Source organism: Cucurbita maxima, unplaced genomic scaffold (genome assembly GCF_002738345.1).
Source record: "Cucurbita maxima cultivar Rimu unplaced genomic scaffold, Cmax_1.0 Cma_Scf00033, whole genome shotgun sequence".
Lineage (NCBI taxonomy): Eukaryota > Viridiplantae > Streptophyta > Magnoliopsida > Cucurbitales > Cucurbitaceae > Cucurbita > Cucurbita maxima.
Window position 1 is genome coordinate 1,821,547 of NW_019272049.1, and position 116,162 is coordinate 1,937,708.

Here is a 116,162-nt window from a genome sequence, read left to right on the forward strand (position 1 = left end):
TTTTTTTTTTTTTTTTTTTTTTCTTGCTCATTTTAATATGTTTTGTTCTCACTCACATGCATCTTAGAAAAATTGCACGTTTAATTATAGGGTTCCTATAATTGAGTCATGAGTAAAGAAGGTGCACCTTGTTAGCATGGTAATGACTTTCAATTCAGATGTGGTATTGGTTCCTTCATGTATCCTTCCTTTACTCAGGTATCACATGTCTACCAGCTTCCGTATTAGTTTGCTTTGAAATTTGGGCATAGGTCGAAAAAGTGTAAAACCAATCTTGGGTGATGAATTTTTAAGTGTTAGAAAGTAGTTATATAATTTAAAAAATAGAATGGTTTGCTTCTTTTATCTAAAACTTGATCATGGATTTTACCTTATTTGTATTGTAAAATCTTGTATTTCTATGGATATCATTTATATTCTCAGAATTGAAACAAATTAGAATTATGAACTCTCTACGACCTCTTGGGGATAAGATATTTTCCGGAAGAAGTAAATCATAATGATTTCATGCGTTTTTTGATGTATTGCAATGGATTCAGCAAAACTCTTCTTATAATGATAGCCTTTTTCTTGATATCTTTGATTAATTTAAAACTTATTCTTATGAACTAATGAAATACCTCTGGTTTGAGACATAATAAATTGTCTATCATTTTCTATGGACAGACGGATTAAATTGGTCAAAAGTAATTATTAATATAATCTACAAAAATGAAACCGACACAGAGGAGGAAGATTAGGAACATAAGTAAAAGGAAAAGGGAAAAAAGAACCCACCAAAAAGACCAGATTTGAAAAGTGTTAAAATAGTTTTAAAGGGTTGTTATGGAAATAATAATATAACAAATATATATAAACATTCCAAAGACTTTACTCATAAAATCTAAAACTAGAGCCTTATAAAATATAGAGAATTGAACTTGAATTGATGACATGGATTCACATGGATTGATTTGGATGCAAATGATAAAATTGAATTTTTTTATTAAAGACAAATTGGTGATACTAGCATAAGCTAATCAAGTAGGTGGCCCTACCATCGTAGGTTATGAATGTATGATGCATGTTGGCACATGCCCGTGGTTTAGCACGTGTCATAAATTGTATGTTTAGACCATTATAATTTAATACGTAAATGTTATGCAATGTGAATGTTATGTTGTCTTTGGATGAATTGTATGCGTTATAATGTTATGTGTTATGTTATGCTCAGATTGCATTATGTGACTATCGTGATACCTACGGTATGATTTCCACGTTATGAACTGTTATGTTCGAAGCATAAAAATGTTACGTTATGTCGTGTGAATTGCCTGTATAGCATGATATGAATGACATCGAAAACGACAAATAGCATGAAATATAACCCCGGTATAAGCATGAATGATATGATAACTAATATGAGAAATGGTATGATATGAATAAAATGATAGTAGGAGTTATATTTAATAATGTTGAAAATAGAAAAATAACGGGACCTCATGCATTAAGCATCGAGGGATATCTTTATTTCTTCACCATGGTGGACACGTACACTACTAGGCAGGAGAACGATCATTATGTTTTATATAATGTTGTTGTTATGGCTACTATTTCTAACAGGTGTCCACCATAGAGAGCTACCAGAGTATGTTCGCCCGACAAGGAAAGGGACCCAGTGGTGTGCGAACCGAATGATGGGTCCATACTCACGCGTGTCAGCCATGTGCAGAGTATATAATACACATTCAAGCTTCCCATTAGGATAGTACCGTAGAAAATAGAATGTTATGATAGGTCCCATCATTGCATTCGCATGTTCAGCATCATAACCTCGATAGGGGGTCGCTTACTGAGTATTTTTAAACTTAGACTTTGTGCTACTACATTTTTCAAATAAAGGCAAGGCACCCCTGTAAGGCTGACAAATGCATCACAAACCCAAGACCGCTACACATGTATAAGATAGATTCACATTTCAAATTTAATAGTATAGGTTAGTATAGGTTGAGTTGTATTTGCATTTAATAATAGTATAGGATGAGTTGTATTTGTATTTAAGAAGATATAAGTTAGTATAGACGTGGGTTCTAAAATGCATATCCATTCCCACTTTAAAAACCCGCAACAAACATTCATTTACAGATTGTGGCACTTTAGTAAAGGAGGGGTACATTAATGAACAAATACTACAGCTCAATGAGATTAATGTCGAGGATAAGATAACTGAAAAAGACTTAAAGAAAATGAAAGTTACTACCTATACTAATAAGGTGTACCTTTCTTTTCGGTGACTCAATTATAGAAATTTCATAGTTAAGCATGCTTTGCATGGAGCAATTTTATGTTGGGGATCTCCTGAAAATTTTCTGAGATACATGTGATTGAAGACAAAACATGCTAAAATAACTCGTGTTGGTCTATGAGGATAGTCTTCACACCTAGAAGCAAGGAATAAGCAACATGATCATGCCACCGGGGATGCAAGAGAATGTTGGGATTATTAGGTGTCAAATTCAGATTACGAATCTTGTGGGTCATTACACAATTGTTTGTGAGAATTTTTCTAAAATGCATGTGAGTTAGGATAAATCATGCTGAAATGAGTGTTATGGTTGGGTACGAGCTAGAGCCTTTACTCGTTCCACGTTTGCCGAACTAAAAAAATAAATTATTAATGTTTTTTGGTATGGTTTTTTATTTGTTTATTAAATCATTATTCAAAAAAATATTTTGAGGGAAACTCAACCAGCCGCCAACTGGATTAAAGCAAAATGACAAAAATACCCCTCGTAGATGTGTGGACTTTGTCTTATCAAACAGACCGAAAAACAAAGACCAATCTTATTTTAATTTTATTATTTTAATTAGGCCTTCTAGAAGGTCAAACTTAATAATTCAACCAATAAAATCACGCCACGTAATAGACTAAAACAGCCGGCTTTTTGCCTCCTAAGATACGACTTAGAGACAAAATCGTTGACCAAGAAACGGTCTTCTTGTAACGTATAACTTCTATTTATTTACATTTTCATCCCCCATAACTTCTTTATTTACTTTTCTAAGAACATTTTATGTAAAATTACTAATTTGGTACTTTCTAAGAACGATCCGCTTTGCATTTCAAACAACACGCTTCGTCAACTCCCTCCCCATGTCCAATAGTCTTATGTTTACGCTCTACTAAGCCGGCACACAAGATCCTGAGCATACCAATCTTCTCTTACCCGACTAACTCTACTGTTTATCAGTGGAAGGCTTTTTACGTTCAATCAATCTATAATTTAAAAAAATTCTAACTCAATTTTATAATTTAGTTAAACCTCACAAATTTTTCATATAAAATATTTAATACAATAGCGACATGTAACGACGAAATTAAAACAAATTTTTAGTTGGGACCAAATTGAAATTAAATTCAAAATAGGGATCAAAAAATAAAATTGTACAATTTAGTTTCATTGACTTTGGCAACCTTTCTATGAAACAATCATGAGGTGTTTTTATAGTATAGTTTATTTGAAGTTAAGTTATTTATTATAATTTTTTATGATTTTCTAGCTATAGTTCTAGAAGTTCATAACATAATAATAAAATAAAACGTTTTTAAATATAAATTACTTGTGCTTGTAGAATCTTCTATTGAATTAAATTCTTTCGAATACATCTAAAAATATATATTTTAAATGAATTATCGACCAAATGAGCTTGTTCATAATAAACATATAATTGAAGAGCAAATTGCAAAAGATTTATAAAACTTATTCTATAAGCTTAATATAAAGTACCAAAGAAAAAATATGAGATTATTTCCTTTGGGTAAACTTTTACTTAGTAGATATGTTTTAAAATAGTGAAGTTGACGACGATACGTAACAAGCTAAAGCGGACAATATCTGTTAGTGGTGGACTTGAACTGTTACAAATGGTATCAGGTGCAAGATACTAGTCGAAATAAGACTAAATCCTCTCTATATTAGGCGCGTTTTAAAATCATGAGGCTAACGATGGCATATAACAGGTCAAGACAAACAATATCTGCTAGCGGTGTATTTGGGCTCTAACCATTTATTTTTAAAAATATAAAACTTATTCTATAAGCTTGATATAAAGTACCAAAGAAAAAATATAAGATTATTTCCTTTGGTTTTATGATGATGTGTGAGATCTTAGAACAAAGCATCTCTTATAAGAATGTGAAAACCTTTACTTAGTAGATATGTTTTAAAATTATAAAGCTGACGGCGATACGTAGTAAGCTAAAGCGGACAATATCTATGTACTTATGCTATTACAAATGATATCATGTGCAAGATACTTGTTGCAATAGGACTAAACTCTCTCTTTAATAGACGCGTTTTAAAATCGTGAGACTAACAATGATATGTAACAGGTCAAGATGGACAATATCTGCTAGCGGTGAATTTGGGTTCTTGCCATTTATTTTTAAAAATATAAAACTTATTCTATAAGCTTAATATAAAGTACCAAAGAAAAAATATGAGATTATTTCCTTTGGTTTTATGATGATGTGTAAGATTTCAGAATGAAACATTTCTTATAAGAATTTGGAAACTTTTACTTAGTAGACGTGTTTTAAAATAGTGTGATTGACGGCGATACGTAACGAGCCAAAGTGGACAATCTCTATTAGCGATGCACTTGGGCTGTTACAAATGGTATCAGGTGCAAGACACTAGTTGAAATAAAACTAAACCATCTTTATAGTAGACGCGTTTTAAAACCGTGAGGCTAACGATGATATGTAACGGGTCAAGATAGACAATATCTGCTAGCGGTAGATTTGGATTCTTATCATTTATTTTTAAAAATATAAATTATTCTATAAGCTTAATATAAAGTAGCAAAGAAAAAATATGATATTATTTTCTTTGGTTTTATGATAATGTGTAAGATCTCAAAACAAAACATTTTTTATAAGAATGTATAAACTTTTACTTAGTAGAAATGTTTTAAAATTGTGAAATTGACGACGATACGTAACGAGCTAAAACGGACAATATCTATTAGCGATGGACTTTGGCTGTTACAAATAAGACACTAGTTGAAATAAGACTAAACCCTCTTTATAGTAGACGCATTTTAAAACAGTGAGGCTAACGATGATATGTAATGAGTCAAGACAGACAATATCTACTAGCGATGAATTTGGGTTCTTACAAAACTTATTCTATAAGCTTAATAGAAAGTACGAAAGAAAAAATATAAATTATTTTGGTTGGTTTTATGATGATGCTTCATAAAAACTTGACTAAAATGATGGGATTTTGTTTATGATTTATAATTAAAGAAAATTTTGGTAATAATTCAATATGAACACACATGTAAAAGCTTTCAATTTTCCTTTCAAGTGAAGCATGTCCTCTAAACAAAACTTCAATCAATGTGATGGATAGCTCATGATTGCTTGCACAAAAAAAAAAAAAAAAAACAAAATTAAATTCATGAGGTTTTTAAATTATCTAAGCTTCACTTTAATTTAAATATACAATTTTTTTTATACGGGTTATCGTGTTTGTTCCGCCTCTGATGAAGTGTAGAATAGTTAATATATTTAGTTCGATGGACGAAGAAATTTAACTTCTGACCTCTCTGTCGAGTCAAATTGAGATTTATAGAGATAGAGAATGTGGTGTTCCGACGAATACTCTCCAATGATAAAATCAGTTTTGGTTAACTATACGAGAGCAGATGCAAAAGGGTTTTTAGTATTTCTAACCCGATCAAGTTTTTTAAAAAAAAATAAGTAAAATAATTAAGAAGGAACTAACTATAACTAAATACTAAAATAGTTTAGGTTAGATTAGGCTTCTCTTAAACTATAAAAACTTCGTTAACCCCTCAGCAGAGGACTCAAAATCTTCCTGTTACCGGTTCAAATCCGCTATTGAAAATACGTCTAATGTGTCGGAAAGGAAATGGCCGGTATAGCTCAGTTAGTAGAGCAGAGGACTCAAAATCTTCCTGTTACCGGTTCAAATCCGCTATTGAAAATACGTCTAATGTGTCGGAAAGGAAATGGCCGGTATAGCTCAGTTAGTAGAGCAGGGGACTGAAAATCCTCGTATTACCGGTTCAAATCTGCTATTGACAATAAGGATAATGTGTCGGAAAGGAAATGGCCGGTATCACTCAGTTAGTAGAGCAGGGGACTGAAAATCCTCGTATTACCGGTTCAAATCTGCTATTGACAATAAGGATAATGTGTAGGAAAGGAAATGGCCGGTATAGCTCAGTTAGTAGAGCAGGGGACTGAAAATCCTCGTATTACCGGTTCAAATCTGGTATGAAAATAAGTCTAATGTGTCGGAAATGGCCGGGATAGCTCAGTTGGTAGAGCAGAGGACTGAAAATCCTCGTGTCACCAGTTCAAATCTGGTTCTTGGCACATCATGAATTTGTATGCGTATCTATTCTACAGATTCATTAATAAAATAGATTATGAAAAATACCGATACATCATGATGTCTGGAAATATNAGCAAGGGACTGAAAATCCTCGTATTACCGGTTCAAATCTGCTATTGACAATAAGGATAATGTGTCGGAAAGGAAATGGCCGGTATCACTCAGTTAGTAGAGCAGGGGACTGAAAATCCTCGTATTACCGGTTCAAATCTGCTATTGACAATAAGGATAATGTGTAGGAAAGGAAATGGCGGGTATCGCTCAGTTAGTAGAGCAGGGGACTGAAAATCCTCGTATTACCGGTTCAAATCTGGTATGAAAATAAGTCTAATGTGTCGGAAATGGTCGGGATAGCTCAGTTGGTAGAGCAGAGGACTGAAAATCCTTTTTTAAAAGTTTTTACAAAAATATCCTTACCATTAATATCATGTTCAAAGAATATTGATGAAATTTTAAAAATAACTTTTATTTTTAAAAAAAGTTTTTACGAAATTCATCCGTCTCTAAATTAATCTAACGTGAATACTACAGAAATAATAATTTTTTTATTAATAATAATAAGTTGAATTACAATAATGACGGTGAATACTACATAAATAAAACAACATCAGACGTAAATAAATTAGTTTAATTAACATAAAAAAGAATATATGTTGTTATCGAAATGAAACAAATAAAACTAAGATATTAAACCCATTAGAATTTAAAATGGGTTTCTCTGTCTTTGAAAATGAAACTAGAAAGTCTCTCTTTGAAGTCGGGCGAGGACGAGCATATTGAAGAGTTCAGTAGAAACAGGTATAGAAAATATAATTACCGTCCTCGACTTCATTTATCTAACAGGTAAAAATTTCTCTCCATTATTTTCCACATAAATCAAGAATCTCCGGCCCATTTGAAGTTGGTTGGAGACCCCGACCCCGACCCCGAGTTAAACAATGTTTTATTTTATTTTATTTTATTGAAGAATATTTAGGGCTCTAATTTGTATGTGTTTGTTGGGAAGGATAAGAGTAAGACAAGAAGTGGTTATTAGTTAATTACAAAGCCAATGATTACATAATCCAACATGTTTTAATGCATAATAAGTGTCTGTAACTAACAATTAAGAATCGTATCTATCTAAAAAAGGAAAGTACAGATTTTTATTGCATTCCAAACATTTAATACTAATTTTTCAATTTTAATTTTCAAAAATCTATATAAGGAATGAAAATAATTCTTTTTTTTTTTTTTCCTTTTTTTTTTTGTAATAATTGTAGTGTAAAATATTTATTTTTAGAGATTAATTTAGATTTATTATGGTAAATATTTTTATTTTTAATTGGATTTTAGTTTAAGTAAAATAAATTTGGAGTTTAATTTGAATTATAAGTTTAAGAGGAGAAAAAAAAAAAATTGGCTTCAGTCATAGCTTCACTAATCGATGTTTCAACCATTCACTAGTCGTATTCTGTACCTGAGTAGACCATAAACAGCTCATTCCAACTCTTCCCATAGTCTCAACTCCATTTCGGATCGTCTCGACATCTCTACCCTATTTTGGCTTTAAAATGCTTCGTTCTTTTGACCTATGAGAACCTTCATAGCCGTGATTGTCTCCTAGTTGACGAGCTTCTACCTTGACCAACACATTAATTGGCCACAAATCAAATTACACACTCCCTCTTTTTTATTATTAAAATAAATTTATTTATAAAAACGGTGTCATGGATTTAGACATTCAAAAAATTTGATTCGGATGAAAAGTAAACGTCAATAGAATAATGAAATTGAAGTAACAAGAATCTAAAAGAAACGCATACGCCCTGATCTAGCCTAAGGGTTACAGCTTAAATGAGAATGCAACCATCGTGAGTTTATTTTCATGGCTTGCACAGTTATGTCTTCATCCGTACATGAGTGTCTTACCTTTTCTAGAAAGAAAAAAAAGTAGCACGTAGATTAAATGTTTAAAAATATTCCGTGAGCAGCCCCATTGTTGGAGATAGGTAATACAATCACAAGCAAATATGGTAGAACCTATCTTTTCATAAAAATATCATTGTCTTGGGCTCTACTTTCCCGTCCAGGTAGGGTTGAAGGTGTAGAATTTCTCTACACAAAACTCATGCACGTGCACATGGACCCATTAGGCAGGGTCATATACGTACCTCTAGGTTTGACTATGGGTTAGCGCACACTCAACCATACACATGACATACAAAATTCATTAAGTCTTGTAGTTTCAAATCATGACATATACTTGTGATGCAAATCATACCTCCCTTCTCTTCATGACATAACCTTTCTATGAGACGTACATACATATATTGGACTTATCTTTCATGGTTAACATACATGACTTATCAATGTCCATAGGCATGGAGTGGATATGCTAACATAACATATGTAGTGTGATATGTGGAGGTTCATGCATCATATAAACACTAATATCATATCGTCATTCATGCAATATACAAGTCATCCAACCAAGTTTTTGGGCATCCAACAGTAAAACCACTTACTTCGTTAAGCTAAGCTGAAGTCACTATAGGTTGACATTGATAAGTCAAGTATGTTATTGGTTCACTACAGGTTGACATGGATAAGTCTTTGGGTTGGATTGAGTCGAATTTTTGGTAAACCAAAATTTTGGTTTGGCTCGCAGGTTGACATTTATTGATCGAGTCAACCCACCAAATAGAGTTACAACCAACTCTACCCTACTTTTTAAATATTATGAATATTTAACATTTGTAATCGATTTTAGCGATGCCCTATGGCTTGATAATGTTTAATATTTGATTTTTTAAAAGATTTTAATTATTAATGTTAAATAATTAAAAAAAATAACCTAATATCTAATCAGACCTAACCACCTAAAATAAATGGTTGGGTTCTTAACTCTATTTGAGTTATTCGGGTCATCAACTCAATCAATCCAAAATTTTGGATTGGTCCAAATATTTTTTTCAACTCAGCCCAACCGTGTACATTCCTCTTAGTCAATTAATTTTATCTTAAAAGTAGGAGACGAGTTAAAACCCTACAATAGTCAAGAACTTACCATATGAAAATCTCACAAGTTTACTAACATATCTCTTTGTTTTTGTAACAATGTTTTTTCACTTGGAGAACTCATTAGATTGTTGCGAGCTGAACGAATAGGACGTGCTTTGAAAGAAGCGATCTGAGCCGTATTATTGGAAATAACAAAAACATCTCTAAGTACTCAAAGTTTCATATCGAAAGCAAGTTTTCAAGAAACTGCTCAAGTTTTAGCTCCGCCCTCCGAAGTTGTATCGATTAGTTGAGAGGTCTGAAAGAAAACATTGTTCTAAGAGAAATGATACCTGTTGGTACCGGATTCAGAGAATTAACGCAACATTCGAGGCAACATAATAATATTCCTTCACAAACCCAAAAAAAAAAACATCTAGTAGGAAATGAGAGAGATTTTGTTGTGAGCAAACAAAATATATTTAATTGTACAAATAAACCAATAATAATAACAAATTTATCGACATATATTATCTATCCGAGGAAAAAATATAAATAACAAAATGGGACAAAATTTTGTTGGGAGGGAAGTGTCGAGGAAAGGGACATAAAATGAGTTTTTTGACTCTTTGAACTTTCCTTTAAAGAAAAAGGAAAACGGAAATGAATTCCATCCATGGTGGTGGCTTTCATTACACACGCCAATTTCTTCCGTTATAAACTCCCTTCTTTCCCATTCCTCCACTTTATCTCCTCAAAGCCAAAAACAACTACAAAAAACCCCTTCTCCTTCTTCTTCTTCGTCTTCTTCTTCCGATTTCCCCATACCCATCTCGATTTTCGCCTCCCCTTCATCAATTTCCCTCGAATTTTGCTTTAATTCGAATCCCGATCTTGAATCCCCCAATACCCATTTCGTGTTTTCGTTTATTTCTTCAAGATCGTCGTTCATTCATGGGGAATTGCTGCGCTACCCCACCTCGGGACCATGAGGACCTGAGAAAAGGAAAGAGGAAGAAGAAGCCGAATCCCTTTTCAATCGATTACGGCGTTAACCACTTAGCCGCCGGCAACGGCGGAAACGGCGGCAGCCATAAGCTCACCGTTTTGACCAACCCCACCGGCCGTGAAATCGGGCTTCAATACGAACTGGGTCACGAGCTTGGCCGTGGGGAGTTTGGAATAACGCATCTATGTACCGATAAGGTCACCGGAGAGAAGTTCGCTTGTAAATCGATTTCCAAGAAGAAGTTGAGAACCGCCGTGGATATTGAGGACGTGCGGCGGGAGGTTCAGATTATGAGGCATTTTCCGAAGCATCAGAACATTGTTAGCTTGAAGGATACGTTTGAAGATGATAGCGCTGTTCATTTGGTTATGGAGCTTTGTGAAGGGGGTGAGCTGTTTGATCGGATTGTGGCTCGTGGACACTACACGGAACGTGCTGCTGCTGTTGTTACAAAGACTATTGTTGAAGTTGTTCTGGTAATTGCTTAACTAAAAGCTTTGGATTCTTTGGATTTTCAGAGTTTTGAGCTGTTGTTTGTATGTTATGATAGCTGAGGTTCTATCCTGTTTAGATATCTTGTTCGTGTTCTATGTGACTGGTTTTGGATATGGATTATATGCTGTAGAGACTGAGAAATGATTAGCATAACTTAGAAACTTGAGGTTGGGTAGTTTGACTTAAGGCTCGTTCCCTCTTGAATCGGTGTGAGACTCCCAATCCATTCTCCTCAGAGGCCAGCTTCCTCGGTGGCACACCGCCGGGTGTCCATTCCTTTTGGGGTTCAGCCTCCTCTCTAGTACATCGCTTGGTATCTAACTCTGATACCATTTGTAATGGCCACGGCTAGTTAATATTGTCCTCTTTGGGCTTTCCCTCAAGGTTTTAAAATGCGTATGCTAGGGAGAGGTTTCCACATCCTTATAGAGAATGCTTCATTCCACTCTCCAACCGACGTGGGATCTCACAATCCACTCCTTTCGGGGCCCAGCATCCTCATAGCTACACCACCTGGTGTCCACCCCCTTCAAGGCTTAGCTTCCTCGCTAGCACATCACCTAGTGTCTGGTTCTAATACTATTTGTAACAGCCACTGCTAGTAGATATTGTCTTCTTTGAGCTTTCCCTTTTGAGTTTCCCTTTAAGGTTTGTAAAATGCATCAACATGAGGGAGGTTTCCACACCCTTATAAAGAATGTTTCGTTCTCCTCTTCAATTGATGTGGGATTTCACGATTATTCTTGTTACTTACTGCTTTTTCTTATGGTTCAGATGTGTCACAAGCATGGCGTTATGCATCGGGACCTTAAACCCGAAAACTTTTTGTTCGGAAACAAGAAGGAAAACGCACCGTTGAAGGCAATTGATTTTGGACTGTCAGTGTTCTTTAAACCTGGTATGCTCTCTGATCGTCCCTTTGCTTTCTCATTTGTAGCATATGGTTTCCCTTGTTCATGACTGAATCCACCAACCCGCTCGGGCTTCTTCAGGTGAAAGATTCAATGAGATCGTTGGAAGTCCGTATTACATGGCTCCTGAGGTTCTGAAACGAAACTATGGCCCAGAAGTAGATGTCTGGAGTGCTGGAGTTATACTCTACATTTTGCTTTGTGGCGTCCCTCCATTTTGGGCCGGTAAGTATTAAGTAGCATTTGTGCTGGTATGAGATCCCACGTCGATCGGAGAGGGAAACGAAGCATTGCTTATAAGGGTGTGGAAACCTCTCCTTAACAAATGCGTTTTAACCGTGAGGCTGACAGCGATACATAACAGGCCAAAGCGGACAATATCTGCTAGCGGTAGGCTTAAGCTCATTAAACTTGTTATTATCTCTATGCAGAAACTGAACAAGGAGTTGCACAAGCAATCATACGATCGGTTATTGATTTCAAAAGAGATCCTTGGCCTAAAGTTTCAGATAATGCAAAAGACCTAGTGAGAAAGATGCTCGATCCTGATCCAAACCGGCGACTAACTGCACAAGGAGTGCTCGGTAACGGCTCGACCTTTAAATGTACTCACTTTCTCTTGGAATCGGCCTTATAACATCGTTTTGATTGTAAAATGCAGATCATCCATGGCTACAAAATGTGAAGAAAGCTCCTAATATCTCCTTGGGAGAAACGGTGAAGGCAAGACTTAAGCAGTTCTCTGTGATGAACAAGCTGAAGAAAAGAGCTCTAAGGGTAATTGCCGAGCACTTGTCGGTCGAGGAAGTCGCCGGTATAAAAGAGGGATTCGATAAGATGGATACGAACAATAAAGGAAAGATTAACATAGACGAGTTACGAGTAGGTTTACATAATTTAGGCCATCAAATCGCTGATGCTGATCTTCAAATTCTGATGGAAGCTGTAAGTTCGAGTACATATTTTAACTTTTCGAGTTCACTTTCTTTCTCGATGTATGGAACTAATCTGTAGTTACGTTTTTACAGGGCGATGTAGACAAGGATGGTTATCTCGACTGTCGAGAATTCGTAGCGATTTCGGTTCATCTTAGGAGAATGGGCGACGACGAAGAGCATCTAAGAAAAGCCTTCGATTTCTTTGACCAAAACCGGAGTGGTTATATAGAAATTGAAGAACTACGAGATACCTTAGCCGATGAGATCGATGGAAATAGTGAAGAAGTGATTAACGCCATTATTAACGATGTCGACACGGATAAGGTCGGTAACGTCTTTCATTTAATATTTCAATTACTGCCTCGGTCCCCTATAAAACTTGTGGGAATAGGATTACTGATGAATATGTGGTAGGTCTAACTTTTCAGCCACCTTTATCATTTAATCTTTAATATTATTGAGTTTGAAAACTCGAGCGTTTTTATTGTTTGTTAACATCGGAAAATGATTGAAACGACAAATAGAAGAACTTTTTTCCATGGCACATGATTTTCGGTGTAACGGCCCAAGCTCACCGCTTATAGAAAATCATGTGCCATGAAAACCTCTCCTTAGCAGACGTGTTTTAAAAACCTTGAGGGGAAGCTCGAAAGGGAAAGCTCAAAGAGGACAATATCTACTAGCGGTGGGCTTGGGCTATTACAAATGGTATTAGAACTAGTCAGCGAGGACGTGGGCCCAAAGGGGAGGTGGATTGTGAGATCCCACATCGGTTGGAGAGGGGAACGAAGCATTCTGTAACGACCCAGATCCACCACGCGTTTGCTAGGGGAAGGTTTCCACACCCTTATAAATGGTGGTTTGTTCTCCTCCCCACCAATGTGGTGGTTTGTTCTCCTCCCTACCAATGTGGGATATCACAATCCACCCCCCTTCGAGGCCCAGCGTCCTTATTGGCACACCGCCTCGTGTCTTCCCCCCTTCGGGGTACAGCGAGAAGGTTGGCACATCGTCCGGTATCTGGCTCTAATACCATTTGTAAGGACCCAGATCCACCACTAGCAGATATTGTCCTCTTTAGGCTTTCCCTTTCGGGATTCCCCTCAAGGTTCTAAAACTCGTCTGCTAGGAGAAGGTTTCCACACCCTTATAAATGGTGGTTTGTTCTCCTCCTCTCCAATGTGGGACATCACACATTCTTACAAAAAAATGTGGAGACCTCTCCCTAACAGACATATTCTATAAACCTTGAGGGGAATCCGAAAAGGGAAAGTCGAATGAAGACAACATCTGCTAGCGGTGGGTTTGGGTTTGGGTTGTTACAACTTTAGCCCGTTACGTATTGCATCAGCCTCATCGTTCTAAAATGCGTCTATTATAAGATATGTTTTGTTTCCCTCTTTAAACGACATGGGATCATTCAGTATCTGTTCTTCCAATACTTCTCTACTAACTCAAGTATTTGTGCAGGACGGGCGAATAAGCTACGAGGAATTCGCAGCGATGATGAAGGCAGGCACAGATTGGCGGAAAGCGTCGAGACAGTATTCTCGAGAGCGGTTCAATAGCTTGAGTCTGAACTTGATGAGAGATGGATCATTGCAATCTAAACAAGGAGAAGATAGATGATCTCTTCACAAACAGGCCTAGATTGCTCAACAATCACTCATTCATTCAAAGGAGAACTTAAAAATCTTTGGGTTACTTCCATAATTCTTTGTTTCTTTCAATTTTCTTCTCCCTCTTCTGCTTCTTCTTTGTTCTTCAAAGGATATAAGAAGGTGGGAGTTTTGATGCATTTCTGGATTTTGTTGTCCTTTTGAATGTAAATATGTGAAACTTAGCACTTGAAGGAGAGTTTATCGTTCTTGTTTACGTTCTAAGTCTTACGTGACTATTTATGAGTAGAGATGTTCACGAGACAAGATAATGAAGCCCTTTCTCGTGGGTAATTTTTCCTTCGATGTTATTTCTATTAAAAGTATAGAACAATCTAATAATATTTTAATATAATCTTCCACGTAATTTCTAAAAACTCAAATTTCAATGTTACAACATAGTTTTTATTTATATATATATAGACAGAGATTTGGGCGAGGTCGCGAGGATAGGAATTGAAAATATAATTCACGTCCTCGTCCTTGGCCCCGTTTAGATAACAGGAAAAAATCTCTTCGTTCTCGACCGTGTTTAGGGTCCATATCCGCAAATTAAATGAACATATTTATTTACGAGGGTTTCGTCAATCCATAGCATCGAATCTAACTTTTAAATGATAGAAACTAAAATTTGGTCAAAAATTGTTGGGTTGAACTTTTTAAAAATCGAAACTTCGAGTTAGTTTGAGGGTTGACATTTTTTTAGTTGGTCCAACCCGACCAACCAGAAAATAGATCACAACCCAACCCAACCCTACCCTACTTTTAAGATTGTTTTGAAAATTAAGAATATTTGATGTTTGTTAACGTTTGCAATCGATGTTAGTGATATGTTGTGACTTGTGAATATTTGCGTTCTACGATATTTTAGTTATTAATATAATATGTACGGTGAATAAGCATGATTTTTATTTTTAAAAAATAAATAAATAAAATTTAAAGACTTCACAACCTAACTCAACCCAAAAATTGGTTGGGTTAGGATGTTAACACTATTCGGGTCACTCGGTTCACTAACCCAACTGACTCAAAATTTTAGATTGGTCCAAAAGATTTCTCTAACCTAATTTTTGTACACTTCTACTTAGAGTTTCTTCTCAATAGCTTTGAGATTTGTTGCAGAAGGAAACCGAGTTTCTCAAATAATGTGGAAATAGGATGGTTTAATGATCGTTCTTATTGTTAAAAAAATTATTTGGTCTAATCATAGGTGCTCACCTCCCCGATGACCTTCCAATTGTAGAAGTATGATCTTTGGCAAGCAATAAGCACTTAGATAATACAATTCGAGTGTACCATCCTCTTTCTCATTTCGAGAAAATGATGCGGGAAGAAAAGGAAACAACAAAGGGATCCAAATCGGACTTAAATGGGAATGACATGAAAAATCTTTTTCAAAACCTAGCGTTTAAGGCACTACGACGATATACGAGAGGAATGGAGGGGAACATCTGTTTATGATATAGTGAAAGAAAAGTCTTCTCATTTCCTGACCTCTTCGTTCTATCAAATTCATTCACTTCAAGGCTAATTTTGAATGCCGCGTAACATCATCTTCAACCAACCTCCACCGCTACACTAAATAGCTGCAACTATTCGCTTACTAAAATATTGACTTAGGGGAGCGTGAAACTAAGAAAAAGAGATGTGTCTAAAGTGACCTTAAATTGGCCCAAATTTGTGGACTACAGATGACCCAATTTTTAAGAAAACAATGCTAACCGGTCTGAGAAAATATTAATAAATCTTAAGTTTCGTAAAATATTAAGATTTTACGATCCTATTTTCTTTACGTGCTTACAACGGGTATTTTTGAAACAAATTACTAACCGTTTCTTTTTTTTTAATTAAATTTTTTTTTTAAGTTTAAAGTATTTTTGAGACAAAATACAAAGTTTAAAATTAAGAAGTATTCTTATTAATTTAGTTTATTAACAAATCTAACCCGTGTATCAAAACCATTTAAAGTTTAATTGTAACATTCATGTATCAATAGTATATCATAATTGAAATTCATTTGAAGTATAACACTATTATATCGATAATGTATTATATTTGTGTTTGTAGGATAGACATGCTAAAATGACCTATTGAAAGGACGATGTACGTGTGAACATTGAGAACAAACATGTTGAAAGGACCTTATTGGGACGTGCACACTCACACTCACATGTGTGAACAAGTGTTGGTATAGGTAACATGTGTTCACACTTGTCGGTATAGGTAATATTTGTTCAGATGCATACTCTAAATGTTTCCAACATGTGCCTAGAAACAGTGAGGACACACACGTTGAAATGATATTTATTAGTCTTCAATCTTATAAGCGAGAAGTAGACAATCTGACCATATGGCACGGATGTAATGAAATTTAGGAACCATCCGTTGCCAAATCTAAATTTTGAATCTTGATCCAAATTCTAGGCATGAGTCCTTACAATGGTATCAAAGTGACACATTTCCCAGTAAGCACGAACCAAGACGTAAGTTGGTAGACATGTGACACTCGAGTAAATAAAAGGTACATAAATAAACTAAAACCACATCTGAATAAGAACGATCCAGAAAGACTTAAGTGCATCTTTCTCTCCAGTGGCATAGGAACTTCAGCAATTTTATATTGAGTGGTCTCCAAAGAATTTTTCTAAACCCTAACGTTCGATTATGTCTTTTTTTTTATTATTATTATTCTAACATAAAATTTCTACCCGTGAAAATGAACCCAAACTCATCCATATTTAAGGCTAAGAACATCAAATATATTGGCATTATCAATAATCATGAATCATGCAATTATTTAAATAAGTTCACGATAAACATGATATATCAGCATCGTTCTAAACTAAATCCAAACATCTCAAGAAATCCGAAAAACAAAAACTCCGAGTCATTGAATCAAATATTTATTTATTTATTTATTCGTGAGGATTTTTTTTTTTTTTTTTTTTTTAATCTAATCTTGAAGATCCATGAACATGAACTCCTCCAAAAATAATAATAATAATAAAATGAAAATATCTTGGGTGTTAGAATTATTGAGATGATATACTTAATGTAATGGAATGGAGGTACATCATGTGCCATGTGTCATGTCATGCGAGGAAGAAAATGACACAACCAATTAATTATAAAATTCTTAAAAAATGTTTTAATAATATTTATAAATTTTTTAAAAAAAATTCAAAATATATTTAAAAAATTATATTTATAAATTTTTTTAAAAAAATTCAAAATATATTTAAAAAAATTATAAAATAATAAAAATAAACCGATGAAACGAAAGACAAAGAGGGCCGACATTTTAAATATGGAGCCCCACGTGTCGATAGATTATTGAACAGAATTTATTTATTTTTTGTCTCTTTCTATTTTAATTATTTTAATGTACGAAGGATTTGCTTTTCTTTTACCAATTTTGTAAATTTAAATTTAAATTAAATAATTATTTATAAAATATTAAAAAATATTAATAATTTTAAATATGTTAAATTATATCTTAATAAAATATTTGTATGTTTTAGCACTTTTGTTGATAAAATTTATAATTAAATAATTAAATAATTAAATGTAAGAAAATAAATTGATGTAATCATAAGTTATTATTTAATATAATTAAATTAATTAATTACTTCATCGATTCAAATTAAAACAAATAAATTTTCTTACATTAAAAGTAATATATGTTAAACCATTTAATTTAATTACTAAAAATTGAAATAATAAAAAAAAATTATATTAAATAGTCAACATAATAGAAAATTTAATATATTTATATTTAATCATTAATCAAGTTTCATGGTCTTCAACGCGATGTGGCCGTCACCTGTAAATGGGTGTCTTGCCTTTAATTGAAATATCAGAATAGCACAAGGCTCGAGTATTTTAATATTTATATCTTTAAAACTTACAAAATGATGAGACCTATCATTTAAAATCGTCTTTCTCTTGGCAAATTGGATGTGTAGTATTTCTCTACACATTGACCCACACGTGCGAGCATGAGCCCACCAGGCGAGTTCGCACACCCCCTAGACCTATTGGTTAGACAAGCTTCTCTGGGTTGTCACGGTCATGCTCGAAAGTGCGATTGTAACACTGGACACCCAAAAGGAACATGATGATCATTTTAGTCTCATAGTGTACATGTCAGTTCTCATAATAAAGGGGAAGTATCTTTATGCACGTGAACATACAATTATGCATAAGATCCCCATATTTTTTATCGTGTTGTAATAAATCATGTAAGACAACCCACATTCTTTCATCACGAATTACACTCGGTAATATGAATACATAACCTCTTATAAAATTCTTTCATTCATAACATAACTTTCGGATCATGACATAGGGATTGTGCGTCATAGATTTCTTTATTTCAAAACATATCATAGCATGTCATAACATATCAGGACCTAACATAACATGTCATAGTACATTATGACATGTCATAACCTAACATAGCTAGTCGTAACATAACATGACATTTAATTTGTACCATAATACTATTTGGCATATCATATAGCGACACATAAATAACATCACATATCAAGGCGTATCACAAATGACACTTATAAGTCATTAGGCACGTGTCATCATACATAAAATAATTCTTCCAACCAAATTGATAGTAGAGCCACTTACTTGGTTGGTCTAGGCTGAAGCTACTACGACCCCTTAATATTAGCTTAACGCTGCTCTCCACCTTTGAAAAACTTATCACGAACTCATTATAAAACTCATAAAATAACGATTTTTATTTGTAGCATTTGTTCACCACCCATTTTCTTTGGTTTCCAACACACTTACGAGATCCCATCAACTTTTAATAGTGAAAAAGCTCACAAAAGAAAAGGTCGGTGACCAAACTTAAAAACAAAAAGAACGTTGCTATTAAATGGAAACTTAACAAATAACGATTCAAATGCCGAAGAAGAAAGCATACTCAATTCCTTCCATTGAATAAGGCATAACGTAGTTTTCTTCACTGAGGTCATCCTGATAACATGAATATGATTGAACACTTAAAAATTTCCTTACAGAAGATCGGGATATCGAGATGTGTGCTCTATTTCAATCCAAGCCAAGAATATGCTTTATCAACACAACCAAACACTAGATGATAAAGTGTTACTATTGATGCATTGAGATAGAGATATGAGTTTTGTGAATCTTCTTCTTGTTTGAGCATTGCTTTATTGGATGTGAAGAAGAGCCAATGATGGAAGATCGTACGGTCACTATCAGATCATCATGTTCCACACTTTTGTGATCAAGATCATCATGGCCCTCACCCTAGTGGGAAATTGTCTTTTTTTAATGATTGTGGTTCAAAGATAGTCCAATAAGAGCTACTTGGAAATTGATTCATGAACCATACCATGATTCTATCCCATTAGAGTTTATTAGTTTATTTTTTAATAAATACACACAAGGACATGGAAGGACGGGGTGTGCCGATATTGCGTTCCAGCTCATGTATCAGAGGTTAAATTATGATTCACTATCTGGAACGTATATTGTAAATGGTTTAGCATGGACATGGGAGAGTTTAATGCTTGGGAGAACTCGGATGGATGGATGTTTAGAATGTCCCAAGGAGATGATCGACACATGGGTTAGTTCCCAGCGGATGACCGAGATTTAGGATGACATCATGATGCATGAGTTGTATTGTTGGGAACCGAGATGACAATGAGATGCAACGTTGTTGTGTCATATATATATATATATATATATATATGAACACGTTAGTAAAAAATTGTGTTATCCATTAATTAGAGAGACTAAACATGACTCGAGTATAAAAGGGAGGTTCCTTGGTTTCCTAAGTTAGAACAATTACTTCCTCTCATCATACTTGATTGGTTTGAAGTCAGTCGGAGAATACGTTTCCTAACGACTCTAAGCCGACTTTTTAGCTCATTTGGCTTTGGTCTAATACACTCCGACTCTTTCCTATTAGTTTCAACACTTTGAAAACGTTTAAGGTTAGTATAACTACTTTTAGCTAGTTAAAAAAAAAAAATTATGCAAAATTAGGTAAGTCAATAGATAGCGGCATTAAGCTAGCATCAAATGGTCGTAGTAACTCTGACCTAGGCTAATTAAGTAAGTGACTCCACTATTAGCTTGGTTGGAAGAATTGATTTATGTATAATGACACATGTCCAGTGGCCCTGCACATATCATAAAATGTCATGTTATGTTATGAGATATCATGATATATCATAGTATGTTTGTTACGTTATGACATGTTATGATATACTTTGAAATAAGGAAATTTATGATACACTGCCCTCTTTGTCATGATTTGAAATGTATGTTATAAAAGAAATGATTTTATAGAATTTTATGTACGCATATTACCGAGTATAAAATGTGATGAAAGAATAGGATTGTCTTGCATGATTTATTATGCCACGATTGTCCGTCTAACCTATAAATTTCCTACTCATTCATGATTTATTTTTCCGTCAAAATAATTTCTATTTTATTAAAACATAATGACACCGAGCCCTTATTGCAGCTGGGGCTACTGAATCCGCTGCTAGAATTATCAGAATTTCAATAATACTCTTAAATTTTTTAGGAAAAATATTAATATTTTATTTTTAAAATACCATTAAATTTTTAAAAAAATTCTTATCATTAATATAAAATAAATTGTGTCCTTTCAAGTTAGTGGGAATAATTGAATGGATAGAATTAATGAAGGCTAGTTGCGTAATTTCACTACAAAATAAATAAATACAAATAATAATTGAAAAACCAAAGAATTTAATTTTCTAAATTTTATAAATAAAAGATCAAATATTTAAAAATAATCATTCAAATTTTTGTCATTATATTTTCATCAACATCCACTTTTTTTTTTTTTTATTAAATTGATGTTACTTAAAGTTATATAATAGCCACTAATAATAATAGAAATAAAAAAAAAATGTTGAAGAAAATGTTTTATATTTATATATGCGAGAAATTATATTTATTTATTTATATATGAAATCTCACATCAATTGGAGAAGGTAACGGTATCGATTTGAAAGGGGAACGAGTGCCCGAGAACATTGAGCTCCGAAAGGAGTAGATTGTGAGATCGCATATCGATTGAAGAGGAGAACGAAGCATTTTTTATAACGTTGTGGAAATCTCTTTCTAGCAGACGCGTTTTAAAATTCTTGAGAGGAAACCCGAGAGTGAAAGTCTAAAAAAGACAATATCTGTTATTGGTGAGCTTGAATTATTATCGGGATGAAAAATTGATCACGAGAATATAGAAATGAAAGGCAATGGAAAATAGAGAGGCTTCCCATTTGTGTAAAGATGCTTTGTTTTTGTACCAATATGAAATAAAATAAGCATATGACTATCATTTTTTGTAATAAAGATGCCTCGTCAATTATTGGTAGTATAAAATAACACTAAGATGAAATGGAATCTCGATATGTCGTTTTTATATTTTTTGTTTCGATAGAGTACCGTTTTTGCTAACTGTCAATTTTTATCGATCTTCAATTTCAAATACCTAAATATTTAATTAGGTCTATCGAACAAAATCATCTTTTGAAACATCTCTAACAGCCTAAACCCACCGCTAGTAGATATTGTCGTCTTTGGGCTTTCCCTCGTAATTTTAAGACGCTTCCACTAGAGATCTTCATCGATGTGGGATCTCACAATCTAACCCCCTTGGGGCCGGCGTCTGATTTTAATACCATTTGTAACAGTCCAAGCTCACCACTAGCAAATATTGTCTTCTTTGGGTTTTCCCTCAAGATTTTAAAACGTGCTCGCTAGGGATAGGTTTTCACACCCTTGTAAGGAATTTTGGTTTCTCTCCCTACTCAACTGATGTGAGATCTCATAGTTATGTTCACTTAAGTTAATAAGCACTCAACTCGGGTTGACTCATTCTTATAAGCTCTCAAGTCTTTTATTTTTCTTGTTACTACGAGAAATGAGTATCAGATATGAATTCTCAACTTTAAAAGAACGAGTACATGTCAATTACTGTTGAGTTATTGTAACAACTCCAGTCCACCGCTAGTACATAATATCCTTTTTCGGCTTCCCTTCTAGGTTTTTTATCGAAGTTTTAAAACGCGTATACTAAGAAGATGTTTTCACCCCTCTCCAACTAATGTGAGATCTAACAATCCAACCCCCTTGGGGCCAACGTCCTCATTCGCACACCGCCCAGTGTCTAACTCTGATACCATTTGTAACAACTTAAGCCCACCGTTAGCAATATATTTCGAAAGAGGTTTTCACATCCTTATAAGAAATGTTTTGTTCCCCTTCGAGACTAATGTGGAATCTCATAGTTATGTTCACGGGAGTCAATAAGCACTCAAATTTATAAGTTGATACATATAAGTGGAGCAAGGAATAAACTTTTTGACGAAGAATAAACTTTTTCTACCGTATAATTGTGTTTATTATTGTAACAATAAAAGATTATTTAAAGTTAATGATAGCATATCAAAAATATTGAAACGTCAAATAATGGTTAATAGATCGAAGTATTAAGAAATTGACTTACGATCGAATTTTTTAAAAGTAATCGATTCGGAATAAATTAAAAACAAATTAATTTGAATGATTTGGACCTCAATTTTCATCACAACCACTAGCTTTTGTCAATCTAAAAAGAAATTAGATAGACTAAAAGAAAAGCAAACGTGGCAGTGCCCACGTGGCAAAACAAAGGAGGTGCCACGTGGAATATATTTATTATAAGGAACAAACAAAATTAATGCCTAGATTCCCAAAATGATGAATCCATGGCCACTAGACGGAAAACACTATGATTTTGTTTGTTGTCAGATCTGACAAGGAAAGTGATGACGTGGCGTTTGTTTCTCTTTCTCTCTCTACTGACGTGGCTTCAACTTGACGGCACGTAATTAATTAATTGTTTTATTATTTTAATTTTTTCGAAAAATATAGGAAACTGTCAAAACCTAACCACCCAACGTGGGTTGGGCTGTCTTCCTTTTTGCATTTTACCTTAAAGGGGGTAGGGATCTGCTGCGGCCGTACCTATACTAAACCCTCATGTGTTTTCTTTTTCAATTACTTTTTTTTTTATTAAATTAATTCCAAAATTAGGTAATATTTCTTTGTACCTAATTTCTAAAGGAACGAATCTTTTGTAAAAATATTCATTTAAAATAATTTCATTAAATAATGTCGTGAACTTATAGTTTGTGTAAGCAATGCAAAAATAAAATAAAAAATTAAAATAATGCTCCAGACTAACCTAAGATCAACAAAATAGAAATGCAACTACACTACATATGTCCCGTGGTCTCTGATGCGACGATACCGTTAACCATAACTGAGTGTTNGACGAACACGACTCTCCACAATCGAACAAATTATTCCCTAAATTACCATGATCAAAGCACGAACAAAGCACGCCTCCCCTTAATCGAGGCTCGACTCCTTTGGAGTCTTAGTCATTTTTGACTGACTTCGTACCTTCGAGGAGTTCTTTTTGGAGTCCTTTATTCGACATTCGAGGATTTGTCAATCTATTGGCACAGCTCTGATACCATGTGATTTGTCAATCTATTGGCACAGCTAAGTTTAGGGCATGGCTCTGATACCATGTTAGACGAACACGACTCTCCACAATGGTATGATATTGTCCACTTTGAGCATAAGCTCTCATGGCTTTGCTTTGGGCTTCCCAAAAGGTCTCATACCAATGGAGAGTGTATTCTTAGATTATAAACCCATGAACATTCCCTAAATTAACCGAGGTGGGACTTTCATCATCCAACACCTCCCCTCGAACAAAGCACGCCTCCCCTTAATCGAGGCTCGACTCCTTTGGAGTCTTAGTCATTTTTGACTGCCTTCGTACCTTCGAGGAGGCTTGACTCCTTTTGGAGTCCTTTGTTCGACATTTAAGGATTTGCCAATCTATTGACACGGCTAAGTTTAGGGCATGGCTCTGATACCATGTTAGACGAACACGACTCTCCACAATGGTATGATATTGTCCACTTTGAGCATAAGCTCTCATGGCTTTGCTTTGGGCTTCCCAAAAGGTCTCATACCAATNGAGGCTCGACTCCTTTGGAGTCTTAGTCATTTTTGACTGCCTTCGTACCTTCGAGGAGTTCTTTTTGGAGTCCTTTATTCGACATTCGAGGATTTGTCAATCTATTGGCACAGCTAAGTTTAGGGCATGGCTCTGATACCAAGTTAGACGAACACGACTCTCCACAATGGTATGATATTGTCCACTTTGAGCATAAGCTCTCATGGCTTTGCTTTGGGCTTCCCAAAAGGTCTCATACCAATGAAGTTAGTATTCCCCACTTATAAACCCATGATCATTCCCTAAATTACCCGATGTGGGACTTTCATCATCGAACACTGAGAAGCCCAACGAAACCCACGACCTACGTACGCGATTAAACTAAGGTAAAAATGTTTTTATATATTATCACAAACAAATATGACAAATTAATTATTATTTAAGTATATCACACGAAAAAATAGTGTCATTACGTTCCCACGCAAGCCCAAAATCATGTGTTGTTTTATGATATTTGTTTATTAATTTTAAAACAAATAACCGAAATCAATACATACTTAGCTGACTAATCGGCGAAATAAACGAAACTAAATTAAAATTGAGAGATGCCTAATTTTGTCTTATGTTCGTATTGACTATTGAGTTCTCGGGTTTCTCAACGAGGTTTTTGTTTTTCTTGAGAAATTAAACTTATTTAAAATCATAATAGAAAATTTAGATTCTTTTATTCTTCACGTGCCTTTTGGCTATTTAGTTCCGGTACAATATGATCACATTACTTACTCATTGTTCTTGTTCCTATGATTGAGCGATCGAAAATGGTCGGTTTAATTCTTAAAAGTTTTTCTTAATAACGTAAACGGTTCGTTTATTAACTTAATTTTTTATTTTATATTATTGTTTCATAAATATTCATTCACTACGACATTTTTTTTAATATATTTTGTAAAATTGAGATCTCGACGTTTTTATGAATATCGACTCGGACGATTCCAATTGGCTACCTAGGTTTGAGTGAATTAAGGATGATTAAACAACAAAGATTCTAACATTAATTAAGTACAATGTTATGTGATTATGTATTAAATAATGAAATGATTGATTAATTGAATTTAATTTTCCAAAATCAAACTTTTTTTTAGACAAGTTTAATTTATGAACAAACCTGTCTAGAAATATATATATTTTTATAGAGATATTATTAATTATAAAAATGTTTATATGATCGGACAACTCGACTCGACCCTACTTGTAAAAACATTAAAAATGTTTAAGGTTTGTAACCGACGATACGTTGTGTTATAAATGTTTTATATTTAAATTTTATGAGATTTTAATTATTAATATAACATGTATCGTAGAGAAAGTACGATTTCTTTTAAATAATTAAAAAAGTCTGATAGCCCAACTCAACTCAACTCGAGTTGGTTATATTATATTACGTTAGATTGTGAACTATGTTTAGGTTGTTTGTGGAGTTGGTTATATTATATTACGTTAGATTGTGAACTATATTTACCTAACCCACGTACACCCTAATTAAATAGACACGGTAAAAAAAATACTCTCAATTTTTTTTTAAAAATAACGTTAGATTGTGAACTATATTTACCTAACCCACGTACACCCTAATTAAATAGGCACCGTAAAAAAAATACTCTCAATTTTTTTTTAAAAATTCCTGCTTATCCAATATGTAAGATGAACACGACTCTCCACAATGGTATGATATTGTCCCCTTTGATCATTCCCTCATTCCCTAAATTAGGGGAGGTGGGACTTTCATCATTCAACACCTCCCCTTGAATAAAGCACGCCTCCCCTTAATCGAGGCTCGATCATTCGATCATTCCATAAATTAGCCGATGTGGGACTTTCATCATTCAACACCTCCCCTCGAATAAAGCACGCCTCCCCCTAATCGAGGCTCGACTCGACTCCTTTGGAGTCTTAGTCAGTAATTGTTCGACATTCGAGGATTTGTCAATCTATTGACACAGCTAAGTTTAGGGCATGGCTCTGATACCTCAATCTATTGACACAGCTAAGTTTAGGGCATGGCTCTGATACCATGTTAGACGAATACGACTCTCCATAATGGTATGATATTGTCCACTTTGAGCATAAAGTCTTATGACTTTGCTTTGGGCTTCCTAAAAAACCTCATACCAATAGAGTTAGTATTCCTCACTTATAAACCCATGATCATTCTCTAAATTAGCCGATGTGGGACTTTCATCATCCAACACGATATACATGTTACCTTAATAACTAAAATTTTATAAAGTTGAAATATCAAATATTCACTGTTTATAACATATCACTAATATCAGTTACAAATGTCACAAGAAAATTCAACTCAATCTGAATCGAAAAAAATCTTAATTCAACGAGTTTGATAGACCATATTAATCAGATTTCTCCGTCATTTTAATACGAGATAAATTAAAAAAAATTATGAGAGGTTTGATACTAATATTATAATTGAACCTTAATAATTAGCATTATTTAAGTCAAACATAAAAAGAAAATTTTGAACAAATGGCATGAGAGTGATTGTATGACGTGGCATGGTCATGCCAGGCGGCCAGGCGAAGCCATAAGCGAAATTGAAGTAAATATCTGACGTTACATGACACGTGTCAAACATACTTTAAGCCTACCCATTATTTGTGGGTCCCACTGGTATAAGTTCAAGACAAATTTCGCTTTGTCAAAGGTGCTGAGGTGGCTAACAACCTGTGAGTGACCAGTCCGTGTGCGTAATTTAATAAATGATCCACGTCAACGTGAATAGATTTTCCCCTTTTTTTTTTTTTTTTTTTTTTTTTTTTTTTTTTTTTTTTTTGATAAAAGATTTTTTTCCCTTAAAAATAATNTTTTTTTTTTTTTTTTTTTTTTTTTTTTTTTTTTTTATTTGGATAAAAGATTTTTTTCCCTTAAAAATAATAATAAAAGTTGTAACACAATTACTTTCGATTTAATATCTATACCAACAGAGTACACATTTCCTTTCGATAGCTCAATAACAGAAACTTCATAGTTAAAAACGTGCTTTAGACCTATTTGTGATCTAAAAATTTTCATATGTTACATGTGAATGAGAACAAAACATGTCGGAATGCTTTTTCTACCCGACCCATTTTGTCTTTTCATTTTTTATACCCGGCCCTCAGTTGTCTGTCTCGTGGTTTTAAAACAAGTCTACTAGGGAGATATTTTCACATTGTTATAAAACAATGTTTCGTTCCCTTCTCCAATCGATGTGGGATCCATCCTCCTTCATACTTTCTCAAATGCACGATAAACTATTATGATACGTAAGTAGAGTATTTATGGGTTTGATTAGAACTTACGTTTGTTAGATTCATTTCAACCGATAAAATTTTCATTTATTTGACTTAACCCAACTTAAATTGCACGAGTTTAATTGGGTTGATTGAATTTTTTCGGTTATCGAGTTTCTTTTAATACTCCTACATCTGTGTAAATAACAGGTATATAAATGAAAATGATTCTAAGAATACGATGATTAAGAAACACTTAATGAAACATTTGAACAATTTTATGTTCGGTGACCTATCGAGAATTTTCTGAGGAAGCATGTGAGTTACGGTAACAAATGTTATAATTTAATTATAAAAAATAAAATATAGGGAGAAAAAAAAAGGAAAATAATATTTTTAATTAAATACACAATTTTATTTTATTTTTTAAAATAGAATCCATAATAAATAACATTTATCTGAAAAAGGAAAATAATAATAATAATAATAAATTATTTTGAATGGTGGGAAGGGAATGATGAAGCATATATGTATTAAGGATAATGATAAATTACAAATTGTATAATTAAAGCTAAATCAAATTGAATGGAAATGAATGAAATAAGGAAATAAAGAATATATAAATGCTCTTTTAATTTAATTTTATTATATAGTTTTTTTTTTTAAAAAAATCTTAACAAATATGTGAATTGGAATCCAATCAAGCATTTGTATTCTATATTAAAGATAATATAAACTCACAATAAAGCATATAATATGAAAGTTTTCTAATGTTGCCATTAAGGCCTTGTCACATTTATTGATTTGACATAGACTAAACAATTTTTATGATTTATAATTTGGTATACCTACATATTTTAACATATTTTTAAATATAATTATAAAAATATTAAAGTGTTCGAAACTCGATGATCTGAAACATTGAGTTAGGTTGGATTGGTTGATGTGATGTCCCACGTTGGTTGGGGTGGAGAACAAACCACTATTTATATGGGTATGGAAATCTTTCCGTGGCAGACGCGTTTTAAAGCCTTGAGGGGTAGCGTGAAAGGAAAAGCCCAAAGAGAACAATATCTACTAGCAGTGGATCTGGGGCGTTATAGATGATAGCTAAGCTAGACACCCGACTATGTGTTAGCCTTCTCGCTGTGGGTGGATTTGGGGGCGGTCTTACATCGATGGGAGGAAGGAAAGAGTGTTAGCGAGGACGCTGGGCCCCGAAGAGGGGTGGATTGTGATATTCCACATTGGTTGGGGAGAAGAACAAACCACCATTTATAAGAAGGGTGTGGAAACCTTCCCCTTCCCCTCCCCTGGCAAACACGTTTTAAAGCCTTGAATGAAAGCCCAAAAAGAACAAAGGATGTTGGGCCTGAAGGGGGTGGATTGTGATGTCCCATATTGGTTGAGGGGAAGAACAAACCACAATTTTTCCCCTTCCCTTGGCAGACACGTTTTAAAGCCTTGAATGAAAGCCCAAAGAGGACAATATCAGTGGATCAGGGGTGGGTTGAACCGAACCAACTTGATATTCATGATATCATTCAACCTTTTGCTAATGTATTTTACCTGTGTTTGTCGGTAACTTTTCATACACTCGAATGAAAAAAAAAACTTGGTTGATAAATTTCAGTAAGCGGCTAACTCCAGTATTAACTTGGTTCATGAATTTAATGAAATATGAATGGGGATCAGGGGTGGGTTGAACCGAACCAACTTGATATTCATGATATCATTCAACCTTTTGCTAATGTATTTTACCTGTGTTTGTCGGTAACTTTTCATACACTCGAATGAAAAAAAAAACTTGGTTGATAAATTTCAGTAAGCGGCTAACTCCAGTATTAACTTGGTTCATGAATTTAATGAAATATGAATGACATGCATCGAGATACCTCCCGGCTCCAATAGCGTGAGTCTACGAGAATTCAATTTTTAATTTTATGAAAATATTGTCTACTTTGAAAGTAAGCTCTCATGACTTTGCTTTGGGCTTCCCAAAAGGCCTCACACCAATGAAGTTGGTATTCCTCACTTATAAACCCATGATCATTTCCTAAATTAGCCGATGTGGGACTTTCATCATCCAACAGTAAGAATTTTTTTTCGACGTTTTTTTTTAAAGTTTAATAGTATTATTAAAATTTTAAAAGTACTGAGATATTAAAAAAACTCGATGATTTTGAAAAACCTAATCAACCCAACGTAAGTGGTACGGTTTGAGTTAGGTTGGGTTGAGTTCAAATAAATGAAAGTTTTATTAATTAAGTTGGTTTATGAGTTTCGGTTAAACCTAACTAACCCGAATTTATTGTTAATGTTTTAAAAGTACAAAATTATGTATACATATATTTATTTAAATTAAATTAAATTAAATTTATTATTAATTTTTAGTATTTTATTATTTGATAATTCTTAAAAAAAAATGTCTAAAAAAAATTATGAATAATTACGTTATGTCTAAAAAAAATGTCTCAATTCAACCAAACTTGTTCGGTTAAAATGGAATCACGGCCGAGTCAAAAGTACAAAAGCCAGCTAAAAGATATATATTTATATATATTTTTTTAAATATTAAAGACAGAGAAAAATAGGTTAATATTAATAATAATTAATTTTAATTATTGATTATAATTATTAACTAATTTTTAGAAATTAATTGAAATTAGAACCACCAATTTGGAATGTGGTTCTACCAACTTTAGATTCAATTGAATAATATATTTTATGTACTTAATCCGAATATTTCAAATATTTAAATATTATGTACTCAATTTATATATATATATATATATATATATATATAATTTAATAACGGCACGATCTTAAAGATATAATATGTACCATGTAATTAATAAAGACAAAATATGTTGGAAAGACATGTTGGTCCGTGGTTGAATTGAATTTCGGGTTAGTTAGATTAGTAACTCGACAACTCAACTCAATTCATTAGTAAAGACAAAATATACGGGAAAGATTCAGTCGTGGTTGAATTGAATTTCGGGTTAGTTAGATTAGTAACTCGATCACTCAACTCAATTCAACCCAATTCGAAAATATATAAAACATTCCAAATCACAACGTATCATTAACATTGGTTATAAACGTCAAATATTATTAATATTCATAAAATTAAACTAGGGTTCCCTATTTTCTGATTGATTGAGTTGACCTGACTAAATAAATGTCAATTCATGAATCGACCTAAATTTTTTGTTTTTCGAAAACTTAACCCAATCTAAACAAAACAAAAATATAACCATCTAAGCTCACCGTTAGCAGATATTGTCTGTTTTGGTCTGTTACGTATCACCATTAATTTCACCATTTTAAAATGTGTTTACTAGGAGAGGTTTTTGTTCCCCTCTCCAACCAATGTGACATCTCATAGTTTACCCCCTTGGAGCCAGCGTCCTCGCTAGTACACCGCCCAGTGGTCTGACTCTAGTACCATTTGTACCAGTCCAAACTCACTACTAGCAGAGGTTTTCGTTCCCCTCTCCAACCAATGTGACATCTCATAGTTTACCCCCCTTGGAGCCAGCGTCCTCGCTAGTACACCGCCCAGTGGTCTGACTCTAGTACCATTTGTACCAGTCCAAACTCACTACTAGCAGATATTGCCCGTTTAGACATGTTACGTGTCGCAGTCAACTTCACGATTTTAAAACACGTCTACTAATAGATATTGTTTGGATTCAATAGTGTAAATTAGTCAATAACTAAAACTATTTAAATTTTTTCTAAACTTAAATTAAAAAAAAAATTATGGTGTAAAATAAATAGTAAAAAAAAATTCAGTTGAAAAAAGGATTTTTTTTTTTTTTAAATGTCAAAATTTACCGGCTGACAGAGACATTTTCAACTATTAATAAATAAAAGATTCTGTAATAATTAGCAAGTCATAAAAGAGACGGAATTACAATAATATATATATATCCAAGATAAAATTAATTTCCACGTGTCGTGATCTGATGCGATCTGAACCTGAAACTTGCTCGATGTTTAACGCTCCGACCCGTATAAATACCACCTTCTTCTTCTTCCCCAACTCACTCGATCGTGGTTTCTGTGTGAACAAAATCCATTCACCGGAGGCCGTTCTGTTCTTCTTCTTCGTTCCTTTAATTTCTTTCTCTTTCAAGAGCATTCCTCACAGGAACGCTTTTCTTCAAGTTTCTTCTCAGCTTCTGGTGAGGAGACCGGCCACTCTGCAACTTCTCTCGCTAAAGAGCTAATCGGTGAGTTATTCTGGTGGAGGCTTTGGTGTTGCGTTTTTCTTTTTTGTATCTGTTTCGAATTTGTGCCTTCCTCTGGTGTTGGGAGTGTTGATTGAACATACACGGAACTTGAGCTGCGGTTTTGCCAAGAATCTCTCTGTTCTTGCTCAGTTCAGATTTTGAAGGATTTCAAAATTGTGGCCGTCATTCTGTTGTTGATTTCGTAATTATGAACTGGTGATTTCGGTTCTGTGTTTGATTCCGAGTTTTCGTGTTCGAATCGAGCTTCAGGCGGCCGAGAGTAGTGAGATTGAGCCCTACGCGAACATCCTTTTCTTAGATCGTAGCTCAGATCTACCTTTCTCTGTGATTCTCAAGCGTTTTCCCCTAATTTCTTGCAGATCACGACGATTTGTGAGATTTTAATCTGATTATTCATGGACTTACTGAAATACCTCTCCCTCCAAAAAGTTACAATAGAACGGAAACCAAGAAATTTACAATCGGAACAGAACAACGCAAAAATAATTAGGTCTGAAATCGATGAGTTGGAGAGATTCAATCTTCTACGAGATGATCGAATTTGACGGCTTCTTGATTCTCTTTTGCGTATCTGTATTGTTCTCTGTGTTTGCACTTTTCCTTTTTGCATTTCACCCTCGCTTTCTTCCAAAGATGAATTTTATTGTTTTTCTCGCTTATCAATATCCTTGTATGAACGAATATTCTGTGTTTATGAATTTTTTTTTTTCTTCCCGCCCGGGTAACCGGAGTAAGCCAGCTAGCGTCGTCTCCCTTCACACGGCGGTGAAGGAAAAAATGAAATCCGTGTCTTCTTCTTCTTTCTTTCCTCCTTTTTTGTTGACCTTTTTCTCTCAACTAATAAAAATGTTTTTATTTCAAATATAATATTCCCTTGTATTTTTATTTTTATTTATGGTTTAACATTTTAAATGAGTTTAAATAAAACAAGTTTTTGTTTTTATTTAATATTTAAAATAATTAAACCAGATTATTTATGTTTTTATTTTTAATTTTTTTTAATCCTACATACATACATACATACATATATATATTATATTCCCAAATAGAGCTTATTGGTGAAATATTTTCAATTATGAATTATTTATTCTCTGCTGTTTGCTTACCATAAACCAGTTTGATTCTTCTCTCTTCGGCGGTAACGGGACTACGAACCTCCACAATTATATAATATTATCTATTTTGAATATAAACTTTTATGTTTTTGCTTTTGATTTCTCCAAACAAACAGAAAAAAAAACGGTATCAATGGAGATATATTCTTTATTTATAAACGTAGGATAAATCCCTTATAGACCCACGATCAACTTCTTGATTAGCGGAGGTAGAAAACTTTATGTGGGTGTTGGTGATGCCCAATGAAGAGGCAATCTTGATTTCTCTTATGACTTTTAGTTCAGACACTTGGGTTGAATTCTAACTTCTTATATATATATATATATATATTTAAATCCTTTCTGATTGGCTGATGATGATTTTCTATTTTAAACTCGTGCAGCGACTGTTTGGTGATCAACAATGACGATCACACCCAAGATTTCTATCAACGATGGCAACTTGGTGGTTCATGGGAAGACCATACTGACTGGCGTGCCTGACAACATTGTGCTGACTCCAGGATCAGGCCTTGGACTCGTTGCTGGCGCATTCATTGGTGCCACTGCTTCCAACAGTAAAAGTCTGCACGTTTTCCCTGTGGGTGTGTTAGAGTAAGTACAAGTAAAAACCCTCTTCGTAGGACTTCAAGTTTTACAGTACTGTGGGTGTTTTCAAGTTTTCAATTACTTGCCATTTATCGTTTTATAAGTTTCGAACAAATGATGTACTTTGTTTGAAGACTTCAGAGAAGGAGTTGAGCCTCGATTAAGGGGAGGCGGTTTGAAGGCTCAATAGGCCTCATGGGAGGCTCTATAATGTACTTTGTTCGAGGAGAGGATTGTTGAGAGGGAGTCACACATTGGCTAATATAGGGAATGATCGTGAGTTTATAAGTAAGGAACATATGTCCATTGGTATGAGGCCTCTTGGAGAAGTCTAAAGCAAAGCCATGAGAGCTTATGTTCAAAGTAGACAATATCATACCATTGTGAAGATTCGTGATTCTTAACATTTACTTTTGAAGTTCTGTTTGATCCTTGAGCTGAGTAGATTTAATAAGTAGCTATGGTATATAATTCATATGAACTATTCTAATTTCTGCCCCATTTCATATCAGGGGTCAGCGCTTCCTGTGTTGTTTTCGTTTCACGTTATGGTGGATGACACAGAGAATGGGAACATCTGGGAGAGACATCCCTTTTGAGACACAGTTCCTGCTTATGGAGAGCAAGGGAACCGAAGGGGAGGATCCTGATAATTCATCGACCATCTACACTGTCTTCCTTCCTCTTCTTGAAGGCCAATTCCGTGCTGCCCTGCAGGGCAATGAAAAGAATGAGATGGAGATTTGCCTCGAGAGCGGTGAGTAGATCATAATCAACAAACAATTATCATATGTTGTAGGATGCACACACACCCTGCTGTCTTATTTATTTGGTCTGTCACTTCCTACAATAGTTCCATCCTGGTGGACGGTAATGAAGAAGATATAACTTTCTGTTGGGGTGGAGCTGTCATTAATGAGAACCAACCTCGCTGGAGAAATCTTTTAATTACCATCACGGGAATGAATCAAATAATGGAGTTTTATAGCACTTGGAGGAGAATATAGGAAGGATCAAGTTACAAAGAAACGAAACGACCTGTTTTTGTTGGTGTTTGAATTGGTTTTGCAGGAGATAATTCTGTTGAGACAAACCAAGGACTTTCTCTTGTCTATATGCATGCTGGGACCAATCCCTTTGAAGTTATCAATCAAGCAGTGAAGTAAGTTTCCAAATAACTTGGGTTGTTTCGTTTTTTCTTTTTTACAGACACATGTAATGTTAATTTGATAATGATTAAATGATTATGACAGGGCTGTTGAAAAGCATATGCAAACTTTTCTACATCGAGAGAAGAAAAAGGTAGGAGAAAATCTTGTTTTGACAGTATAATTTTACTATGCTATTCTGTTCTTAGAGGCTCAATTGTGTTGTATTGTCTTTTGCAGTTACCTTCCTTCCTTGACTGGTTTGGTTGGTGTACTTGGGATGCTTTTTACACCGATGTCACCGCTGAGGGTATTATGGAAGGTCTCGAAAGGTGATAAAATTTTTAATACTGATATATTGGTGATGTTTGAGATTAAATTGCTAACATTTGGGGTGCTTGCAGCCTATCAGAGGGAGGGGCACCTCCAAAATTCTTGATCATAGATGATGGTTGGCAACAGATTGAGAGCAAACCAAAGGATGCTGATTGTGTTGTACAAGAAGGAGCACAGTAAGATATCTTTCTCTTATGAACTCTGTCTCACTATTTCGTTTTGTATTAGACTTGTGTGCATATCTCATCGAATCTATGTTGGGTTATTGGAAGAAAATTGGTTGATGAAATGAATTGTGATTATCTCAGTGGAACATTTTATAGTGGGGAATAAAACAATACATCTCCCATATTATATGCTGTTTTCTTTCTTTTGCCACTAATACACATTTTCCACCTAGATGTCACTCCGCTGTCCTTTATTGTTATAATCTGACAACACATAGGCTCATCGTTAGTAGATATTGTCTTTTTTGGACTTTTTCTTTCGAGTTTCCTCTCAAGGTTTTTAAAATGTGTCTGATAAGGAGAGGTTTCCATACCCTTATAACGAATTCTTCGTTCTCCTCTCTAACCGATGTGAGATTTCACAATTCACCCCCCTTCGGTGTCCACCGTCCTCGTTGGCATTCATTCCCTTCTCCAATCGATGTGAGACCCCCTCAAATCATCTCCTTTAGGGCCCGATGTCCTTGATGACACACCGCCTCATGTCCACCCCCCTTCGGGGCTCAGCCTCCTTGTTGACACATCGCCCGGTGTCTAACTCTGATACCATTTGTAACAGCCCAAGCCCACCGCTAGCAAATATTGTCCTCTTTAAGCTTTCCCTTTCAAGTTTCACCTCAAGATTTTTAAAACGCATCTACTAGAGAGAGATTTTCACACCCTTATAAACCATGCATGCTTCTTCCTTCTCTCTAATTGATGTGGAATCTCACTAACACACTACTAGTTTTTATGCTTGCATGAGGGTGAAGTTCATTTAATGATGGGATGCGTCCATATCTTGTTACAATATAGGTTATGGCTTGAGTTAGATCAAGCAATTGATTTCTTAATCACTTGATGACACTTCTTATTTGTGTAGGTTTGCGAGTAGGCTTTCAGGAATAAAAGAAAACCACAAGTTTCAGAAAAATGAGAAGAACAATGAGCAGCAAGTCCCAGGCCTGAAGGTGGTTGTTGATGATGCCAAGCAACAGCACAATGTGAAGTAAGTGTTCAATTGCTCTTGGGCCACAAATTTGAATTGGAAAAGCAAATTTCTAACCCATATATCATGCAGATTTGTGTATGCGTGGCATGCTTTAGCTGGTTATTGGGGTGGAGTGAAGCCAGCAGGTCCAGGGCTGGAGCACTATGAGTCTGCTTTGGCATACCCAGTCCAGTCACCGGGCATGTTGGGCAACCAACCAGACATAGTTGTAGACAGCCTTGCTGTTCATGGGATTGGCCTTGTTCATCCAAAGAAAGTCTTTAATTTCTATAACGAGCTTCATTCCTACTTGGCTTCATGTGGTATCGATGGTGTAAAGGTTGATGTGCAAAACATTATTGAGACCCTCGGTGCTGGTCATGGTGGTCGAGTTGCGCTTACTCGTAGCTACCATCAGGCCCTCGAAGCATCAATTGCTCGAAACTTTTCCGACAATGGTTGCATTGCCTGTATGTGCCACAACACCGATGGTCTCTACAGTGCCAAACAGACTGCGGTTATGAGAGCTTCTAATGACTATTACCCTCGTGATCCTGCCTCCCACACCATTCATATCTCTTCTGTAGCTTACAATTCTCTTTTCCTTGGAGAGTTCATGCAGCCTGACTGGGATATGTTCCATGTAAGAAACTTTCTGTGCATGAATTTGTTCTCTCTCGTGCCGATTACGAGTCGTTTTATGCCTCTAACTCATCTCATTTATCTTTGCTTTTCTTTTCAGAGTTTACATCCTACAGCAGAGTATCACGGAGCTGCTCGTGCGATTGGTGGATGTGCAATCTATGTCAGGTAGTTTATGTGCCTGACATGTTTTGTTGAGGATTGTTGGGAGAGGAATACATCTCCATTGGTACAAGGTCTTTTGGAGAAACCAAAAGTAAAGCCATTAGAGCTTATGCTCAAAGTGGACAATATCGTACCATTGTGGAGATACGTGGTTCCTAACATGTTTGTCTGCATTCGGTCCAAGTATGGTAATAGGAATGAATTAACTTTTTGTAATTTATCACAGTGACAAACCAGGCAACCACAACTTTGAGTTGTTGAAGAAGCTAGTCCTTCCTGATGGATCAGTTCTTCGTGCACAGTTACCTGGCCGACCGACACATGACTCTATGTTCAACGATCCAGCTAGAGATGGCACCAGGTTTGTTTTATATTCACTTTCCTTCCTCCTATTGTCTATTCTATTCACCTCTTGTAACGATCTAAGCCCACTACTAGCCGTTTTTAAAATGTGTCTGGTTTTTAGGATGAGGTTTCCACACCCTTATAAAGAAGGTTTCGTTTTCTTTCCCAATCAATATGGGATTTCACACCTCTCATTCCAGACAATTGGTGATAATAAGTGTTTTTTCCTCCTTTTTCCAGCCTGCTCAAAATTTGGAATATGAACAAGTGTTCTGGTGTTGTTGGAGTATTCAACTGCCAGGGTGCTGGTTGGTGCAGGATCACGAAGAAGACTCGCATTCACGACGAGTCTCCAGGTACCCTCACCACCTCTGTCCGTGCAGCCGATGTCGATGCTATTTCCCAAGTTGCCAGTGCCGATTGGAAGGGCGATTCTATCGTTTATGCTTATCGATCAGGTACTTGGATCATCAAGATTCATGAAAGACTTCTCTTTTATAGAACTGATAGAGAAATTGTTGAGGAGGGTTGGGAGCAAGTCCCACGTTAGCTAATTAAGGGGATGATCATAGGTTTATAAGTAAGGAATACATCTCTATGGGTAAGAGATCTTTTAGGGAAACCGAAAGCAAAACCACGAGAGTTTATGCTCAAAGTGGACAATATCATACCATTACGTAGAGTTCTGGTTCCTAACAGGAATTTAATTTGTTTTTTAGGAGAATTGACTCGATTGCCAAAAGGTGCCTCGGTTCCAGTGACCCTCAAAGCTCTAGAATATGATCTTTTCCATATTTCTCCTCTAAAGGTACACAACTTTCTTCACTCTATATCTCGTTTTTTTGTTTATCATCGCATTGTGTAGATTAACCAAAATGATGTTTTGATTTTCAGGACATCACCTCAAACATCTCATTTGCACCAATCGGTCTGCTCGACATGTTCAACATCGGCGGTGCCATCGAGCAAGTCGATGTCCAAGTGATCGAACCATTGCTAGAGTTCGACGGTGAAATTGCCTCCGAGCTAACCGGCTCTCTCCCCAATGATCGACCTCCAACAGCCACAATCACCTTGAAAACTCGAGGTTGTGGAAGGTTTGGTGTATACTCATCTCAACGACCTCTAAAATGCAGTGTGGACAAGACAGATACCGACTTTGTGTACGACGAGGCAACGGGATTAGTCACCTTCACCGTCCCTATCCCAACCGAGGAAATGTATAGATGGAGCATTGAAATTCAAGTTTAAGTGAATGTCTTTGTATGCTTAAGTTCATATTTTGCTAATGCTACCATATCATTTAATAATGGCGTAGGGAGAAGAGAGAGAGAAGGCAAGGAGGAAATTATAATGTGTCCATGTAATGAATATATGGTGGAAATGGTTGTAATCTAATTCTCTTTATGCAATAATAAATCTTTACTCTTTGCTACCTCTCTTATTTTACACTCCCTCGAACCTAAAATATAGGGTTACTGACCTATTGAAACGGTTTGAAACTCGTCAAGATATTTACACGAACACATTGTATTTAAAAATCTCAAGCTTAAAGTGACAAAAAATACCTTTGAATTTTGGCACCTAGAAAAAGATCGAGCTTCATGGTACCCAAAGATCAAGCACTAAGTATGTGTTCAAGCTCGGTTTGAGAACAATTTCTTGGTGTAGCAAAAGACAACCAATAGTATCATTGTCAACTATAGAAGCAGAGTATATAGCAGCTAAAGAAAATACATGATTGAAACTCTTAACCGGGAATTTACACTAGAAAATTGATTATTCAATATCACTTAATTGTGACAACCAACTGTGGCTCGCCTAGTAGAAAATTCGAGATTTTGTGCTAGAACAAAGCATGTGGAGGTGCATTACCATCTCATTAGAGAACGTCTTGACGAAAGAATACGAATGACCAACTGGCAAACTTGTTTACAAGAGGGCTTAATGATGACAAAGATCAAAAGTATTAATTGATATGAACCCCAACCCCAATCCAATCGCTTACATTTTCAATAAGAAATTGTGAAATATCCAATCATCCGTTGACACCGAGTACTACAGATATTTCCATGATGGTCTTTTAAAATCCAATGAGTTCTCTCGTGTCACTAACTTCCTACCAAACAGCGTGACAGGTCAATATCGTCATCTAGTTCAAACGAGGATCTAATTAAGAGTAGCTAACATTCATGTGATCAAACAGATGGAAACCCCATCGTTATTACTCAAATTTCATGTATGAATGAGAAAAACGAACGCTAAAAAAGAAGCCTCGATTGATTCGAGTAGCAACTTCATGTCAACATCTTTAACTTTATGTTATCGCTCATCTCTTTTGTGTTTCTAAATATATTCGAAAATTCAATTTCATTAATAAAAATTTTAGATTTAGATGAACTAAATTAAATTAAAGTATAAAAAATTCACAAATTTTAACAAAATTAGAAAGATATATATATATATATATATATATATTAATTAGCTATTTCCAACTCATCACCGACAAGAACTGACAGATGCTATTTTGTGTTTTTCATATATTTCTAAAATAGCACCAACTACTTGTCACGCACGACCTCACACTTAATCACACGCGCGCCGCCAAGAAATGAGAAAATTAAAATCGTACGTTCGAAAGCGCGAGTATATATTACTGTACTCTCGCGCGTGTGATTGAACTGGTTGTCATTGTCGTGTCGGTCACGCGGCTCCAAGAAGTCCTTGTCGAATTCTGTGAATTTCTGTAAGAAATAACCATTCGTGTTCTGCCACGTCACCACGTCCTTTGAAATTCATGCCTGGCTGTTTGAGTTGCACTGCCAGCTCACTGCCTCCATTAAACCTTCTTTAAAAGAAAATCATGATTATTTTCAAAAACATATTTATACGCATGAATATATATTTTATATATATATATATATATATAAATAATAGATAAAATCTTATCAATTTCAAATATCAAATATTTACTAATCACGACAGGTTGTTAACTTCAATTACAAATTTTAGATATTATTAAATTTTTTAAAAGGTAGGGTTTGGTTAGGTTGTAATCCTATTTTCGACCCGACAAAAATAAATATGAACTAGAAAATCGAACTGGGTTTTCGAATTTTCGAAACCAAACCGTTTATAGTTTGGGTTAAGTAGCCTAGATTAAAACTACTATACTAGTATATCTTTGATACAGTCATCGATTCTCCCGTCACAATTACCACGAGCAAAGAGATTGTTAAGTAGCCTAGATTACTGTTTATAGTTTGGGTTAAGTAGCCTAGGAATTATCGAGTCATATGAACATCTATAGTTAAAATAACATTTTGGTCAATCCTCTTATTTTGGCCCGTTACGTATGGTCGTCAGCCTCATGGTTTTACAATGTGTCTGCTAGGAGAGGTGTCTACACTCTTATAAGGAATGATTCATTCCCCTTTCCAACCAATATGGGATCTCACAATCCACTCTCCTTGCAGGCTTAGCATTCTCGCTAACACATCGCCCGATGTCTGGCTCTGATACTATTTGTAACAGCCTAAGTCCACCACTAGCAGATATTGTCTGCTTTGTCCTATTACGTATTGTTGTCAGCCTCACGATTTTACAACGTGTCTGCTAGGGAGAGATTTCCACACTCTTATAAGGAATGTTTCGTTCTCCAATCTAATCAAGTTGGGATCTCACAATAATTTATGTATTTTAAGAATAAATATTTATATATTTTAGTAATGAATTGGCTAGTCCCTATTATTAATGCTTATCCACGGGTTTTCATTACAAGCAATCCAAATAAAGCAAATTGTAGTAGTATTGTACGGACTGCCTTGTAATCTATACCTGTTCGGTCTTAATAAAGAATGTAAGTGATATAAACCAAGAGACATCAATTATACAAGATGCTTCAACAAAGATGGGAAGAAAATATTGTTGAAATTATCAAAAGATATTTCAATTCATGCCACATTGAAGAATAATGAAGTTTTATGTTATAAATTTTGGGTAGATTACAATTTGGAGTAATTTAAGTTATTGCATTTCATTTATGTATTTTAAGACTTTTTATTTACTATAGGTTACAATTACATTATGGCCATTACGTATGAATATTACAACTCTTGGAATGCCTTTAATAGTTTGATTTTGAGGCTATATAAAGTCATGTATGTTGTATGTGTAAGAGACTTGGAAAATATAGTAAAATAAGCATTTGTGCTCTTCTTTAGCCAATGGCTAAGTTTATTTGCAATTGTATGTAGTTTAGGTTGCATGTAGAATCATTCAAGCTCGACATGATCAATCTTGCTTGTGGAGTGATTCGAATCTCAAACAAGTGTTCTTGCCTTGAGATATTTGATCAACAAGAATCATTCAAGCTAGACGTGATCGATCTTGCTTTGGAGTGACTCGAATCTCAAACAATGTTTTTGCCTTGAGATATTCGATCAACAAGGTAATCCGAATCTTACTTCTCTTGTAGCGATTCCTTATCATATCAATAAGTGTTCAACAAAAGTGAAAGGTTATAAGATGTAGCAAGAGTTTAGAGAATTAGAGTTGACCAACGTGTTTTAGGGTTATAATGATATATGCAAGGGTGCGCATTCGAACTCCTACAAGAAAACGACCTCATTAACCCCTTATTTGTTTCATATATTGTAATAACCTAACATTCTGGGTTTAGAACGACTAAGGCCGGTACTACATGCATACTGAAAACAATTGAAAACCCGCAAAAAAAAAAAAAAAAAAAAAAAACTATCAGAGAAAATATTTTCTAAAAAATGTCGAGTATTAAAAATACCCAATAATTTACCCTATTGCTGTATTTATGACATGCAATCACGAACAAGACGATCTATGCTAACATAACTATAATGAAACTTACAACTTTCATATGCACGATTCAATCTCGATCGCTTTCATGTACACTAAATCCTCGAAGCATGCATCGTTTCATGCACTCTAGGACTCTCTATGTATGCATTACTTTCATATACACTGATTTACGTACATTACCGTCATGTATTTAAGGCTCTCAAATATGCAACACTTTCATGTCGTCAAAAGTTAAAAGAATAGAACTTGTTTCAATATTTCATGAATTTGATAATCGTACATATGCAAGAGGTCCCACATACAAAACATCAGTTTAATAACATGATACAACACAGAAGATTTTCATCGGCAAACATTACTTACTTTCATTCTCAATATATAACAATCGCGATCTTCACATGATTAACACTTCGCCATGCTAATCAAAGAAATACTATTTTGTCCTTGTTCGTCTTCCTTGAAGAACTCGACTCGCTTACTTCGAACTAAAAAGGCTCGTGTCTTTGTTGCTTGGTGTTTGAAAGGGTTCGAACTAACACAAAATTCAAGAAAAATTTAAACAAAATTAAATTCAAATGAGTCTCTAAAATAAACCTTAGCTTTACGACCGGTTTTGTCCATATAAAAATTATTTAATTTTTATTAATAGAGTACTAATAGTAAAAGATATATTTTTTTTTATTTTTTAAAAATTTTAAAAAATATGAATGAAAGTTTTTGAAGTTGATTTTTTTAAAACCAAAGATTTAATAGTAAATTATTTAGAGGTAAGGATATTTATTTTTTAAATATTTTTATTAAATTAAAAAAAAAAAAAAAAAAAAAAAAAGGGGAAAATTGAAGAATGAAGTTCATTTGGATGGTTGTTCTACAGTCCACTGAGCAGGGAGTATCAGAAAACCCAATCAAAATCAGACATTCAGATAAGAACAGGAAAAATGGTGAGAAAATTTCAATGAGAAGAAGTATTTGAAAAGAAAAGAGAAAAGTTTTCACCAAGAACACTGAGGGTGGATTGGATTGGATTGGATTGGATCGGATTGGATCTGTGTTGTCTCAGCGTCGGTGGCTTTTCTGTAACCTCTGACCCTTGGAATTCCTTCGATCTTCTTCTTCGACCATCACATCATTTTTTTAACGAATCCTCTGGATCTCCATTTTTCTCCTTCGAGATTGAGTTTCCATGAAGTAAACTCGAGTTGTTCCTTGTTCCTTGCTTGTTTTGCTTAGGATCGAGGAGGATCTTCGATTCAACCAGCACCCATGGAGGTCGATCCAAATTCTGGGGTAATGTAACCGTTTACTTGTTCTTACTTCTGTTTCTAACTCTATTTTCTGATCTGATGATGTCTGTTTCAATCTATAGAAATCGTCGAAACAGATTGGGGGCGGCCAGGTTTGTCAGATCTGCAGCGATTCCGTCGGCACGACGGCTGACGGCGAGCCGTTTGTTGCGTGTGATGTTTGTGCGTTTCCGGTTTGCCGTCCCTGTTACGAGTACGAGAGGAAAGACGGGAATCAGTCTTGCCCTCAATGCAAGACCAAATACAAGTGGCATAAAGGTTTTAATTCGATCCATCAACTATTTTAGTTAGATTTTCTTTCGTAGTTCTTGAACGATTAAAATGATGAGAGATTGAATCGATGGTAATGGGATGGATCGGTTTGTTCTTGGCCTTTAGGAAGTCCTCCGGTTCATGGAGAGGCAGTGGAAGATGGTGATGGTAATGGAACGGAAGGGGCGCAAGAAAGGCATCATAAGAAGCCAGAGCGCACGCTTAGCTGGGATACCAATTATGATAAGGAAGGATCGTTTAATCACATTCCTTTGCTCACCACTGGACGATCTGTAAGCTGTTCTTGCAGCTTAATTCACTTTATTCAATTTTGTTTCTGTTTGTTGGATTTGGAATTGAATTGGGTTGTTTTCTGGTGTTCTCTTTGCTCAAGGTTTCTGGAGAACTGTCTGCTGCATCTCCAGAGAGGCTCTCCATGGCATCGCCTGAAAGTGGGAGTCGCGGTAAGCTCATATGTTCGATATCTTGTGTCGTGTGATTTGTCGGTTAAGGAAGATTTCTTTTGTCATGATAGTTATGTCGATATTTGTTTGATAATTGGCAGCTAACTATAGAATCATGGATCAATCGAGAGACTCGGGATCGGCTAGGTTTGGCAATGTAGCTTGGAAAGAGAGGATAGATAGTTGGAAGGTGAAGCAGGACAAGAGTGTGCCGCCGATGAGTGTTAGTCATGCTCCTTCGGAAGGGAGGGGTGGTGCTGATTTTGATGCTAGCACTGATGTCATGATCGATGATTCTTTACTGTAAGTGCTTCACTTTGTCTCTTGTTTTTTTTGTATTTTATACCATTTCTTAGCTTTCAACTGTTGAATTGCACTTCGTAAGAGTAACATGTTTTTGTGAACTCCAACCTCATATAAATGGTGGAATCAAATTGATTTTGACATTAAGTATTAGATCCTCTGTCTGGAGTCATGAAAAGAACAGGTTCAAAATTACGATCAACTCCTTTTTCTAATCCTACAACAGCTGCACGAGCCTTTCCCATAAATGACCTACGAATAGGAAGAATCCTAGAACAAAATGAGAGGTAGCTAACCAACTTCTAGGAGAGACATAATTGACTGCATTAATTTCGGTAGCTACGCCACCCACGGAATTTAAAGAACCTAAAGGAGCATGGGTCATATATTCCGCGGAACGTCGTTCTTGCCAAGGTTGTATGTCTTTTTTTCAGCCTAATCAAGTCCAAACCATTAGGACCCCTTAGTGGTTCTAACCAAGGAGCACGCAGATCCCAAAAACACCTAGTCTCTCCTCGAAAAATGACTTCTCCGGTCAAAAACAAGAAAAAACTTAATTTCAGCCATGTTTGAAACTGTCATATTGTTTTCATAAAATTTCTGGTTTTCTATCGTCTCTTTTCTGAAGAATAATATGTTCTATATATCTCGAAGTTTCAACTTAGCGAACGGATATTATGTTTTCAACTCAGGTAGCATCAATCTGTGTTAATGGAATTCAACCAATCAACCTTTCCACTCATAAATTTCTTGCTTTCTTACAGATATTTGTGCGTTGTACGAGAATAATCTGCTAAACATTACTCATTTGTTGGCATTGCAGGAATGACGAAGCTCGTCAGCCTCTATCGAGGAAGGTTTCTATTCCGTCCTCTAGGATTAACCCTTATAGGATGGTCATAGTTCTGCGGCTTATTATTCTTTGCATCTTCTTGCACTACCGAATTACAAATCCAGTTCCGAATGCCTTTGCTCTGTGGTTAATATCAGTGATTTGTGAGATATGGTTTGCTGTATCTTGGATTTTGGATCAGTTCCCCAAATGGCTTCCGGTCAACCGGGAGACATATCTTGATAGGCTTGCTCTACGGTAACGTTCTAGCTTTCATTATGAGCAATGTTCATTTTGATGTTTGCCTAACCTTCAAATACTTATGGTTTGCAGATATGATCGTGAAGGAGAGCCGTCTCAGTTGGCTGCTGTCGACATATTTGTCAGTACTGTCGACCCTCTGAAAGAACCTCCCCTTGTCACAGCCAATACGGTCCTATCGATTCTCTCTGTGGACTATCCAGTCGATAAAGTTTCTTGCTATGTATCAGATGACGGAGCTGCTATGTTAACATTTGAAGCTTTGTCCGAAACATCAGAATTTGCAAGAAAATGGGTTCCCTTCTCCAAGAAGTACAGCATTGAGCCACGAGCACCCGAATGGTATTTTTCTCAAAAGATCGATTACTTAAAGGACAAGGTTCATCCATCATTCGTGAAGGATCGGAGGGCGATGAAGGTAGTAACTCCAGATTCCTCTATATCATTTTCTTTCATAAAAGTTAATTTATCATCTCCATAGTTGACTGTGCTTTTGTTTTACAGAGAGAATACGAGGAGTTCAAAATTCGTATCAATGGACTCGTTGCTAAGGCACAGAAAGTTCCTGATGAAGGGTGGGTCATGCAAGACGGTACGCCATGGCCGGGAAATAACACTAGAGATCATCCAGGAATGATACAGGTCTGTACAGTGTCTGTGTCTGCTTCTTCATTGTTGCTTCCTACTTTAATATATTCTCTTTTTGTTTCTTCAATATAAATCTTCAGGTTTTCTTAGGCCACAGTGGAGGACTCGATACTGAGGGTAACGAGCTCCCACGTCTGGTTTATGTTTCTCGTGAGAAGCGTCCTGGTTTCCAACATCACAAAAAGGCTGGTGCTATGAATGCTCTTGTGAGTAAATGGCTCTAGAAAATTTCTATACTCTTCTGGACTTTTATATCTTTCTTTGAATGATCGAGCACCTGTATACAGGTTCGGGTATCTGCCGTGCTTACCAATGGACCCTTCTTGTTAAATCTTGATTGTGATCACTACATAAACAACAGTAAAGCGTTGCGGGAAGCTATGTGTTTTATGATGGATCCTAACCTTGGAAAATCAGTTTGCTACGTTCAGTTTCCACAGAGGTTTGATGGGATTGATAGAAATGATCGATATGCTAACCGAAACACTGTTTTCTTTGATGTAAGTTTTGTTTACCCGTCTTCGTCTAGATTATCTTCAGTGGCTGCTTGAAATTAATGTAGAATTTATTAAAATTTTATGTGGGTTATATAGATCAATCTTCGAGGCTTGGACGGTATTCAAGGTCCAGTTTATGTGGGAACGGGATGTGTTTTCAATCGAACTGCGTTGTATGGCTATGAGCCCCCTCTCAAGCCCAAGCATAAAAAACCAGGGCTATTCTCGAGTTGCTTTGGGAAGTCGAAAAAGAAAAGTTCTAAATCAAAAAGAAAAGATTCTGATAAGAAGCAAACGAGTAAAAATGTCGATCCCACTGTGCCAATATTCAACCTCGAGGATATTGAGGAAGGAGTTGAAGGTAAGTAACTCCAGTTTTCAAGTGTTTATCTTCAAGGAAGCAACCTAACATTTTAGCTTGTATCTTGAAATGGAGGTGTTAATGTCCATACATCATTCGATGCAGGTGCCGGGTTTGATGACGAGAAATCGCTGCTAATGTCGCAAATGAGCCTGGAGAAGAGGTTCGGTCAATCGGCTGTATTTGTTGCTTCCACGCTAATGGAGAACGGTGGCGTGCCGCAGTCTGCCACTCCGGAATCTCTCCTTAAAGAAGCAATTCATGTCATCAGTTGTGGATACGAGGATAAAACAGACTGGGGAAGTGAAGTATGAATCTATCTCCCTCTAAGACCATTAATTTATGTTGCATTTTCTATTTGCTACGAGACGACATAACATTTGCACGACTAAGTGATGTTTAACTTTGGTGGTGCAGATCGGATGGATCTACGGTTCGGTCACAGAAGATATTTTGACAGGGTTCAAGATGCACGCCCGTGGTTGGAGATCGATCTATTGCATACCGGACCGTCCTGCATTTAAAGGGTCTGCTCCCATTAATCTTTCTGATCGTCTTAACCAAGTGCTTCGGTGGGCGTTAGGTTCGGTTGAAATTCTCTTCAGTCGGCATTGTCCTATGTGGTACGGTTATGGTGGACGGTTGAAATGGCTCGAGCGATTTGCTTATGTTAACACTACCATTTACCCAATAACATCGATTCCTCTTCTTGCCTATTGTACCTTACCTGCAATATGTCTGCTCACTGGAAAGTTCATCATTCCTCAGGTAAAAAGAATCATATTTTTCCTACACAAACGTATTGGCTTTTGCTCGCTCGAGTATCACTGAAACGACGAACATATTCTTTGTTGTTTGTTCTTCTTTCATTACAGATCAGTAATCTTGCCAGCATCTGGTTCATTTCGCTCTTTCTTTCCATCTTTGCTACTGGTATTCTGGAAATGAGATGGAGCGGTGTCGGGATCGATGAATGGTGGAGAAACGAGCAGTTCTGGGTTATCGGAGGTGTGTCGGCCCATCTGTTTGCTGTGTTCCAAGGTCTTCTTAAAGTTCTTGCTGGGATTGATACCAACTTCACGGTTACTTCAAAAGCATCTGATGAAGATGGAGATTTTGCTGAGCTCTACTTGTTCAAGTGGACAACTCTTCTCATTCCCCCAACTACTCTCCTTATTATCAACATAGTAGGAGTTGTTGCTGGAATTTCTTATGCCATTAACAGTGGCTATCAATCTTGGGGTCCCCTTTTCGGCAAACTGTTCTTCGCGTTCTGGGTGATTATTCATCTCTATCCCTTCCTCAAGGGTCTGATGGGTCGCCAGAACCGAACTCCCACGATCGTGGTTGTCTGGTCCATCCTCCTTGCCTCAATCTTCTCCCTTTTATGGGTTCGGATCGATCCCTTCACAACTCGGGTAACTGGTCCTGACGTTGAACAATGTGGAATCAACTGCTAAAGAGTATTGAACAAAGCAACACACTCGAACTGGAATATCGAAGTAATGCAGGTACGTACGATCCTAGCTTATCGATCGACAACGTGTTTATTTAAGTTTATTTGGTGCTGTGTTTGAGAGATAGATTGCAGAGGTTGATGATGATCCTCTTCAAATTTTTTGGTCTTCCCCCTTGGTGTTCTTTGTATGTACAAACTTGTTATTCTTTCTTCCCATTATTTAAGGCTTCTTGTGTACTTTTGTAAGCTTTATATTGAAAGAAATGATATTGGGAAGTGTTTTAATTAAAGCAGCAAATGAAAGTGAAAGAAAAAGCCCAAAAGTTCCTTCAAAAGTGAAGATAGTTTGAATTTTGTTGCTTAATCACTTTACAAACGGCCATTGTTGAAGACTTTTAAATATTGAATATGCTTATTTGTGGGACTTCTCATATTCAATATTCAAAAGTGCATTCGGAGTAGACATTTTTTTTAAAGTTCAATGACCGGTTATATGTTCTTTAAAGCTACTTTGTTGTAAAAGAAGCAAATTGTCGTGAGATTTCACATCGATTAGAGAGGGAGACGAGCGTCAGTAAGAATGCTGGATCTTAAACAGTGGTGAATTATGAGATCGCACATCGGTTGGATTCCCTAACATACGAGGAACGATTGAAAGGGGGCTAACAGATGTGTTTCAAAATTTTTTGAGGGAAGTGAAGGATTAAAGAGGACAAGTTACGCCACACACAAACCGTAATAAAGGGTGTCCCCTAATAATAAACTAACCGATTGACCTGATTCATGACCGTTTGTTCTTATGATTTGGTATAGAGTAGACATTTTTTAAAAAAATTCAATGACCCATTATACACTTTTTAAAGTTACCCTATACAAACGGTAAACGAAGCAAATGGTCGGAAAAAATTAGCTACGTTCAAAGACTGTCTCCAATAAACCAACCAATTGACCTGTTTCCATGACCGTTTGTTCTTTCGATTCGGTTCGGTTCGATTTTGATTGCACATAGAATAATGGCAAGTGCATCAATGGTACCTTGTAGCATAAACAGGGAAATCTTGTCCAAAGGAATAAACCAAGAAAAACAGCTTTTCCAAGAGTGGGACCCTTCTCTCCCAAAGTTTTCCCCTTTTTCTCTCATTTATACTATTTTCTTAATTTTTTTTTTAATTTTTTCAATAAGTTCTACTTTAATTAATTAATTAATTTTTAATTAGTTGTTGACTAAGTTATTAAATAAATGATAGCATCATTAGTTTTTGAAAGTTTCTAATTTAATTTATTTAATATATTAAAAAATCATTTTAATTCTTTTCCATTTTATTCTATTTTTGTCCCTATATTTAAATAAATATTAATTTTTATTTTTATTAAAATTACTTCAATAATAATAGTCTTTATTCATTATTTTACCATAAAAATGTTAATACAAATTATTTTTGGCTAAATTTAGTAGAGATATATATGAGCTACATCTTCGTTAATAGCTAAAATCTCATTCCATTCAAATATTACGCCTCCCATTAATTGAGGCTCGACTCCTTTGGAGTCTTAGTCATTTTTTACGGCCATCGTGGAGGCTTGACTTCTTTTCTTTTGGAGTCTTTTGTTCGACATTTGAGGATTTACCAAACTATTGACACCACTAAGTTTAGGGTATGACTCTAATACCATGTTAAACGAACACGACTCTCTACAATGGTATAATATTGTCCACTTTAAGTATAAGATCTTATGGCTTTGCTTTGGGCTTCCCAAAACACCTCTTAACAATGAAGAGAGTTTTCTTTGTTTATAAACTCATGATCATTCCCTAAATTAGCAGATGTAGACTTTCATCATCCAACGCCACTATTAAATATTTTTAATATTTTCAAATGTAGGGTAAGATTGGGTTGGGTTGTAATCCTATTCTCGGGTCAGTCGAGTTAACCCGACCTAAACAAATGTTCCGACTTTCAAACAATTTAACCCAATCCAAATAAAAAATAAATAAATCTAACCCTGAATTGGATTGAGTAGCCTAAATTGATCGAGCTATCCGATCATATAAACACATCGTTAGAGGCAAAATTAAAGAAAAATGGGAAGTAATTAAGAGCAAAGCACATATAGAGTCATTTCCTTTTAGTTCCCTTTGGCTACAAATAGACACATAATCTACCTGCCTCACTTCTTCTCATCCGCCGCTTCCGAAGGCGGCGGCGGCGGCAGCGGTGGAGTAGCGACGCCGCCGTCAATGCAGCTCCTGCACGTTCTTTCTACCCAACCTTCAATGTCATTTTCTCCGTCACCACCGCCGCCGGAATGGTTTCCGCCGCAGAAGCGAGCCAAGATTCGAGCAATGACACCCAAAATTATGATGACTGCCAGCACCACCACCAGGGTCTGGATGGACTGAACAGAGTGGGAGGGCTCAGTCGCCGTCGCCGGAGTTGGGTCCGGCAGCGGCTGCATTTGATTTGCTGGTGTTGCCCACATTTAGGAATGATTGAACTCTTCTGAAGCTCTGCAACGGATACATAAAAAGAATGAACAGCAGAGGTTGAAGAAAGGTGAAATTTTATGCTTACTAGTGGATGCCCTAAAATAATAATAATAATATTATTAATAAATAAATAAATAATAAAAAATAAAAACGGTCATTTTTAAGGTTTTGTTTATTATGTCTGAAAATAAGATACTTCAACAAAAAAAAAAAAAAAATCTTTAATTAAAAAATATATGTTTGAGATTTAATTTTAATAATTTTATTAAGAGTTTTAATCAATTAAATGTTATTATAATTTTTATTCATTTATAAATATATTCACTATTGCAAACAATTATAAAAAAAAAAAAAACTCAATATTCGTTTAATGATGTAATTTTCAAATATACGGAAACTTTAACCCTAATGAGTCACGAACTTTCACTTTTACGTTTAAATTTTATTTTTAAATTTTTTATCTAATAAGTTATTAAAATTTTAATTATCTTTCGAGTATATCTTATTTACAAAGTCGAATAAAATTAAAAAATTTTAAAAATATTGATGATCTTGAAGTTTGAAGGATCTCATTGTCTACTGGTTTAACGTAAAATTAAAAGTTTAAAGATTTATTTACCCGATATTTTAATAATTTAAACTCAAATTAATAATGGTATAAATTTAAGAATTAGTTTATATTATTTGTGAGTGATTGAAAAAAAATTACGTAAATTTATTTAAAATAACCTAAAAGTAAGAATTAATCTGGGCCTGAACTAGATTTGGGCCAGAAAATCCCATTGAATTATGGGCCAGACTTTTTGGGCCTAGTTTAATTGGGCTAACTCACTATCTTTTAATGGGCTGGACTGGTTCGGATTCTTAAGATTTGGGCCGAAAGCGGTTCATTCTAAATCTGTATCCAAACACCACCAAAAGTGAACCTATCAAATCTTAACTCGCAGTAGCCCCGTGTATAAATTTCTTCATTAGGGTTTTTATCCTCTTCATACACTCTCCAAGTTACAATCTCTACCCCCAGTTTCTCTTGCAGCTGCGCAAACCCTAATCATGGCTGAAAGAGGAGGAGACCGAGGCGGCTTCGGCAGAGGATTTGGCGGTAGAGGCCGGGGTGGCGACCGTGGCCGTGGACGACGTCGTGCAGGGCGCCGTGATGAAGAGGAAAAATGGGTTCCAGTCACCAAGCTTGGGCGTCTTGTGAAGGAAGGTAAGATTCAATCACTTGAGCAGATTTACCTTCACTCTCTCCCAATCAAGGAGCACCAGATCGTCGATACTCTCATCGGCCCCAGCCTCAAGGATGAGGTCATGAAGATCATGCCCGTGCAGAAACAGACCCGGGCCGGACAGAGGACTAGGTTTAAGGCCTTCGTTGTCGTTGGCGACGGCAATGGCCATGTCGGATTGGGAGTTAAGTGTAGCAAGGAGGTGGCGACTGCTATTCGTGGCTCGATTATATTGGCTAAGTTGTCGGTGATCCCTGTTAGGAGGGGTTATTGGGGTAACAAGATTGGAAAGCCACATACTGTTCCTTGCAAGGTCACTGGTAAGTGTGGCTCTGTCACTGTACGTATGGTCCCTGCTCCTCGTGGTGCTGGTATTGTCGCTGCACGGGTTCCCAAGAAGGTGCTTCAGTTTGCTGGTATTGATGATGTTTTCACTTCTTCCCGAGGATCGACTAAGACACTTGGAAACTTCGTGAAGGTATATCATAATATGATGCAATATCCATCTCATCTGTTATGCTAAGTATATGACTGAAATTTAAGGTGTCCATTATTACAATTTAGATTCGTAATCAGTCGAACCTTATGAAATTTTAAGTAGTAGTCTACCCATGGTTTGTTGTAGATATTTTAATGATCTGGGATGTTCTTTCTTTGGATTCTTCTCTTTGTTTGTTCATCCGTTTTATGATTTTAGATACGTGTGTGATTTGTAAATGCTTGACAGTTTATGAGTAATTAAATTCATGTGTGAAGTTTAGATGTAACTTTTGATGTGTTTAGATTAGAGAACATCAAATATTTCTTATGATTAAATGGCATGGAATTGGTTGCTCGTGAAATTGTATGCATATGTTTGTGAAAAGCCATCGATAAAGATTGTTCTTTTCTAAAATGGGTTGATTGATTACTTTGCTATTTTTGATGTTGAACTCTAACTATATAACGTTCCATCTGTGTCGTTCTAATTGTTTCCATTTTGGCAGGCTACCTTCGATTGTCTATTGAAAACCTATGGTTTCCTCACACCTGAGTTCTGGAAGGAGACTCGTTTCACGAAATCGCCATTCCAAGAGCACACCGATCTGTTGGCAAAACCGACCGTGAAGGCATTGTTGTTGGACGATGCCGAGAGGGTCAATGCTTAAGTCACTTGGAGATATGGGGTATGTTTTCAAAAAAAGAGAAGAATGTTTTTGTTAGGAACTTCATAGTTTATGCTTTCTGTTGAGTTCTTTTACATTCATGGATAGTGTTCTATCTGATTCTTATTGGTACTTTGAACTGTGTTGTTTTGTTTCTGTATCCAATGGCATAACGCTTGATTTTGAATGCATCAATCGCTTACAATAGAATCAAAGCTAAGAAGAATGTTACCATGGAAATTAAGAACTTTGGAACGATGTATTATTTATTATTTAAAGTATAATGATGAATTTAATTAAACTCAAGAAGAAAATATAGTTTAATGATTATTAGAGCCAAATTTAATTTTAGTCTTGCTAAAATGTTTCCTTTATTTTTTTTTTCACCTTTATTGAATAATTTTTAGCTTTTTTCTTTTGTTCTTTTAATCTTTAAAATTTCTCACATTTCTTTTTTTTTTCCCTCTATTTTTCAATATAAAAAATTCTTGTGAGGATTTTCAAAATAGTTTCTTATTTTTATATTTTAAGATGTTTTTTTTTTAAAAGTTATGATATGTAAGGAGAAGAGTAGAATTGATGAAATTGAATTGGTAGATGATCTTAGATATTTTACCCCTCGAAAGATGAGGGAGTGAGAATTCTCGATGAAATTATATTATCCGTGTTAGACGAACACGACTCTCCACAATGGTATGATGAGAATTCTGAATGACTCCACAATGGTATGATATTGTCCACTTTGAGTATAAGCTCTCATGGCTTTGCTTTGGGCTTCCTAAAAGGTCTCATACAAGTTAGTATTCCTCACTTATAAACCCATGACCATTCCCTAAATTAACCGATGTGGGACTTTCATCATCCAACACCTCCCCTCGAACAAAGCACGCCTTCCCTTAATCGAGGCTCGACTCCTTTGGAGTCTTAGTCATTTTTGATTGCCTACGTACCTTCGAGGAGGCTTGACTCCTTTTGGAGTCCTTTGTTCGACATTTAAGGATTTGCCAATCTATTGGCATGGCTAAGTTTAGGACACGGCTCTGATACCATGTTAGACGAACACGACTCTCCATAATGGTATGATATTGTCCACTTTGAGCATAAGCTCTCATAGCTTTGCTTTGGGCTTCCCAAAAGGCCTTATACCAATGGAGTTAGTATTCCTCACTTATAAACTCATGACCATTCCCTAAATTAACCGATGTGGGACTTTCATCCTCCAACAATCCGTTCATGAAGTCAGCGACAGATTATATTATCCGTTCCCATCTTCAACCAATTTTTGCCGCCAATCTTGTTTAATAATATATCGATAAATGAATCGATTGAAATTTAATAAGTATTTTTTAAATGTGTAATAATAATGTGTTTTTAACTTTTTAAAAGAATTTAAAGACATTTTTTAAACAAAATACGGTAATTTTTGAATTTTCCGAATTTCTTTTCCTTATTGTTCCACTAAAATTTCTGTAATCTGAATCATAAATTTGGGGAAGGGTCAAATAAAAAAATTCTCAATTGACTCTTCCTCTGAAGCTTTTCGTTTTCGCGTTCCTCTCAATCTGCGGAAACTTAAAGCTTCAGACACATTTCATTTTCAATTCAGATTCTAAGTTTCTGGCAATTAATCTCGGAATCTCTATCTACTCTTCTTCTCTTCGCTTTTTAATCTCGTGTTTCCCTCCAGAATTTCACGATCTTCTCCCCTCTCTTGTTCATTCCGGTTTCGATTTGGGGATGGGAACCCCGGAATTCCCTAATCTCGGGAAGCATTGCAACTTGGAAGATTGTAAGCAGATCGATTTCTTGCCCTTTACTTGCGATTGCTGTCGCCAGGTTCCTGAATCTCTCTGTTCCATTTTGAAATTTTTATATGAATCTGTGTGTTGGCTTGTTTGAGTTGGTTCTTTTGATGAATTCTTGTTGTTATTGAGAAATTTATGTTTGGTTTCACTTGGATTATGATCGAATGGTTCTCTCTATTGGATATCAACAGAATTTTGCTCTTCTGCTTATCCGATGCGTGGAGGATTCTTTTTTTACTTTAAGAATGAAGCATTTATTGTTTTTATTGTTCTACTATTATGACACACACGAATCTGTAAATGAAATTAATGGAGAACTTTTTCAATGTATTATTCTTGAATCATTAGAATTTGGATTCAGGTTTTGTGTTTTGGTCTCTTATAAACCCTTCGGATGTTTGAAGCTTGAGGGGTTTTTTTCTGAGTATCCTTGATTGATAGACTTTTCTTTTTCGATTGCCATGGGAAGATCTCCGTTTATGATTTGATACCGATTGATCAGCTTATGATCAGGATTTCATATCTTCAAGAATAAAGCTAGACATCGGGCGATTTGCTAGCGAGGAGGCTGAACCTTGAAGGAGGTGGACACGAGGCGGTGTGCCAGCAAGGACGCTGGGCCTCAAAAGGGGTAGATTGGAGAGTCCCACATCGATTGGAGAAGGGAGCGAGTGCTAGTGGAGGACAAAGGGGGTGGAATTTGAGATCCCACATCGGTTGGGTAGGAGAGGGAAGTATTCTTTATAAGAGTGTGGAAACCTCTTCCTAGCAGACGTGTTTTAAAAACCTTGAAGGGAAGCTTAGAGAGGACAATATCTACTAGCGGTGGGCTTGAGTGGTTACAAGTGGTATCAAAGTCAGACATCGAGCAACGTGCAAGGACGTCAAGCCTCGAAGGGGGATGGGTTAGGGGGTTCCACATTGATGGGAGAAAAGAACAAGTGCTAGCAAGACGTTGGGCCCCAAAAGGGGGAGTGGACTGTGAGATCCTACATCAGTTGGGGAGGAGAACGAAGCATTCTGGATAAGGGTATGGAAACCTTTTCTTAACAGACACGTTTTAAAAACCTTGAGGGAAAGCCTAGAAGGAAAAATTCAAAGAGGACAATATCTGTTAGCGGTAGGCTTGGGCCGTTACGTACTAATGCATTGTTTTGTCCATTTTACCTCTTGAAACTTATCTCTGAACCATTTAAGCACACCAGTTGATGCATGTTATAGTTCAATGCTAATTGTAAGAATCTTTTTTCCAAGGGTTTCATTTATGGCTAAAATTTGGGTTTCTGCAAGTTCTGTTGCATATGAACCCTGAATACCATTTGTGTTATGATAAAATAAATTCCTTCTGAGAGTAAACTGAATGTGCCATTTCATTTTAATAGAAAAAATAACCGAGTTTCGTTAGCTAATGTTCATGTAATATCTGGTTTGATTTAGGTCTTTTGTTTGGAGCATCGTAGCTACAAAAGACATAGTTGTCCGAAAACAGATAGACGGGATGTCACCGTTGTCATTTGTCCGCTATGTGCCAAAGGAGTTCGTCTCGTCCCAGATCAAGATCCCAACATTACATGGGAGATACATGTAAACACTGAATGTGACCCATCAAATTATGAAAAAGTCACAAAGAAGAAAAAATGTCCTGTGCCTGGCTGTAGGGAGTCGTTAACGTTTTCAAACACGATCAAGTGTCGGGACTGCTCGGTAGACCATTGTTTGAAACACCGTTTTGGTCTCGACCATAAGTGTCCTGGTCCGAAAAAACCCGAACCAGCAGGCTTTCCATTTGTTGGTGTTTTAAGTAGAAGTAAACAAGAAGAGAATGGGCCTAAGAAAGCATTGCCTACCACAGCTTCCTCTAATTGGACTACAGCCCTCCTTAATGTAGCCTCATCTTTTAAAGCCTCATGGATAGCAACAGGCAACAACAGCAATGGAAATGGACATGTTGAGCAATGTCCACAATGTAGTGCTAAGTTTTCGTTGGTTTTGTCTCTAGTCGAGCATATAAAAAAAGTCCATGAAAGCGGTGCCAATCGACCTGGGGCGAAGAAGGTAGTAATCGATGCTTGTCCAAAGTGTAGCAGAGGGTTCATCGATCCTGTTGCCCTCGTCGAGCATATTGAGAAGGATCATGGTGGTACTTCAAGAGCTTGAGCATACATATCAGAAAATCCGATTGCCCTTGTCCAGCATATTGAGAGGGATCATGGTTGTACATCAAGAGCTTGAGCATACATATAGGCGTCCAAAGTGTAGCATAGAATTTATTGATCCTATTGCCCTTGTCAAGCATATTGAGAGGGATCATGGTGATATTACAAGAGCTTGAGCATACGTATCATAAAATGATATTGAGAGGGATCATGGTGGTACTTCAAGAGCTTGAGCGGACACAAAGGATTTATTGATCCTGTTGCCCTTGTCGAGCATATTGAGAGAGATCATGGGATACTTCAAGAGCTTGAGCATACGTATCGGCATCCAAAGTGTAGCAGAGGATTTATCGATCTTGTTGCCCTTGTCAAGCATATTGAGAGGAATCATGGTGACACTTCAAGAGCTTGAGCATACGTATCAGAAAATCTTATTTGTTGAGACCGTTCATACGTCAGAAGGTACGAAGGCCATCTCGAGCACAACTTTAATTGTTTCATCGAACTATACCATAATAGAATAGATGGTTGTGACTACCTTTTGCGAGGAGTCATTGAACACAACTAACTTTACTGAGTGTCTAATATAAAAGGCACGTAAAGTTTTTTTTAAAGTGTCTAATAAATTCTTAAACTTTTAATTTTAAAGTTGTTTTTTACGTCTGAAAGAAGAAAATCGAACGTTGAATCCATTGTAAAATACTCTTGAACTCTAAAAATAATACTAAAAAGCTTGAAAATCATTTATGAGGTTAAAAATAATATTAAAAAGTTCGGAAATCATTTATGAGGGAGGATAGATAGCTTTAATGGTAAGATTTTTTTAATAAAGGTAAATAGCGTTATTTATTAAATTTAATGGATATTTTAAAACATAAAGGGTAATATTGACATTTTTGAAAATTTAGGGATATTCCGTACAAAATCAAGAGGATATTTTTATTAATTTAGAATTTTAAAACTTACGACTAAATAGAAATATACCCTCAATCTTGCGCAAAGGACGAATTTACCCTTAATTCAATTATGTTAAATTTACGTGCAATTATGTTGGGCCGCGTTTTGGGCCTAACAGCCGAAATCCGAGTACAAACAGAAAAACCCTCAAATGGTAAGACTATAAAACCTCAAAACCATTGCTTGGCCGCACCTTTATACACTTTGCCGGTGCGAATCTGAATCCGAACTCTGCAAAATCGTTGGCCGCTGGTTAGTTTCTTTAAGTCTTTTCGATTCTGTGGAGTTGAAGAAGAAGAATTTCTTTGGTTTTATGTTTTTTTTTTCCTTTTTTGATCCATTTTCAATATGAGTTCATATTCTATTGTATGTTTGCTTAATGCGTTGCTATTTTATGTAGTGATTGTTGATTGTCGATTTTTGTATTTGTTCTTTCTTTTGCACGCCGAGATCGTAATCGTCATCCAATGTTTGGAATTTGATTCGGAGATTTTAATTCGTTAGGAGTTTGTCGGTGGTTTATAGTTAGTACTTGATAATGTGAAACACCAATGTTACGTTAGCGAGAGAGAGCGATGTTGAGCATAGCTATACTAGGGTTTTATAGTGCATATCAACTCGAATATTTGGAGATCGGGGATAAATCAATGTAAAATTATTGAAGAAAAGAGGGAAAGTCGAGCTAAGGACTTGGTAGGAGTTACGTGTAAAGCTCCGTAAAGTGTAGCAAAGCATTATTAGATTAGGATTTTGCCTGCTTCAGGCTGATTTTAGATTATCGCTTGATTGTTAGTAGAATGAAGAACAAATTTCAATTCTTGTTGACTATAAATTTCATCAACTATGATAAAATAATATATGAACAAGCCGGAAATCCTGAAGCCTTAGAGCTAATATAATCTCGCTATAGGACATTTATAAAATGAGAATTGTGATTCAACAATAGTTTTGAGGATGCACACCAATTGGAAGCAGTATTAGATCTTCCTTAGAATTTCAACAATAGTTTTGAGGATGCACACCAATAGTTTCCTTATTGGCATTCAACTTTCTGCCATTAAATCATTGTCTCTCTTTGCTTGAGAAGAGCATAGCAGGTGCAATCCGATTATCCCAACAGCCAATCAAAGCACCATTTGAACCATATAATTTTATAGGGTTTCTCTCGACACTTTATAGGAGTAGTGGGCAATAATGTTTACTTGTTTTCCCAGCTACTTGTACTAATGTACACCAGTTGGAGATATATTTTACCATGTCTGTTGTACCTACACTTCACAGTTCGCAAGGCCATTGGTACTTAAATTTTGTTGGAACTTTCTGCTCCAAGATGGCCTATAGGAGGCCACATGATTGGCTTGAGATGGTTAGGAGTTCTCTGATTAATGTTGAGGAACTACTAGGTGATGATGCTTATTTATCTGTCCATCGTTTTCCATTAAGTTTAATCTGACAGAATATGAATTTTTGTTTCTAATTATCTGACAATGTACCTCTAGAAGTTGATTTAAAGATTACTATTTTATCTTGTAGTTGAGAAGTATTCTACTGGCATACATTTGGAGGAATGCTCTTTTTGTTTTTCCTCTAGTTGTATCTCTTAGAAAATTTGACGATGATCTGTGCTTTTGTTGGGGGTTCTTCACTTTCTTTTCTTCAGCCTGATCCATTGTTGTTGCTACGTGTAATCTGTAATATATGTGGTCATTTGTTATATTAAATATATAACTTGAAGGGACTTATCTATGTCTATAATTTCCAGGTATCTCTCAGATCGCACCTCTATTCATCTAAGAAATGGAATCCCAGATCAAACATGCTGTGGTGGTCAAAGTAATGGGCCGAACTGGATCGAGAGGGCAGGTGACTCAAGTGAGAGTCAAGTTTCTCGACGATCAGAATCGTTACATCATGAGGAATGTCAAGGGACCTGTAAGGGAAGGTGACATTCTTACCCTTCTGGAGTCTGAGAGAGAAGCAAGGAGATTGCGTTGAGGACATCGTCCCGATCTTGGTTCTCTGTGTTGCAGCTACTGGTGATTTGATTATCCTTCTCATTACACACTCTAGATATAGAATGATGTCTCTTATCAATTTTCCCTCTCTTGGTTACTAGCATGTTATCTCAGTTCGATTCTAGGGTAGAATGTTTGAACTTTATTTGGATTGTCAAACAATTTTAGTATTCTAATTTAGGGTGTCTACGCAAAGGGCCTTGTTTATTTGGACTTTTCATTTGTATTAAATTACTGGTTGAAAAATTTGGATTTTTGAAGATTGTCTTTTTGTTTGAACTCATTTTGTTATGTGCGTAATTATGCTTGTTTGATGGTTAGGTAATTTCTTTTGTATAAATGTTTTTCATATCTCATTTCTTTTGTTTATTTTTTTTTTTTTATAAAAAAAATGTTTGAACATATTTTCAAGATCTTTGTGAATTAGGTCATTTAGTGGTTTGATTTGAAGTGTTTTATTGAATTTTTTGTAAACTTATTACTTGATTCATCCATGGGCTCAATGTAAACCCTAAACCCTATACATATCATAAAACAAATGCGATAATAATTCTATTTGAAACTTATAATAAAATATAAACATTTAATGTGGTAATAATTCATTTGGAACTTGTAATAAAATTAACCTTAGTCCTACCAACCAATGTGCAAAACTTATAAACCACAAATGTCCCGTACTAACCCATATGCTACTAAATGAAAATGCAACTAACCTATAGGCATGTGTCATGTGTCATCGCGGAGAGCTTGCCTTTACTTTTAAAATAGAGTAACAAATGGTTTGGGTATTTTAAGAAATACTTAGTAGTGTACTTAATTTTCCTACACATGGTCCACACGGATGAGTATAAACCCACCAATCAGTTCACACATCTCCTAGGCCCTTTTCTGATCGGACAAGTATTCTTTGGTAGCTGTTGATACCGAATGCCCGTGAGGAGTAGCGACCGTTGTATCCGTACTATCATGAAGGAATAGAGGTATCCCCGATGCATGAACACACAATAATGCATGAGGTCCCAACATTTTTCTATTTGCATTATCATTTAATGCAGCCCTGCTAGCATCTTCTTCATATCATATCATTTCTCATAACGTTTATCATTTATCATAACTTTCATGCATAAGCCGAGGTCGTATTTCATGCTAGTTCATCGTATTTGCATGTCAATCATATCATATCATTCATGTCACACATATCCTTCAGCTCAGTCGGCTTAAACAGCTCGACTCGACTTGCGGCTTAGTTAATTTTTTTAAACGAGATGCTCACAATTTCGGCTCATATACTAACCCTTTTAAAAAATATAAATTATACCAAAAACAGGAATTAATATACGTTCAATGAATATCTAAACATGGAAAAATGAAATTAAAAAGTACAAGAAATATAAAAACGTTCCAATAATAAAATGGTAAAAGTGGAATAAAAATAGTGAAAAAAACATCCAAAAATAGACGATCGTGAAATATTTGTAAAATTTTTCAATAATTTCTGCATTTTAAATGCCGATTGCTCCAGCTTCAATCGTCAGATTTTCTTTTCACATTTTCGGATTCAAAATTCTCGACTCATTCTCATCTCCTCATCACATCTACGGCACGCCCTGCTGCCGATCTCTCCTTCCCCGTCGATCTTCTTCCTATTTCCCAATCTCTCTGTCTCTCTGAGGTTCATCGCTTGGAAAATCGAATCAATCTGACGGTTCGTTGATTCAGCAGCTCAATCGGTACGTCTGTGTCTCTGTCTTTCTCTCAATCATGGCTTCTGTGCTCATTTTAGATGGAATTTCATGGCGGATGCTGTTCAAACGTGTCTTAGTACTTCTAGCGTTTCGTAGAATTGTGAAACATGGAGGTATATGTTCGTACTATAATTGATCATTGTTATTAGGTCACTCCTATGTCTTTTTTTTACGTGTTTTAATTTGATTCCTTTGCGTTCTCTAGTTTTCATTTTTCGGTTTTGTTGCAACGCGATTTGCTTAATGTTCATGTGCATAATTTTTTAATATTTGATGATTTATTCATGGTTGCTTTGGCTGTAATTGTGAATTTTCTTGCTGAATTACTTTTGAGCAAAACTTATCACGATCCAATCCAATTCTATGGGGTTTGGTTTGATAAATTGGGAGATTGTGTCCTGAAATGGCTTCAGATTGATTCTTCCCAAACTTATAGGCTTTCATGAGTCTGTTGAAGATTGTTCGGAGGGAGTTCCACATAGGCTAATTTAGAGGTTGATCATGGATTTATATGTAAGAAATACTATCTCCACGAGGCCTTTTGTAGAGATCCGTGATTCTTAACATGGTATCAAAGTCATGCCCAGAATTTAGCCATGTAAGTAGAATCCTCAAATGTCATAACAAAGAAGTTGTGAGCCTCGAAGGTATAGTAAAAAAGTGATTCAAGTGTCTGAACAAATGGTGTACTTTGTTCGAGGACTCCAGAGAAGGAGTCGAGCCTCGATTAAGGGGATTCTAATCGGGGGCTTTTTCAGGTCTCAGAGGAGGCTCTACGGTGTACTTTTTTTGAGAGGATTGTTGGGAGAATAGTCCCACATTTTAGAGGTTAATCATGGGTTTATAAGTAAGAAATACTATCTCTAATGGTACGAGGTCTTTTGGGAGAACCGAAAGAGAACTTATGCTTAAAGTGGACAAATATTATACCATTGTGGAGAGTCCTTGTCATTCCTAACACTACACGCAAAATGTTTCCTTGTCAAATCTGTATATTTTCTGAAATTTCAAACTTATAACCTTTGATGTAATTCTGTGGTTCATTTGATTTGGGAACATATTAGTCCATTGCAGTTAGAAGATGGCAGCAAAATACATAGTAGTTTCTACACTTGGAGCATTTGCATTTGCTTATGTTTCTGATATTCTTGTTGCTGACAAGAAAATATTTGGAGGTAACAATCGGTCCTCATCATTTGGCTTTGCAGTTTCTTGCTCTATTGTCTTAATTGCTTGCTCTTTTCAATGGATTTCTTGTTCAGGAACAACTCCGAGTACTGTTTTAAACAGCGAGTGGTGGGAAGAAACTGACAAGAAATTCCAAGCATGGCCTCGTACCGCCGGCCCACCTGTGGTCATGAACCCCATCAGTCGCCAGAATTTCATTGTTAAAACCCGCTCTGAAGCTTAAATGTTGCTTTGGTTGTCTATTTATACAATTTTGAGTGGATAATTCTGCTTTTGGAAGTACTTCTTAGTCATTAAGCAGTTCTAACCTGCCTTCATATTTGATGAGGGGAACTGAAGGAATTGTTGTTGAGCTGATAGCCTTTTTTATTTTTCCTGTTTAAGCTGCATCATTGGCTTGTTTGTTATGTTGATGGTGTCAGGATGTTGATTCTGAATAAATCAGTGAAAAGGAAACTTTCCTTCATGTCTGTCTCTTTCAGATGATGCAGAATGATCCCTCTTCTTATTTATTTACTTTGATTTAAAGCTCCATAGACTTTGATTTATAAGCTCCATAGTGTCTCATTGTGAGATCCCATCTTAGTTAGAGAGGTCGAAGAAGGAAGCATTCCTGGTAAAAGTGTGAAAATCTCTCCCTAATCGACGTGTTTTAAAAATCCTCCGATACATGGGTTGAGACGAAATATTGGCACATCTGTGTCGTCCAGTATTGTCCTTGAAATATCCCTTTCAAAGGAAGTTGCTAGTCTTGGAACACTCGCTCACCCTGTGAAACATGCATGTGCCACAAGGTAGTTCACTTAGGCCACAGAGCTGAGGGGTGATGGAGAGTCGACACCATGCCCCCCTCCAATACTACATTTTGAAGCATTCTCAATCCTTCTCGAGTAGACGTCTTTTTGGCGAGCAAACATACGTCCTCGTGCATAGTCCATCGGGTTTTCGATTGACACCAAATTTAGTCAGCTTTCATTTTCATATAGACGACTAAATTCTGAGTCGCTTGCCAAAACTCATCGAAACCAAACCTTGACTTTTGAAGTTATGGTCTAGGGCCCTATCCGACCCTCTTTGAGCTTGTCTTCTACACTCTGTATCGTTTCATTCTCTCGAACTTTATGTATGTCTTGAATTATCTTCCATGCACACTCTTGGTGTATTAGATGATGCACCATCCTCCTCATAGGCGCCACTTGAGGGTCGCCCCTTGTCTATCTTAACGTGTGGGGTCACAACCTACATTGCCTTAGCGAGATTCTAACACCAACGAGGATTAGCCCCTTATGGAGGTGGATTGTGAGATCCCACATCGATGGAACAAATTATTTCGGGTGGAAACATTAATGGAAACATCTCTCTAATGTACACTTTATTATGTTTACTTCATTGCTCAAATAATTTCTCAATCTCACTGGAGCAACTCAACTCCCAACTATCTGTATTCAACTCAAAGGGGATTACACAAGAACCATTATGTAATAATATACTTTCCTTTGTCACAAATCTGGTTGGTTGTGATCAGAACACAACCAGACTACACAGTCATGTATGGACACTCACAAAGCAATTGCTTTAGTCGAGGACCCGAGCTCAATCTCCATTTCGAGTCGTTTTTCGCATCAAGCACGTTGAAAACTCTACGAACGCAGGAGCCCATCAATTTTGCTTGATCTCCATAAGCATTTCTACCACTTTCTTCATTTTTGGCCTTTTGGCTGGTATGCTATCAGTACAGAGCAATGCAATCTTGAGAGCTGCAAGCATCTCCTTCCTCCACCCGAACGACACCGTGCTCAGCCGGGAATCGAGTATCTGTTCGGGTGTCTCGCCTCGTGAAGGAGCACTAAGCACCCACTTCACCAAATCTACTCCTTCACCAAACTCCTCATCCACTGGCATTCTGGTCGTGAGGATCTCGAGCAAAACGACACCATAGCTATAAACGTTTCCCGGGGCCGTAACTTGCATCGTATACGCATATTCTGAACCGAGAACAAACAGTTAGAACTTAGAATCGAAAACTTAAAAGACAGTTCGATTCGAGCAAGTACCTGGTGGAATATAACCAAATGAACCTGCAATGGCACTAATACTAGCAGTGCCTCTTGATGGATCTAAAAGTTTTGATATCTCAACCTCTCCAACCAAAGGCTTGAAGTTTGCATCCAAGAGAATATTGGATGATGAAATATCAAGATGGATTATAGCCACATGATGAAGGAAAGCTAGCCCTTCGGCTGCGCCAACGGCGATCGAAAATCTTGTGGGCCAATCCGGTTCGTATTCAGGTTGTTTCGTTGACTCGTGAAGAAGCCGAGCCAATGTCCCGTTCGGTAAGTAACGATGAAGCAACAGAGCCACGTCTTCGTATATTACATACCCAATGAGTTGCAAAAGATTAGCATGGCTCAGTTTGCCAAGCTTTTCGAGCTCTCTGATCATCTTACTTTGATGATGAATGATCGTCTTATCCATCGATTTTAGTCTCTTAACTGATACGATCATCCCCGAAGGCACAACCGCCTTATAAACAGTACTAAACGTGCCAAATATGAGCTTGTTTGAATCCTTAAACGTTGCTTTCACAACCGCATCGAGATCTAACTCCTGTCGGAGATTATCGTCAAAGACATTTCCAGCTATTATGGTTGGATGATCCTTGATGATTTCATCATCTACAGCTCTTGAAGACTTTCCTGCCTTTTCTTGCTTTTCTTTCATCACAAAAAGTAAAACAACTATACTAACCGATATGAAAACAGCCAGCCCGGAACCGATGACAGCTAGTATGATCTTGTACGAGACCTTTTGATTGTAATCTCGAGTGTACGAACCAATCGAATTTTTACACGTAACGCTTAATGGAGCCCCGCAAAGGCCTTTGTTTCCCAGAAAACTGGAACTTGCAGTTTTCTGGAATGGAACAAAGAAAGGAATCGAACCAGTAAGTAAATTATTCGAAAAATTCACGTCTATCAAGCTTAACATGCCCTTAAGCTCAGACGGGATATCGCCCGAGAGACGATTGTTCGATAAATCTAAAGAAACCAGTTTATCAAGTTTCCCCAACTCTGTAGGCACCGGTCCGTTTAGACGATTGAAGCTCAAGTTCAAAGCTATCTGTAAGTTCTTAATACGACCGATCTCGGAAGGGACGCTTCCAGTTAGGTAGTTACTACCGAGTCGTAAGTCGAGAAGCTTTGTACATTTTCCAATCTCTTTAGGTATCTCTCCTTTTATTGAGTTCTGTTCCAAAAGTAAGTACTGCAATCTTGATATATTACAGATATCTGAAGGAATAGTACCATTAAATCGATTGCTGCTTAAATCGAGCTTGTTGAGATTCTTGCACCGGAGCATCGATCTAGGAATGTCGCCATACAAGCTATTACCGGAAAGAATAAGCTCCTGCAGATTCATCAGCTCTCCGAGTTCATGAGGAATCACCCCGGTGAACTCGTTCGAGGCTAGATTCAGCAGAGTGAGATTAGAGCACCGTGAAATCCAAGACGTAATGTCGCCCGAAAGGTGATTGTTATCAACTTCAAAGTAAGCAAGGCTACTGACATTGCCAATGGCTGGAGGTACCGAACCAACGAGATCATTGTTCCCGATTCGAACGCTCGTAAGGCTTTTACAGTTACCTATCTCTTCAGGAAGATAGCCGGTCAATCTGTTTTGTGTAAGAACCAAAATCTCAAGCTTCCCCGAACCGAAAATACTTCGAGGAATCGAGCCTTCAAGCCTATTGGTATGAAGATTCAACACATGGAGCTCGGAAACCGAACCGAGATTATCAGGAATTACACCAACAAAGTCATTCTCATAAGCTGTAAAAACTCTTAGATGGCTCAAATTTCCAACCCAACTTGGAATTGAACCATTCAACCTATTGTTAGAAACTTGAAAATCCTCCAACTTCTTTAATCCTTGAAGCTCATTAGGAATTTCTCCCACCAGCTGATTATTGGAAAGGTTCAATGATTTGAGGTTCTTGAGACCACCAAACTCGGGCGGGATCGAACCATCAAACTTATTCAAAGAAAAATCAAGGAATTCGAGCTCGGATAAGGTTGCGAAACTCGACGGGACGTCGCCGTGGAAGTCATTGTAGGATAGATCAAGCCATTTCAGAGCTTTGAGCTTAGAAATCAGTGTTGGATTACCTCTAAGAGAATGACCTGAAAGATCAAGAGCTTCAACCATGGAATGATTCAAACCACAATGAACACCTTTCCAAGAACAGTACTCAGAGATGTTGGAGCTCCACTCAAGAACTTGAAGCTCCTCTCTAATGGCGGACATGGTAATTTCATCATCAAGAACAGCTCCCAGAAACTGGGAGTTTAAAAGAATTCCAAGAAAAATGGAGAGATAACAACACAAAAAGGCCATGAAAACCGCCTTTTGAGATCTTCCCTTTTACTCAAAACTCTATAAAAAACACATTTCAACGAACCTTCTCAGTTTCCCACATAAATCAGTTCAATAAACAGAGAATTTCTAAGAAAACCCATCAAAGGGAGAGCAGATTTAGAAACCCCCCAACAAAACAGTCGATTAAACAGAGTAATCCGAGGAACATTCCAGACAAGACAACATGGGAAACCCCAAAAAGACAATCAAACGACAAAGAAGAAGAGAGAAAGAGAGGATTAGAAGAGAACCTGGAGGAGCAATGGAGGATAAGTTGATACCCACATGAAATCGATCAACAGGAAGATGAAAAAGAACAGAGAAAATGACATTCTGAGTGTTTTTTTTTTTTTTTTTTTTTTTTTTTTTTTTTTTTTTTTTTTTTTTTTTTTGGTTCGGAAAGGGGAAAAGGGGAAAGGGAAGTGGAAGCAGAGAGTGTTAGTGTATGTATCATGGGACAAGATGCTTTATTGCTATATTATTTCAGTATATTCAGCTTCTGTCTTTTGGATTTTCTCTACTAAATTCTCCATTTTTTTACATGGATTTTGGGAAATGAATCACTAAATAGGACGAGATCGGAAACGAAGCATTTAAGTGTATGGACACTTATCTTTAACAGACGTGTTTTAAAACAGTGAGACTAGCGACAATACATAGAATATTTTATGAAAAACCTTGTCGAGATGAAAATTGAAATAAGAGGTAGGGATTGGAAAGCTTTCTCGTCTTTGTTATATGTGAGATCCTATATCGATTGGAGAAAGTAACGAGTGTCAACAAGAACGCTGAGCTCCGAAGGGGGGAGAGGATGAATCATGAGATCTCACCTCAATTGGAGAGGAGAACAAAACATTCTTTCTAACGACGTGGAAATCTCTCTTTATCGATACGTTTTAAAAACCTTAAGGAGACCGGAGGGAGAGAGCCCTAACATTATATTCCTTCCATGTGCAAGAGAGAAGGAAGATAATGTAAAGGAGGCAACCATGTGAGAATGAAAAAAATGACCCATCTCTTACCTAAAACATCATTTCAATGTGTATGAACAAAACAACTAGGCCCCATCACATATGCACATGCTACCCCTATTTCTATTCTTCTTTTTCGAGCCCGTCTTCAAATGACTTGAGAATTTAACCAATTCAGACTACTCAGCCCAAATCATAAATGTTGGGTTAGGTTAGATTTTTTTCAGTTTAAGTTAAATTGAATTTTTGAAAAACCAAAAAATTCGAGTTAGGTTCGTAAGTTGACATTTTTCTGATCGGGTCAACTCTACCAGCTCGAAAATAAGGTTACAATTTCTCTCTATCTTACCCTCATTTTAAGATAATTATGGGAATTATTATGTGCAGCACCTTATTGAATCATGATTCTGAATGTGAGACCTCATGCATGTTGTATGTCACAAAAACATGAATTATATTTTTAGTATCTGACGTATGACGTGTGGACTACGATATTGTAACGAACCAAAATGTTCCATTTAATTTAAGGTTGTCATTGTATACATATCATGAAGTATTTCCGCATTCAATGTTCATGACATGTATACAATGACGACTTTAAATTAAGTGAAAAATTTCGGGTCGTTACAATATCAGTATACGTTAGTACATTTCTTTTTCATCTATAGTCATAACACTTGCATAATTTATCTATGTTCGAGACATCTAACTGAAACATATGACCTTCCTTAGCAAAATCATTTTTACACATACACTAACATTTAGTAGCTTACTAAAACTATAGCTCCCCATGCACAGTACCTGTAACGACCCAATAAGATTTTCATCCTTTTCCAAATAAATCTCATATCTTTCGTAACGGCCCTGACCACTACCGTCAGGATAAGTTGGGTCGTTACAGTACTAATCTCACTAAATCTACACATCACCAGTACATCAATTTACCTTCACATTCCATAGGTAAAACATAACATATTTTACATTATAATAAATATAAAATTAAACTAACAATAACACAATCAATTATAATACAGTATGTTCATGATATATATACAGTGACAACCTTAAATTAAGTGAAAACACGTTTCTTTCTTTTCTGGTGATTTTCAACAACATGAGTGTGTGGTGGCCTATAGTCAGGCCTAGAGAGTACGTATACGAGCCTACCTAGTGGGTTCGTGTCTGTGTGTGAACCCTGTAGCCAAATACTTTGCATCCAACTCTTCTTAAAAAAGAAAGTAAAGCCCAAAAAATAGTCATGAAAACTAGGTCTCACTAGATATGAAGCATGTTGCATATGGTTGCATTTCTCAGTCCCAACAATGGGGTCATCGACTTAAATAATCGTCCTATATCTATCATTTTTTCAAGCAAAGGCAATGACCTCATGTACGGATGACGATGCCAGCTAAATAGGTCATAGAATAAAGTCACGTTAGATAGTTTTCCGCACATAACAGTCATGACATGCACGTAATAACAGTCTTATTTTAAAATAAAAAGTAGGGTCGTTACAAATACATAACATATCTTGAAAGAATAATGTTATATGTTAATTGATAATTGGATCTTAACGAGTCGATATCATTAATAACTATTTAGTTTTTTGATTTTCGAGATTTAACATTAAAAAAAAAAAGAAGGAGAGAGAGGTTGATATGAATAAGTAGTCCAAGGAAACACAACCAAACAAAGGCAAACAAAAACTCCCTCAATTAAATTATTGGAGGGAAGCCCCATTATTCATGTTACATATACCTCCTACAATAAAATATCAAATCAAATGGGGGATGTGAGACCCAATCGCCCAAACACGTTATTAATACGTCGGGTTCTGAGTTCGAATGGTAAATTTTTTTCAATCCAAACAACCTTTATTAAATTATGAATCGAACCCAAGTATAAAATTTTTGTGTTGAGTTGAACGAAATTCATTGTCGGGTAAGTTTCGACCCACACGAAAGACGTAACAACCTGGGCACTGTTTCGGAGAGAGGCTCGGTGAATGTGAAGATGCGGACTACCTACACCTGGACAGAAAGGCTTAACTGACCCTGGGATTGATTTTTTGGTCCGACATTTCCTTACGACATGATTATGTTATTTACTCATCGCTTTTAAGAGTGAAAACTATCTGTTTATCTCCATAAACTAATACAGTTCTTTCAACATGTTTTGTCGTCATTCATATGCTTACTTGAAGAATTTTTAGATCGTCCAACGAAAAATTACTCTAAGAAAAACACGCTTAATTTTGGAGTTCATATGGTTAAGTTACCGAAAGGAAGATACACCTTGTTGGTATAAGTAGTAATTTTCAATTCGTTTTAAGTCTTTCTTAGCCATCATATCCTTAGGATCGCTCTCATCTAATGTGGTATCGATTCATTTATGTACTTCTTGTTTACTCATTTTAAAAATTTGAAATAGTAGGTGGTGTTTTTGTGTACCGAACTACCTCCAGATTTATCAAAAATACAAATGAAAACATACCGTGGATAAAAATCACACATACTATCAAGAAATAGCTAGCATTAGACTATAACGGTGGATAATATATCAATTATTATTTCAAAGGTCAAATGTAAAATATGTAAACCATTTTTGTCCACCGCCCTACTTTGGATAATAAATCCAAAATATGTGAAATTAGAAATTTCTTAACGATTTTTTTTAATTTTTTAATTTTTTTGTAGAGAACTCGATCCTGCAAATTCACTATGGAGAATCCTTATCTGAATTTCTACAAAAATAAACGGAAATACTTCACCGAAGAGAAAATGAAATAAGTTCTCAGTCCCGTCTCGATTCGGTAGACATTTTTATTTATAACAATCCTCTATTTAAATTACTAAAATCGTACGAGATTTTTAATATAACTATTTTATTAGATTAGTTGGAATGCACGTATGTCGGAAAAATAATATGATGAGGCAATGGAGGTAGGCATTGTGCCATGATAACACCATATATGGCCTCCAAACTTTGATTTTCTATCTCTCTGATTAAACATAGGATTGGAGATATCTCTTGTTTTGAACCCTTACTTTATCTAATTTATCTAAATGGAATTGCTAAATATATGTGAGATTCTAGGTCAAATGTAAAGGGAACGAAACATTCTTTAAGTAGACCTATTTTAAAATTGAGGTTGACGACGGTACGTAACTGACCAAAGTGGACAATATCTACTGGCGATGGCCTAACGTAATTACAAAAATTAAAATACTCTTTTAGTTTTGTAGAAACCCTTTGTAAATATGTTAGTAATCAATTTTAGAGTTGTTCATCTAATCTCGATTATCCAACACAAAACATATAAATTAGTTCGGTTAGGTTTTTTTCAATATGGGTTAGTGTTGAATTTTTTAAAAACCAAAAATTCGATTTGGTTAAGACTATTTAACATTTGTCACCGAGGTTAGTAATGTGTTGTAACTTGAAAATGTTTTATATTTGAACTGTTTAAGATTTTAATTATTGATGTAACATGTATTGTGGATAAGTATGATTTTTTTAAAATTAAAAAAATCGATAGCTCAACTCAACTCAATTCAGACATAGATGATTGAGTTAGGTTGGGTTGTCAACTTTATTCGGTTTGCTCGAGTCACCAATTCAACCTTGTGCACCATATAAAAATTAGAGACTCGAGCTAAATTTATAATTTGACCATAAAAATATTATTTTGTTGGAAGAATTGTTGCATAAATAAACAAAAACCCTAAAACATAATTGTTAGGGTACAAAGTTAAGTCATGTGAAGGGGTGATGGGTGTGGGGATAAATAAAATAAAATAAAGGATTTTTCTATGATGGGGACCGAGCCCTCCCTTTAGAAGACATGTATCGTGGTCCTTCTATCGTGATTGTCTCTTCTAATGTCTCTTTTGAATCTGAATTCAGTGTCTGACGACTTCAACATTCCCTTCTGACATAATCATGTTACTTCCTCGTCGTTTCTAAGAGAGATGAGTTTTCAAATGTTTTTTAAAATACTCAAGTCACGTGTTACTTTTATTTTTCAGGTAAAGGTAAAGTATCCCTGCATGGATGACAATGAAGGCTCGAATAGATATGGAAGTCAAGATAAGACATTTCGTTAGTAGTTGATGGGTAACTTTTCATTTTTATACTCAAATGCATTGTAATCACCCAACAACGTATGATTACTTCAAGCAAAACACGCTTGATTTTGGAGTTTTTACGATTCAACCACTCAAAAGGGTTGAGATGGCTTAGAACCAATAGTTCATTATCTAATGGATTTTTCCGTTCTAATACTCCATCCGAGAGTTATCAGTATTTATCAAATCTGTTCCTATCTAACGGAACGCTATTGGATCAAATGACAAAGACATTGTTGAGAAAAAGATGGCTTTTCCCGGATGAAATGTTTGTTGCTATCTGTTACAATAACGAATCATTGGTTTAACTGAATAAACGAATCATTGGTTTATTCAATCACATAGTTTGGGCTCCTAGAATATGGCGCCCTTGGGGCTTTCTATTTGATTGTATCGAAAGGCCCAATGAATTGGGATTTCCCTATTGGGCTAGGTCATTTCGGGGCAAGCGGATCATTTCTGATGAAGAGAATGATTCGGAGTTCTTGCAGAGTGGAACCGTGCAGTACCAGACACGAGATAGATCTTCCAACGAACAAGACTTTTTTCGAATAAGCCAATTCATTTGGGATCCTGCAGATCCACTCTTTTTCCTATTCAAAGATCAGCCTTTTGTCTCTGTGTTTTCGCATCGAGAATTCTTTGCAGACGAAGAGATGTCAAAGGGGCTGCTTACTTCCCAAACAGATCTTCCTATATGTATATATAAACGCTGGTTTATCAAGAATATGCAAGAAAAGCACTTCGAATTGTTGATTCATCACTAGAGATGGCTTAGAACCAATAGTTCATTATCTAATGGATTTTTCCGTTCTAATACTCCATCCGAGAGTTATCAGTATTTATCAAATCTGTTCCTATCTAACGGAACGCTATTGGATCAAATGACAAAGACATTGTTGAGAAAAAGATGGCTTTTCCCGGATGAAATGTTTGTTGCTATCTGTTACAACCACTCAAAAGGGTTTAGAGTTTCTTAGTGACTGACGAAGAACGTGCACATTGCTAGTATAGAGTAACAGTTTTCAAATCTTTTAAATTTTTCTTAGTCATATCGTTCCCATTCTATAGTATTTGTCGGCTTTCATCCTTCATGGGCCTAAGGAAGCCCAAGATTTAGCCCAAAGAACAAATAGCCAATAATAGAAACCTCTTATTTAAATTGAAAATTGTGTGGGTATGTATATGTATGTTGCATGCATGTCTTATGTTTCCGACGTTGTGAAACCCAAGATCTCCACAATAGTATTATATTATCCACTTTGAGCATAAGCTCTCGTGCCTTTGCTTTGGGCTTCCCCAAAATGCCTCACACCAATGGAGATAGTATTCCTCACTTATAAGCACACGATCTTCCACTAAATTAACCAATGTGGGACTCACTCCCAATAATACTCAATAGAGTCTCTCAAAATATGAGTCGTTACAATAAACACACAAAACTCTATGATGCTACAGCATACTATTTTGAAAATCTTATCGATGCATCCAAATTGTTCACGATCGACATTTCAAAGAAAGTTATTGAAAATTGTTATACCTTTCAAAGAAAGCAACAAAATTTGGGTAGAAAATCATTACTCTTTCTTTATATTACTAAAGAAGCCAAATTTACTCAGCACATGAAACCAAAATTAAGAAGAAACTATGAGCCTCTGCATGTAAGAGAGATGGCAATAAATAAATAAATAAAATACAAAATATTTTAACCTATTTTTTCATCTTTAAATCAAATTTTATTAAAATTATAACTATTTTTTATTAAAAAAACATGGGTCACCACAATTATTTTAGCCGATCAAGAATGAAAAATAATCAACATGTATTTGACGTTGATTGCAGGTAAATGATGTGCGGTATGCTTTCAATTCATCCTACAGTGCTTTGAGCTTGGTGAAATATGCTGATAATGCCATGGTTACTTATGACATCATTGCTATCGACTTTTGTATCTGAAAAACTGCTGGAACATTCTTTTGTGAGAATTGATTTTGAATATCAACCCACACTTGATGAGCTATCTGGCATGAATAATGCCTTTAGCGATATCTGCTTCAACGAAATGAGTTAACCAAGATATTATCATAATGTTGCACTGATTCCAGAGTTCAAATTCGGTTGAATTTGTATCTTGAAACGGATCTTATTGTGTCATCAATGAAGCCAATTTTCTTTTTGGCAATAAGAGCATGCATAACTGATTTACTCCACGATTGGTAATTTGTTCCATTTAATTTGATTAGAACAAGTGAATATCCTAGCTCATCAGAGTGATGAATATAATAAAGATGTGTTAATCAACATCCGAAATTTTGAAGCTGCATTTGGCTGATTCAGCCATAAAGGAAATTTTGATATTTAAGAAATCGATGCTATAATACCATGTTGAGAATGAAAAATAGAATTGGGATCGGAGGTGTTATGTTCATTAATATTGTTTACAACTATTTAAATAAGATACAAACTATCGACTAATACCGAATAATATATAACTAACTAAATGTTGAAAATAAAATAAAATATACTATTAACAACTCTAAAAAATAAAGAAAAAATATTAACCGGATATCTAAGATACTTCAATAAAAGACTTCACACGTATAAATTAAATTAAATTAAATAAAAATTAAAATTGGAGAGACTAAAATAATATTAAAATGAAGTGTTTTAACACCAACTTTTGTTGATAAATAATACCCCACAATCCAAACAATTTGTTGGACATTATTCAACGTGGTTACTGGTGGATGATGAAAGTCCCACATCGGCTAATTTAGGGAATGATCCTGGGTTTATAAGTGAGGAATACTAACTCTATTGGTATGAGGCCTTTTGGGAAGCCCAAAGCAAAGTCATGAGAGTTTATGCTCAAAGTGAACAATATCATGCCCTAAACTTAGCTGTGCGGCGTGCTTTGTTCGAGGGGAGGTGTTGGATGGATCCAAACAAAGAAGGTGACGTGTTTTTTTTTCCCGATAGAAATTTTAAATAAATAAAATTTTGTTTTGAAATAATTAATAAAAGTCGACAGGCAACTTAGTCGGTGCGGCGGAATAAACGGAGGAAACAGCTCCGTTTACGTTTTCAGACACACTACCCACTGTTTCTGTGCGCAGTGAGATCACGTGGACTCTCTAATAAAAGTCAACGTTCTACACGTGGCGTGTGTTAAAAAATCTGACAGAAAAGTAACAGTGTTCTTGATTGCAGTGGATAGTTTAGAGTTTAACAGTAATGACAAGACGCAAATTTCGGACGGGTTTATGGCATGGTCACGTGCGAGGTACTGACCGTTAATGTGTTCTTTTTTTTTTTTAATTGTTTTTAGTTTCAATAATCCCATTAAAGTTTAAAAAGTTTTATTAAAAAATACACTTACCATTGGTACTATATTAAAAAAAATATCCATGAAATTTTAAAGGTAACGTTAACACATTTTACTTTATATAAAAAAAAAATTTAAAATTCTTACGAACGCCTCATAGATTATATCCAAATTTTTTAAGTTACTCTTAAAAATTCAGGATTATTTTATCATAACTACTTTTCTATTTTCTTTTAAAATTTAAAGATTTTTTTTTAAGTTTTTTAAAAAAATTGGAAGATATTAATAGAACTTTTGAATATTTAAAGAGTATTTTTTTGAGGATTTTTAAAAAGTTTAAAAATATTATTAAAAATTTTAAAAATGAAAGATTATTATTATTATTATTATTTTAGAGAAAATACAATTTGACGTTATATTAATTTGAAATTTATTTGGTAATGTATTTAATTTGAGAGAGTGGGAGGGAGAAACGCGTGAGATAGGCTGATTATAAATATATTACGGACACTCCAAGCCAAACCATCTTTGAATTCCCAAACTTCATTTTCTTTATCTTTTTGGAGAATGGGAAGTTTGCCTAATTTGCTTCTAATTTTCCCATTGCTTTTCTCTCTCTCGGTTTCTTTCGCTCCTCCTCCTCGCCACCGCCTCGATGGTAAGCCAAATTTCTTCTTCTTTCTCGGCTCGGTAAATTTTTCTATTAAGTTGAGTATGAATGCGTTTTTTCTTGTTTTACTTTTGATTTTGTTGTTGATCATATGTACTCTTCTAGGCTCAAAGCGAGCTAACAAATTTGAATCTTAAGTTTGAATCTTCTGCTTGAATGATACTTGAGATGTAATATTCCAAAAGATATTACTTCGAAAATTTCTTCTTCGGATGACTGATTCAGTCTCTTTAACAAGTTTAGTGAGGAGTATAACGATTCTGAGAGAAGAACTTATGATTTGCATTTCAAGAAATTTTCAAACGAACCATTTCTTATTTTACTAGGTTCAACTCTATGTATTCTTATATTAGTAGAGTACATTGAAGGTACGAATAAGGTTATCACAGAGTTTCCATAACAACTACTCTAGGAGGAATGGTGTGCTAATAATTGCTCGTTTTATATTTATTTAGTCCAAATTTTTTTAATAAATTTTTAAAATTTTTAAATATGATTTTGAAACTTGTTTGGTATATTTTTGGGCAGGTCTTCTCCCTAATGGCGACTTTGAAACTCCGCCAACCAAATCAAACCTAAACAAAACAGTGATCATAGGCAAAAACTCCCTCCCAAAATGGGAAATCAATGGCCTCGTTGAATACGTGGCAGGTGGGCCCCAGCCAGGTGGATTCTACCTACCCATTCCTCGTGGGGCCCACGCGGTGAGGTTAGGGAACGAAGCCTCAATCTCACAGAAGGTGAGGTTAAGATGGCGTTCTGTCTATACGCTGACGTTTGGGGCCACAAGGACTTGTGCACAAGATGAAATGCTAAGAATTGAAGTTGGGGCTCAGTCAGCTAACCTTTCCATTCAGACTCTGTATAGCAATGGAGGTGATACCTATGCCTTCACTTTTAGGGCAAATAGGAATGTTGTGAACGTCACTTTTCATAACCCGGGCATTCAAGAGGACCCCACTTGTGGACCGCTCTTGGATATGATCTTCATCAAGGAGATGTCACCTGTACGTCGCATTCCAGGTAAGATATCTTGAACTACACACCATTAAGTAGGACGGGGTTTAATTAGTTAAAAACAAATATACACTTGTACATCGCGTTCCATGTAAGATATCTTGAACTACACATCATTATGTAGAATCCAGTTAAATTAATTAAAAACAAAAATCTATCTGTACCTTGCAATCTATATAAGATATCTTGAACTACGCACCATGCACCATTAAGTAGAATCGAGTTGAATTAGTTAAAAACAAAAATGTACATTGTGTTCAAGGTAGGATATCTTGAACTACACCACTAAGTATAATTAGATTTAATTGGTTAAAAACAGAAATCGTTAGCCAACCGTACCTAAATCTAAATCTAATTGGTTAAGAAGAGGTTATCAATTTAGACCTAAATGTTATGTTTGTGTCCAACTTACCTAATCAAGGGATGGTGGTATTTGCTTGCAGGTAACCTTTTGTCGAATGGAAACTTTGAAGTTGGTCCTCATGTGATAAAGAGTTTCAACAATGGAATCCTCCTTCCTCCAATGCAGGTTGATCACATTTCTCCACTACCAGGCTGGATAATTGAGTCTCTCAAGCCTGTAAAATACATTGACAGAGGCCATTTCTTTGTCCCTTCAGGGAATGCAGCCATTGAATTGGTTGCAGGACGAGAAAGTGCCATAGCCCAAATAATCCAAACAGTTCCCACAAAGTATTATAATCTCACCTTCACCGTTGGAGATGCCAGAAATGGCTGCCATGGCTCCATGGATGTCCAAGCTTTTGCTGCCCGACAAACCATCAAAGTTCCTTTCATTGCTAGAGGCCTTGGAAGGTCCAAAACTGCAAGTTTGAAATTCCAAGCAGTTTCTGTCAGCACAAGAATTACATTTTACAGTGCTTATTACCACACCAAGCTTCATGACTACGGCCATTTGTGTGGCCCTCTGTTGGACAATGTTATAGTCGTTCCAGCTTAGATCTTAGGCTGTCAAATAATAGTCATATCAAAGTGTTACTTTGGAAGTTGGTTTCTTCAAAAAAAAAAAAAAAAAAGTGTTTTCTATTGTTCAGATCCAATATTAGTGAAAAGAGTGTAATGGGTCGACTTGTTTCAATACAGAACTGAAAATTTGTTCTTCTTTGACATAACTATATGGTGTAGATTCCTATTAAATTATAAACATGCTTAAGAACATAATGTAAAATCTTAAAATCGATCTATAAGAAAGTGGCATATACCAATGCTTATCATACAAGATTATAGCTATGTCACAGAACTGAATTCACTCCCCCTAAAAGGCATTATTCTGGGGAGATTCAAAAATGGAGAAGCTAAGATGTATACTTCAAAGCTCTATGTTCCGTATGAAGCTCTAATCAATTCCAGTATATCCTGTACTACCCTACCATATTTAATTTGCTTACAAAGCAGGCCTAATCAAAACTTCCCAATCAATTGGGATTGTCCCGAGACTCTCTACGGCTGAGTTTGGACCAGGCTATAAATGAACGGATCATCTACTCAGAGTTTGTCAAGCAATCTGCAAAAGGGAAATGGAAAGCAAAGAAACATGTTCAATTTTCCCGGAAAATTTGGCAAGTATATCTGTGTAAACTAAAGGGTTTTATTGGATTTGATTGCTTTGAAGGCATCAAATAGATAGGAAACTGGGAGTTGAGTGTGTCTTGTACCGTGTAAATATAGGGATCTTGGCGTCCACCTGTTCCTGATCTTTTGATCTCTTCCAGTTTCAGCAGCCTGTCAAAGAAGGCGAAACAGAAACCAAATCAATTTTGATCCTAATCAATCTGTAAGCTTGAAAATATAGATCTCCATATTGGCTAATATTTGAACTCACATATGAAAGAATAAAATTCATTCTCAATTTCTATCTTTGAATCTTTTGCCTAATGAATGGTGTTCCAATGGTGACCATATAAATTATCATCAGAGGTGAGAGTATTCCGAGGGCATAGATGATCCTACCGTGTACAGTAAATGTGTGAATTGGAAGCACTGGATAAAAGCATGACTTTAGAGCCAACGTGGTGAGGAGGTGGGAGAGAGAAGAATGAATTACATTCTTAGAGCCTTGCTTGTGTCAGGGCTGTCACCAAGCACTTGGCGTATCTTCACCTCAGAGGAACAGCCACCAGAGAGGTAACTCAGAATCGCTTCGGCACGCCGGCGCATATGAGCCGATGCGACGTGCTTTTTCCTCCACGCGTGACGAATCATTTCTAACTTCTTCTCTGCTCTGGTAACCAGGCGACGGATTGGCGCGCTTGTGTCCACACTTGAGCTGCTTGACAAACAATAAGTCGTCTCCGAGGACGCGGAGCCTGAAGACAGGGTCACGTCGTCTGTAGGAGTGAGATTCCGGTTCCCGGATATCCGTACTGGCCTCGAACGACTCTTTCTCACGACCTGTGTGGAATTCGTTAGACTTGAAAGAGTGATACACTCAAAATCAACGAAGTATTTACTAATTGGCAACTAAACGCTTATCGATCAAAGTATTGAGATATTGAAATTCAATGACTGATAGGTAAGTAATCAGGTGGAGGAAGTAGAATTTCTAAAATTCTGATCAGATTTAAGTTCATACCGAAGAAGAAACAACAAGAAGGATCCGATAGTCAAACATCTTTGGAAATAATAAGCCAAGTACTAATGAACACAAACGAAATTCCGTACCAGCAGTACATTTTCCAGTTTCAGTGACAGAATCCGATTAAAATAAACTTATCCAGAAACTAATTCAAATTACAAAAGCAGAAACGACGACCAAAATCAATAGCTCTTTTACTCAAACCAAGGCACGGGATTCACACACAGCAGAAACTGCGCAAACAAAAACAGAGCCAAAAATACCACATCGAACAAAACAACATACAAGAAGAACGAAATAGAAGAAGCAGAAATTATGCAAAACAGGTTAGACAGAGAACCATTACATTAAGCTTTAGCTCGTCGCGATAAGCTGAAGTAGAGAACAGCAACAGCTCCTGCGCTCGAGTCTCGGACGATTCATCTGATCTAGTGAGTACTGAAGAGCAAGACTTCGAATCATCACAAAATGGCGACATCTCACTCGAGCATTTTCCACCGAGAATTTTCTCCTCAAACAACCATTCGTCTTGAGAAATCGGTCTACAGAGCAACCAAACACAGAAACAGAGATTTAAAGCAAGAAAAAAAAAGGACGATCACATACGATCATTCAACAGAACAGAGCAAATGCCAGAGAAAACAGGAAATGGAATACTATCCAATATCTTACATAGATGGCGACGGCGGAGGAGATGACGGAGGAGGCGGTGAAGTGGAGAGAAGGAGCAGAGCAGAAGCGACGGTGCGTTCTAGAGCGCAAGGGAACTCGGCCATTGATTCTCAATAACGAATTTCTGGCGGGTGCTTTCCAAATATTTGAATTTTGTTCTCTCTCCTCTCTCTCTCTATCTCTCATTTGTATGGCTCATTATATATCTCCTCCATTTCCCATTTGCTTAAATTACGTGTACAGTTTAAAGTACCATCTAATTTAACTCGAGATAATATATATTATATTAATAATTAAAATATTATAAAATGATTTATCAGTCGCTATAAATCATTAACTTTTAACTTTCCGTATAAATGTTAATGTAGAATTTAGTTGAGTTGACCTGACCAAAAAAAGTCAACAAGTAAATCGAACAAAATCTTTGTTTTAAAAACATTAAACCTAATCCAGTAGGATAGTCTGCATTGTGCAATCACTTCAATTAGAGCATGGCTCAAATTGGATAGGAAAACGATGCAAAGTTCGTTAAGATCACACCCCATATATATATAGTAGGTAAAGTCTCTCCGATGGTATGTTAAGGTTAGAGTAAATTACGATGTGTCCCTCGAGGTATCTCGAAACCCCTGTTGTACCAATGTCTATATTTCGTTCTAGGAATAAGGTAATGAATGATCTTCTAGTATGTAGTTTTGTTTCGTTTGGATTATTTGACGGAAATAGAAGACTTTTCTCTTATTATCAAAGGACCTATAAAGTAAAAGGAAGTGCGTCAGTCAATTCAATGAATATATCTCGAGTCAATAATACGACAAACAACGTTGCCTACACGAGGATAGAGAGGAAAGAAAAGGGAGAGTCTTAGCCCTGAGAATCAAATTCTAAATCGGCGTGGCACTGCTAGATGATTCTAATCAATAGAACGGGAAGAGAAGTCAACCAAAAAAAAGACCACCAAAATACGATGTGATTTGATCGAGGCCTACGCCCCATAGAAATTGTCTACTTGAAACTGTCCATTGGCCCGTAGGTCTTGACACAAGGTTAGAATTCTAGCTCTTCTAGAGTGGTATCTCACTAATGGCTCGAGCCCTCGAAAGGTGGCCTTCACCCTCCACCTAAGCTGCGCAGGAAAGACCCAAAGCCAATCCCGAAGAACAGTGAAGCTTCATAGAGTCTTTCTGTCCACATGCAAGTAGTCTACATCTTCACAAACATGTCTATTTCACCAAACCTCTCTCCGAGACAGTGTTCAGATCATTACGCCGTGTGGAAAATTAATGAGAAATTTCGCAAACACAAATCACTTTATTCAAATACATCAAAAACAGATTTGCAATGAAGACTTTAAAAAGAGTACAAAGAGAGTCTCAAATAATTTCACATTACAAAAGTACATTCCATTCAACCTTGAAAGGGAAGATGGTTGAATAAGTGAGCCAAACTAATTTACATTCTTCTTTTGATTTTACAATGTTTACCTGTTCATAATCAATATACTTCATCGATCGACCCCCTCGATCTTGTCTTCAACCTCGGAGTATAACTGTCGCAGTTTCTCGATATTTTCCTCCGAAGTTTCCCAATATCCACGCCCGTTCGCCTCCAAGAACGTTTGCACCAACTTCCTAAACGAGTTTGGATTCGTTTTCATCAGCCTGTTCAACATCTCCTCGTCTTGAATGAACGTCGTGTTAGCTTCTTCGTAAACCCAGTTGTCGACTTGGCCCGACGTTGCACTCCATCCAACCGTGTTGGTTAGCCTCTTCTCGATTTCTCGAACGCCCTCGTAGCCACTCGACATCATTCCCTCGTACCACTTGGGGTTCAACAGCTTGGTTCTTGCATCAAGTCGAACCGTCTCGGCGAGCGATCGGACCTGTATGACGCAAAGATTCGTGTTAAGTATGCTTATCGGTGTGAGCTTATAAGAACATTGTTGATGATGTCTCACCTGAGCATTGGCTGTAGTGGTATCAGCAATGTAGGCATTAGGCTTCTTCCCATCCTTTCTCAGGCCTTGAACTAAATTAGTCGGATCGGAATCGAAGTAATGGCTGACATCGGTCAGTGAGATCTCGGACGAGTCGAGGTTTTGGAACGTGGCATCAGCCGTGCTTAGAGCCATCTCGAAAACTTTTCTCTTCTCCATCATGCCAGCTCCAGGAGCATCACAATCAAAAGCGAAGGATTTCCTACTCAAATACATGTCTTGGAGTTGCTTCTCATCGTTCCACGACGAATTCTCGACAGCAAGATTAATGTTAGATGAGTATGATCCAGACGCATTCGAGAAGACTCGAGTTGCAGCTTCTCGAACCTCGATACCAAGGGCTTGAGCTTGTTCCGTTGCGTGCTTTCTAACAAAGTTCAGCTCCTCCGGCTCATCTAATTCTGCAACCATCTTCACCGCTCGATCCAAGAGGTTCATCTACAAAACAAATCGTAAGTTCGTGTCGAAAACAAGAAACTAGAAAGCTTCTGAGAAATGTAGGATCATCCACCTGATTGATGAACAAATCTCTAAACACGCCTGAACAGTTGACGACAACATCAATCCTAGGCCTTCCAAGCTCTTCGAGGCTCACAGGTTCAACCCGGTTGACACGACCGAACGTATCAGCAACTGGCATTACGCCGATCATCCACAGAACCTGAGCCAGGGATTCACCGTAGGTCTTAATGTTATCAGTACCCCACAAAACAAGGGCAATTGTCTCAGGATATTTGCCTCCATTTTCAGCCTTTTGCCTCTCTATTAACCTCTCCACCACAACTTTTGCACTTTGCATTGCTGCTGTTGTAGGAATAGCCTGTGGATCAAGGGCATGAATGTTCTTTCCAGTAGGCAAAACTTTCGGATTTCGAATCGGGTCACCACCGGGGCCCGGCTCTACGTATTTTCCCTCCAAAGCCTGTTTCAAACTACCCAATTCGTTGTCCGTGACAATGAGCTTCAAACACTCGGCCAAGAACTCGAATAGTTTCCGCAGCTTCTCCCTGTCAGCCCTGTAAAATTTGGTGTTTGACAAGTACTGAACCCACGGTTCGTTTATACCGAATCCTAGGATTGAGGTGAGCTTATCTCCGACGTCGATGACTTGACCCTTACTGTTAGTTGATCGTTCCACGAACGAGGAAATGGCCCCACGTGAAGCCTCGGTAATTTGTCGAAGCAGCTCGACATCCTTCAATACTCCCTTGTCATTGCCACGGTACAGATCTTCTATGTTTCTTCCAACTGTGTTTGCTAGTATTGATGGAAGAGATGAAATGTCGTCTTCGGGACGGTCGAGTGCAGCGATGTTAACCAATGTTGCTACTGCCTCCATGGCGGATGGTGGCTCACCAATGACATGAAGTCCACAAGGTAAAAGACGGGATTCGATCTCCATGATCTTCGAGTATACTTTCCCGACGACAAGGTCGCGATCTTTAGCTGGGATTTCCTCTCCCTCCTCAGGTAGTTCGACGTCCTTATCGAGATTACATTGTCTAGCAGTACTGACAATCGAGCTAACAATCTGTGCCCCACGACCGGTATCTTTAAGCGATTGGTACGAGGAAATAAGCTCACTCAATTGCTTAAGCCCCTTGTAAAGCCCTGCATTCTCTGCTGGGGGTGTCAAATAGCTAATGGTATTAGCATAGCTTCGACGTTTAGCCACGGTCGCCTCGGATGGATTATTAGCTGCATAATAGTATACATTCGGAATGTTTCCAATCAAACTGTCAGGATAACAGACATCGCTCATTCCGACTTGCTTTCCGGGCATGAATTCAAGCGAACCGTGAGTTCCAAAGTGAAGAACTGCGTCGGCCTTAAAGATATTCTCGACATAAGAGTAATATGCTGCAAAACCATGATGGGGGCTAGCAGATTTAGAGAAGAGAAGTCTCATCGGATCACCCTCGTATCCAAACGTCGGTTGAACACCGATGAACACGTTTCCGTACTGCTTTCCATATACCAACAGATTCTCTCCATCCGAGTTCAAATGGCCAGGAGGCTTACCCCAGTTCTCTTCCAAGGCGGACGAGTAAGGTGTCAATTGTTGGTACTCACGAACGTTCATCTTATAAGCAATGTTCAGATTCGGACTATTGAATTGCGCCTCTTTGTCATGAATAACATCTTCAATCAAAGCTTCGGAAGTTTCGGGAAGGCCTTCGACGTTATATCCGTCCTTCTTGAGGTCTTTCAGGACGGAGAAGATGGATGAGAAGACATTCAAATAGGCAGCAGTTCCAACATTTCCCTTATCAGGGGGGAAACTAAAGACAGTTATAGCCAGCTTCTTCTCAGCCTGCAAAAATGCCAATATTTATCATAAGGCGACACGTCCGCGGCAAATAGAACCACATAACTTGCTCGGTATACGAAAGAACGTTTTGGGGTTGTTAAGAAAAGAATCGTGCTAGTTATTGGTATGAGGTCTTTTGAGAAAACCAAAAGCAAAACCACGAGAGTTTATGCTCAAAATGGACTATCATACTATTGTGGAAAGTCGTGATTCCTAACATGGTATTAGAGTCATGCCCTTAACTTAGTCATGTCAATAAAACCCTCAAATGTCGAACAAAGAAGTTGTGAGCCTCAAAGGTGTAGTCAAAAGTGTCAACAAAGGGTGTACTTTGTTCAAGGACTACAGAGAAAGGAGTCGAGTCTTGATTAAAGGGAGACTGTTCGAGGGCTCTATAGACCTCAAGGGAGGCTCTATGGTTGTTCGAGAGCTCCAGAGAAAGGAGTCGAGTCTCGATTAAGGGGAGGCTATTCGAGGGCTCCATAGACCTCAAAGGAGGCTCTATGGTGTACTTTGTTAGTCCCACATTGGCTAATTAAGGAGATGACTATGATTTATAAGTAAGGAATACATCTCCATCGAGGCCTTTCAGGGAAACTAAAAGCAAAGCCATGAGAGCTTATGCTCTAAGCGGACAATATCATACCATTATGGAGGTTCGTGGTTCCTAACAACTATGAGAGAAGCTATTTCGATCCATTATAGAAGTGAATACCTTAGATTTTCTTTTAAGTTCAGCCCATTTGATCGCCCTGGTGCATAGCTGCTCAACCCTCTTGTGAAGTGCATGAGATTTCCCTACATTATCAAGAATGTTCACATTGTTCAAGTCCTAAACAACTAACCATTTCATGAAACCAACAACACTTTCACAATGAAGGAGCTTTTACATACCAGTTCGAGGATCCCGACCGGAGAAAACAATAGGCTCCATACCACCATCGAGCTCCGGTAGAGCGACCTGAAGCGCCACCTGAATCGGGTGCAAACCCAACGTGCTATTAAGCCATTCCTCAGTAGTTTGAAACACCAAAGGCAAAGCAACAATATAAGGAACATCAAGCTTTGTCAGTGCTTCAACAGCTCTAGGATGATCCTGTCTAGCAGGCCCTCCAACCAGAGCAAACCCAGTGAGCGACACAACCGAGTGCACGAACGGTTTCTTCGTCACCGGATCGACAAGATACCTCTCAACCGGACCCGAAAAATCCAGCCCACCAGCAAAAATAGGTATCACTTTAGCCCCTCTAGCCTCCAACTCCATAATCACAGCCACATAATGGCTCTCATCACCAGTAACAATGTGACTTCTCTGCAAAATAAGCCCAATCACAGGGGCCTTAGAATCCTTAAGCTTCTCATTAGCATCCCTCCTTGTTCCATACCAATTCAAATACTCCTTCACATCATCATACATACAAGGTGCCAAAGGGTGCCAAATTCCAGTGTCTAAATACAAAACTGGCTCAGAATACTCAATCTTAGCCCCTTTCAAAGCAGGAACATATGAACCAGATATCATTTTCAAGAAATTTTGAAGATTATCAGGTGACCCACCAAGCCAGAATTGCAAACTCAATATATAAAGCCTAGCATCCTGTGCCTTATCACTAGGCAAATACTTTAATACCTTTGGCAATGTCCTTACAAGCTTCAACATGCTATCAGCAAACCCAGCTGATTGCTTCTTCTTCTTAAACAGCTGAAAAAATGGACTCTTAGATTGCCCCAATTGTGACATACTGAAACTCCCAAGCTTGTTTAATCTCATCACTTCAGGCATCGATGGAAACACCAAAACGGCGTCGAGTCGATCCCTTTCTTTCTCAACAGCTGCCTTCACTTTCAAAGCGAGTTCCTCAACGAAAATCAATGACCCAATGAAGATATTGGCCTCTTCCACGTCTTTACAGAACGTATTGTACGTTGAAACATCGCGTAGCTCTTCGACTAAATAACCCACAACTTGGAAATTCGCGTGGGTTTTGTTCTTGTTGAGAGCTAGAACGGCGGCGGTGAGTGATGATTGGTACTGTGCTTCGAGAACGACATACACAATTTTGACTGTCGGAAGGCCGTTGGTGTTGTCGGGAACGACACGCCGGACTTCGGGACTTGTTTGTGTGAAGAGACCATTGCCGGTGGCGACACATTTCACTTTCACGGCGGATTTTGAAGAAATGGCGAGGTGGGTTTTCTTGGGGAGGAAGGAATGGAGGAAGAAATGCTTCTGGGAAAGCGATGAAAGCTGAAGCTCCGATTTGGAAGCCGGTAAAAATGGCGATGACATCAAGGACGCCATTGATGACGGGAAAAAACCTCTAAAACAACCGATCAAGATGGTTTATGAGGGCTTAATTTTTGGATTTGGCCTCAAAATTGGGAGCTCGCTCACCTTCTTTTGATTTCTTTTCCATTCGAAGTTGCAGAGAAATGGGTTTGTGGTTTTAACGGAGAGGAAGAAGAGGGAAGAGGAACGGTTTTTTTGTGTGGTTAGTGGTGAGTGGAAGGGACACGTGGCGAACTGGGTCATCAGGGAATTTTGATAGTGGAGGAGTGTACTTTTGAGGTTGAGCTTCAATTTCAGCCATGGAGGAGAGAGAGAGAGAGAGAGATGTAGAGAGAGAAGTAGAACATCCATTTATCTGAAAGGGGATTTTTTGATGGAATTTGCTGCAATCTGATTGGTTGGAATGGATTTCTTCAAATTGTCGTGGAGCGTGAGTGGTAAGGGTTGGAGGATGAGATAGAAAATTGGGGATTTTTTAAATTATTAATTGCATTAAATTCTTAATGTTCGTAAAAGATTCTTTCTTTGGGTGTGTGTCTCTCATGTAAAAAGGACAGATATTTTCAATGGAATCAATGGAAGATATTCGTGCACTCTAGGCTACTCTTCATCGTTACTTACCGTTAATTAAAAATATTAATATTTACACACTACTGGTGAGGATTGTTGAGAGAGAATCTCACGAAGATGCTCATGAGTTTACAAGGAATGCATTTCCATTAATATGAGGTCTTTTTAAGAATTTCTGCTGGTGAAGGTTTATATAATGATCCTAGTTTTCTAATGGCCTAGAGTCGATACCTTATGCACGACGTAACTTTTGTATGTGGAAACATTCATTTAAAACGACTTCATAAAACGATGTCATGGACTGATACATTTACAAAAGGGTCACAAAAACAACACAAGAAATATTCAAAGTAGAATAAAATAAAACCAAGGAAAAATTTTAAAGAGCAATGCCCTATACTAACTTAAGATCTCTACGAAAATAAATGCAACTACCCTATGCAGGTTTCATGGTCTTCGATGTAACGTCGTCGTCAACCCTACAAGGGTGCCTTGTGTTTAACGGTAATATAAAAGTAGCACATGACTTGAGTATTTTAAGGCAATAAAGGACCCCACTATTGGGGTCAAGGAATGCAAACACATACAATCATGTTTAGGGACATCATTTAAAACCATAGTTTCTTAGTTGGCCTTTAGTCCGAACAAATTAGGCATGTAGTACTTCTCTACATATGACCCACACATGTGAGTATGTGCCCACCAAGTAGGCTCGCACACCTCCTAAGTCTGCATGGTCAGGCTAGTTGGTCATATTCGGATGTTTGAAGGTACAACGACCGTCATGTATCATGGCAATCATGATAGCCATCATCATCATCATCATAATGTACGTGTTCGTACTCATCAAAAAAAGGGAAGTATCCCGATGTATGTGAACATATAGAGGGGTTGTGCATTAAGAAACTCTTCATTACCATACATGTCATACATTTCATTACCAAGCATATTCATGTCATAGTGCAACATGGCATTATATATATCATCGTAACATGAGATATCATCATAATGTATCATATTGTCATGCATCTCCTGTCATCATAACATATTATAACATCGTAACATATCATATCATCATAACATATCACATCATCATAACATAACACATCATCATAACATAACATATCATATCATCTTAACATATCACATCATCATAGCATAACATATCATCATTATACTTCATATCAAACACATGACACGTGTAGAGGCCACAAGGCATGTGTCATCATACATAAGGCAATTCTTCCGACCGAGCTAATAGTAGGGCCACTTATTTGGTTGGCCTAGGCTGAAGCTACTATGATCCCTTGATGCTAGCTTAAGGCTACTCTCTGAAATTTAATTCTCCTTAAGGAGACTCATAATCATAAACTAGAATTCTTGTTATGTTGATATGGTCATGTTTATGTCTTGTGTGACATCGTAATATATCATGTATGATAAACATGAATGCAATGACATGAATATGTATGTACGTCTAGAAAGGAATTTACGACATGAGAATTTTGGAATTATTGTGTGTATCATCTCATTGAACCACTATTTTTAATGCAGGATTTCGTGCATGTTGAATGTCATATGATCACGGACTACTTTCACAACATGTTATGTACGAACTTGTAGTTATGTCTAGAGGGTACGTTAATGAGCTCGTCTAGTGGGTTCATGCGCACATGCTGAACTTTGTGTGGAAAAGTACTATGCATACCATCCTACCCAAAACTAAAAGTAGAACCCAAGGAACAGTCATGAAAATTAGGTCTCCGAATCCGATACATTTTGTATATGAATGCATTTTTCAACCCCAATAGAGGGGTCACTAGTTGAGTATTATACTTTTTCAGGTAAAGATAAATGGGTTAATGCATGATTGATGACACGTGCTAAGGAGACCCTATAAAATTTCTGTAAGGAGATGTTTAAACCTTATTTTTTTAACCATGTTTTCACCCCATTTCCATTATTTATGAATATTGAAGTTCATCAAAATTTTAAAGTTAAAACGAATGATGAAGTTTTTTGCTTGAAACAATTACAGTATGCTCGTAGTGACGATCTTACTTTATTGCACATATATTGATGCCCCAACACGATATCAGTAGATTTGACCAATTTCAATTTAGGCATACGACATCGAGAGACAATTGTTTTACGGATGCCACTATGTTTTGGCTGGCATCAACAAAACCTCTCTTGACCAAGTTCTATTGACATGGATGCCAATGAGAGTTTTAATCTAAAATGTATTTTGCAACGTTCTTTTTAACTTTTTCTAATGTTTTTTGGTGTTGAAAAAAGTTCATATTTTTGAACTGATATATGTATCAATACATATGTTTCAAAACATTGTGGAAATGAAGAATCCGCATAAACAAGTATCTTACACTTCTTAAATAGGTGATAAATCTTAGTGTTCGTACTCGAATCCCTCCTCGCCCACAACCGGCCAAAAAGGGAAGGACTTTTCCCTCTGGGGGTAGGAAAATCATGATCGGGATAGCGGACCCAAAGCTATGGAACTTGGGTGTGGGTCTTTTGTCGAAATGGAATGACCTTATCTTTTTATTTTTTCTTTTTTGTTAATGGGTTAAGGGCGGGAGTTCCGTTATAAATTAAATATAGTATACCCAACCCGAATCAGCATATTTTTTTGTTTTACGCCCTGTAATTCTTCCTCAACCAGACTTCGGCAGAACAGCAGAGCAAGTACAAGTATTAGTAGAATAGCAAAAATGTGTGATTATTTCTCGTGAATACTTTTTAATTTATGGATAAATAAATCTCTATGAATATCTTAGTCTTGGAATAAAGGTTAGAGAAGATCTTTTTGTTTGTGAGACATGACATGCATGTTAAAACCCCTATTTTAAAAGAATAATATAATCGTTACAGAGATAATAATATAAAATAAATAAATAAATATATATATATTAAAAAGTGAATGCATGGTTTACAAAATCGCTCTAGAATAGAAAGATACAAAGAAAGATTCTTCAAGATATACTCCTTTTGCTATATTCACTTTATGAACTTGTTTTTGGTAAGATATATTGAATTTTCACTCAGCCATCTCGTACTCACCGGAAGAAACTTGAGCTCCACAAGAGCCTCCCCCTCTTACCGGTCATGATAGATGAGAAGAAACCCTATTTTGGAAAGGCCACATACATGCAATAGAACAAGAAAAGATGGACTATTTTTTACATGTAAAATTTTATTTGCTTATCAGTCCAGTTCCATTCTCTGTGTCTCACTAAGACTTTCTGACTCAGCCATCACGTACCATACGTACTCACAGGAAGAAACTTGAGCTCCACAAGGGCCTCCCCCTCTTACCGGTCATGATAGATGAGAAGAAACACTATCTTGGAAAAGCCACATACATGCAATAGAACAAGAAAAGATGGACCATTTTTTACATGTAAAATTTTATTTGCTTATCAGTCCGATTCTATTCTATGTGTCTCACTAAAACTTTCTAACTCAGCACGTACTCATACGTACTCACAGGAAGAAACTTGAGCTCCACAAGGGCCTCCCCTTCTTACCGGTCATGATAGATGAGAAGAAACCCTAGGAAAAGCCACATACATGCAATAGAACAAGAAAAAATAGACCATTTTTTATATGTAAAATTCTATTTGCTTATCAGTCCGATTCCATTCCATTGTTATCAAGTTGATGCAAATAAAAAGCGAAGTTCAAGATATTTGCATGTAGAAATCCAACCCCTGCACCAAAATTGATTCCTGAGACCAAATTCTAAGAAAAACGATCTCCAGGGAAAACAAATATCACCACCAAAATTCTTTAGACAACCAAACAAGTATAAATTGGAAGCCTACAAACCATTCAGCTTTTCATTCATTAAACCAGGAAAAAAACATAGAAGGCCTCCCTAAAACTTAGTCAATTTCCATACCAGAAATTGCTTCATCCAAAATCATCTGTAGTTCTTTTGATCTTTGTCTCGTCAGTGCAACACAATCCTGCAAGCACGCCATCCACATATGGTTTAGACATATACCCATTAAATTATTTTAAAATAGTTAAAATCACTTTTCTCAGGTTTAGAATCACTCAAACATAATTTTAATATTCAAAATCTATTTAAGGTTTGATTTCACACTTTTAAACACAATTTTCTTACCATAAAAAGTTGAAATCATGTTTTTGAGTGATATTGAATTCGCTAAAAGTGAATTTAACCATTTCAAAATCACTCTCAAACATGTTTTTACTTTAGTTCGTTCAAATATTAGTTTACATAAAGGTGTGCATCCTAAGAGAAACAAAAAGAAAAACTTTTGAGCTTAAATGATATAACCATCAAGTCAATTTAAATGATATAACCATAATTAATATTAATATAACCATCAAGTCAATTAATTATTTTTCGAGTTTACTTCAACCCTTACAAAATCACTTCCAAAATATCTACCTACTCTAGTCCAAATATTAGTCTATATAAAGAATGTGCATCCTAAGGCAAGATAAGCAAACCAGAGAAGCATAGTTTTTTAAAAAATCAAACACTACTATTGTTATAATCCAACTAGCTTGACCAAACTTTACAAACAGAAAATGTGAAGAATGAAGAAGTCCAGGGAACTAATCCATTCTCTAACGAATTGGATTCGATTAATAAACATGCCAGAGAAAGGAGAGACCAACCTGAACAGCTGATGTATAGGCAAGCACAGATCCACCCGGTTTGTAAAAGGACACTAGTTGACCAGATGAATCCAAGACCACGGTTACAATAGTTTCCATGACAGACTCCTCCTCCGCAGTAGGGTCAGCCAAGATGTAGTTCTTGTGGAGTAGGCATGTTAATGAGAAAGGAAGGGAGTTCAATTTCAGTTTCCTTTTCTCTTTATTGACAGCTTCCTTCTCAAAGTTTTCTCCCCCTTTTTCCTCAGAGACAAATACTACTTTTCCATCGTCATTTAGAGCCACAACAGGGATTTGCACTAAGAATTTAAACCAGGAAGAAGTTTAAAATATGGCTCAACAGAGAAAATGGGTACCAATCGTTTTAAAGTACTTCAAACTACCAAGTCAACAAACAAGAATATTAACATTGTTCAGCTTTCTAAGAGCAATGGTAAGGACTTTCAAATGATAAAATAACCATTAATCACCGGCATGCTTCATAAACATAGGATAAACAAAAGATAACACCAGTTGCTGAAGGGAGGATAAATAGTTTTATACAAAACCAAAGGAGTTACATAAAGACTCCAATGAGGCTACTTAATTCGGATTATGCTTATGCCCATCAAATATTTCCAGCATAAATCATGGCAGTCATGAATTTTCCAAAAAGAAGTGAGAAACAAAGGACTGGGACTAGTTCATGCCTTAACACCCTAGCCTATTGAGTGCGAGACACACTCTAAACCCTGGAGCCCTATAGAGGAGTAAAAATCAACAAATATTAAAGATTAACCAGAAGCTATGAAGCATGGATACTATAGTTAAGGTAAAGTGTCATGTCCCACACATATTGGGCACTGGACGAAAGCTAGTAAGTTGTAAAGAGAGTAGTTTATGTTTTTTCTTTCCCTATATGTACCTTCCTTACTGTACTTTACCATGGCAGTTTGTTCACTTGATATTTTATACTAACTATAGGCATCAACATAATATTATTCCTTTTCTTTTTCTCCCAACAAGAAACAAGTTTGCACTGCTGAAGAAATAAAATCCTCAAGGGTAGAAACTCCCTTTGGGAGTGAAAAGAAAAAAATGCCGTTAACAAAAAAAAAAAAAGAGAGAGAGAGAGAGAAAAAAACCGGAACCATCCAAACAAAGACAATGAAAAATGAAGGAAGAAACACAAGGAAAGCCACAGTGGCAGACATCAAAGAGGAAATAGGAGCTACACAGGAGGACAGGAGCAAGGTGTCACGATCATGCTTGTTCAAGGCGTGTTGCTTGTGGCCACATGTCAGATGTCCCGGTCATACTTGTCCAAGACGTGTTGTCCATAGCCGCATGCCAATTCCAAACCTCTTTCACTTGCTTTCATGTTAGATAGGCATTTACTATTTTTTGTTGTGTCAATACGGGAGTGTATGGCCGGTCTCCAAAATCATGTATAGACCGTCAGTGCTAAAATGCCCCAAAATGTACTATAGGGGGATATGACTAGTCAGTTCCTACCCGAGTTATATGTTATCAAAGTCGTTACTTATTTGCTTTTAGCTTATAACATTGATTTTTTTTCAAATTTTTTTCAACCCATTTGCTCGCTCACACTTTCTAAAGTATTTCTTTCAAACGTGACCCAAGACTTAATCATACATTAAGGTTGTCCACAAAGTTCGACTTTCGTATGACTGGCTTGTTCGCCGGATTAGAACAAATGCTGCACAATCGTTGTCCCGCTGCCACAAGAGTACGATTGTGACACAAGGCACCAAAGCCAACCAATAACGCCAAAAAAAAAAAAAAAAAAAAAAAAAAAAAAAAAAAAAAAAAAAAAAAAAAAAAAAACCTCCAAAGAAAGCCACCAAATTGAAGAACCAACCAACAAAGCAGAAAGACGATCAGCAAGACTATCAAAAGGAAACTCCAGCCAACAAAAATGAATTAGCAGCAGAAAAGTAATAAGTTGCCTAGCTTTTGGAAAACAACATAGACGAGCTTCCAAGCTTTTGGGGTTTCTTGTATTTTGCGTGTAATCTAGGAAAGATGGCTTGAGAACACCTTGAGGAACATTTGGAGGAGTCTAAGAGAACTAGAAACAAAGTGAGAGAAGAGACACAGAGGCTACCAGAGATAGACTAGACAAATAAGAAAATGACATCATTGCACGAATGTTCAATCAGCTAGTGGAACAGAAGGTTACAAGAGAAACACAAGAATATCGGCTAGTACTTTAAACACCACCAAAGAACAAAGGCAAGCTACAAAGGAGACTCGATGCGCCATTGCAGCATTGGCCATCGATTAGTCTCAGAACCTGAACCCAAGAAAAAAAGGGAAACCACTCCAAGAGAATACAAATTGGAGAAGGACTTACACGGGTGCAGCTATTAATTCATTTGATAACCCAGCCAAAATCCCACCTCAAACAATAGGGCCCAACCCCATCCGACCTTCAGCACAGCTCACGAGAAGACATACATTGCTAACAATTGATAGACGTTAAAGATGCAATCATAATGTGAAAAGGCCATTTGTTATAGATGTGATGAGAAATGCTCCATAGGCCATAAATGCAAGAGCAAATAACTCGAGCTATTAGTTGTGCATGATGATACAGGAGCTTAAGAAATGGAAATTGATTCTAGGAACGACAAGCTAGAATAAACCATGATCAAAGTAGTAGAGTTGTCTTCAATGCTATTGAGGAGATTATCCAATCCAGGCACCATCAAGATAGTGGGGTGAACTGAGAATGCAAAGGTAATTGTCTTTGTTGATTGCGATACTACACACAATTTCATCTCTCATCAAGATCAAAATGCTCGTCTATGAAATGGCCAATTATGGGATTATTAAGGGGGTAAGAACAGCAATGAGAGGTAAGGGAGTATGCACGGGACTCGTGGTTTCTATTGCAAGTCTAATGATTAAAGAAGACTGTATACCTCTGGAACTAAAGAGATCAATCTGATATTATAAGGAATGCAATTGCTCCAAACACTAGGATTGCCTAAGGTTGACAACAAGGGCCTGGCATTAGCCATCAGAAATGGGGATTCACGGATCCTGATAGAGGAAGACCCTTCTCTACCCAAAAAGAAGTTTTGATGGAGAGTCTCAAAAGTTCATGGAAACAGCGTGACCCCTTCCTCGTGGAGCTCCAAGAAGATAATAGAACAAGTTGAAGATTTTAATTTCCTAAATGCAATCCCCCCTTCAAATCTTCCCAATGAGGTAGACAAGTTCTGGATGGGCTACACCGATGTTTTCCAATCAACATCCCAAATTCCCCAGAGGCGTGGTCTAGATCACCGTATTCAATTGAAGAAAGGCTACGAGCTGATCAATGTGCACCCATATCACTACCAAGTGGTCTAGAAAGATGAGATAACGAGATGCTTACGACTGGAATCATTAAGCCAAGTACTAGCCCCTATTCAAGCCTAGTCTTGTAGTAACAAAGAAGGTGGAAGGTTTTGATAGATTACAGAACTTAGAAGGAAACTACACTTCTAGACAAGTTCCCAATCCAAGTCATTGAAGAGTTGTTTGATGAACTACGCAGGTCCAGAGTATATTCGAAGGAAACTGAAATCGTCAACAAGAGTTTGGAAACTTGTCTAAGGTGTTTCTGCAAGGAGAGACCCAAGCAATGGGCACACTAGCTCACTTGGGCAAAGTGTATGTTAAAAGCAATAGTATGATATGTATATGATGAAATGTTTTGTTAAAAGCATGGAACGTTATGTCATGTCTCCTAAATTGTGTGTATATAGCATGATATGAATGACATGAAATTACGATAAATGACATGAAATATAACCCCGTTAGAATTATGTATGATATGATATGAGGACTGAAAAATGAAAAATGAAAAATGAAAAATGAAATGATATGAATGAGAAATGATAGCATAATTATATTTAATAATGTTGAAAATGGAAAAATATTGGGACCTCATGTGCTCGTGCATTGGGGGATACCCCTATTCCATCACGAGGATACGGACGCATACACCACTAGGCAGGTGAAGTATCATTGTGTTTTACATAATGTTGTCGTGACGGTTACTAATTCTAATGGGTGTCCAGCATAAGGAGCTACTAGAAAAGGCTCGCCCGACAAGAAAAGGGGCCCAGCGGTGTGCAAACTGTCTGGTGAGCCCATACTCGTATGGGCTCTGTGTGGAGTATATAATACACAACCAAGCTGCCCATTAGGATAGTGTCGTAGAAAAAGAGACTGAAATGATAGGTCCCCTCATTGTATTTGCATGTTCTTACATTTATAACCCCCAATAGTGAGGTCACTTACTGAGTATTTCTTTAAATACTCCAGCCACGTGTTACCTCTATATCAGGTTAAGACAAGGTGGCCTCCCACCCCAAGCGGTAATGTGAGATCCGCAATAGTAAAAAATATATATAGTAAGAGGGGCAAAAAGGGAAAATCATCACCAACCTCTTAGTAACCGTTAGCACAGTTTAGTATATAATTATTTTGTCTCTGCACTTTAGGGGCTATCTTGTATTTTGTGTGAATGTGTGGTTGGTAGATCATCGTAAAGGAGATCATCACCACCTCAAATCGGTGGGGATACTCCATATAACCTTATTTTGTTTAATGTGATATCAAAGTAAAGGGAATCCTTATAAAAGCATGAACACTTTAGTTTGGCTAGCATGTTTGTCTCCGACACATGTCAGACAAGTATCAAACATTTGTTAACAAAACTGAGAGTAACTACAATAAAAATAAAAACAAAAACACATGGCTAAGGCAACATAATGGGCAAACACAGAAGGCATGAAAGATGATCAAGGAAAACTTATTTTGATGAAGCACTGAAAGTATTAAGATTGCCAAGTAAGATAATCCATATAAGGATGTTTATTCTCTTGGTATATTGGATTTCCATAAAGCCACAAAAATCTCTTTTGTAAAGGTGAAAAAGCTCCTAAATGCTTAGACAAAGATTTCACAGAGAATCCACCTCCTTCCAAACTTTAGGAATACTAATCCAAGGGTTCTTAAAACTCATCCAATTTCTTCCAGCCGTATGCCAACCAAAGGAGTTATAACCATGTATAGTAACAATCACCTTTCTCCAAAAGGATTGAGGTTCATTTATAAATCTCCAACCCCACTTGAGAATGAGTGCCATATTTCTTCATTTTAAAGCTCCAATTCCTAGACCTCCATCATCTTGAGATTTAGTGACACTAAGTTCCATCTAACCAATTGGTTGATTGTACCACCCTCATCCCTTCCCAAAAAAAAAAAATTATCATCATAGTTCCGAATTCAAACTCAATTGTGAAGGCATAAGGAAAAGAGACAACTTGCAAAGGCATAAGGAAAAGAGACAACTTGTGAAGGCCCAAGGAAAAGAGACATATAATACAATGAAATACAAGAAAACACCAAATTACAAGCATCAAAACGACCTCCTCTTGATAATATGGTAGTTTACTTCAGGACATGATTACTTTATGCCCCCTATAGATTTTAATAACAACAAACGAAATCTAAAGAGGGAAAAAATCTGAAATGTAAAGGATTAAAAGCAGAAAGTATCAATCTATAATCTGAAAAACTATCCTTAATGTTAGTGGAGGACAAATGTCCCATAATAACCAGCATTACTGCCATAACCATAACACCTACAAAATTATGCAGAAATAAATCAAGTTATGAACAAGTTGAGAGCCTGAAACCTCACAGTGAGAAAATGCAGCAGCTGCAGAAAGAAGTGCAGCATCAAATAGAGATCCATCGGCATCCAAACAGTAAATATCCTGTGGAATGCATATCAAGTTGCTATTTCATTTAAAATAATTAACCACAAAAATAAAGCTGCATTCTGACCAAAAATCAGGCTATAGAGAAAAAATGTCCAATAAGAGTAAGGATGATGCAAGTGAACAAATTTCAGAAGCAAAGTATACAGGTACATTAGTAAAGGCACCTCACTTCAAACACTAAGATACTTCTAGCATAAAAATACATTGACAATGCATGACTTTAAAACACATACCAAGTACGCCATCCAAGCAGCTTTTCCTTTAACAAGAGATAGTTCTCTCAGATCAATCATCCCAGAGCTAAAGAATTCACATCATCAGTTTCTTGATTAGTTAGAAAGATTTAAAGAAAATTGCAGAAATCAAAAAAGTGTATTGCATTCCTCTTGCCAGATTTCTATCACTTCTAAAATAATGAGAAACACAATATTGCAAGCAGAAAAGTTTGCAATAGGTAAGTCCTTTAAGAAAATTTAAAATGAAGAGAGAACTTATCATGCACCTAAAGTAGTTTACAAGTGAAGATTGTTTAACAATTTTTAGAGTTCAGGGTTGAAATTGATTTTTTTCCCAAAAGAAAATGAAAGGTGAAGTAGCTTAATGGCCCATCAAGAGAACATTGCAAAATAGCATCCCCTCCCTAAGAACCACACAAACCAAAACATCCATAAGGGAGATCCGCTCTTCTACTTCAGTGTCTCTGAACTTCTCTTTAATGTTGAGTAACCAATAGTTTTGTTCACCATTCTAGCCTTGCAAAAGAGTCTTGCCTTTGCTGTTAGCAGGAATAAAGGCGAGCGGGGTTCAGCAAAGGTCCGAAGTGTGTCATTTTGCTCCCCAAAAGACCCTTGTTTGTTTAGTAAACAGCATGAGAGATGTTTTTATAGTTTATACACGCTAACCCATGGGCTTCTTTTGATTGCTTTCTTAATCACTTTCTCTCCAACGATTACTGTCCAAAGAGCCTCCCTCTCTTTAGGAAATCTACAAAGGCACTTAGTCATGAGGTAAATATTTCTACTTCTCTAGTTTCAAATCCACGAGTCACCAGGAGCAAAAGGGAGGCAAGTTCTTTTCCAATTTACGAAATGGTTTCCTTTACCCTGTCACTGCTGTCTAAAAAGTCTCTAATGATCTTTTATATAATATCAGCATTCTTGGAAGGCATTCTGAAAAGAAAAACATGATGTTGGGGAATAATAGAGGATACCAATTGAACAAGAGATAATATTCCACACCAAGAGAGAAGTAAATTCTTCCATTTTGAATTATTGCACCTGAATTTATCTATGATTCATTTCCAGGAGTCCTTAAAAGTCAGATTCTCCAAAGAGGCATTTCCAAGTTTGGTCCAAGAGCGCCCACTCCACAGGAGAATGTTAGAATCTCACCCCAAATGGTACCGTTATACTAGCTTCATCAGATCAGACTTCAGCGTCGTTCAATTAACTGCAAAGACAGCATTCATCGTCCAGCCTTGTGCTTTATATTTGTTCATTGAAATTATTATTTTCTGAGTTAGTGGGGTTAGTTCTTCTGTTATAATTTTCCCACTAGCCTGAATCTTGTAGTGCAGATCATGTTTGAAACTGCCTCAAGACTTGCCACGATTCCTTGTATAAATCATGCTGCTGTATTTAACTAAGATTATTGAGACCCTTCATACAAAATCTCTCTTTTCTCCAGATTTAAAGTGAGCAAGGCATATCAAACACTTCAATAGCATTCAAAATACTTTTTAAAGCTTGATTTCCATCCACACTTAATATAAAAATATCATCTGCAAATTGCAATAGATCGAAGTAGAACTGCAAGAAATGTGAAATAGTACCTTGAAATAGTGTCAGATAACTGCTTTGAAATCACAGGTGCTGCTTCAGCTGGTCTCCCAGGCCTAACAATTGGAGAGCATATGGAAGGCATGTGGAAATCAACAGCTGGAAAAAGATAGACCCAATATCACCAAGATGCATAGCATGTTATCATAAGGATTATGATAAACAAGGAGCAAAAATATCTAGCTGTTGACAATGACCAACCTATGCAACCCTCATCCGGCGACTCTATGGAAGGCGTCATTACTTCCATTTTAATAGCAGCCAACATTGTCTGCACTATATAAAACTAAGAATAAACCGTCACAAAATCCCAGCACATATGAAAAGGTTAAATGTGGAGGCACTTACCGTAGAACCAACCTTAGCCAGGGCTGATCCGTTCGCAGATGATACCGGTCCTTACATGAATAGACAATACCCAAATTCAGTTTTGAGAGTCAAATCAATCGAGCAAACTCAAGATGATAAACAAAAGCTGGAAATGGTAAGAAATGGCAATTTTCTGAAAATACAAGCCTACAACTAACCAAGAGCAATGGTTGTGTCTCTAGCTTTTCCCAGTGCTCTTCCATCAGGACGTATTGATTCAGCGAGATGACGCTCAAAAAACTGAATTGGAAAGAGTCGTCTAAAAGCATCAACCTCCATTTCCGACGACAAGTCCCCAGAAGCAGCATTTGGCAGTCCCATTGTTTGTACTCTTATCTGTTTCTCAGAAATTGGAAACCAGTTTTGATTAGAAATTTAGCTTTTAAAAAAAACTCCATTCCAAATCGGTCGAGGATTCGGAAAGATTTTTAAAATTAGAATTCTACCGCCATTGGCGACCGTTTCTTCTATATTCGAGCAATAAATTTAAGCCTCGCTACACCATTTCATTAACATAGATAATTTTTTTTTTTTTTTTTTTTTCTGTATTCAACAAAACTCAGAACCATTCAAGCAAACTCGTGACGCATTTTGGATTTATGTTTTCCTCCGGATAGATTGAACATTTGTTGAAGAAGAAATCAACAAAATTAAATGCTTCTTTAGAACTTATCCTTCGTGGACGAACAGAATCGATCAAAGAAACAAAATAGAAAAAAAAAACAAACAAAAACTCAAATCCTTAGACATAGAGGCTGACAGAGATCTCACCAGCGGCGCGGGTTAGGGGCTGAAGCCTACGAGTAGCGCTGATTGCGCAAAGAGACGAGAGAGCGTGAGACGGAGGTAGCAGCGGCGAGCTTTTCAGGCGGCTGAGACAGCGGCGTGCGGGTTGGGGTGCAGTAGCTGGTAATTGGAGGGATGAGCGCAAGAAAGGTAGGACGGTTCAAAAAAAATGAAGTATGAAAAGACTGCCCGTTGCTATGACGGAGGAGAGGAAGATTGAGGAGGTAAAGACAAGGGTATAAAGGGAAATTAACAAACATAAAATTGATTAAAATGATTAAAATGATATTTTATATTTTTTAATATAAATTATATGGTAAGAATTATATTTTTTATTTTTCTAAATACATATGATAGAAAAAAATCTCGAGGGGAACTTGATTGGTGCGAGCTCTTTGTCGGAAACCCTTGCCCCCGATCCCTGTGAAAATAAATTGTGGTATTAGTAACCCAATTTTGGACCAATTCAAAAGTTCGAGTTGATTTGATTAATAACTCAACTCAAAAAATTTCACATTTCGACTCGAAATTTTCGAGTTAGGTTTGGGCTGTGAAATAATGGAGTGTTGAATGGAGAAGTCTAATGACAAATACAAAGCAGAGAAGTCCGACGAAAGTGGAACAGAGCGGAGAGACAGCTAGTGATGACGCCCTCGACGAGAAACACAGATACGAGGTCGAGCGAATAAATGAGAACTGAGAAGAGAATCCAACGAAGAAAAAAATAGGTAAGTAACGTCAACGTTCGACGACCTGCATAAACGAGACAAGAGTGAGATGAGAATTGAGAAGTCGAACAACGACATACAAAGAGAGTCGAACAACAAACGACGAAATAAATGTTGTGATGTGTGTGTGAGACGGTAAGTGCGAAAGCGATACTTCATTTCACTTATCTAGTTACCTTCAAGATCAAAGATAAACACCGCTGCATGAGATTGAGCGACAAAGTCTCGGACTTAAGGTTAAAGAACAGAGAGAGTCAGTCTACACAGTGCATATGTGGTAAGGGGTAGGGACACACACAGATGATGACTCATAGGCTTGGGCTTGGGAGTTTTTTTTTTAAAGGTTTTCACGGGTCGTTGACTCAATAATTTGAATTTTGAATCTAAACCCAACTCAAACTAGATCAAGTTAAACAATTGAATCCAACCCAAAATCCTTTTAAACTCAACTCAACCCTTATAATTCGGGTTGGATTCTCCGGTTAGCTAGTTGGATATACACCCCTACTCACTACGATTCTTCATCAAACATTTGTTACACGTCTTTGGAGATGAACTTGTTTGCAAAGTTAGAACGGGTCGTGAAAAACAATTTTTTTTTCTTGAGATTACATGAACAAATTCAAGTAAACATGGGTTATATTGTGTTCAAGATGTCAATTATAACAAATATTTTATCAATTACTTGTCTTTTTTTAAATCTTTAAATGTAACGTTCGAAAAATCTATTAATCTTGAAGGGTCCTCCTTTGCCAACCTTTAAACTCGTGAAAGCAAAGGCACGAACGACATCGTTTCCTCAAGTACCATAGGCCATGGAGCCAACAAACCACCACCACAACTCCGCCGCCGGATATTCCTCCGCCTCGTCCTCACCGCCCCCACGGCGGTCAATTTGCCCTAATTGCACCCGTCCCCAACTAGTCTGCCTATGCAAATTCCTTCCATCCCCACCAATCGCAACCAAAACACAAATCATTATCCTTCAACATCCTCACGAGGCGCAACACAAGCTCTCCACCACACCGATCCTCACCAAATGCCTCTTAAACGCAACCACCATCGTCAATCGCCGCCTCAAGCCCGGCCTCTCCGATCTCCTCGACCGATCGCCTACCGCCGTCTATCTCTTCCCGCCGACGCCTCACTCCTCGCCGCCAATCAACATCTCAGAACTCGACCTAACCTCCTCATCCTCGTCGGATTCCAATCTGGTTCTGATAGCGTTCGACGGAACGTGGAAGCACGCGAAGGAGATGGTGCGATCGAGCGAGGAGTTTCTGTCGAGATTCGCGAGGAGAATTTGCTTGGATTTCGACGAGAGCGTCGACGGCGGAACCATTTTTGATTCGGAGTTGATTCTGAGGAAGGAGCCGCACGGCGGTTGCGTAAGCACGATGGAGGCGGTGGCGAGGTGCTTGAGAGTGATGGAAGCAGATGGGGCGGAGATTGAGCTGAGATTGATCGGAGTTTTGAGGGAAATGGTTAGGTTACAGGCTGGGTTCCTGAAGCCCATGAACCCTAGGCCCAAATTGGTGAAGATGAAGAACAAAAGCGAAAGGGAGGATGAAATTAGATGAATCTTTAACATTATCATTTTAGTCCCTTAATTTGAGTTTAATTCCATTTTCGTCTATATATTTTTATCTTAGTTTATTATTGATTTTTGTATAATTTTTTTAAATACATAGGTAAAATTAGACATTCCTTGTGGAACACTTTAAGAATAAAGTCAATTTTATGTTCAATACCTCTAAAATAGCAGCAAACCACTATTAGACATCTCGAAAAAATAAATCTATTACAAATGTTAGGAATCCCGAATCTCCACAATAGTATGATAGTATTGTTCACTTTGAGCATAAGCTCTCGTCATTTTATTTTGAGTTTCTCTTAAAGGTCATTCCTTAAATCAATGAATGTGGGACTCTCTACCAACCATCATAAACAGTAAAAATACAATTAAATCACTGAGTAAAGAAGGATTAAGCTTTTGAGTAAGAAAATCCTAATCTCAACCAAAGATTCAAGCTTTTTGTTGAAGCAAAAGACCCTTTAGTCTAAGAAATTAACAGTAAAGATTTAAAAACATGTTCTAAATTGAGTCATTTCACATTAAAATAAAAGTTTGATTGAATGACTCAGATGTAATCTATCATAAAAATTGCTTTAAAATTTTATAAATGGTAAATATGATGCTCAAATTTCGTAAATATCTTGTTTTTGCGTCAGATAATAAATCAAATTCAAATACCAAATTTAACGTTTAGAAAGTTATACTAAATTTGTAATTTAATTTGCAAAATTTAAAAAACCATTTTCACATTTATTTTTAAAAAAATAATAAAAAAAAAGGAAAATTTGAGGCCATATTTTGATTTGAGAGAGGGAAAAAAAAACGAACTTCACGAATATTCCGTTCCATGAGGGAACAAGAGCGACCCAACATTTCAGGTGGCCACGTCACCTGTTCTTTGCCTTAAATAGCCACTGTCCCTCCCAAATTATCTGGGCTTTCTCTCTTACCACTCTCTCACCATCATTATCCACAATCTCCTCCTTCCCCTTCATAATTTATTCATACCCATTGCGCTTCCTGTTCTTCTCAAATTACCATTTCTTTTGGACCCTCAACTAAATTTTGTTATAATTCTCTCATTTTCTCCTCTGTTCTTGTCTTTTTGGCCTACTTCTCTACCTCATTATCGCCGGAATTGATATTAGTTCAGGAATTTCAGGTATTCAGATGAATTCATTTGCCCCATTTTGTCCATCATTTCCATTTCCCTTTTGAATCTCTTCCTAATTTGATATTGTTCTTGATTAACATTGTTGTTTGTTGGTGCTGATCATGATCATTTCTTACCCTTTTGGCATTGTTTCGTATTGCAAATGGATTGGAGCTTTAGTCTTATGTGTTTATGTGATGGGATCTTTGTGTTTTTTGGAGCCCTTTTGAAATACATCTGATAGTTGTTCTTTGTTCCCATATGCATTTGATGTTCTTTTCAGTTTGGGACATTGCTGTCTGAATCTTTGTTCACTTTTGTGTTTGATGTTCTTTTCAGCTTTGGGACATTGCTGTCTGTCATCTTTGTTCCCTTTTCCTTAGTCTGTAATGAATAAGCGTTATTTGACTGAAATCGCCACAATATGGTTGCGAATTGATCGAATAATGTTCATCCATCTTTACTTTTCATGGAATGTAATATAAATTTGTGTAGTTGGTTGTATGAAGACATCTATATAGTATTGAAGAATGAAAACTTATACACTACTCTTAAGGCAACTTGATGGCTTTTTTCCGCCTCTTTCAACCGTGGATCTCTACATGATTACGTTGGGCTAACCATTTGAGGATGTTTTAGAGCACTTTTTGTTAATTCTTAGAGCGAATGCAATGTATATTGAGGCATATTGTTCTCGGGAAATTTTATAGACGGAACTAAGATCAGGGCATGGCTCTAATACCACTTGTGGATCGGAGACCTCTTCACATTTCCTAAAAGCCATATTGTCCATTGGGTGGATAAGAGACCTCTTCCCACTTATGTACTTGTGATATTCTCCCATGTCTTACCAATGTTAGACTTTGGTTGCATTTCCATCGAGCCTAGTAGCTTGTATTGAGGTTAACTCCTTTTGTTTTGGAGCATATCGCCTTTCTGATAGAGTTCAATAACTATGTTATTGAGTCTCACCACCTCTTTTTTCAACACCTGAAGATTCTATGAACCTGACTAAATTTATGGCATGACTCTAGACCATTTGTTAGGACAACATATCTCTTTCAAAATGGTATGATATTTGTTCACCTTAGGATAGACACTCGTGCCTTACCTTTGGTTTTGCCTAAAAATCTTCATACTAATAAAGATATTTTTCCGTTCGGTGTGTGTATTCTATAACATTTGAATGACTGTGTGTATTCTAAAAAAAATGTTTCGTGAATAGTGGCACGAGTAACTTGAATGACTGTTTGTATTCTATAACATTTGTATAATTCAGCTGCAGTCCAGTGTCGTTGCCTTCCGCATCTCAGGGTTAAGTAAGTTCACGTGCATGCCTAGTATTTTCCATTTTCCACAGCCAAATTATCGGACGCATCCATTGAACACATGTTCTTATCTTTTTCGAAGTTATGAATGCTTAAAAGATATGCAATTTTGAGTTCCCACTTTCTCTCATACAGGGCTTTGTGGCATTTTTGGATGAGAGATAAGGCTGTTTAAGATTCTATCACTAAATCTTTGTTACTATATCCAATTATAAGGAAGGAACTAAAATATGTCTGGCCCAACAAAAGTTTCGGATCCCGCTTTCCAAGGAGTAGGCCAGAAAGTGTATCCTTCGTTCTATCAGCATTAAGCATTGTTTCTTTTCAGAATCATAGAGTTTACGTTCATTATATATCGAACAGTTTAAGATCATTTTATTGATCGTCTATGCATCTTATTTAGACTTGCTTCTTTAATGTCAATATCGAACATGCTGATTCTAGTGTTACATGTTGAACTTGACATCTTTTAGTGGCACTGACATTTGGCGAATTGAGAATTTTCAGCCTGTTCCGTTGCAAAAGACCGATTACGGAAAATTCTATATGGGGGATAGCTACATAATATTGCAGGTTGCTTTCAACTTATTTACTATTAGTACCGTTCTAGTATCTGTATAAAACGTCTTATCGCATTGAATAGACTTGGCTATGATAATGTCACTCGATTCATCGGAGCAAAGCTTGTGCCATCAATTTGTGAAAATCGTCTCTTTCGTGGACTGTATTTTTAACGAACATTTCCTATTGCAGACGACACAAAACAAAAGTGGCTCGTTCCTGTTTGATATACACTTCTGGATTGGAAGAGATACAAGTCAGGTGTTTTTTCTCGTCTCGTCTCGATGAAGTTTTGTTTGTTTTCGAAAAATAAAATCACTCGATCTTTGTTGATGTCATTTTGAGGGGACCAAAATTGTCATCTGAATCCTCAAGAAACCTTGCTTTGCATTTTCTTTTCCTTTTAAAAGATTAATTACTAAATTTCTCGACCTTTTGACGTAGGATGAATCCGGGACTGCTGCAATAAAATCTGTTGAGTTAGATGCAGCTCTCGGCGGACGTGCAGTGCAGCATAGAGAGCTTCAAGGCCATGAATCCGACAAATTTTTATCATACTTCAAACCTTGTATAATTCCGATCGAAGGAGGTGTTGCATCTGGATTTAGAAAATACGAGGAGGAAGAATTTGAAACGCGGTTATATACCTGCAAAGGAAGACGAGTCGTTAAGATGAAACAGGCACAGAATTCTATTCATATGAACTCGTGTATATTTTTGAATTCGTTATTTTTCTACGATCAAAATTTCATTTCGATAATGCAGGTTCCTTTCGCACGGTCTTCTCTTAATCACGATGACGTGTTCATCCTAGACACCGAAGACAAAATATATCAGTTCAATGGTGCTAATTCCAATATCCAAGAAAGAGCCAAGGCTTTGGAAGTGGTTCAATATTTGAAGGAAAAGTATCACCAGGGAGTGTGTGATGTTGCAATAGTGGGTATGCAAGAATACTTCTAGTTTTTCACTCTAGAAACACGTCGACGTTTTTAAGTTCCTCCTTAGTTTCTTAATCGTGTAATTTTGTTTGCTGTTTTAGATGACGGGAAGTTGGATACCGAGTCGGACTCCGGCGAGTTCTGGGTCCTCTTTGGTGGTTTTGCACCTATCGGAAAGAAGGCTAGCACGGACGATGATGTGGTTGCAGAAGCCACACCTCCTAAACTCTATAGGTACAAGAAATTTATTTTATTTAGCATTTAGTTCGTGCAAGACAAAATAATCTCGAATCTAACATGTTTTGTGAGAATATCATACGCTTCATTATCGGTATTATTCTGAAAAAACAAACTCGACACGCTATTCATTTAGTTTTCGGACGCATGCAGCATAGCTGATGGCAAAACGAGTATCATTCAAGGTGAACTTTCCAGATCATTGTTAGAAAATAACAAATGCTATCTACTCGACTGTGGTTCTGCGGTATACGTTTGGGTTGGACGGATAACCCAAGTCGAGGAAAGAAAAATGGCCAACCAAGTTTCTGAGGTATTCGAGTAGCAGTATAGCATCTAAGATAGTATATTCCACTAAATTTGGATCTAAATGTATCTGTTCTTTGCTACCTGTACTTTTCTAGGAATTCGTTACTAATCAAAAGAGGCCGAGGTCGGTACAAATAACACGACTTATTCAAGGTTATGAGACGCATTCTTTCAAATCCAATTTTGGTTCCTGGCCAGCCGGATCTGCAGCTTCTGGAGCTGAGGAAGGACGAGGAAAGGTAGCAGGTACGTGTCATTTGTGACTTAAAAGTGTACCTAATGTACTTCCGGCTTGACTTATTCATTCTGGTACTCAAATTTCTGCTAGCTTTATTGAAGCAGCAAGGTGTTGGTATTAAGGGGATGTCGAAAAGTACACAAGTAAATGAGGACGTACCTCCGTTGCTGGAGGGTGGTGGAAAGATGGAGGTTTAGTCCGAGCTTACTTTTTCACGTTAATTTTGAGGATAACTACATGAATTTGGTCATTACTTTTTTTTTTCTCGTGCTTCGTTATTGTACGTTCTTCACTTTGTAGGTATGGTACGTCAATGAGGACACCAAAACTCCGGTGCCTTCAGAGGACGTCGGTAAATTCTATAGCGGAGACTGTTATATTATTCTTTACGCTTACCACTCCGGTGAGAGGAAGGAAGATTATATTTTGTACACTTGGTACGGAAAGGATAGCGTCGAGGTAAGCTCTGGCCACGTGCCAAAAAAAATGGTTGGGCGGTACTAATCATTGCCTAACATGTTGTTCAATTTCAGGAGGACCAAACAACAGCAGCTCGTCTTGCAAGTTCTATGTCGAACGCGCTTAAGGGGAAACCTGTTCAGGTATTGAATCGCTTTTCTAGATCAGGATTATGTTATCGTCGTTGACATGTTATATTGGTACTTCGGTAGGGTCGAGTTTTTCAGGGTAAAGAACCGCCACAGTTCGTTGCACTTTTCCAGCCTTTGGTGTTCTTCAAGGTATGTAGCTTTAAACAGTTCGTGTTAGAATCCGGCTTTACAAGTTCGACGTTTTTAACCGATACGCTCTTTAGGGCGGTGTTAGTGCTGGCTACAAGAAATGGATAGCAGAGAAGGGCTTGGCGGATGAAACATATAGTGCAGATAATATTTCTCTCATTGAGATTTCTGGAACTTCTGTTCACAACAATAAAGCAGTGCAAGTTGATCAGGTGGCAACATCATTGGACTCTGGCCATGCTTTTGTCCTGCAAACGACATCTTCTTTGTTCATATGGCACGGAAGTCAATGTCCATTCGAGCTGCAGCAATCTGCTGCGAAAGTTGCCGAGTTTTTAAAGGTTTGCAACTCGTGCTGTGCAGACGTTTGTTCGACTTCTGTACAAATGGCTAACTATATCCTTCCTATTTACGTTATAGCCGGGCGTTACTTTGAAACATGCTAAAGAAGGTACCGAAAGTTCAATTTTCTGGTCGGCTCTTGGCGGAAAACAAAATTATACGAGCAAAAAAGCAGCTCAAGATATCGTCCGAGACCCGCATCTATACACAATTTCATCGAATAAAGGTGGCAGTTCTTTATAATGATAATACGTTCTTCTCTACCATATACCTAATTAGTTCTTATGTTGATATCGATTTCCTTTGACCGATATTTCAGGTCGATTTCAGGTGAGCTTTGGACCGGACTGTCTTTATGCATCGTTTTGGATGCTTTATTAAGCGTTTTGTAGTTATTCTTGTTTATGAGTTTCTGCAGGTACAGGAGGTTTTCAACTTCTCTCAAGATGATCTCTTGACGGAGGATGTGTTGATTCTCGATACACATGCGGAAGTGTTCGTATGGATCGGTCAGTTGGTCGACGCGAAAGAAAAGCAAAACGCCTTTGAAATTGGGCAGGTACTCTTAGTTTAGGATATAGCTCAAAATACTCTTTATTATTGTTATTGACATGCTTCTTTTGCAGAGTTACATTGAACTGGCTGCATCTCTGGAGGGTTTGCTCCCAAAAGTTCCACTCTACAAAGTCAATGAGGGAACTGAACCGACCTTTTTCACGACGTATTTTTCATGGGATAATACGAAAGCTATCGTACGTGCTGCCATTTTGCTTTCCGTTTCTCAGTATACTTCTTATTTCTTCTAATATTTCGTCAAAAAAATTTCTTCGATGGGTGAAAACTTGGTTAGATGCTTCTCTCGTGAAAAAAAAACTTGGTTATTGTGAGACCCCACCTCGGTTCGAGAGGGGAACGAAGCATTCCTTAAAGGGTGTGGAAACTTCAACCAAGTAGATGCGTTTTAAAACTATGAGGCTGACGGCCAGGGCAAAGCAGACTATCTGCTAACGGTGTGCTTGGGTTGTTACAAAGAGTCTCAGAGCCAAACATCGAATAGTGTGCCTGCGAGGACGCTACCCCACCCCCCTGCCGGGCCAAAGCAGACTATCTGCTAACGGTGTGCTTGAGCTGTTACCAATGGTATCAGAGCCAGATACCTAGCGATGTGTCAGCAAGGATGTTGGGCCCTCAAGGGGTAGATTGTGAAATCTCATATCGGTTGGAGAGGGGAACGAAGTATTCCTTGTAAGTGTGTGGAAACCTCTCCCTAACAGACGCGTTTTAAAACTTCATCTCAAGGGAAAACCCAAAGAGGACGATATTAGCTAGCGGTGGCTGCTACACTTATGGTCAGTTTATTCCGTTGTTAACCTTTGAATTACTTTGCCTATGTAGACTCAAGGTAACTCGTTCCAGAAGAAGATTTCTTTGTTGTTTGGAATTGGCAACGCTGCGGAGGTAAACGCTCAACGCTCGAGCAGGCTTTTTTCTAGATTGATGACTTTGCAAACGTCAAACATATTACTATTGCAGGATAAAACTAACGCATCAGGAGGACCTAGGCAAAGAAGTGAAGCTTTAGCTGCTTTAAACTCTGCATTTAATTCATCCTCTGAGTCGAAACCTGTTGCTACGAGGGCGTCGGGCCGTAGTCAAGGCGGAGGCTCACAAAGGGCAGCTGCTGTAGCTGCACTTTCTAATGTTCTTACAGCAGAAAAGAAGCAAGGCTCTGATTCTCCTCCTGCCTCACAGAATCGCAGTCCACACCCAGATGAGGGTAAGCGAGCCTCGTTCGACTTATAGATAGATATCCGTCGTTTTCATACCGACGACATAATTGGGTAATAACAGGGAAAGGAGAGGATGACAATTTCCAAGCCGAAAAGGAGGATGGTAAAGATGATGAAGACAAGGACGGAGGGACTTTTTCGCCTTCATTTGAAAACGACGGGGGACAGGAAGATAATGCTGAACCTGTTGTTGGCACGTACACTTATGATCAACTAAAAGCGAAGTCGGAGAATCCAGTGACTGGAATCGACTTGAAACGAAGAGAGGTTAGTCCGACATCTTTAAAATTTTTCCGGGGTTTATGATGGTTTCGTTAGTGGTTCATTCAACGTTGCTGATTTCTTCTCAGGAATATCTTTCTCCGGAAGAGTTCGAGACAATATTCGGCGTAACGAAAGAAGCATTCAGTAAGCTGCCTAAATGGAAGCAAAACATGCAGAAGAAGAAGTTCGATCTGTTTTAGAGAATGAACGTATTGTGGTGTCTTTCTGTTGCTCGTTCGAACTCCGACATCCATGTTCGAGACTCGGCGTTCTGTGAGTTTAAAGGCATCATGGCTGGTTCTAGCAATTTTGTTTAGAATTTGGTTTGTTTTATTGATTGTGATGCAGGGTGATGAGTGGTTTTTTCTTTCTTCTTTGTTTTTTCCTTGTTTTTTTGTTCCCCTCCCTGCATTGGTGTCTCGTTTTTGAGACCTGTCTGGCTGTTCAATTCTTTTGTTTTGAGGTCATCTGAGCCTTTTGATCTCTTATTTTGGCAGAAAGAAATGAAATCTTGTTTTTCTGCTAAGTTTATGTGCTCACAAGTTCTTTTATGATGGGGGGCGGATATCGAGAGTGAAAAATGCTATCTTTTAGGGTCGTATGATCGGAAATTTTGTTTAAGATTCTTAGAAATAGAATGTTATGGGAAGAATAAGATCCCACAAGGGAACATGTTCCGTTGTCTGTGAGATCCCACAAGGGAACGAGTGTTGCTGTCGTCGAGGACATTGGGCCTCGAAAGAGTGGATTGTGAGATTCTACATTTGTTAGGAAGTAGAATTTTTGACTGCCTTCGTACCTTCAAGGAGGCTTGACTCCTTTTTGGAGTCCTTTGTTCGACATTCGAGGATTTGTCAATTTGTTGGCACGGCTAAGTTTAGGGCATGGCTCTGATACCATGTTAGACGAACACGACTCTCCACAATGGTATGATATTGTCCACTTTGAGCATAAGCTCTCATGGCTTTGCTTTGGGCTTCCCAAAAGGCCTCACACCAATGAAGAGTGTATTCTTAGATTATAAACCCATGACCATTCCCTAAATTAACCGATGTGGACACGACTCTCCACAATGGTATGATATTGTCCACTTTGAGTATAAGCTCTCATGGCTTTGCTTTGGGCTTTCCAAAAGGCCTCATACCAATGGAGAGTGTATTCTTAGATTATAAATCCATGACCATTCCCTAAATTAACCGATGTGGAACTTTCATCATCCAACACCGCCTCCCCTTAATCGAGGCTCGACTCCTTTGGAGTCTTAGTCATTTTTTACTGCCTTCGTACCTTTGAGGAGGCTTGACTCCTTTTGGAGTCCTTTGTTCGACATTTAAGGATTTGTCAATCTATTGAGAAAGTCGAACCAAACATGAAAACATGGTTAAACTAGTTACATTTTTGTAATTTTTTAAACATTATTTAAATTATTGTTTCAAAAACTAATCTCAATTTGTATTAATATTCTTTTACAAATTTTAAATAATTTTAATTTAATAATTTATTAGTTTATTAAATAATAACTTTTGGAAAGGAGAATATTAGTCCGTGAGGCTGTCAACCACAAACAATATCCAACCACCAAATATATGATTTCTAAATTTTATGTCATTTTAAAAATAATATTAATTAATTATAAAGTTAGGTTTTCATTGGCTCTACTTCTTCTTTGCTTTTTGCTCCCATTATTCTATATATATATATATATAGAATAATATGTGGTTTATTTATTTATTTATTTATTTTGCATAATATGAAAATTAAATTAAAACAAAAATTAGGTGATTTTAATTAGAGACTCGTGGAGACCTGCCTCAAATGGGGCGAACAATCTTCTGGAGACATGAGAGAGAGAGATTTCTAACCGAAGCAATTTGTTGGACAATATTCAATGCAGTTACCACAAAATATACAGATCCCGAAATCAATACTGTAATTAAGCAATCGTTTCTTTCGAATATCCGTTTCCAATTTCCAATCAACAACGGGGAGATCTATAAGACATACACGAACACATACTTCACAAGCAATGCATTTATCAAATTCAAAATGGATTCGACCACGGAAACGCTCTGATGCGATTAATTTTTCGTAAGGATATTGAATAGTTACAGGCAAACAATTTGCATGGGATAAAGTAATAATGAAACCCTGACAAATGTACCTTACAGCTCACAATCTTCTGGAGACATAACCGTTAACTAAATGATACTGTGAACGTGGATTATGTTCTTTGTCTCCATCTCCACTCGTCTCACCTCACTTTATATATATATAAATAAAGTTCAAATATGTTTTATATGACAAATTAATAGGCCCGATGAACTTTATCAGATAATCTTAAATATATCAAATTGTCTTTTAGTACCTTAACCATCACAAAATATGTTTGGAGGGGTAAAAATACAATTAGAGATAAAGTTAAGGGCAATGAAGCAATTTGAGGATTTTAGTGTGTTAGGTGAGCTTTAGGTATCCAAAAGGAACTCACAATAAATAGAAAATAAAAAATTTGATTAATGTCCTTTTCCCCTATTTTATTCCCTATATTATAAGAGTTTTTTTTTTTTTTTTTTTCATATATATTAAAAAATAAAAATAAATAACTAATTTCTTCACGAGAATTCAACCAACCCGAACTACCCAACTTAAACTATAAAAGTTAGGTCGAGTTAGATTTATTTTTTTCGATTTTGCTTGGGTTGAATTTTTTGAAAACTCGATAGTTATATGTAGTAAGCTGTTATTGTTGCATTTTGCTTACGTTCTCATATAACACCAATTGCTTTCAAAACTCTCTTTTGAAATCTCTCTGCCCCCGCTTTCTAAAATTTTCTTCTTGAATCGAGGCTAGAAGCTCGAGTATACGTCGTTTGACCGTACGCGATGCAAGAACAAATAGACTTAACTTACTTGTTGCTGGAAAGTGTCGTAGAATCGCAAGTCCGCTGCCATCAAAGTGCGATTGTGAAAAATATAATTACAATACAACCCTACCGTACACTTTTCTTAAGATTGTTATGAAAATTTAAAATGTTTGACGTTTCTAACTAATGTTAATGATGTGTTGTGACTTATGAATGTTTGATATTTGAGGTAAGATTTTTTTAAATAATTAAAAAAAAATAACAACCTAACCCAAAAATTAGGTTGGGACTTGAACGGATAAGATAAGAAACCACTACAAAGGGAGTAAAATTTGGATTACCTTGTTGATCGAATATCTCAAGACAAGAACATTGTTTGAGATCCGAATCACTCCACAAGCAAGATCGATCATGTCTACTTTGAATGATTCTTGTTGATCAAATATCTCAAGGCAAGAACACTTGCTTGAGATTCGAATCACTCCACAAACAAGATTGATCATGTCGAGCTTGAATGATTCTACATGCAACCTAAACTACATAGAATTGCAAATAAACTTAGTCATTGGCTAAAGAAAGCATCGATGTTTCTTTTACTATATATTTTCCAAGTCTACTTACAAATACAACATACATGGCTTTATATAGCCTCAAAATGAAGCTACTAAATTCATTAGAAGAGTTCTAACATTCATACTTAATGGTCTTAATTAACCATTATGTAATTGTAACCTAAAGTAAATTAAAAACTCTTAAAATACATTAATGAAATACAATAACTCTAAATTGTAATTTATCACATGAAACTTCATTCTTCTTAAATGTGACATGAATTGAAATATTCTTTGATAATTTCAACAATTTTCTTCACATCTTCATTGAAGCATATTGTATGATTGATGTCCCTTGGTTCATATCATAAACTCTCAGTTGCTCAGGTCACAAACCCAACTAGGCCAAACATACAAACAAATTTAATTGTTATTTTATGTTTTAGTTCCTAAATATCATAGGACTGATATAATCTTATGTCAGATTCTTTGTTTTGTGGTGATATTCTTATTTAGGGTTTTATTTTTATTTCTTTAATGATTATTAAAAATAATAAAGATAATAATGATTATTAAAAAGAAAGAAGAAAGTGGGCACTCATATATCAATCTAATTTGTTTTTTTTTTTTTTTTTTTTTTTT

General features: G+C 36.7%; 15 protein-coding genes and 1 non-coding gene across 18 annotated transcripts; 11 read left to right on the top strand and 5 right to left on the bottom strand.

Annotated features, from left to right (window-relative positions):
* Window positions 1–6,315: 6,315 nt before the first annotated feature.
* TRNAF-GAA lies at window positions 6,316–6,388 on the top strand. Its single transcript has one exon. It is a non-coding gene; the product is annotated as a tRNA-Phe (tRNA).
* Window positions 6,389–10,068: 3,680 nt separating this feature from the next.
* On the top strand, window positions 10,069–14,706 carry LOC111467188 (calcium-dependent protein kinase 32-like). Its single transcript, XM_023111999.1, has 7 exons — window positions 10,069–10,874; window positions 11,668–11,791; window positions 11,886–12,029; window positions 12,236–12,388; window positions 12,466–12,749; window positions 12,833–13,066; window positions 14,213–14,706. The coding sequence occupies exons 1-7, from the start codon at window positions 10,344–10,346 to the stop codon at window positions 14,369–14,371; spliced, it is 1,629 nt and encodes a 542-aa protein (XP_022967767.1). The 5' UTR covers window positions 10,069–10,343; the 3' UTR covers window positions 14,372–14,706.
* A 17,091-nt stretch (window positions 14,707–31,797) lies between these two features.
* Window positions 31,798–38,971, top strand: LOC111467164 (probable galactinol--sucrose galactosyltransferase 2). Its single transcript, XM_023111956.1, has 14 exons — window positions 31,798–31,979; window positions 33,499–33,709; window positions 34,216–34,460; window positions 34,775–34,865; window positions 34,957–35,005; window positions 35,092–35,183; window positions 35,256–35,363; window positions 36,277–36,402; window positions 36,475–37,027; window positions 37,127–37,194; window positions 37,418–37,552; window positions 37,777–37,994; window positions 38,256–38,344; window positions 38,431–38,971. Exons 2-14 carry the CDS (start codon window positions 33,519–33,521, stop codon window positions 38,785–38,787), a joined length of 2,322 nt encoding a protein of 773 aa, XP_022967724.1. The 5' UTR covers window positions 31,798–31,979; window positions 33,499–33,518; the 3' UTR covers window positions 38,788–38,971.
* A 4,239-nt stretch (window positions 38,972–43,210) lies between these two features.
* On the top strand, window positions 43,211–49,044 carry LOC111467150 (cellulose synthase A catalytic subunit 3 [UDP-forming]-like). The gene is made up of 14 exons (XM_023111931.1): window positions 43,211–43,659; window positions 43,739–43,934; window positions 44,055–44,221; window positions 44,323–44,392; window positions 44,494–44,695; window positions 45,519–45,785; window positions 45,861–46,206; window positions 46,293–46,430; window positions 46,517–46,642; window positions 46,724–46,936; window positions 47,030–47,294; window positions 47,400–47,602; window positions 47,712–48,062; window positions 48,170–49,044. The coding sequence occupies exons 1-14, from the start codon at window positions 43,636–43,638 to the stop codon at window positions 48,752–48,754; spliced, it is 3,153 nt and encodes a 1,050-aa protein (XP_022967699.1). The 5' UTR covers window positions 43,211–43,635; the 3' UTR covers window positions 48,755–49,044.
* A 1,786-nt stretch (window positions 49,045–50,830) lies between these two features.
* Window positions 50,831–51,291, bottom strand: LOC111467296. The gene has a single exon (XM_023112162.1). The coding sequence runs from the start codon at window positions 51,232–51,234 to the stop codon at window positions 50,923–50,925; it is 312 nt and encodes a 103-aa protein (XP_022967930.1). The 5' UTR covers window positions 51,235–51,291; the 3' UTR covers window positions 50,831–50,922.
* Window positions 51,292–52,223: 932 nt separating this feature from the next.
* LOC111467257 (40S ribosomal protein S2-4-like) lies at window positions 52,224–53,810 on the top strand. The gene is made up of 2 exons (XM_023112113.1): window positions 52,224–52,948; window positions 53,457–53,810. The coding sequence occupies exons 1-2, from the start codon at window positions 52,295–52,297 to the stop codon at window positions 53,616–53,618; spliced, it is 816 nt and encodes a 271-aa protein (XP_022967881.1). The 5' UTR covers window positions 52,224–52,294; the 3' UTR covers window positions 53,619–53,810.
* Window positions 53,811–55,125: 1,315 nt separating this feature from the next.
* LOC111467256 (zinc finger AN1 and C2H2 domain-containing stress-associated protein 11-like) lies at window positions 55,126–58,202 on the top strand. The gene is made up of 2 exons (XM_023112112.1): window positions 55,126–55,451; window positions 56,858–58,202. The coding sequence occupies exons 1-2, from the start codon at window positions 55,353–55,355 to the stop codon at window positions 57,575–57,577; spliced, it is 819 nt and encodes a 272-aa protein (XP_022967880.1). The 5' UTR covers window positions 55,126–55,352; the 3' UTR covers window positions 57,578–58,202.
* Window positions 58,203–60,295: 2,093 nt separating this feature from the next.
* Window positions 60,296–60,810, top strand: LOC111467300 (40S ribosomal protein S28-1). Its single transcript, XM_023112168.1, has one exon. The coding sequence runs from the start codon at window positions 60,331–60,333 to the stop codon at window positions 60,526–60,528; it is 198 nt and encodes a 65-aa protein (XP_022967936.1). The 5' UTR covers window positions 60,296–60,330; the 3' UTR covers window positions 60,529–60,810.
* Window positions 60,811–62,044: 1,234 nt separating this feature from the next.
* LOC111467297 lies at window positions 62,045–63,962 on the top strand. Of its 2 annotated transcripts, none has more exons than XM_023112163.1 (3): window positions 62,045–62,278; window positions 63,358–63,468; window positions 63,556–63,962. In XM_023112163.1, the coding sequence occupies exons 2-3, from the start codon at window positions 63,375–63,377 to the stop codon at window positions 63,702–63,704; spliced, it is 243 nt and encodes an 80-aa protein (XP_022967931.1). In that variant the 5' UTR covers window positions 62,045–62,278; window positions 63,358–63,374; the 3' UTR covers window positions 63,705–63,962. The 2 variants fall into 2 exon arrangements, with proteins under 2 accessions (XP_022967931.1, XP_022967932.1); XM_023112164.1 differs by having other exon boundaries at window positions 63,368–63,468.
* A 920-nt stretch (window positions 63,963–64,882) lies between these two features.
* Window positions 64,883–68,287, bottom strand: LOC111467156 (leucine-rich repeat receptor-like tyrosine-protein kinase PXC3). The gene is made up of 3 exons (XM_023111942.1): window positions 68,152–68,287; window positions 65,536–67,918; window positions 64,883–65,466 (listed from the first exon to the last, which is right to left on the bottom strand). The coding sequence occupies exons 2-3, from the start codon at window positions 67,877–67,879 to the stop codon at window positions 65,141–65,143; spliced, it is 2,670 nt and encodes an 889-aa protein (XP_022967710.1). The 5' UTR covers window positions 67,880–67,918; window positions 68,152–68,287; the 3' UTR covers window positions 64,883–65,140.
* An 8,544-nt stretch (window positions 68,288–76,831) lies between these two features.
* LOC111467222 lies at window positions 76,832–79,138 on the top strand. The gene is made up of 3 exons (XM_023112050.1): window positions 76,832–76,981; window positions 77,522–78,016; window positions 78,454–79,138. Exons 1-3 carry the CDS (start codon window positions 76,891–76,893, stop codon window positions 78,969–78,971), a joined length of 1,104 nt encoding a protein of 367 aa, XP_022967818.1. The 5' UTR covers window positions 76,832–76,890; the 3' UTR covers window positions 78,972–79,138.
* A 105-nt stretch (window positions 79,139–79,243) lies between these two features.
* On the bottom strand, window positions 79,244–81,409 carry LOC111467304. Its single transcript, XM_023112170.1, has 5 exons — window positions 81,279–81,409; window positions 80,953–81,148; window positions 80,076–80,422; window positions 79,687–79,753; window positions 79,244–79,535 (listed from the first exon to the last, which is right to left on the bottom strand). Exons 1-5 carry the CDS (start codon window positions 81,380–81,382, stop codon window positions 79,527–79,529), a joined length of 723 nt encoding a protein of 240 aa, XP_022967938.1. The 5' UTR covers window positions 81,383–81,409; the 3' UTR covers window positions 79,244–79,526.
* A 1,164-nt stretch (window positions 81,410–82,573) lies between these two features.
* LOC111467147 (magnesium-chelatase subunit ChlH, chloroplastic) lies at window positions 82,574–88,176 on the bottom strand. The gene is made up of 5 exons (XM_023111927.1): window positions 86,480–88,176; window positions 86,301–86,383; window positions 83,786–85,588; window positions 83,236–83,712; window positions 82,574–83,160 (listed from the first exon to the last, which is right to left on the bottom strand). Exons 1-5 carry the CDS (start codon window positions 87,885–87,887, stop codon window positions 82,783–82,785), a joined length of 4,149 nt encoding a protein of 1,382 aa, XP_022967695.1. The 5' UTR covers window positions 87,888–88,176; the 3' UTR covers window positions 82,574–82,782.
* Window positions 88,177–92,133: 3,957 nt separating this feature from the next.
* Window positions 92,134–102,105, bottom strand: LOC111467240 (exosome complex component RRP43). The gene is made up of 9 exons (XM_023112092.1): window positions 101,884–102,105; window positions 101,271–101,448; window positions 101,092–101,141; window positions 100,945–101,014; window positions 100,737–100,842; window positions 99,139–99,205; window positions 98,824–98,899; window positions 93,120–93,418; window positions 92,134–92,434 (listed from the first exon to the last, which is right to left on the bottom strand). Exons 2-9 carry the CDS (start codon window positions 101,431–101,433, stop codon window positions 92,351–92,353), a joined length of 915 nt encoding a protein of 304 aa, XP_022967860.1. The 5' UTR covers window positions 101,434–101,448; window positions 101,884–102,105; the 3' UTR covers window positions 92,134–92,350.
* A 1,163-nt stretch (window positions 102,106–103,268) lies between these two features.
* Window positions 103,269–104,281, top strand: LOC111467264 (DTW domain-containing protein 2). Its single transcript, XM_023112120.1, has one exon. It carries the CDS (start codon window positions 103,442–103,444, stop codon window positions 104,204–104,206), a length of 765 nt encoding a protein of 254 aa, XP_022967888.1. The 5' UTR covers window positions 103,269–103,441; the 3' UTR covers window positions 104,207–104,281.
* A 790-nt stretch (window positions 104,282–105,071) lies between these two features.
* Window positions 105,072–112,594, top strand: LOC111467154 (villin-2-like). 2 transcript variants are annotated; one of them, XM_023111939.1, is made up of 23 exons: window positions 105,072–105,364; window positions 106,635–106,674; window positions 106,819–106,969; window positions 107,157–107,256; window positions 107,437–107,505; window positions 107,689–107,925; window positions 108,010–108,187; window positions 108,287–108,419; window positions 108,576–108,735; window positions 108,827–108,977; window positions 109,060–109,160; window positions 109,270–109,428; window positions 109,503–109,571; window positions 109,641–109,709; window positions 109,784–110,050; window positions 110,130–110,277; window positions 110,371–110,381; window positions 110,470–110,610; window positions 110,678–110,803; window positions 111,447–111,509; window positions 111,585–111,828; window positions 111,903–112,108; window positions 112,192–112,594. In XM_023111939.1, exons 3-23 carry the CDS (start codon window positions 106,914–106,916, stop codon window positions 112,303–112,305), a joined length of 2,802 nt encoding a protein of 933 aa, XP_022967707.1. In that variant the 5' UTR covers window positions 105,072–105,364; window positions 106,635–106,674; window positions 106,819–106,913; the 3' UTR covers window positions 112,306–112,594. The 2 variants fall into 2 exon arrangements, with proteins under 2 accessions (XP_022967707.1, XP_022967706.1); XM_023111938.1 differs by lacking the exon at window positions 106,635–106,674.
* Window positions 112,595–116,162: the final 3,568 nt, after the last annotated feature.

What these genes read in the sequence shown, in the direction of transcription:
- LOC111467188 (XM_023111999.1), top strand. Translation starts at nt 10,344, where the DNA reads ATGGGGAATTGCTGCGCTACCCCACCTCGGGACCATGAGGACCTGAGA. An exon ending in GTCAGTGTTCTTTAAACCTG is followed by an intron (nt 11,792 to 11,885) that starts GTATGCTCTCTG and finishes GGGCTTCTTCAG; the next exon opens with GTGAAAGATTCAATGAGATC. An exon ending in AACTGCACAAGGAGTGCTCG is followed by an intron (nt 12,389 to 12,465) that starts GTAACGGCTCGA and finishes TGTAAAATGCAG; the next exon opens with ATCATCCATGGCTACAAAAT.
- LOC111467164 (XM_023111956.1), top strand. Translation starts at nt 33,519, where the DNA reads ATGACGATCACACCCAAGATTTCTATCAACGATGGCAACTTGGTGGTT. An exon ending in GTTATCAATCAAGCAGTGAA is followed by an intron (nt 34,866 to 34,956) that starts GTAAGTTTCCAA and finishes TGATTATGACAG; the next exon opens with GGCTGTTGAAAAGCATATGC. An exon ending in CCAGCTAGAGATGGCACCAG is followed by an intron (nt 37,553 to 37,776) that starts GTTTGTTTTATA and finishes TCCTTTTTCCAG; the next exon opens with CCTGCTCAAAATTTGGAATA.
- LOC111467150 (XM_023111931.1), top strand. Translation starts at nt 43,636, where the DNA reads ATGGAGGTCGATCCAAATTCTGGG. An exon ending in GCCTGAAAGTGGGAGTCGCG is followed by an intron (nt 44,393 to 44,493) that starts GTAAGCTCATAT and finishes GATAATTGGCAG; the next exon opens with CTAACTATAGAATCATGGAT. An exon ending in GAAAGTTCATCATTCCTCAG is followed by an intron (nt 48,063 to 48,169) that starts GTAAAAAGAATC and finishes CTTTCATTACAG; the next exon opens with ATCAGTAATCTTGCCAGCAT.
- LOC111467296 (XM_023112162.1), bottom strand. Translation starts at nt 51,234, where the DNA reads ATGTGGGCAACACCAGCAAATCAAATGCAGCCGCTGCCGGACCCAACT.
- LOC111467257 (XM_023112113.1), top strand. Translation starts at nt 52,295, where the DNA reads ATGGCTGAAAGAGGAGGAGACCGAGGCGGCTTCGGCAGAGGATTTGGC. An exon ending in CACTTGGAAACTTCGTGAAG is followed by an intron (nt 52,949 to 53,456) that starts GTATATCATAAT and finishes CCATTTTGGCAG; the next exon opens with GCTACCTTCGATTGTCTATT.
- LOC111467256 (XM_023112112.1), top strand. Translation starts at nt 55,353, where the DNA reads ATGGGAACCCCGGAATTCCCTAATCTCGGGAAGCATTGCAACTTGGAA. An exon ending in CTTGCGATTGCTGTCGCCAG is followed by an intron (nt 55,452 to 56,857) that starts GTTCCTGAATCT and finishes GGTTTGATTTAG; the next exon opens with GTCTTTTGTTTGGAGCATCG.
- LOC111467300 (XM_023112168.1), top strand. Translation starts at nt 60,331, where the DNA reads ATGGAATCCCAGATCAAACATGCTGTGGTGGTCAAAGTAATGGGCCGA.
- LOC111467297 (XM_023112163.1), top strand. Translation starts at nt 63,375, where the DNA reads ATGGCAGCAAAATACATAGTAGTTTCTACACTTGGAGCATTTGCATTT. An exon ending in TGACAAGAAAATATTTGGAG is followed by an intron (nt 63,469 to 63,555) that starts GTAACAATCGGT and finishes TTTCTTGTTCAG; the next exon opens with GAACAACTCCGAGTACTGTT.
- LOC111467156 (XM_023111942.1), bottom strand. Translation starts at nt 67,879, where the DNA reads ATGGCCTTTTTGTGTTGTTATCTCTCCATTTTTCTTGGAATTCTTTTA. An exon ending in ATTTGGTTATATTCCACCAG is followed by an intron (nt 65,467 to 65,535) that starts GTACTTGCTCGA and finishes TTCTCGGTTCAG; the next exon opens with AATATGCGTATACGATGCAA.
- LOC111467222 (XM_023112050.1), top strand. Translation starts at nt 76,891, where the DNA reads ATGGGAAGTTTGCCTAATTTGCTTCTAATTTTCCCATTGCTTTTCTCT. An exon ending in TCCTCGCCACCGCCTCGATG is followed by an intron (nt 76,982 to 77,521) that starts GTAAGCCAAATT and finishes ATTTTTGGGCAG; the next exon opens with GTCTTCTCCCTAATGGCGAC. An exon ending in ACCTGTACGTCGCATTCCAG is followed by an intron (nt 78,017 to 78,453) that starts GTAAGATATCTT and finishes ATTTGCTTGCAG; the next exon opens with GTAACCTTTTGTCGAATGGA.
- LOC111467304 (XM_023112170.1), bottom strand. Translation starts at nt 81,382, where the DNA reads ATGGCCGAGTTCCCTTGCGCTCTAGAACGCACCGTCGCTTCTGCTCTG. An exon ending in CCTCCGCCGTCGCCATCTAT is followed by an intron (nt 81,149 to 81,278) that starts GTAAGATATTGG and finishes GTTGCTCTGTAG; the next exon opens with ACCGATTTCTCAAGACGAAT. An exon ending in GCGACGAGCTAAAGCTTAAT is followed by an intron (nt 80,423 to 80,952) that starts GTAATGGTTCTC and finishes AATTCCACACAG; the next exon opens with GTCGTGAGAAAGAGTCGTTC.
- LOC111467147 (XM_023111927.1), bottom strand. Translation starts at nt 87,887, where the DNA reads ATGGCGTCCTTGATGTCATCGCCATTTTTACCGGCTTCCAAATCGGAG. An exon ending in CGGTCGGGATCCTCGAACTG is followed by an intron (nt 86,384 to 86,479) that starts GTATGTAAAAGC and finishes TTGATAATGTAG; the next exon opens with GGAAATCTCATGCACTTCAC. An exon ending in GAGATTTGTTCATCAATCAG is followed by an intron (nt 83,713 to 83,785) that starts GTGGATGATCCT and finishes TTTGTTTTGTAG; the next exon opens with ATGAACCTCTTGGATCGAGC.
- LOC111467240 (XM_023112092.1), bottom strand. Translation starts at nt 101,433, where the DNA reads ATGGGACTGCCAAATGCTGCTTCTGGGGACTTGTCGTCGGAAATGGAG. An exon ending in TGGCTAAGGTTGGTTCTACG is followed by an intron (nt 101,015 to 101,091) that starts GTAAGTGCCTCC and finishes TATATAGTGCAG; the next exon opens with ACAATGTTGGCTGCTATTAA. An exon ending in CCTATACATCAGCTGTTCAG is followed by an intron (nt 92,435 to 93,119) that starts GTTGGTCTCTCC and finishes GCGTGCTTGCAG; the next exon opens with GATTGTGTTGCACTGACGAG.
- LOC111467264 (XM_023112120.1), top strand. Translation starts at nt 103,442, where the DNA reads ATGGAGCCAACAAACCACCACCACAACTCCGCCGCCGGATATTCCTCC.
- LOC111467154 (XM_023111939.1), top strand. Translation starts at nt 106,914, where the DNA reads ATGTCTGGCCCAACAAAAGTTTCGGATCCCGCTTTCCAAGGAGTAGGC. An exon ending in CAAGGAGTAGGCCAGAAAGT is followed by an intron (nt 106,970 to 107,156) that starts GTATCCTTCGTT and finishes GACATCTTTTAG; the next exon opens with TGGCACTGACATTTGGCGAA. An exon ending in GGGATAATACGAAAGCTATC is followed by an intron (nt 110,804 to 111,446) that starts GTACGTGCTGCC and finishes TTGCCTATGTAG; the next exon opens with ACTCAAGGTAACTCGTTCCA.